Source organism: Dermacentor silvarum, chromosome 6, assembly GCF_013339745.2.
Source record: "Dermacentor silvarum isolate Dsil-2018 chromosome 6, BIME_Dsil_1.4, whole genome shotgun sequence".
Lineage (NCBI taxonomy): Eukaryota > Metazoa > Arthropoda > Arachnida > Ixodida > Ixodidae > Dermacentor > Dermacentor silvarum.
Window position 1 is genome coordinate 17,591,817 of NC_051159.1, and position 144,179 is coordinate 17,735,995.

Sequence of the window (144,179 nt, forward strand, 5' to 3'; positions counted from 1 at the left end):
GATCATGAACACATTTAATTTTATACAAAATGTTGCTTAAAATAGAGCAGCAGCCTAAATCATGGCAAGGAACACATGTAAGTGCCTTTCTACATGTGTGTCTAATCTTCACATTAGAAAAAAAGTTCATTAAATCTTTTAGAGGCAGAACTCCAGAAAAATACCACAGAATGTTCCTTATACGAATGTTTTGTATAATAAGTACGACAATGTGTGTTGTCTTACGCCAGCTCTGTAAACCAAGCATTATGAACTAACAAGCTCGACAGACACTCCTCACATATTGCTGAAGGTTTTCCACTGTAATGAAAATAAGAGGTCGAAAAATCACTTGTTGGCCCCTTTGAAACTTACACCCAAGCATGTTGTGTCACACTGTACTTTTACTTGCATTATTCAATATCACAGTAAACCGTTGCAACTTGTGTTAAGTATTACAACCACCTTGTAACATATCACTGTCTGCAGTGGCCAAATGTACGCTCTATCACAGGTGTCAAAAACGGTGCGGTATACCTGGAAATATGTTGTTTACAAGAACAATGTTATGTAGTATCACAACGCATGTGTTTACCTACTGGCTTGCATCGGCAAGCAACATAGAATGCTATACACTTACACACTAATTTCAAAATTCTTTACAACTCTAAAGCAATTCAACGTCTATACAAGACGTGTTGATGCAGCTGCGAATAATCATCTCACGAATCTATTAATTGCACATCATTTGCAACATCACAGAAATTCTAACAGATATGCAAGAGCTCACTTGTCTTGCAAAGTAACATTGCACCAAGGTATTCAATGAGTAAGCAAGCTAGATGTCTTGATTCTATAAAAGATGTACTGAACACTACTAAATCTTTATATCATGTAATAAAAGGAGTATCACTAAAAGCACTCAAATGTAAACAGGAGGTGTTAATGAAACTGTACATAAGTATTTGGCAAATCTATTACATGTTTACGAAATCACAGATATCCTTATTCAAACAGCTATACATGAGCTCACTTGTCCTACGATCAGTTAGCTCAAGACTGGGGCAACTGGAGACCGCAGGGAGAGGCCTTCGTCCTGCAAGGGAAATAAATATAGGCTGATGATGATGATTCAGTCAATCTGTAGATATCTTGATTATAAATAAAAGAAGCACTCAACACTACCAAAAGTATAAGATTATGTAACAAAATGAGCATCACAAAACCACTCAAAATCAGGGTTTGACTAAACGCGCACAAATGGATTGCAGATTTCCGAAATCTATACTTGAGCTACTTTACCATGCCAAAAAACACAAGACATGTGCAAGATTGTGAAACTCTTCTTAAAGGGGCTCTGCAACACTTTTAGAATATTAAAAATTGGCAAGCAGGGAATTTGAAGATTCGTGTCAAAAACCGATAAAAATTTCTTGCTCTCTTCTTTGCAATGTTGTCGTCAACTGCATAGTAAGTGGGCCCAACATGTATTGGATGACAACTCGATTGTGAGAGCATTAGTAATAGTATTGCTAAAATTAGTTAAGTGTTAAGTGAAGTAAATGATGTATCTGTGATAACTAAAAGGCAGAAAACAATTTCATACTTGCTGTACCGGTATCGATTGAGTTGTCTGCTTAATGTTTTTTTTTTCACTTACATGCATGCGAGGTAGCGTCCAGCATACTACATGCGTGCTATTTGAAACAATATGCGTCTGAGTCGGTCACTTGTCTTGTGCTGAGCACACAAAGACAATACTCGCTGATGCATATGGTCATTTCAAAAACACAAAGAGACAAAGTACGTGTTGCGTGCCATAACTATTCCACTTACACTTGAAGGATTTGAAAATATTTTTTCGGCAGGAGATTCAAGAGTCAACAGACTACAGCAGTAAGGTCATTATAGGCTTACTTGAAAAGGTGGTTGCAGGGTCCCTTTAAAATATTTGCTGTAAAATTATATATTGACGTAGTAGTTCAGCGGAAGCCCGCTAGGTGGAGAGAAGTAATTAAAGGGAAAATGAGACATCCACCCAATCGCAGCAATTGCTGCAAAGGGAACCCAAACGGGTTCCACGAAAGAAAAACCTCGCATACGAGTAAAAATTCATCCTGGTCCGAGACTCAAACCCGAAACCACCGCCTTTCCGGGGCAGCTGCTCTACCATCTGAGCTAACCAGGCAGGTGGTTAGCAGATGGCAGGGCGAAGTCGAATTTGTCAACAACTCGAAGCAAAGGCAAGTGTTTGACGTAATAGTTCAGCGGAAGCCCACTAGGTGGAGAGAATTAAAGGGAAAATGAGACATCCCGCCAATCGCAGCAATTGCTACAAAGGAAACCCAAACGGGTTCCACGAAAGAAAAGCCTCGCAGTCGAGTAAAAATTCGTCCTTGTCCGAGACTCGAACCCAAAAGCAGCGCCTTCCCGGGGCAGCCGCTCTACGATCTGAGCTAACCAGGCAGGTGGTTAGCAGATGGCAGGGTGAAGCCGAATTTGTCAACAACTCGAAGCAAAGGCAAGTGTTTGACCTAATGGTTCAGCGGAAGCCCGCTAGGTGGAGAGAAGTAATAAAAGAAAATGAGACATCCACCCAATCGTGGCAATTGGTACAAAAAAAAAGAAACCTTTGTAGCTGTTACAAATAAGTACACGTGCAGTAACTCAATCTTCAGGTTTCTAACTCCGAAGTTGGATGCTGCCTGGTGTCCGAACCATGCTTGACAAAGCCAATGAACATCGTACAATCCAACCCCACCTCCTTTATTTTTCTCATCTATCGCAGCGGCATTAAGGCACCATCTGAGTGCACCATCCTAAGCGTCGGAGGGCGCTACGCTATTATTCTACCACACTGCCGAGATGCCTCCGAGTTTAACACATTTTATTCATTCAACCAGCAAACTGAAGAGTGATGTCAGCTCGCCTGCTGTTTAGTGACACTGCAAGTAAATGTAGTGCTTTTTTAAAAGATGTACTCCACAATATATCAAAATACTTTGTTATGAAAAGCTGAGTTGGTCATGCTGTTTGTTGTAGCAACAATAGTAGAGTATACATACCTGACTTGACATTCTGGTAGGCATTCAAGGCACGAAAAGCCTTCGCAGCGCTGCCATCGGGACATTTCTTGTCCAAAAGTAGGCACGTATCTGTGTATAGGTTACTTCTGGTCACCGGTGCTCCCCTTTCTGATAATCTAAATTCCTCATGGTGTCCAAGTGGAAGGCAGCTGGACACCTGGAACAGCCAGTAATAATGATGTGCATGCGTTACATGCAACTAAACGCATGTGCTATACATCCAGTTGTCAGTACATGGATAAGAGAAAAATGTCACAGTTTCGCCGTAAGAGCGAAGCAATGAATGCGATAGCAACACAGCAATGTCATACGAAGTAAGGTGAGCGGCTTTGGTATGAATATGAATTCTAGTAAACATGAGCTGATTAAGTAAGCAGGTGTGCTGCGCCGTAAGTAGACCGACATGAAGAGAGACTCGATGACCACGAGAAGGCGCGTGTGAAATGGTGGTGTTGATGAGAAGCGCTTCCAGTGGGCAGCGCGTACGAAGGGACACACCTGTAGCGCTGCACTGCCGATCCGGGCAGCATTGCATGTGTAGCGTGCGTTGGAAAATGTGGCCCGACTATTACTAACTCAGTGAACAAGCATGGTGTGAGCGCGCACAAACAAACATGAAGAGATCACACCGAATGACTGCAGGCAACGACTGTCAAAACGCTGGCAGCAAGCCCATACGCCGCAGCGGGCGAAGGTACGTGCGGTCTATCGCTTCAACGGAAACTGAGCGGCGAATGCACGGCGCATAAAGGTCAGAGCCGTGTGGAGGTAAGAGACGGAGCGGGCGAGCGACGAGCGCGGTTGTTGGCAGAGTAGAAGTGCGCCCCCCCCCCCCCCCCCGCTCCCTCCGGCGCTGGCTTCCCGCTTCCTTGCTTGCGCGTGGGAGATTGAGTGCGTTCGCTCTCCGTGATAGCGCGCGTCTCCGCAAGCTTCCGCTCGGGCATACGGAGCGCGGCGAAGATTTTATCTATAGGGAACCTCACGGCGACGGCGACGGTGACGCCGACGGCAGAAATCCGGTTGAAGTGTCCATATAATTGCTATCGCAATACTACAATGAAAATCTCTGCATTCTTCCCCGGTGTAGTCACCATGCCTTTGACCTAAAACCTTACTACGTGCTTACCACAACTCGTTTACCTGTGTTATTCATTGATTACCCATTGATGTTCCTTAATGCTCTAACAAATCGCTAACCATGTTTGTGTACATTTACATAGTTCGCTTGCACATGTATCAATGCATCACTGGTATCTGTTCAGTTTTTTTCTAGTTTCTTGTTTGTACTTTTCTCTTGGGCTAGTTGGTTCGTGGTATGGTATGATGGTATGATAAAACTTTATTACGGTCCCTCGGAACGCGCGTCAGCACGTAGCGGGCCGCTCCCACGTCGGTACAGAAAGGCCGAGCCTCTCTGCTGCCGTGGCGGGCCCGATGGACAGCCCATATCTTATACTTAATAATTTAATAGCGCATGAAAAGGGACGACGCACGGATAGACGACGCGGACACAGCGCTACTATCCGTGCCTCGTCCCTTTTCATGCGCTATTAAGTATAAGACATGGAATACCAACTCGCCCAATCTTACGCTCTTTCAAGTTACAGCCCATAGCTGTGCTTCAAGATCGGGACTGCTTAGGGCAGCCTCCCATTTGGACAACGTGACATCATCGCCGTCGCGTAGCGCGGGGCACCGCCGTTTAAAGAAAGTCGTTATGCCTTGGACAAAGACGCACGTGCGGACAGCTGGCGGACATGTCGTCAATCTGCTTGGTTTGTGCACTTCTCGGGTGCAAAATCAAAATTCTATGTTTCCGATCAGCTCCCTTGTTCTCCGAGAATGCTCCCGTGAATTAATACTCCGAATAGACTTTCTTCTAGAGTATGGCACCATCATCGACCTCCGCCGACGCTGTATCTCTTTCTCTACAAAGAAAGCGATGACCCGAGACGCTAGCCGCCGCACAACCGCTCTTCAAATTTCCGACGACAGCGTCACGATACCACCTCGTGCTAGTGTCATGATTCCGGTAACGTCCGAGGGCATACGTGAAGGCGAAGTTTCGCAGATTGCAACGTCTCCTTTCTACTTACCCTCGGAATTAGCGTGGCGCGAGGAATCATTGACGTTAGGGATGGCCAAGCTGACGTCTTGATCACCAATTTCACAAATGAGCACCGACACTTCTTCCGGGGCACTGCCGTCGCTTACGCTGAAGCCTGGGAGGACGTCATTGATTGTTTCGCTTGTGCAGAAAACGACAGCGATGAAGAATGCGTCCCAGATATCGACATCAATAACGAGCTGTCGGAGGACAATAAGGCGGCACTGCGGGGACTGTTGCGTGAATTCAAGGACTGCTTTGCTCGATCGTCGAAAGTCAGTCAGACGCCAATCACGCAGCATAGGATAATTACTTACGACGATGCACGTCCTATTCACCTGCAGCCATAACGTGTTTCGCAGAAAGAACGAGAAGCAATTCAAGGACAAGTCAAGGAAATGATTGACGATGGCGTCATCCAGCCTTCAAACAGTCCGTGGTAGTCACTGGTTGTCCCGGTAAAGAAGAAGGGCGGCACTCTCCGCTTCTGTGTTGATTACAGAAAACTCAACAACGTCACAAGGAAGGACGTTTATCCGTTGCCGCGCATAGAAGACTCCCTTGACCGGCTACGGCGAGCCAAGTATTTTTCCTCTCTTGACTTGAAAAGTGGGTACTGACAAATTGAGGTAGACGAGCGTGACCGGGAGAAAACAGCCTTTGTCACTCTGGATGGACTTTACGAGTTCCGTTCGGGCTGTGCTCTGCTCCGGCAACCTTCCAACGGATGATGGACGCGGTGCTCGCTGACCTAAAATGGCAAACCTGGCTCGTCTACCTGGATGATCTGGTCGTATTTTCAGGCAGCTTCTCCGGACATCTTAAGCGACTGCGGCAAGTGCTCGAGGCAATCCGATCGGCTAACCTCACGTTAAAGCCTCAGAAATGTCACTTCGGTTATGAAGAATTGAAGTTTCTTGGGCATGTCGTGAGCGTGGAAGGCGTCCGTCCCGATCCCGAGAAAACTGCCGCTGTAGCTGCCTTTCCGACTCCTACAGACAAGAAAAGCGTTCGACGCTTCCTGGGATTGTGCGCACACTACCGGCGCTTTATGCTCAATTTTTTCTAAAACTGCTGCACCACTTACTCGTCTCACTAGAGACGACACGCCGTTCATCTGGAGCTTTGAACAAAAAGCAGCTTTCACCGAGCTTCGACATCGCCCCCTGTTCTTGGACATTTCGACGAGGACGCCGAAACAGAAATTCATACCGACACCAGTAACGTCGGTCTGGGTGCGGTGCTCGTACAGCGGCAAGAGAACGACGAAAGGGTCATATCTTACGCCAGTCATACCCTATCAAGACCCGAGTACAATTACACTACCACGGGAGAAAGAGTGTCTTGCCGTCGTATGGGCACTTGCCAAGTTTCGACCTTACCTCTATGGCCGGCCATTCAAGGTCGTGATGGATCATCACTCATTATGCTGGCTGGCAAACCTAAGAGACCCTTCTGGATGGCTGGCATGCTGGAGCCTGCGCCTGCAGGAATACGACGTGACCATCGTGTACAAGTCAGGCCGCACACACGATGATGCCGACACATTGTCGCGCGCACTTGTTGAACCTGCCTATCAGCACAACAAAGACGACAGCGCTTTTCTCAGCGCCATAAGCGGGGCAGACGTATCGACATGGCAGGAAGCAGACTGTGAATTGCGCCCTATAATTGAACATCTAGAAGGCCACAACGTCACTCTGCCCCCGCAAATTGCCTGCGGTTTGTCGTCGTTTTGTTTACGACAGGGTGCCCTATACAAGAAGAATTCTGCTGCCAGCAACAACACCTATCTTTTGGTCGTACCTGCAGAGCTTCGTGACGAAATCCTGTTCGCATGCCACGACGAGCCTGCGTCTGGCCACTTGGGTTTCACTCGAACCCTTGCCAGGGTACGGAAATCGTACTACTGGCCGAAACTCGCCACTTGTGTTAAATGATACGTCCAAGCCTGCCATGAATGCCAACGTTGAAAGTCGCCGAATGTGAAGCATGCGGGATTGCTGAATCCTATCGAGCCGCCTCGAGGGCCCTTCGATCAAGTCGGCATAGACCTCCTGGGCCCGTTTCCGTCGGCTACTTCCGGAAACAAGTGGATAATCATCGCCACAGACTATTTAACTCGCTATGCTGAAACAAAGGCTCTTCCTAAAGGCACAGCTTCTGAGGTTGCACAGTTTTTCGTACAGAACATCGCACTACGTCATGGCGCCCCATCCTGTGGCATCACAGATCGAGGAGCGGCGTTTACGGCAAGGCTGATTGAAGTTTTTCAGCTGAGTTACACCACGCACCGAAAGACGACTGCCTATCACCCTCGAGCAAATGGCGTGACCGAAAGGCTTAACAAAACAATGACCGACATGCTGTCGATTTACATAGACGTGCAGCATAAGACGTGGGACCAGGTACTAGAGCACTGCACGGGCTCGGGCTTACCCGAAAGCCCGGGCCGGGCCGGGTAGAGGAGTTTTTTTACGGGCTCGGGCCGGGCTCGTGCACGGCGTGTGCTTTTTGACCCGGGCCCGGGCCGGGCTCGGGTTTTTTGACGCGGGCCCGGGCCGGGCTCGGGCTTTCTGCGAGTTATTCTCGGGCTTCTCAACTCTGAAAAACATCTATTTTTTGGTCTCGGGCCGGGTCCGGGCCGGGTTCGGGCCGGGTTCAAGTCGGGCTCGGGCCGGGCTCGGGCTTAAGGTAAAGGGGTGGCGGGCCGGGCCGGGCGGGTTACGTAGATTATTTCCGGGCCCGGGCCGGGCCCGGGTCTCGCCATAAAAGTTTTGATCGGGCTCGGGCGGGCCGCCCAATGTAAAAACGGGCCCGGGCCGGGCCCGGGCCGCAAAAATCGGCCCGTGCAGTGCTCTACCAGGTACTACCGTACGTCACGTTTGCGTACACCACCGCTACGCAAGAGACCACACGCTTCACGCCGTTTGCTTTTGTTTACGGTCGTGAAGTGCAGACGATGTTAGAAGCTATGTTACCATGTGACAATTCTGACAATCTTGATGAAGACACTGAGGGTGTCGTGCAACGTGCCGAGGAAGCACGCCAACTGGCTCGCGTGAACATCAGGAAACAACAGTGTATTGACGCACGACACAACAACCTCCGCCACCGACAATTTGAGTACCAACCGGGTGACCAAGTGCTAGTTTGGACCCCCGTCCGCCGTAAAGGCCTTTCGGAAAAACTTCTCAGCCGGTACTTCGGCCCTTACAAAGTGCTTCGGCGTGTGAGTGACCTCAATTATGAAGTACGTCCGGACGGCACCCAGCCAGCACGACGCCGAGAACCGCGGCTCGAGATTGTGCATGTAGTGCGGTTAAAACCATATCGCACACCATAATAGTCGTGGTTTCCGGACCATTACGTTTCTCCTGGGACAAGCCTTTCTGCCCGTTCATGTTTCGTTTAGCATCGAGTCGATGTTCTTCTGGGAGCAGGGATAATGCCACGCGCTTGTGCCACTTGCTCCCAGAAGAAGACGAGGTCAGTCTTGGTCACGAGCTAGCGCCTTGGTCGTTTGTCGGGGCTGCGCTGCCTCTTTGGCGACTCGGACTTACCTAAATGGCCTCTTTTAGAAGTCGTCTGTTCATTAAACGTGACAGTATGTTCTAAGTCAGCTAGGTCTGAGCATAGCTCGCAAACATTGGTCCATTGTATCTCTGGATAGATTCTGCGTAACAGTGCGGGGTTAGGGTATGCCCCGCCCTGGAGTAATCTGAGTGTTAAGGCCTGTGGTCTGCCTAGTTTCCTATGTGGCGGAGGATATCGTCTCCATCCCATGTAAAAATGTTTGGTAAGTTCGTTATATGAGGAGGAAGGGTCCCGATTGTCCATAACCTCAGCGCCGCGCCACCCGGTAGCTACGCGGTCAACGACTCCTCGCACAGCTCTGTGGGCCGACTCGTTCAGGTTGGGCGGGGCGCCCTCGATCTGCCCCATATGTGCAGGGAAGCAGATGATCGTGTGCGACTTGATGTCCTTGTCCCGCAGAATGTGCAGAACCTGCTCCGAAACAGTGCCCTTGGCGAAAGCTCGGACAGCCGTCCGCGAGTCGCTGTAGACCATGGTCCTTCTGTCGTCCAGCAGGGTCAGGGCTATGACCACCGGCTCCGCCACCTCGGCCAACTTCGTTCGAACAGTCAGAGAGTTCGTGATTTTCCCATCGTGATCGATGCCCACCGCTACGAACGCCGTCCCGTCGAGGTACCGGGCAGCATCAACAAAACAGCAATCCGGAGCCTGTTCCCGAGCCTTGCCCAGGAGAGCCTTAGCCCTAGCTCGTCGCCGACCCACGTTGTGTTCGGGATGAAAGTTGTGTGAAATTAGAGTGATGACAATGCATTCCCGCTGTTTTCGAGGGAGACCGCAGAAGCGGGACTTGATTTCCACCGGAGGAACCCCCCAGCTTCCGCATCATGTTCCTACCCGCTTGGGTGGTGGACAGCCTGGAGTACTGCGCCCTCTCCTGCGCTTCCGCGATCTCTTCCAGCGTGTTGTGCATGCCGAGATACACCAGTTTCTCCGAGCTTGTGTACATGCGGAGGCCGAGGGCCCTCTTGATAGTCTTCCTGATCGACGTGTTCAGCTTGTCCCTCTCCGACATTTGCCAATTGTGCATGGCCTCCACGTAGGTAAAATGACACATCACAAAGGCGTGCACCAGTCTGACAAGATTGACCTCTCCAAGACCATGCTGCCAGTTGGCAACTCTCCGTATGAGTCTGATGGCATTGTCCGTTTTCTTGTCTAGTTTAGACACCGTCAGGTTATTGGAGCCGTTCGATTCGATCGTCATACCTAGGGCCCGGAGGGAGTTCACCCTGGGGATGACTTCTCCAGGTCTAATGCCTTCTCCAGGTCTAATCCAAGTGTGGCTCTCGTGTCCCTTGTGTTATGGTTCGTGGTATATGAAAAAAACAAAAGACAAAATAGCAATGAATGTGGGAGGTTTTATTCACTAGTGCATTTATTTTTATTTTGCTTACACTGCTGACTGATTTGTCTGTTATTCCGTGCATGTACAGACTACAGATAACAATTATATTTCTTTACATTGTTTAACTATGTTATGAATTTTTGTCATCTTTATTCACATCTGCTGTAGCTCCATTGTGGGTTGCACTATGAGTAAATAAATTACACTATGTGTAAACAAGTGAATTAAAAATGACGAGGCAATATACCTAGTGGCTTAAGTTTACAAATAAGTCTTGCTAGAGCAGTGCATGACTGTGCGATATCCGAAAAAACCACAACCTCGACTAAGAACAGCAAAGCTGCACGTTTTTAGACCACTAAATGTTAATATTGCCTTTCTGAAGGCTATGTTGAGAGCATATGTGTAAGTGGCTGGGCACAATTCAAGAAGACAGAAAGGAAAAATTTTACAGTTGGCAATGCGCACCAACAAGACAAGTCATCAAATTAGCAGTAAAAAAAAGATTACAGTGAACTGTCGTGGGTATTTCCGAACAATCCAATCATGGTGAACATGGTGAACGAATAACAGTGCGGGAAGACAAGGATGTGAAAGCAACACACACACGTGTTGTCTATCTTCTGGCGCTGTTATTCGTTCACGATGAATCGGAACCAACAAGGCTCAACAAGGGTGTACGTAAGGTCGTCTTAGCTACTGTTTACTGGTCATCATTCATGGCCACAATTCAAGAGGTTGCTGTGTTGTCAATAAAACAAGCACTAATATTGGTCATACTCTATTGTAGAAATATTCATATAATGCAGTGGGTGTTCCTTAGTGGTGTACGAGTGACCTGGGGGTGAGGCCAATGTTCATTAGGTGAAAACACTTGTTTTTATATAACGTTTAGAAGGGTAGACTTTTGGGCTAGTTATAGTTAGTAAGGCATAGTGAACTAAAGGGAAACGGCACAAATTAAGACAGAACCATCGATGAGACTCACAGGGCAGGTATACAAACAACGGTGATCGAAACGCCGTTGGCTAACGTTGTTAAAGCCTTGAGAAAGCGCAAAAAATAGATTAAAATATTTCCGCGATTAATTCTACGGACTTCAAAACACTTTTCACTGCAGTGCACGCTGTACTCTTTTTACAGCCCAAAATACTACTCAGCCTGGGTCGGACCAGCTGAAGAAATATGCTTCGTTACAGAGATAGCTGTCATGCAGAGTAAAAAATTCCCCCCACCTCCCCGAAGGGAATCGTGAGGAAATGCGAATGCATTTCTTGCGCCGAGAGTACACGGCGTAGTAATTTTAATGGCGTAAATTAATGACGAGACGAGGATTTATACCGTAACCATTTATTTACACATTCATCAGCACCTGTTTGTGTTGTCATTGTACCTGACGGCCATAATCACAGCCTTGCGGTCACTAAAGTGTACAGTCAAATGGTCTTTGAGAAGCATGCGCACGTCGCAGTTTCGGGTAAAGGTGAGATCAATGCAACTTCCGTGAATGGTAGTCGGACACTTGTCGGACTCGGCGGAGGCACACAGCATAGAGTACTTTCTCCGCATGTACTCCACCAACCACTCGCCGCTGTTCTTTCTCACGTCCACGTTAAAGTCACCAACCAAGACGACGGGGTCAGATACTTTGGAGCGCACACACACACTTTCCAAAGCCGCGTCCAGTTTCGCGGCAACGGCGTCACGAGCGAGGTTGGGCGCGAGGTACACGGTCACCACAAAGACTCCGTCTCCGGTGTAGGCAAGGGTGTACGGCTCTTTGTACGGCTGCGTAAACTGCCGAGCACGCGCCGCCGCTTGCGTGGCGCGATCGAGAGCGCGGGCGGCAGCGGGATCAGCCTGTCGTCCTTGCCGCTTGGACTCGATCGGCCTCGTGCCGCTTCACTCGAGGATCGGCGGCTCGCCGTTGACGTTTCTCCGCCGCGTCTCGAACACGAACTTCAGCGTTCTCGGCTCGCCGTTGACGTCTCACAGCGGCGTATCGAGCACACATTTCCGGATCTTCGGCTCGGCGTTGGCGTTTCGCAGCGGCTTCCCGAGCACGGAGTTCGGTATCGGCAGCTCGCTTCGCTCGCTTGCGTTCGGCATCACGCGCTCTTCGCAGCCTTGTCTTCCGCTTCTTCTCCTCCGGTTGATGATGACGTTGAAGCTACTGCAGTGGCGTCACCTCCAGGGAGAGGTGTAATGCTCGGGTTGGATTGTATTACACTTCCTGCTAGGGGTACCGTTGCCGTCAGACATTCGCCTTCACCGACTTCTGCCATCGCCTGGAGAGGCGCCCAGCCAGCGAACGGTCGAGAGTGAAGCGCGCGCTTCACTCCATTTATATATACGTGCGAGAGAGTGAACGGGAGAGTGGGACGCAGGGAGGAGAAAGAGCGAACGGCGAGAGAAGGAGCGGCGAAGCACTGCACCTACCCTCTCCTACACTCTCTCCACACACGCGGGAGCTCCGCCGAGTTCCCGCGATGCGAGCGCCCTCACACTCCAGAGCGCGCTCCTCCTCTCCACTCACTCTGCGCTACTGCGCCCGCACCACTTGCTCCGGTTGCTAGGGGCGAGGATAAGCGCGCGCGCCCGCAGCTGTTGCTATGGGAGAGGGAGTGAGAGCGGAGAGATAACACCTGCCGGCGCGCGGACACCGACAGACGCCTGACATGCCCCGACTAAGAATTGCATTCGCATTTAATAACTGCGCTTGCGAAAGGTGTACGTCTAGTGCTTCGATGGCTATCGCTAAAAGTCATGCTCGAGTGCCGCGGGTAACGGAACTTGCATTCAACGCAAGTTACCGCACTAAAGATGGAAAAATAAGGCAGAACAAAAACTGACTGCTCATTCACGTATATATTTGGGGATCCTTTGACTTTACCGCTTGTTATGGGAAGCGTTAGAACGACGGCGCATATATTTTGTTGCGCAAGCTCACGCAACAGCAAACAGCCACTTATTAGGTTGACACACCACTTATTAAAAACTACTTCTTAAGTTAACGAACGTTTATTGGCGCTCGACAAACGTTTGCGCTTGATAAACGTTATATGACCATTTGACGTGACACAAACACGTTATGGCATGAAATGCCTGCCACCTAAAAATACACGAGTCTAAGGGCGCCAACATATGTACGAAGGATCTATAGCTCACACCTGCCTTTTGGAACTGCCCAGCGGTGCTTGCATCGTGGTCTTTCACCAAAGTTTTGCAGTAAAAGACCAACCGCGTGCGCTTGAAGCATGGGCATGAAGTGACGGCGGTATAGTCGGCGTCGTGGTCTCGAACCGGAAGTTGTAGCATAATACGTGGTATCCCACAATCCCTTGCGACAACCGAGATTTTGCTATCCACCTATTAGGGCTCCACCCAATTTTGAAATACGGGATGATCTACGGACTTCTCACAATTCCACATATTGTTAAAACAATTTGCAAAAGTTTGTAGGTCGGCTGCCATGTTAAGCTGGTTCTTGTTTTTTTTTTCTAAGAGGATTACATTTCATGTTTTAAATGTGGTTCCTCCATGTCAAGGAGAGCGATATTTTACATGGTTCACTCGAGTAATTAAATTGTTGTTACGCATTGTTCTGTCATTCAATGTAGTCCGCGCTTCATTTTATCAGTACATGATTGGTATATGAGCGCGTTTGTTTATTCAATGTGCGTTATGTTGGACTCTTGGCCTTGCTGTTGTATGGTATATGCTTTATATTACTGGTAATTCATATGTATCATTTGAAGTAACATGCTTTTATTTTGCGTAATTTTCCTCAAATACTGTGTTTTCCTCTTTGTGTTGTCTCCTGTGTGATGTTGTAATACCTGCAGATAATAAAATATACTTTATACAGCTATCCGAAAAAAAAAACATTTTATTTTCTTCATGAAATCATAAGGTGCGTTGAAATGCTAACAAGAATGCTAACAACAATAGGCGAGAATGTACTGCTGTCAAGTATTCCATTCTCTAATAGTCTAATTGTATCAAGAAAGAAATCGGCGTGGAAACTTCAGTCTTGTCAATGTCACATATTTTCGGGTACGTGAAAGCGCAAATGTGGGCGTTTTATATGTGCTGAATTCGCGTTTATATTTACGTTATTGAACAGAGTTGACTAGCCGAGAAAGGGCAGTTAACGAGATGGGCCGATAAATGCTCTTACTATACTTCAATTCTATATTAGTCTCCAGTGAAGTACTACAAATAAATTTAAAAACTAACTAGGAAGGTGGAAAACAAAATAAGCAACGGTAAAGGTTGTTACCCGCATGAAACATAGCACCTGCTGTACTTCATCGGTCATTAATAAGTGTCGTAAAGCCACGGCACGACAGCTGCTGCTTCAATTCATTGCTGGAAAAAAAGTATAAATAATGCAACAGGATCTCGAGAAACTCTCTTCAGAAATGGATTAGTACTTACTCTATTTGTAACACCCCAATAACCTTTCCAGAAATGAAGTAATATTTACTCCAATTTAAACACTTAAAGACTCCCTCAAGAAATGAAGTAATATTCACTCCAATTAGGATACCTAAAATCCCTTTGCGAAAATGAAGTGATATTCACTCCAGTTGGAACACTTTAAGAACTACCGAGAGAAATGAAGTAATATTTACTCTTATTTGGACACCATAAAAACTATCGTGAGAAATGGAGTTAACTATAACTCCATATGGATGGAGTATAATAAACTCTCATTCGGGAATACGCTTGGCGACGAGGCATTTACTCCCATCTGGAATTATTTGTGTGTAGTGTGCTGAAAAGTTCTGGACTAAATAACTGAACGTGCGATTAGCATTATTAATGATGTAGTTAGCATAGTTTTGCTAAGAAAGGTTAGCAGTTAGAAGAGTTTACTTCATATAGCACACAAGCATGAATGCTATAAAGATGGGGACACATGTGGTCCATGTTCGGCAAATTCTTACTACTTTACGCTTTTTAACGTTCAGACACATTTGTAATGCGTTGCACCAGTTAGTGAGAGCGTTGTCAGACTGAAGTGTTGTAAGATCAACGTCAGAAGATATTACGCGGTAAACTATTCAGTCGTCAGCATATAGCCTAATATATATAGATGATTGAAGTTCATAAGTCACGTCTTCAATAAAAATGAAAATATAAAATGGCCGAGGACGCAACCCTGAGGCACATGAAAGGAAATCAGCGTCGTTAGCTGTACCAAATGGCCTTCTATTAAAACGCACTTTTATTGCGATAGCAAGTATATGGACACTCCAAAGCAGATTTCTGCCGTCGGCGTCCACGTCGGCGTCCACGCCATATGACGTGAATGGAGATGAAATCATCGCCGCGCGATGATGATAAGTGGTTCTTGAGGGAAAGGGAAAGGTAGGCGCTATCTTCTGCAGCCCTTGAGGGAGCACGGCTCAGCGCCAAGATGATAAGTGGTTCTTGAGGGAAAGGGAAAGGTTGGCGCTATCTTCTGCAGCCCTTGAGGGAGCACGGCTCAGCGCCAATCAGCGCCAAGAGCCGAACGCTGTATGTGCGAGTGAAAGAGCGCGAGGGACGCGCACTTTCACGGGGAGTGAACCCACGGCGGAGAACAAACGCGCGTTCTGCGCCGTGCTCCCAAGTAGGCGTCTCTTTCCTCCTTTACAATCACCATATATGTAGAGCAAACGCGCCTTCTTCCGACGCGCGAAACAGCGTTCATAGATACTTTTCTATGAACGCTGGCGCGAAAGGCCGTGGGGGGAGGGAAGGGAGGCGACGTTTAGCTGCGGCACCAAGTGCCTATTTATATCAGAGGCTCCAGCAACAGTCACCAACGCCGCATATATTTTGTGCGAACGCGGGCAAAACGCCTACGGCGTCGACAACAGTTCTGCGTGTTGCCGGTGCTGCTGCATGTCCAAGTTTATCAGTTCATTCCCTTTCGGCCCTGGCGGTGTCAATTGACACCACACGAGAAATCGTATCGCCACGCAAAGAAAACGAAACAAGAACTTGCAATTTTTCGCCCGAAGTGAAGTCCGGGCGCACCTACTGCCATGGACATCAGTATTGTCGCGTTTTCTCGAACTATAGTGATCTAGACAGGGGTAGTGGGACGAGGGCGACCCGGGAGCCGAGGTCGTTTGCACGGAAACCGGCAGGTGCCTTTCACCTGAAGGTGTGCCTTTCACCGGCAGGTGTGCCTTTCACCTGAACCGCCCGCAGTGCGCGCTTATTCGCCGCGCACTCATCGGAAGAGTATGATAGATCTGAAGCTCATGCTTGACTCCTGAATGCTTACATTGCTCACAATGTCAGCAAAACGAGAATAAATATATTTCTATAGTGTTGTCTATAGTGAATAAACAGTAAAAAACGATGTACAGCGGTGAGCACTGTTAGGGTGAACACGCGAGCGCGTGGCCGACGGCACTATCAGCGCCGCGTAACAGCCATCGGTGGAAACATTGCACATGCGCAGCATGTGCTTTGCGAAACACTCTTTCCACCACGCGCATCACGTCACCGATACGCTTGTTCGTCGTCTGCTAGCCGCATTTTTTGTTCGCTGAGCTGATACCTTCTGCATTTCAAGGTCCATCTGGATTGAAGATTGGCGCGTGAAGGAAAAAAGTGAGTGTAAGAGGGATAATTATTAAACTTTTTATTCAAGAAAATTGCACTTTTGCAATTCAAGTTAAACAAGACGATGAGAACAAATATAAAAACATGAGCAAATCTAATAGCGAGTCATGTGACCACTTACAGCAACGACTGCAGCTATTCTGGACGGTAACGAGTCGTAAAGTGATCGAACATATTCCCGATCGGCTTTCAGCCTTTCCCACTCGTTGCTGACTTGCGCCCACAACTGGTCCGAAGTCGCGGAATAAAGGGGCTTCCTTGCCAAAGAAGCTTTCAGACGGCCCCACACGTTTTCTATTACATTCAGGTCCGCTCCTTTCGGAGGCCATTCCAGTAGCTGCATGTGCTGCTCCGCCTGGAACTCCTTGACAGCCCGCGCCGTGTGTATCGGTGACCGGTCCTGTTGGAACAGGTAATCACCGTCTGGGAATAAACTGCTCGCATATGGCAACAGCACATTGTTCAAAATGTTGCAGTATTGTTCCGACGATAAGTGTCCACGTATACGTTGCAGGGGCCCTAAACCATATCTTGAAACAGCACCCCACACGTTCACACTCGATCTCCCACTGGCAGAAACACCTTGCACGTTGTCCGGGTCGTTCCTGCGTGGCATTGTGACGTTAACTAAAACAATTGCTTTTCAAAGCAGGAAGTTTGCCTCACCGTGTGCCTGGTAGTCTCCAAACACGCAATCTTTGGTCTTGTCGCGTCGAAAACGTCGACTCATCCGAAAAGATGACGCGACCCCACTCTTCTGATGTCCATGCTTCGTGCAGCTCAGCGAACTGCCGTCGTGCGTCCTTGTTTGCCGCCGTTAGTAGTGGCTTCTGCGCTGCGACGCGACTGCGAAGGCCCGCAGTACGCAGGCGACGTCGAACACCACCGAAACGTCCAAATCCAAGTCCTCGCGTATTGCTGGGGCTGGCAAGAAAGGGTTACGAACAGCAGCTGCAACTATGAGGGCGTCTTCATCGTCTGTGGTAGCTTTAGGGCGGGGCGCGCGGGGTGCATCCTGAATGCGACCTTCATACCTGTAGGCTTTAATTATCCTGTTCACAGTCTTCAGGGGCCTATTAACTAAAGCGCCAATATACCGCTGGGAATAACCTTTCAGGGAAAGATCGACAATTGAGCGCCGTTCATCATCGGGAACCCTAGCCATAATACGATCTGGCGACAGAATGAACGGCTGCGAAAGATGTTTGGTTGTTTTATATACGGCGTTGCATGCACAACAACTTTGAAGGGAACGAATAGACAGGCCCCCATAGATATACAAGTTTTTTTGTCTTGTTCTGTTCAAGCACAGATGTTTAAAGAAATCTTAAAATGCAGGATGCATGGGCTTAGAAAACAAAAATGCGGCTAGCAGACGACGAACAAGTGCATTCATGACGTCATGCGCGCGGTGGAACAATTATTTCGCGGAAGGCGTGATGCGCATGCGCAATGTTTCCAGTGATGACCGTAACGGGGCGCTGACAGTGCCGTCGGCCACGCGCTCGCGTGTTCACCCTAACAGTGCTCACCGCTGTACAGCGCGAAGGACAAGGGCTGAGACGACACACACAGAGCGCAGTGAGTTTCGTCTCTCTCAGTTCCTGTCTTTCGCACTGGATATCGTTTGTTACCATGGATACCAACGAGCTCAAGCAACCACCTTTGTGTAAATAAATATTATTGTCTGAACACTGCAGCTCCCAGCCATGGGATTTTAGGTACAAATCCGCCTATGATAAAGTTCGCGGAACTACGCGTGGCTACTCGGAATGAACGGGTGTACCCGTACATCGAAAGGGGACCACCGGGGCCGTGATTGCAAAAAAAGGAAGAATAGAAAAAAAAGAGAGAGAGAGAAAGCTCTGAAGGAAGGTACGAAACCATTTTATTCAGGGCAAACGCTCAGATCACAAAAGCGGCGTTCAGTAAAACAAAACCAGGCCCCTAGGTCATCCTGCTCAGCTTAAGGTGCTTAGCTCTCTGTGGTTTTGCGCTTCTCGAGCTGTTAATACCTCTGACCAAGAAGTGGAGTCGCGTGAGGACATAGAAAGAAGCAATTCTCATGCTTACTTATTCCTTGTGAGCGTCGCATCCAACACCATTGGAGCAGAGGAAATTACTGTTTACAAGAGCCACAACATCGCAGATGCTGTTCGTGTGCAGCTCTAAAATGGTTAAGCATTCTGTGAATATGTTCTCAAGAGCTTCAATAAATGAGTACAAATCTTGTGACGGATACAAAAGTCCTCCCCAGTCACACTGCTCAGTGTTACCTGAGGGTAACAGGTGTGGCTTCTGTTCGCCTGACGAGGAGGATGTGCTCACATAAACAGTCAAGTTTTAGGACGCACTTTCTTGCTACGTAGCCTGCTACGTAATATATTAGCCGCGATTGACTCCTCGTCATTACTAATTATGAGTGGCTAGCACGGGGAGCTTATACTATAGCTAGAGACTCTTCAGCTTCTTCTAACCTAGGTTCTTCTAACCTAGGCGAGCAGATCATCAACACTGTTTGAAGAAATGTTGGGAGTTTTGTCGTCCACGATGAGAAGTGTATTTATGATATCAGGGGTGCCATTTTCACCGTCCACACTCCTTGCGATGTTGTAAAATGACAAACAGTTCATTGCGATAAGAAACTGATCTGGCGAGGGGTGGGCATTACAGCCGCTGAACTGGCGGATAATGCCAAACATGTGCTCTACGGAGTCGGTGCTGAGACGAGCAGTCATCAAGTACTTGAACCCTACATTCTCTGCCAAGTGCTTCAGGAGAGACAATGTACTGGCAATAGTGACTCTCAGCCCTGTCGCCGTGGAGTTCCAACCTGCCTGCTCCCTTGCAATGAATGTGCTACCTACAGCACCTGCTTTGCCTCGTCCATCGTCCGTGACACACTCTCACATACGAACGTCTTTCGCATGTACAGTACGTGCGGCAAATTACTGCACTGGGGCTCTCGCCGTAGTTCATCAGCACAGCCTTCTCAACGCCAACAGTCTTTTTCTCACTGTCCAACGAAGCCAAAACAAACCCAACACCATCATAGTTCGGAAACGTGCTCAGTGGGTTTGGGAATTTCACTCAGCACAAAGGCGCGATTTTCAGCGCCGTCACCTATGTCCACAGTTTCACTGGTCTGCAGGTCGTCCTCTTGCAGGCACCGCCTTTTTGTCTGGTCGCCGTGGAGTTGTAAGGCAGCCCTTTTCCTTGTGGGTTGTTCGAGCGATGGATTTTTCGAAAGGTACATGAGGAGATTAGGCAGAATCGTGGGCACGGCTTCTGTCGAGAGAGAGGGCTTTCCGCGTGGTGTACGTACCTCTTTGCCTTCGATCACGTGTACGTAATCTAGCTCTCAGTACATACTTTCCTTCAAAATGTAGCTCGCATACTGCGTCAGTGGCATCCAGCGGCTTGTTCTTCCGGTGTAGATTCCGCTCCCATGTCAGGTGCATTTCTTCATCCTCGGGGACACTGAACACAGACAACTTCGGGGCATCTTTCACTCTGCTGAACCCAGTCTTACAACCAGGCGCAAAGGAATAGTTCTTTCGCCGAGGTATCCCTATTTCATAATTCAGTATTTCAGTCAACTCAACGCGCACATGCCACCAACAAAACCGCGCACGTGCAACTACAATCACACGTCGGGGCCTGTCCGAACGCGTGCGGCGGGGATGCGGCTTCAGGTGAAAGGCGCAGTGGCGCCACCACACAGCGCGCAAATATTTCCGTGTGTTTCGCCTCGCCGGCGCTGCCCCTACCCGCTCTCCCTCGACCCACTACCCCTATCACTATACTCGAACGCTGATTTCACGACGAAGAAGAAGCAGCGACGACTTCATGGCGCACGCGCAGCCGGGTGAGTTCCAATTTTCTGCAATTGTAGCTAAGTAATTCCTTTGGATTATGTGCCCAGTTATTTGTATGTTGTGCCTTAGTAGTGCATTAGTGAGAGGGCGTCTGAGTTTTTTTGTTTGCACATGCAGCTTTTTCGCAGTGCCACGCTTTTGTCATGTACGATTTTGACACCATCAGGGCTCGACGGTTGCAAATGGCGGTGTCCGAGTTGATCGTGGCGCCTGTTTTAGAGGCGCGATATCTGAATGAATGCTGACGCGGTATGTTGATTACCCTGTTTCTCTTTGTTCACAGATACGGGTATACCTGTGACTTCGTTTTATTCGTGCCACCGAACCCGTTCCACATGGCTACAAGCAACAACGGACGCGCTGTTCGAGGAGCTCGACAACGGCAACTTGTCCGACATAGACGGCGAATTTGATGACTCGGACGACGAGGGTGTGCGGCCTTGTGCTTCTGATGAAATTCAAACGGAGAGCGACAGTGAAGGATCCGATGACGAGAGTGCACTGCACACATCTGGCGGCTGGAGCCGAAAATCGTTCAAGGCACCAGACTCAACATACAAAGGCGATGTCCATGAAGCATCGGGACTCGGAGAGTTGCTATCACCATATGAATATTTCAAAGGGTATGTGCCAAATAGTGTATTTCTGGAGATGGCTGAAAAAACAAACCAGTACTCGGTGTTTCACGAAGGCAGCTCTGTCAACACCAACGAGGCAGAGATAAGGCGCCTAGTTGCACTACATCTAACAATGGGTGTTCTCCACTACCCGAGGCTCAGACTTTATTGGAAGCCGAACATGAAATGCGATCTCGTGGCGTCTGCAGGAATGCCGCGCAACCGTTTCAAAAAGTTGCGCAATAACCTTCACATTGTAGACGTGAATTGCGCACCTGACTCTACCGACCGTCTCTGGAAAGTGAGGCCACTGCTTGATGTTTTCCAAAGCAAGTGTAAATCACTCGTAGCAGAGGAGTGCCTCTGCATAGATGAGCAGATGGTGCCCTTCAAAGGGCGCCTTGACATCAGACAGTATGTCAAAGGAAAGCCGCACCCATGGGGCATCAAAATATTTATGCTCTGCGGCGAATCTGGCCTTGTATACGACTTTCTACCCTATCAGGGGTCCACAACAAAGATCGATGACCACGTCAAACAGCAGTATGGTGTTACAGGCGCAATAGTTTTGCATTTAGCTGACCGAATTCCCTCTGGTGTGGGACACAAGCTTTTTTTCGACAACTATTTTACGTCCCTGCCACTGCTCCGTAAGATGTTGTGTGAAAAAATATTTGCTGCCGGCACTGTAAGATCGAACAGGTGTGAAAAGTGCCCTTTGAAGACTGAAAAGGAATTGAAAAAAAGTGGCCGTGGTTCTTCAGAGTGCGTTGTGAGTGCTGATGGAAATATAGCCATAAAAAGGTGGATGGACAATAGGATTGTGACCCTTGGATCCAATTTTATTGCTATCGAAGAGGAAGATAGTGTTCGTCGTTGGAACAAAGCGGAAAAGCGTTTTGTGGACGTGAAGCGACCAGCAGTCATTAACGCATCCAACCGCAGCATGGGTGGGGTCGATAAAGTAGACTTCCTGATTTCTCTTTATCGGACTACCATTCGCTCACGGAAGTGGACCTTGAGAATGACGTTTCATTTTATGAACCTCGCAGTGGTGAACGCTTGGCTTGAGTATAGGCGTGACGCGGATAAACAGAGCCTCCCTAAGCAGCTTGATCTCCTTGACTTCACTCTAAGAGTCATTGAGGCACTGTCAGCAGCTGGGTCGAAACCTGTGGCACCCAAGAGGCCTTCACTCTCACCATTGCAGGCTTCGAAACACCCAAGAATGGCAGAAAACAGACCTGTCCAGGATGTAAGGTTTGACCAGCTCGGACATTTCCCACTTCACGATGACACGAGAGAAAGAAGGTGCAAGATGGAAGGCTGCACAGGAAGAACCCGCATAATGTGCGAGAAATGTAAGGTTCACTTGTGCCTAACAAAGTCGCGAAATTGCTTCAGGGCTTTCCATATGCGTGTATAAGATGTTTCTTTGATTACTTTGACCATTTTGAATGGCCCTATGTCCTTTTGAATAAAGCGGCTACATCTTTCACTTTGTAACCATTGAGCCCTGATGTACGGTTTTGACACCATACTTGTAACTCTGTAAGTACTGACGTTATGAAGTTGAAATTTTTTGGTGATGTTATTTATGCCCTAAACAAGAAAAAAATGCATTGAAAAAAATCTGCAACGAAAATAAAAAAATCAAGGCTGAAAGGGTTAACACGCACCACATGGATGACTTCGGGTCGTGCGCGGCGCCGCTGTGATTGCGAAATGCCGTCTGGCACGACCTCATAGTCCAGTGCGCCAATACGTCGGATGATCTTATATGGTCCGAAATAGCGACGTAAGAGTTTCTCGCTAAGTCCTCGTCGGCGTATCGGAGTCCAGACCCAAACACGGTCTCCGGGCTGGTACTCGACGTAGCGTCGTCGAAGATTGTAGTGTCGGCTGTCGGTTCTCTGCTGGTTCTTGATGCGCAGGCGGGCGAGCTGTCGACCTTCTTCGGCACGCTGCAAATAGGTGGCAACGTCGAGATTTTCTTCGTCAGCGACGTCCGGTAGCATGGAGTCAAGCGTCGTTGCCGGGTTCCTTCCGTAGACCAGGTTGAACGGCGCCATGTGCGTCGTTTCTTGCACGGCCGTGTTGTATGCGAAGGTCACGTACGGAAGGATGGCATCCCACGTCTTGTGTTCGACGTCGACGTACATTGCCAGCATGTCAGCGATGGTCTTATTTAGGCGCTCGGTGAGGCCATTCGTCTGCGGGTGGTAGGCGGTGGTGCGGCGATGGCTTGTATGGCTGTATCGCAGGATGGCTTGAGTTAGTTCAGCCGTGAAGGCCGTACCTCTGTCGGTGATGAGGACTTCCGGGGCACCGTGACGCAGGAGGATGTTCTCAACGAAGAATCGAGCTACCTCGGCGGCACTTCCTTTGGGCAAGGCTTTTGTTTCGGCGTAGCGGGTGAGGTAGTCCGTAGCTACGATGATCCATTTATTCCCGGACGTCGACGTCGGAAAAGGCCCCAGTAAGTCCATCCCGATCTGCTGGAACGGTCGGCGAGGTGGCTCGATCGGCTGTAGAAGCCCGGCTGGCCTTGTCGGCGGTGTTTTGCGTCGCTGACAGTCTCGGCATGTCCTTACGTAATGGGCGACGTCAGCAGAGAGGCGAGGCCAGTAGTATTTTTCTTGTATCCTCGCGAGAGTGCGGGAAAAACCGAGATGTCCAGCCGTTGGGTCGTCATGGAGAGCTTGCAGAACCTCTGGACGCAATGCTGAGGGTACCACGAGGAGGTAGTTGGCTCGGAGAGGCGAGAAGTTCTTCTTTAGGAGAATGTCGTTTTGCAAGAAGAACGACGCCAATCCTCGCCTGAACGCCTTCGGCACAATGATGGTCTTGCCTTCCAGGTAGTCTACAAGGCTCCTTAGTTCCGGGTCGGCTCGCTGTTCTTCGGCGAATTCGTCGGCACTGATGGGTCCCAAGAAAGTGTCGTCATCCTGGTCGTCTTGTGGCGGCGGTTCGACGGGGGCGCGAGACAAACAATCGGCGTCAGCGTGCTTTCGCCCGGATTTGTAAACGACGGTGATGTCGAATGCTTGAAGTCTCAGGCTCCATCGTGCGAGGTGACCTGAAGGATCCTTCAAGTTAGCTAGCCAACACAAGGCGTGGTGGTCGCTTACAACTTTAAAGGGCCTGCCATAGAGGTAGGGGCGAAACTTTGATGTAGCCCAGATGATGGCGAGGCACTCCTTTTCTGTTGTGGAATAATTTGCTTCCGCCTTCGATAGCGACCGGCTAGCGTAACTTACAACCCTTTCTAGTCCGTCAGTTCTCTGCACAAGCACGGCGCCGAGTCCTACGCTGCTTGCGTCGGTGTGGACTTCGGTATCGGCATTTTCGTCGAAATGCGCAAGTATTGGCGGCGATTGCAGGCGTCGCTTCAGTTCTTCAAATGCTTCGACTTGCGGCGTCTCCCACTTGAACTCGACGTCGGCCTTCGTGAGATACGTCAGTGGCTCAGCGATCCGTGAAAAATTCTTGACGAAGCGCCTGTAATAGGCGCACAGTCCAAGAAATCTACGCACTGCCTTCTTGTCAGCGGGCGGAGGAAAGTTGGAGATGGCCGCAGTTTTCTGAGGGTCGGGGCGCACTCCAGACTTGTTGATGACGTGGCCCAAAAACAAGAGCTCCTCATATGCGAAGCGGCACTTTTTGGGCTTCAACGTGACTGCGGAGGTCTTGATTGCTTGAAGAACTGATTGCTTGAAGAACTGAAGGCGCCGGAGGTGTTCCTCGAAGCTTGAGGCAAACAAACGACGTCGTTCAAATAGACGAGGCAAGTCTACCACTTCTAGCCTGCCAGTACTGTATCCATGACACGTTGGAAAGTGGCAGGCGCCGAGCAAAGACCAAACGGCATGACCTTGAACTCGAACAGTTCGTCTGGTGTTATAAACGCAGTCTTCTCCCGGTCCCTCTCGTCGACTTCGATTTGCCAGTAGCCAGTTTTGAGGTCCATCGACGAAAAATACTTTGCGTTGTAGAGTCGATCCAAGGCGTCGTCAATCCGTGGGAGGGGGTATACGTCCTTCGTGATTTTGTTGAGGCGACGATAATCGACGCAGAAACGTAGGGTTCCATCCTTCTTCTTCACTAACACCACGGGGGACGCCCACGGACTCTTGGACGGCTGGATGATGTCGTCGCGTAGCATTTCGTCGACTTGTTGCCTTATGGCCTCGCGTTCGCGCGCCGAAACTCGGTACGGGCTCTGACGGAGTGGCCGGACATTTTCGTCGGTTATGATGCTGTGCTTGGCGACAGGGGTTTGTCGAACTTTTGACGACGACGAGAAGCAGTCCTCGTATTGCAGGAGCAGAGCCTTTAGTTGTTCTTTCTTGTGCCTGGAAAGGTTCTGATTGACGTCGAAAGTTGGTTCAGGTACTATAGTCGTCGTTGCAGGTGCACTGGAATCCGTGAAGGCGAACGCACTGCTGGCTTGTACTATTTCGTCGATGTAGGCGACCGTGGTGCCTTTGTTAATGTGCTTGTATTCGGGGCTGAAGTTCGTGAGCATCACCCTTGCTTTCCCTGCACGTAGCTCAGCTATGCCTCTAGCGACGCAAATTTCACGGTCGAGCAGTAAGTGATGATCGCCCTCGATGACGCCCTCCATGTCTGCAGGCACTTCGGTACCGACGGAAATCATTACGCTGGAGCGAGGCGGAACGGTGACTTGTTCTTCAAGCACATTCAAGGCATGGTAACTTATGCTTGTATCCGGTGGTATCGCGTTGTGCGTTGAAAGCGTTATCGACTTGGACCTTAAGTCGATGACTGCACCGTGTTGATTTAGAAAGTCCATGCCTAGGATGACATCCCTGGAGCAGTGCTGCAGGATTACGAAGCTCGCCGGGTAAGTGCGGTTGTTTACCGTGACTCGCGCTGTGCAGATTCCAGTCGGCGTTATTAGGTGGCCTCCCGCTGTCCGGATATCGGGTCCTTGCCAGGCTGTTTTCACCTTCTTCAACTTGGCGGCGAATGGGCCACTGAAGACGGAATAGTCGGCTCCAGTGTCGACGAGAGCGGTGACGTTATGGCCATCGATCAGCACGTCTAGATCGGTAGACCGGCGTCTGGCTTTGCGGTTAATTCGTGGCGTCGGATCACGGCTGCGTCGGCTTGCTCTGCTGCTGCTACGTCGCGTCGGAAGGTCTTCTTTCGGCGGCGAAGTGTTGTCAAGGCTGTTGCTAGGCGGCGTGCTGATATCTCGTCGTTATGAATCGCGAATCGTCGTCGTCGGCGGCGTCGGAGGATCTTCGGCATTGCGTCGTACAGCAACCGCAGCTCCATCGGTTGCTGCCTTTAGTTTCCCGGGTAAGGGCTGGGAGATCGGCCCCGGGTGGGACCGTTGTACTGACGGCGATGCGGCGAGATGTAGCGGCCTGGTGACGGCGAGCGTGAGGATCGTCGTGGTTGCCACTGGGCTCCGGCGAGGTAGTCGGCGATGTCGCGCGGTCGTTCACCTCGATCGGGACGCGGCGCGTTGACGGGGAACCCTCGTAGGCCCATCTCGCGGTATGGGCGTCGGCGGTAGACATGGCCGGCTTCCCCGCAGTGATATCAGAGCGGGCGGTGGTCGGGGGCGCGCCAAATGTCCGTCTTCCTCTGGTAGCTGCGCTGGGCGACGGGCGGGCGTGCTGGCGGCGGCGGCGGCGGTGGACGACGGAACTGCGGCGTTACGGGGCCCTGGCGCGACTGCGGAGGGGGGCCTTGACGACGGGCGACGGCGGCGTAGGTCAGCGCTTCCGGCTGGGGTTGCGGCGATTTTGGCTGCACATCGGGAACTCCAAGTGAGCGCTGAACTTCGTCTTTGACGACGTCGGCGATAGATGCCACGTGAGGCTGCGACCTGGGAAAGAGCTTATGCAGCTCCTCGCGAACGACCGCTCTGATGGTCTCGCGCAGGTCGTCGGTGCCTAGCGCTTGAGCGTCGGCGTAGTTGGTCAGGGCACGGTGGTTGTATTGCCTGATGCGCATTTCAAGCGTCTTCTCGATCGTTGTAGCCTCAGAAAGAAATTCGGCGACAGTCTTGGGCGGGTTGCGCATCAATCCGGCGAATAGTTGGTCTTTGACACCCCGCATCAAGAGCCGAAGTTTCTTTTCTTCAGACATGTCGGGGTCGGCGTGGCGGAAGAGGCGAGTCATCTCCTCCGTGAAGATCGCGATGTTCTCGTTCGGCAATTGCACTCTGGTTTCTAAGAGAACCTCTGCCCTCTCCTTTCGTACGACACTCGTTAAGGTCCTCACGAAGTTTTCACGAAAAAGGTCCCACATAACCAGGGTGGTCTCTCTGTTCTCAAACCAGGTCCGAGCAGCGTCATCCAACGAAAAAGTTGTCGCAGTTTCACCTGAAAGGCGATGCATCAATTGCGATAGCAAACTTGTAGAGAGCTATACGGAGTAATGATATTAGCTTTATCAGCGGTATAAACTTGGACATGCAGCAGCATCGGCAGCACGCAGAACTGTTGTCGACGCCATCGGCGTTTTGCCCGCGTTAGCTCAAAATGCGTGCGGCGTTGGTGACTGTTGCCGGAGCCTCTGATATAAATAGGCACTTGGTGCCGCAGCTAAACGTCGCCTCCCTTCCCTCCCCCTCCCCCACGACCTCTCGAGCGTCTGAAGAAGGCACGTTTGCTCTACATATATGGTGATTGTAAAGGAGAAAAGAGACGCCTACTTCTGCAGCCCTTAAGCGAGCACGGCGCAGAACGCGCGTTTGTTCTCCGCCATGCGTTCACTCCCCGTGAAAGACGCGCCCCTCGCGCCCTTTCACTCGCACATACAGCGTGCGGCGCGGTTTGGCGCTGAGCCGTGCTTGGCGCTGAGCCGTGCTCCCTCAAGGGCTGCAGAAGATAGCGCCAACCTTTCCCTTTCCCTCAAGAACCACTTACCACCTGAGCCGTGCTCCCTCAAGGGCTGCAGAAGATAGCGCCAACCTTTCCCTTTCCCTCAAGAACCACTTATTATCGATTTCATCTCCAAATGACGTCATACGGAACCTCAAGGCGACGGCGACGGCAACGGCGACGCCGACGGCAGAAATCTGCTTTTGAGTGTCCATATAATTGCTATGGCAATAAAATAGACATGGCGTAGCTTGTCGTCGTCGCTCCATTTGTTGAACGTCGCGGTCCGCTCGTATGTCTCCAGCCAGGTTTCAGGGTCTTCAGCCGACGATCCACGGAAGGTTGGGGGCTCCCGAGGTTGTTGCAGCAGGATGGGGGACGCTGGGGCTGCCATTGAGGTCGTTGACTTGGCCTTGATCGCTGTGGTCTTCTCGGGAAGAAGTCCGTACTCCGGCAGAAGTCCTTGCTGCCTACAGCTAGCTCGCTTGTCCTTGGTGACGTTGGCGTTGTCCTCCGGTTTCGGGCTTGGATCGCGGCTTTGCGGGGGCGTTCGCTGCATGAACGCACTAGCACCTCCACCAGATGTCACGTAGTAGTGACGCTGAAGAAAACAGTCGTAAAACTGTGTACGACGAAACTGGTTGTTTATTGAGCGAACCTGTGCCCACAAAAGCAAGGTACACTCAAAGCACAACGATAGCGGCGAACACAGTCGGCGATCGTCGAAAATCTGATCAGCGGCGAAACGCGTCGGCTTTTATACCTAAGTCATCGAAGGTTCTAGATTAATCCCTGATGCCCGCGTGTCTTCCAGAAAGTTCTAGACAATTCGTGTCAGTCATGCAATCAGATAACATAAGCGTCGGTGAAAACAGGCAATGGAAAGAAGCATCGATAACGTTCTAGAAACTTCCGATACAGGCGCGTCCTGCGCCGAGCGATAACGTTTAACATTTGTTAGCCTGTGGAAAGCGGCCACCGGTGAACGATAAACATGTATACGTGTCAATACAGCTGATAAAGCTACTATCATTACTCCGTATAGCTCTCTACAAATTTGCTATCGCAATTGATGCTTCGCCTTTCAGATGAAACTGCAACAACTTTTTAGTACAGGCATTAATATTGGGATTCATGTTTAATTTGCTTAATGTTAAACATAGTAGTGGACGAGAGAGAGATTAAATGCTTTCTGAAAATTTATCATAAGAAGCCAACAAACAATGACAACAAGGGGAAATTAGTTGTACTTACTAATTGAATTAAAGAAATGATAAATTAATGGAAATGAAAATGGATGAAAAAACAACTGGCCGCAGGTGTAGAGGTGTTCCAGGTCGCTACGGTACACCGCCATAGTACAGTGTACTAGAACCATAGGGTGTACAGCAATGGTTGGCACTTTCTTCATAAACACGTCACCAACGCCGCCCGCGGTCGGTGCGAACGCAGGCAAAACGCCGCCGCCGTCGACAACAGTTGTGCGCGTTGTTTGAGTGACCGCACACAACCGCTGTCGAAACGATTGCTACGAGACGAACGGCTAAACGCTGTTGTCGACACTTAGGGGAGAGGCGGGCGAGAGCCCAGAGAGAGTCAGCGGCAGAGGCTGGCAGGGCTGGCAGGGCTGCGCGAACATCGTACAGAAATAGGGGGGCGATTTTCACGTTGTGTCGACGATATTCACATGCCGATACAGGCAGTCGATTCTTGCGCAATAGCGAGTGTACGCATAGAACGCCTGTGGCGTCCGTTTGGCGTCTGCTTCAGTCCACCTTCTACTTGCGCCGGCGCCGTGGTGCGTCCACTGCGGGCGCTATATGAAGCTCTCCCATAGCGTTACGCAGAAGTTTCATGACCAGATGAAAAGCATTGAAGCTACTACAATGCCACTTTCGCTAACATGCCGCAGCTCTGCAGCAAAGCATGGCTCGTCTGGTAGGCACTGTCCTCGAAGTGTTCGGAGCACAGAAACTCAGACGGTACGCATGTTGGCTACGATGGGCGCGTAGCGCGAATCCATATCCTTCGAAGCTTCGGCTCTGCCGGAAAAGTGTGAGACGGCTTGTCTGGCCCGACGATAGTTTTCTCACACGCGCAGCAGCGTAGAGGCATTCTCCTACGTTGTGCCAGGTGCTTCACTGGTCACATTACAAAGCAGCACTCAACACAAACGGCGATATTGAAGACTTGGGCACAAGCTCCGCTTGCGAAAACAAGTATGCAGCCGCGAGCAACTGCGCAGTTGAGGCGTCGTTTGCTGCTGTCCGGCGCCGTCCATGCTGGTGGAAAGACGTGGGCTATGCCTGGCATGCCGGTATCCAGCACAGACAATGTCACAGGAAGGTCACTTGCTCTATAGTGCATGGTGCGGCCGCTAGACGCGATGTTTCCCGAAAAATGTATGAAAATGCAATATTTTCCGCTAGTTTCTGCCTGAAAACAAGGTTGTGTCAACCAATTTCTGCACCCAAGCTTTCTTTTAGGCTAACTATCTCGACGGCTATAGTTTATTTCAGTATTCCTTGAAATACTATACAGCGGCCTGGTCGTATATTTTTGTCACAACTCAGAATTGTTAGATCGCTTAGCTTTGCGGAACATACGCTTTATTTTATTCAGAAGTGAAATTGAACCTGACCTACATAACGATGTTCATAAGGTAGGACATTTAATGGCACGCATTTGTTAATTAGATAATTAACTTCGATCTTATGCATGGACTAATCAGACTCAACTAATTATTCAAAAAGGTAGACATGTAATCATCGATACAATGTCATGACAGCTGTTTATTAATAGCAATTCAATCGCTTTAACATAATCACTCATATATTTTGTTTTTTTTAGGAACAAGCTTGACATTGCCCTCAAGTATAAACTTGATAAAACAGTCATTACTGAGCCCAGACAACTTGCTTAAAGCGGTAACAAGGCGGACAGAACTAGGCAAAGTATGGTATATAGCAGTTAATGACAGAGTTAGAATGATTAATGAAAGTTATAATGAAATTTGAAGAAGCCAGCGCCATGAAGAACGAGTAGCAACGACGAGAGGTGACACACGGCGAAAAACGATAACCGCATGAAGACGTATGAAAAAGAAGCTCATGCCAAACCAATACACACAGAAACAGCTACGGTACGGAAAATTTTTCTGTTGATGGGGCTAGTGATGTCTGGAGAGATATCTCTCTTTTAATTCGTTAATCTCCAAGGTCTTTATCACTTGCCCTGCTTGTTACTATGTTGCGACAAACGGCTGCTTCAATTAGAAGGATGTACAGCCACATGCGAATGTGGCCATGTTGGGGATGTGACAGAACGCTGATACTCCCGCAGACATGTGTTAACGTAAACATCACTCCGGTCTCCATAGCATTCGCCATAAGACAGACTGCCCCCACCTGCCGAACAGCACCACGTTTATTTCACAAGCAGATTTATCCTGGATGGTATGCCTTGTTGCTGTTCTTGAGCACAGATCTTTCCAAATTTAGTGATGAAATAACTATGTTAACATTCATCTTCTTTCTGGGGTTTTACGTGCTAAAACCAGTTCTGATTATGAGGCATGCCGTAGTGGTGGACTCCGGATTAATTTTGCCACTTGGGGTTCTTTAACGTAACTATGTTAACATTGTATCTATTGGTGATCACTGTGACTTTTGGTGCATACGTGAGGAATCACTGCCCTGTTCATTTCTTCCATATTTGATATGTTTACCAGTTTTCTTACGGTTACAGGGTCTGATAAACAGGAGTTTCTGGTTCTAAGTACTGGAATGTACAACGAAAATATTAAGCGGTAGTGCAGGATTTAGTCCTGATGGCACAAAAGGTTGGAAAATATAAAGGAAGAGGCACTGAGCCTGCTGAACGGTTTCAATATGGGCAATCTGGCATGTATAAATTTATTAAGGGCCTGATATTTGGGTCAAGTACTTATTTATTTTATTTATTTATTTATTGATACTGCAATCCCGGTATCGGGATTATAGCAGGGTGGGAAAAGGAATTAAGGCAGTTTCACAAAACTGGCAAAATGTAAACAAAATAAATAAGGGAGCAGATCAAGGCTCTGCAGCCAGTATCAGGAATACACTATTTGAACAAGAAATCAAGCAGTAAAAGTAAAATACACAATAGTACAGTAAAGTGATGAAATGCAGTAACACAGACTAAGTAATATGTTGTGCGAATAACGTCAGTGACGGTTGCAACACTTCATTGTTAGTGAGGTTATTCCAATCGGTAATAGTTCGTGGAAGAAATGAGTATTTAAAGCAGTTATTACGGGTGCGAAAAGGAGTTAAAGCTAGCTGATGTCGTTGTCGGGTTGCATACGCAGACGAAAAATGAATTAAATGGGTGAGTTCAGTTCTGTAATGTCCTTTAATTAATTGGTACATATATTTAAGTCTTGCAGAACGATTTCACTCATTTATTGTCGGCAGACCAGCTTTGATCAAAAGATGTGTTACCGATGTACGTCGGTAATTATTATACATGTATGAAGCAGCCCTTCTTTGAAACCCCTCTGCTTTGTCTATGTTAGTCTTAGTGAATGGGTCCCAAATGACAGCAGCATAATCTAAGGTAGGCAAAACAATACATTTGTAAGCAAGGAGGCGGACAGATGGAGTGGATAACCGCAATGCCCGTCTTAAGAAAAACAATTTAGGAAAAGCGTTACACGTAATAAGATCAATATGTTTGTTCCAGCTGTGATTGTTAGTGACCCAGAGCCCTAGATATTTATATTCTGTTACTTCTGCAAGTGTCACATCATTAGTACTGTAATCAAACGGTAAGGCATTCTTTTTGTGAGTAATCCTCATCAATGCGGGTTTTTTTTCAAAATTAATGGACATTTGCCATGATTCACACCATGTAGAAACCTTTTGCAATGCGCTATTCAGTAGTACTTGATCTGAGGCTCTTCTTACTTCTGTATAAATGACACTATCATCAGCGTAAAGCCTAATTTTCACAGGAATGTTAGACACAATATCACTAATATATATTAAAAGCAATATTGGCCCAAAAACAGAGCCCTGAGGGACACCAGAGTGAACTTTAAGCCTGTCAGAACAATAATTGTTAAAAACAACGAATTGTTCTGTTTAAAAGGTAGGCTGAAATCCACTTTACTAATTGTTTGTTATGAAGTATTGTGTCTAACTTATAAATTAACTTTTCGTGAGTGACCCTGTCAAAAGCTTTCGAGAAATCCATAAATGCGGCGTCGTCAATCTGTGTTCCATTGTCAATTGAAGTGGAAAAATTATGTATAGTTTCTGCTAGCTGTGTACAAGTTGAGTAACCCCTCCTGAATCCATGCTGATATTTAGTAAAAAAATTGTTAGCTTCGAGGAAGTCCGATATGTGATTGTGAATTATGTGCTCAGGTAATTTACAAGCAGTCGATGTTAGCGAGATTGGGCGGTAGTTCTTGATAAATCGCTTGTCTCCACTTTTGCGAAGCGGTTTCACTCTGGCAGTCCCCCAGTCTCTCGGAATTTGACTTTCACACAAGGACCTTGTAAATAAAACAAATAAATATTTAGCTGTCCATTGTGCATATCTCTTCAAAAAGGCATTAGGTATGTTGTCTCGTCCAGATGATTTCTTTACTTCGAGGTTAAGCAACACATTGAAGATACCATGCTCACTAATGACAAGATCCTCCAAAGGCGGCAGTCAGGCTTCAAATTTTGGGAAGATGTTATTGTCATTAGTAAATATGGACTTAAAATGTTCATTGAAGGCATTAGATATTTCTTGTGCATCACTGACAAGAACACCTTTGATTCCAAACTGATCATGGGTCTTTGAGGTTGGGGAAACCGAACGCCAAAATTTCTCAGGAGACTGATATAGAGTTGGGCAAAGCTTTTTCAAAATAGCGCTGTTGGTCAATGACCGTTTGCATTTTGAGCTGAGAACTAAGGCAAGTTATATTTTGTTCAAGTTCTGGAGAAAGAATGCCTGCTTTTATTTTCTGTTGCATGCGCTTCCGTTTTCTTTTTAGCTGCAGTGTCGCCCGAGAAATCCATGGTTTTTTTTCTTTCTTTTGAACAATAACCGGCACGTCACATTCAATACATTCATGTACCATGGCCTTAAACTGGACCCAAAGTAGTTGAACACTCGCAGTATTATTACAAAATGCATAAAAATTAAAGGAAAGAAAATCAATAATGGAAACATCGTCAGCACGGGAGAAGTTTCTAAAATGCATTTGAGAGCAGATTTTATCAACAGTCAGGCCGTAAAGAGTCAGGAGAATGGCCTGGTGATCGGAGATACCAGGTGTCACTACACACTTAGTTGCATCGAAAATTTTTCCAGAAACAAACAGGTATAAAATACATTTTGAATTCCCTTGTATCCGGGTGGGGTGCTGTACAGTTTGCGTCAAGTCAAATAAGAAAGCTATATCAAGTATTGCCTCACTTGATTCATCACTATGCGTTTTAGTGCAAACGTTGACCAGTCAATCTCCGGCAAATTCAAGTCGCCTGTTAAAATAATGCGATCATTTAGCTTAATAAAGGTTGTCATATAATCTTCAAGGTTATCCAAGCCTGTGACAGGTGATCCAGGCGGCCTATACAGTGCTCCTACAATATACCGGATATTGCTATGGTATGCCTTACAGAAAATGCATTCAATATTAGGAACTTCAGGCATGCTCAATATATTTGAATATTTTTAAAGAGTATGGCAACTCCTCCACCTTTACCACCACGGTCTTTCCGAAGTACAATGTAGGAAGCCGGCACAAATTCACTATCGTAAATGGTATCATTTAACCATCTCCATTAAGACCGCGATGTCAGGATCTTCGCAAAGTAAAATTCCTTCCAACTCACTAATTTTGTTTAATATGCTTCTACAATTTACATTTAGTATATTTAGTCATTTAGGAATGGGCTTGTGCTGTCATTTATTTTTATTGCTCAGCTTGTAACGGGCACATTTGACTTCATCCCAGCCGTACATTACATTGTCAACGGAAAATTTATTGTGCACTAGTTTCACCTTGGCACCCTTAGCCTTTTCTTGTGCGGCCCTCTTCCACAGGTGCTTTCGTATTTCTCGCGTACTGGTGCAAAAGTCTTCAGAGATTGATATTTCGAAACCCTTTAGCTTGTGCGCGGATTTCAGTGCTGACGCCTTTTCTATGTAGTTTAAAACTTTTAGTATCACAGGGCGTTTCTTATCTTTCAATTTGCGGCCTATTCTATGACACCTCTCAATGCCAGAGATAGTTAATCATAATTTGGCCTGAAAGACCTCAGTCACTACCTTATTTTCAAGTTGAGCTGCTGTCTCTTCGTCATCGTCAGCCCGTATATAACTAAATCATTTCTGCAACTCCTATTTTCTAAGTCATCGACTTTAGAAATGAGTGCAGATAACTGTTTATCAACCTTCGCAACAGTGTCCTCCATTGTGTTCATGCGGTTGTTCAATGCGTTCAAACCAGCCAGCTGTTTTTCAAAGCCTTCTATGAGTTTGGTCAGTGCTGAAATCTTCTTCTCAATATCGTTTTGAGAACTCTGCAAAGCTTCCACTAATGTGGTCAACTTTCCCTGGCCGATCAGTAATTCAGAAAGCATTTCTTTTTCTGCAGGACCCGGATTTGCCTTTATATCGCCACACACCAGGAAGTGACTTGGCATAGAAATGACATAACTGAAAACATTTTAAAAAGCTGGTGGGCAGGGTACCAGCACTAAGAAGCGGTTATGTGGAGCAAAACCCTGGTCCCGATGAAGTTGACAAAGGCAATGATGAAGTACTGGCTGCCGAGATTAACAACTGTCGAAGAAAAAGTAAGCGCTTTCGAAAGCATTCACAATGGGGATGCGACCGAAGTTCATCGTGTTGCTGCTAATATAGTGTGAAGTTAAAATGCTGCACTGCAGGCACGGCTTGACGACTTTAAGGATCGTTCGCGCCGTGAAAACTTAATTATGTATGGACTGAAAGACAACTTTTCAGAAAGCTGGGCTCACACTGAAGAAGCCGTACGAGCTGTTCTTGCAGATCATCTATCTTTAGAACTTCCTGCAGACGCAATTTCACGAGCGCATAGACTTGGCTCTTTTGTTAGCGGCAAAAATCGTCCTATAGTTGTGAAGTTTGCTTCGTTTAAAACAAGAGAGACTGTTCTAGGACAGAGATCTAAACTGAAAAATACGGTAGTCACTCTACAGGAGGACTTTTGTAAAGCAACGAGGCAGATACGTAAAAAGCTGATAAATTTCACCAAGGCTACCACACAACCCTACAACCTAAGATATAATCGATTATATATAAATAAGGAATACTACGTCTTCTGCAAAGAAACTGATAACGTCTGTGAAATCGATTCCCCTAGCGCATTTGCATCTGACAATTACGTATCTTCCTCAGATCCGCAACGCGTTGCTAGTTTTCCTCGGGCAAATGCCTCCAATGATGCTACAACTTCCACTGTGCCACCCCCTCATAGTACTTCGACTTAGGAATCAGCGGCCGTTCAGGCGAAGCACATCGGCGACTATTCATTCCTGCTTGCGAACATCAGAAGTATATTAAAGAAGAGTGATACCTTATCATGTTTAATGGACACGTGCGTAGCCGATGCCGTTGTTTTAACCGAGACTTGGTTGTCAAGTAAAGTTAAGAATTGGGAACTCTTTTATTGTGAAAAGAAATATACAGTGTACAGACATGACCGAAGTGACCGATCAGGGGGCGGTGTTTTGATTGCCGTTCCTCAAGGCATAGATTCTTACGTTGTCCCTATCCAATCAGAGCTTGAATTTCTCTGTACATGCATGCGTTACCTTAAACCACCACGATGTCATTGTTTGTGCATGTTATCGGCCTCCGCTTTCTGCCCTCACGTTCTGCGATGAACTCTACGATTGTCTGAACAAAGTTGTGTCTCGGCACCCGAAAGCACCAATTTTTCTTATGGGTGACTTCAATTTTCCAGTTATTCAGTGGAACGATTCCAACCCCATTGCAACTACTAATTCATCCGAGTGTATAGCTTTCATTGACCTCTGTTCTACATTTAATCTTTCCCAGCTCGTACAAGAACCAACTCGCGTTACCCCTTCATGTGCAAATGTACTGGACCTTGTTCTCACCAACTATCCCGATTCTGTCTCTTCCTTAACCCTACTACCACGTTTAAGTGACCACCTTACAATCCACTTTACTACGCCATCGCGCTCGCGCCGCAGATCGAAACATTCGAAAATAATCCGCGATTACGGGAGAGCAGACTTTCAAGACATTAATACTGCTTTGGAACAGTTTGTGGAGTTCTTTCCGCAGTTGTGGGTGCGCACAGTGCAAGAGAACTGGCGGTTATTTCAAACGCAAGTCAAAGCGTTCATCGGTAAATATATTCCGCTGCGAAGAATATCTAGCAAGAGACGTTTAGCCGTGGCTCAACCTATCGTTAAAACGCCTACTAAACAAGAAACAGCCCATGTTCCGCCGCTGCAAGACTGACAGAGCAAGGTTGGCTTATCAATCTACCGCCGCGGAATATAAACGTGCTCTCATCGGTGCCAAACACTATTATTTTCATTCAACCCTTCCTTCTTTACTTACTTCAAATCCTCACAAATTTTGCAATGTTATCGGCATGCGCGAATCTGATGAAGTTCGCTTGAAGAACGATCGAGGATTCTTTGTCTCAAATAAACAGTGCTGTATCTTGCTCAATGATACATTTTCATCGTCTTTTTCACACGTTGCACCAATAATCGTTCCTATTATTTCTGCACCTAACTTCTTTCAAATGGGGCCTATCCTTATCGACTGAGTAGGCATTTCTAAACTCATTCAAGCTGCGAACTTTCATCGTCAGCTGGTACCGATGGTATTGACTACATGTTTTTGAAAAACACCCACACTTATTCATCCATTATACTGTCGTATGTCTTTTCGCAGTCATTGCAGAGCGCTACGTTGCCGGACGACTGGAAGGTGGGAAAGGTGGTTCCGGTGCATAAATCTGGTGATGTTCATAGCCCCCACAACTACAGGTCTATATCACTAACATCAATTCCACGCAAACTGCTTGAACATATAATATATTCGAACCTAATGTTGCATCTCGAGTCGAACTGTTTCTTCACACCTAATCAGCATGGTTTTCGCAAACACCACTCCTGCGAAACTCAACTGGTCGCGTTTACCAATGATTTGTTTTCTATTTTGGATTGTTCATCATTTGTGGATTGCATTTTTTTTTAGATTTTGTGAAGGTATTTTATACTGTGTCACATCAACTACTACTTTTCAAGCTTAGCAAACTAAATCTTGATCCTAATCTGACGAAGTGGATCGAGTGCTTTTTGCAGGGCCGTACCCAGTACGTTTCAATGCATGCCCCGTAACATCCAGAGTTCCTGCATGCCCCGTAACATCCGGAGTTCCCCAAGGCTCCCCTACTAGGACCTCTATTTTTTCTAATATATATTAAATACCTTCCTAATTCCATTGACTCACAAATTAGGCTCTACGCTGCTGACTGTGTATTATCTAGACAAATATCTAAACCTTCTGACGCAGCCACTCTTCAATCTGATCTTGATAACATCTCCACTTGGTGTCACACCTGGTCTATGAAACTAAATATTGGTAAGTGCAAAGCAATGAGAATAACACGGACGACTAACCAGTCTTCGTGCACCTAGCTACTTCCTTAATAACTCTCCTTTAACTTCAGTCTCTGATTATAAGTATCTTGGCGTATACATTACTGCCAACCTATCATGGAAAACACATGTTGCACATATCACTAATAATGGTAACCACACACTTGGTTTCCTTCGCCGTAATTTTTCTATGGCTCCTGTGTCCCAAAAACTACTTCTATATAACACTCTTGCGCACCCGAAACTAGAGTATGCCTCTTCCCGTTTGGGATCCCCACACCAAATTTATTTATTTATTTATTTCGTGTACCCTCAGGGCCAGGGGCATTAAAGAGGGGAGTGGTTACATCAAATACAGAAGACAAAAAAGTACAGTGCAGCAGAGTGGTTAGTAGTACAGAAATAGATGGCTCTCGGTTATACAATCTTTAGCTAAGTGTTCTTGTAGTGCTGGTTAATAAAATGTAATAGGGTGCATACAGTGCAATAATACAGTGTTACGGTAATACAAGACAGTAATACAATTTGATAGTACAAAGAAATGCTCCTGTTTATACACTGTTATTTAATACTGCCATGAAATGCTGATGGTCAACAATAGTAGTGGTTGAGGCGGGTAGGTGATTCCACTCAGCAGATGTGCGCGGAAGGAATGAATGAGACATGACATTGGTATGGCATAATGAAATTCCAACTTTGTTATTGTGATCTAACCTTGATGAAATGTATGGAGGTGGGGAGATTAGTTCGTCGCGAAGGGAAGGATGATGAAATATCTTATGAAAAAGTGAAAGCCTAAGGCCTTTACGGGGAGAGGTTAAAGATGGCAAACTGAGGTTTAATTTCATTACAGAAGTGCTGGCAGTTCGGTTATAATTAGAAAAAACTAAACGAGCAGAGTTATTTTGTACCATTTCTAATGAGTGAATTAGGTTTTTCTGAAAGGGATCCCAAACTGCTGCGGCGTACTCAAGCTTTGAGCGGACTAGCGACTTATATAGCATTAATTTTAGGGAAGACGGCGCCTTATTGAAATTGCTTTTTAGGTATCCCAGCATGCAGTTAGCATTTTTTAATTATGTAAGAAGCGTGCATGGACCACGAGAGGTTGCTAGTAATATGGATACCAAGATATTTGTAGGATGAGACAGGGTCTAAGGGGAGATTATTAACATAGTAAGAAAGCTGGTTAGAAGTTCTGGACACACTCATGAATTTACATTTTTTGATATTTACTTCCATTGAGCATGATTGGGACCAAGTAGAAATAGCATTAAGGTAGGATTGAAAAGAGGATGTATCAGTGTCGCATATTATTTCCCTGAAGATTACGCAGTCATCGGCGAATAAATGAATGTTAGAGGAAACACGAGAGGGCTCATCATTTATGTAAATTAAGAAAAGGAGGGGTCCAAGTACCGACCCTTGAGGTACGCCGGACTGTACTCTGCTTGGCTGTGAGTTTGAGTCATTAGCAAAGACAAACTTTGAACGGTTAGAAAGAAAGCACTCAAGCCATGCAAGCAGTCTGGGATCAATGTTAATTCGATGCAGCTTAAACTATAAAAGATTATGGCACACTCTGTCAAACGCTTTCGAAAAGTCTAAAAATATACAGTCGGCAGTTGAAGAGTGGTGAAAAATGACGTTTAGCTTATGCGTCAATAAATCACTCATACAAGTCCTCGAATCCATCCAAAATCGTTCTGTTCGTTTTATACTTTCTAGTTATTCTCGTTCAGCCAGTGTAACGCTTATGAAGAAAACATTTGATCTTCCTGACCTTTCCTTACGCCGTCGTATTTCACGTTTATGTCTCTTTTACAAAATATATTTCACCAATCAATCTTTAAAGCAATCACTTTTTATTACTCCCACTACTTTTTATCCCGCATGGACCACCGGTTCAAAGTTGGCGTGCCAAACTGCAGGACTAATCTTTATTTTGATTCGTTTGTTCCGAAGACTAGAGCGGACTGGAACCACCTTCCTGCCTCCGTCGTGTCCATCGCAGTACCCGAAGACTTCAAGTCTACTGTATATGATCATCTTCAATAATCTGCCTACTACAAATGTATTCTTGTATACCCAGTTGTATTCCTTGTATTCTCGTATTCTCGTATACCCACTCCTCTCTGTAACGCCGAATGGCCCTGAGAGTAAATAAATGAAATGAAATCGCTTCGATAGTATTTAGTAGGTAAGTACTGACTACCCTGCAGTACGAAACAGAAGGGATTCCTTAGCATGTTGCCGCTGAGGCTGCTGCCATGCCCACTGGTGAAGCTCGGTGTGGTCTGGCCTTTTATAGCGGGGAAGCGGGTCATGTGGTCCGACGTAAACGCAGTACGCATAGGCGCGATGATGACAGTTGGCGGTGAAGAATCTTCCACGAGGCAAGTGTCACCGGCACGTGTCGGTGACGTCGGATACGCACCCAGGATTTCATTGTTGCGTGTTGCAGCGGGACACCATCAGCTAAGGCGTTGCGCTGCTGAGCACGAGGTCGCAGGATCGAATCCCGGGCCCGGCGGCCGCATTTCGATGGAGGCGAAATGCAAAAACGCCCGTGTGCTTGCGTTGTAGTGCACGTTAAAGAACCCCAGGTAGTCAAAATTGATCTGGAGCTCTCCACTACGGCATGCCTCATAATCAGAACTGGTTTTGGCACGTAAAAGCCCAGAAAGAAGAAAGAAGATGCAGCGGGGAACCAACCGCATGATGATGGCTTGGTTAGCAGCAGAACTGCCACAACCTGCAGTACGAAATGGAAGCGATTCCTTAGCATGTTGCCGCTGAGGCTGCTGCCATGCCCACTGAAGAGCCTGAAGAGCGTATCTTCCTGAAGCGCCTGTTGGAGGAATTATGTCTATCCAAGGTCAACTACTATCCACTTTGATGACCAACTTCTCATACAGAAATCTGCAGTGCACCTGTTCTGTATCGGCCCCGCGGTCTGATAAGATTGTACCAGTGATGACGTGTGCTTGACCGGCACGCAGCGTTGTCTATAAAAGTGCGCTGCTGTCTGGAATATAGTCTCTTTTTGTTGTTGCGGCCACTGATGCGTTGTCTGCTGCTTTAGAAGAGAACATATAGTGACGAGGATGGGATCACCGCGCAGTTTACCACCGCCGGCCAGCAGCAGAGACGAGGCTGCATGAACTGCTCACGGCGCAAGTTGACACGTAGCCCTTGCAGCCAGGATTTCGTCGACGGCCGGAAGCAGCGAAAGAACGTCGCGAGGAAGCAAAGTGTCACGGAGCTCTCGCATGGAGTTCGGTGGCTGGCTGTAGCAAACGATTAAGAACCGGCAATACGGACAACGCACATCGAGGAAATCAGCCCTGCAGATAAGTGAGCCTTGCTCATTATGACAGAATCCTACTCGAAAATCGACAACATATGCCCGTATTTTGAACACTTCGAGAACTACGTAGACATAAATGATGGCCCTGAAGACAAGAAGACAAGTTGTTTTGATATGGGAACCATCTTGAAATAGCGCGCAATGGGACAGCACAACAGCAAGGAAGACGAACACAGACGCCAACCAACAACTGAATTATTGAAGCCAAACCTACAGGTATATATACCCACGTGCTGTGCAGGCGCACCGTTACAAGGAATATGAAAACCGTCAAACTGGAAGTGGTTACACCACTTACAGTTCCAGAAGTGGTCACCACAACCCGTCATAAGCATCACCTTACTCTCCAAGAATATTTCTGCGCTAACAATACATTTAGTGATTCGTTCTTCCGCGAGCTGTTCGTGACTGGAATGCTTTAGCACCGACGGTGGTCGCACAGCCTACCGTTGACAAATTTGTTGAACTTGCTGGCCAAACTGTGCTGTCAGCAACGAGTAAGTGATTCGATCATTATTGTATTTATCAATGTTTTACTTACCAGGTAAATTGGAAATCTGGGACTTGAATTGTGGATGATGTTATCAATTTTTATATCTCATGTGCTTTTCTTTTTTTTTTGCAGTACATAGTATGTGACTGAAGTAAGTTGATTATGTGTTGTCATTTTACTCTACTCACTGCTGTTATCACAGGTTCATTACCTTTACCATATTCTATGTAGTTACCCTATTGTATCCTTATGTGCATGCCTGTTCCACAATGTATACAAACCCTTGTAACCCACTCCTGCAAAAATCCCTGATGGGATTGACAGTATCACGAAATAAACGAATAAATCAATCAATAAAAACCGAGTAGCCACTTTTTTCAGGCAATGTGTAACCTTGTGCATGTATGGAACTACTTCCGTGCTCTGAGTGCCCACTTCTTGCTTGCTTACAGAAACTCGCCAAATTCCGTAACGGGAAGAACGCCGGCTGAGCTGTTCCTGAAACGGCAACCGCGAATAAAGCTTTCGCTCTTGAAGCCAAGTTTAATGCAGGATATGGAGATTGTCAAGACCGAGAGGCCACCCATCGCAACGAGGGCCGAGGAAGGGCCAAGGCGAGTGTTGTGGCCAAGGCTTGTGAGTGGTGGCGCTGGCTAACACTCCCAGGGTTAGTTGCAGTAGTAAAACATATTACCCCAGAAGGTGGTTGGGAACACGGATGGGAAAACCCAAAGTGGATGGGAAAACCCAAACACAACTTCACCTACGAATTCTACCGCGCATCCGAATTTGGCCAATGCCCGCGGCTCGTATAGGAACCTTGGGTCTATGATGGGCTTGATTGCAACCTTCAAACGGAGCGGAGCATCAGATCAACGGTGGGTCGTGGAACCGGCACGATCATGGCAGTGCAATTCACCAAACTTTCGCTCTTCGCGCAGGTTGGTAACACAGTTTTTATGGAACTTGTTCATTTTTTTCTCTGCCGGTTCCACCCCCTACGCTTTTTCTTAATGTTGACTCATGCGCTAGTGTTCATAGAAACCTGCTCGGCGAAGGCGACATTGCTTTAACTTGCATTGCATAACGTCGTTTTGCATTTTAGTTTATGTTCCTACTATTATGAGGTGACGTAGAGCTAAACCATGGCCCAAATGACAGTATTATGCAACGTCGTCTAGCTGGACAAAAGGGGAGTAATGGCTAAACTAGCGACGATAGAAAAGTACCACGCCGGAAATAATGAAGTGGTATCAAAAGTACGTAAGTAGCCGGCTTCGTCAAGTACAACCAAAAATATCCATAATTGAAGAACTAAGGAATATCGCGTCCGAATTTAAGAGAACAAATGAATGACATGAGTCAAGAATTTACGAAGACTTCTGTCGGGCAACTACAATGACTAGGAATAAGTTTATTGCCTTTGGGAAGTCCTCCGGTCAGTTGTATCATCTAAGATACAACAAATTGTTAATCAACAAAACGTGCTACGTGCATTGCTCTCAAACCGATACTGTTTATGAACTTCAGCAGAACAGTGTTGCTGCTGCCAGCGGTAATGTGGGCAGCAGCGCAATACGTTTCCCTGCGAATACCCCTGTTTCGAGTTAGCATCGCGCGTCTGTACAAATTAAGCATAACAACGATTACTCTGTGCTTTTCAGTTGCATCTGCTCCATCATGAATAAGCGCGATGCCCTGTCTGCGCTGATCGACACGTGTAATGCTGATATTGTTGTTCTAGTCGAGACCTGGCTTTCAGATAAAATTAAAAATTCTGAACTTTTGGCCTGCAGTAAGGCTTACAATATATATAGAAATGACCGAATAGGACGATGTGGCGGTGGGATCTTGATCGCTGTTTCATCTGATATCACCTGTTTTCATATACACGTGCCTTCGCAGATTGAATTCTTGTGCTGTTGTATTCACATAAATAACAAAGACGTGATATTTGCCACTTGATATCGACCAACCGATAGTACATTCACATTTTGCGATGGACTATTTGACTGTCTTAACCAAAGCGTTGTTGCATATCCAAAAGAACCAATATTCTCGCTCCGTGATTTCAATTTCCCCGGCGTTGACTGGGCTGTTGACTTCCCATCAGTGACTCTATCCTCATCCCAATGTTCAAGAGAGGGAGAGAGAGACGGAAGAAAGGGGAAAGGCAGGGAGGTTAACCAGATGGGAAGATACGGTTTGCTACCCTGCGCTGGGGAGAGACGGGAGGGGGAGGTAAAGTGACAGGAAAGTAGAGATAGAGAAAGAAAGGAGCACAGATACACAATCACAGTCACAGGTGGCACAGCACAGTAGCACTTGCAGCACTATAAACATCTGTTCAGGCTACAGCCACTTGTCCAAGTCGGTTGCCCTTAAAAACTGCAACAGTGCCCTCGTCGCCCTCCTTGTGATGTCGGCATTCTAAAATAAGTTCCTCTGTTAGAGGTCTTTGGTCGAAACGCGCTATCGCATGAACGAGCAATCGTCTCTGTAAATTGTAGCGAGGACAGTCACAGAGAAGGTGCTGAAGAGTCTCCTCGCTACCACAGTCATCACACGATGCGTCGTCGGCCCATCCGATTCTGAATGCAAAGGACTTAGTAAAGGCCACTCCTAGCTATATTCGAAAAAGTAGGGTAGCTTCTCGACGGCAGAGTCCAGCTGGGATGCAAGGGCGTAGAGAGGAGTCTACGTTGTGTAGCCGGTTGCTTAGAAAACTTCCTGCGTTCCACAGGGAGAACGTGATATTACGGGTGAGCATTAGAAGTTCAAATTTTCTTGATATATGTTCGACCTTTGGCCTCACCCAGCTTGTTAAAGAGCCTACCCGTGTCATAACAATTTCTGCCAACATCCTAGTCCTCGTCTTCACCACATCTCTTGATTAAATTTCTTCATTATCAATTATACTTGGTTTAAGCGATCATTCCGTGATTCATTTTGCAATCCCCTCACGCTCGCCCCAGCGTCTAAAATACTGTAAGAAAATTCGTGAATACAGTAGAGCAGATTTTTCCTCGATCAATAACGAGTTAGAAAGTTTTGCCGATTTCTTTTTTCCACAGTTCTGGGAAAGTTCTATCGCAGAAAACTGGCTCCTTTTCAAAAACAAGGTTGAAACACTAATTGAAAAATATATTCCGACTCGCCTATTATCTCCATGCAATCGGGCTCCTTGGTGTAACTTCTGTTTAAAACGGCTTCTTAACAAGAAAAAAGGCATTTTTCGATGCTTTAAGCTGACTGCGGAAACCAAAGCAAAAGCTGCTTACGTAGCTATCGCATTTGAATATAAAATGGTCATCCGCCCAGCCAAGAATTACTTTTTTTCTAAAACACTACATCTCCTCACAACTAATCCTAAGAAGTTTTGAAACTTTATCAACGTACGCAAACCTAAAGAAATGGTTCTGAAAACTGACGCTGGATTTCCTGTTACCCGTGAGCTTTGCTCAACGGCTTTTTCGCTATCTTTTTCCGACGCTCTAATAGACACTTCACCGTCCTCAAGTGCCGTTACCTTCCTTGAGATGGAGCCGATTTCGATCGACGTTGATGGCATATACAATTTGATAAAAAAGCTGTGAACTTTCCCCTTGGGCGGGTGTTGATAATATAAATTACAAATTCTTTAAGAGTGCCGTAGCGTTTTCATCTGCTTTTTTGTCATATATTTTTGCTCAGTATTTGCAGAGTTCAACACTGCCGGACGACTGGAAGATGGCGAAGAGGATTCCAGTCCACAAGCCTGGTGATATTCATAACACCCTAAACTACCGGCCGATCTCCTTAACTTCCATTCCATGCAAGTTATTAGAGAATATAATCTACTGCAACCTGATTAGTTTTCTCGAGTCTCAAAACTTTCTTGCGTCACAGCAGCATGGTTTTCGTAAAAATTATTCTTGTGAGACTCAATTATTTACCTTTACTAATGATTAGTCTTCCGCTTTAGATCGAGCTTCAGTTATTGACAGCATCTTCCTTGACTTCGCGAAAGCTTTTGATACCGTCTCACATCGACTACTATTACTGAAACTTAGCGCACTCCATCTTGATTGTAGCTTGCTTAAATGGGTTGAATGTTTCTTGCACAATAGAACACAGTATGTTTCTGTTAATGATCATAACTCTAAATCCCGCAATGTAACATCCGATGTTCCACGGGGGTCAGTCCTTGGGCGTCTTCTTTTTTAATGTATACTAATGACATGCCTGATTCTGTTACTTCTAATATAAGGCTCTTTGCAGACAACTGCGTTCTGTACCGCGTAATTTCTAATGAGTCGGACTCCTCCGTTATTCAATCTGACCAAAATAAATTTTCTTCTTGGTGGGATACATTGCTTATGAAACTATACATTAACAAATGTAAAGCCATGAGGGTGTGTCGAAAAATGAACCAGTCCATTTCTCAGGGCTATGAACCCTCTTCAGTTCGTCGACAGCTACAAGTATCTAGGCGTCCATATTGACAAGTATATATGCTTATCTTTCACCGGTGGCCCATAGAGAAAGAAATTCAACAAGAGGGGACACTCGGCAAAATCTGGCAACAGGAAACACGTCACCCTACGTCACGCTATACTTTTGACACCGAACGTTAGCTGCCGCGAGCATCGAAAAAAAAGAAAGTGAACTTAAGTTAACAGGCATTGATTTATTTTTTTAATTCTTTGCCGCGAAAACTAAAACGTTTTGCGTATAAATGAACTTAAGCTTTGCGACTTATTTTCTTTGCCTTACCTAGCCACAGGTCAATGACGCGCCAGATACATGCGTCATCCGCCAGACACTCCCCCGAAGCCAGCGAGGATGGCTGCGCGCGCGTTTGAGGGCTCGCGCGCGGCGACCCGTCTGTCTCATTCTTTTTTTTTCTTTTTTTTTAATGTAACCTGGTTTATTGGGCTCTCGGCGTATTCTTGCGTTCCTTCTGCACTGGGACAAGACACCACTGCACTATTGGAATACGGCAAGGTGAGAAATCTTGTTTCACAGTCTACGACGCAATTAGGCTTACGGCACGGGACCGAGACTTAAGACGCAGTTAGCGAAAAACAGCTCGGCCATCCTGGCGCAGTTAATTTGAGTAAATGAATCGTGCTGAGACATGTTTCCGACGCTTCCTAGGGGACTATTGTAACTTATTTCGGTTTTTGAGCCACACTGGCCGCACAGGGCGCCGTGTCGCAGTTAGCGAGAACTCAGCCGTGGTGTGTAGTCTAGTGCATCTTGCTAGGAGAAGTTTGTGCCGCTTTCTCTGACGCCAAACATTACTGAAAAGTAATTTCGTTACTTTCTGGGGTACTTTTGAAGCACGCTGGCCGCACAGCGCGCTGTGACGCAGTTAGCGATAAGCAGCTCGGCCGTGGTGATAAAGTTAGTTTGGCGTGTAATGAATCTTAGAGGGACAAGTCTGTGACGTTTTTTGTGGCTCCGCAACAACATATACCTTCTTTCGGTACTCACGCCTGTTGAAAACGCGATGGGCGATTGCCAAGAGTGATAACATGGGGTGTGCTGCTGGCGCCGGCAGAACGCGCGAACGACGAAAATATCAGAAACTTGCAATTCGAAAATTACGTCTTCTAAAGGACTGAAAAAAGGCATTGCACCCACGCATTTGTCTTGAGTGCCTGTTGCGTCCGTCTCTGTGTATGTCGCGTACCGTCGCTTCGCTTGAGGCCAAGTTTTGGAAACGCGAAGTCGCCCGTGTATTTGTGGTGCCAAAGTGCAGGAAATAATGCCCGGAAATTGGGGAACGCTTGGAAATCAGATGTTTTCATATATGTTTGGGATGAGTCGGGTATTTTCTACGCCATGTATGTAAAAGCGAATTGCTTTTGTTTGTAATGCCGCCCATTCACCGCTTTCGCACGTTTCGCCTCGCAGTATTCCTATGTCTAAATACCAAAATGACTCATGCTTGTAACATGCTGTTACGTGCTTGCAAATGTAACATGCTTGTAATTTACTTTATTTTTTCACCTGGTACCGTCCGGTGGAGCTTCATACAGGAACTACTGCCTTACCTGCTGGTGTCACAACGTTGGATGAACGCACAAAAAGCGCGGAACGAGCTTTTATATAGAGCAAAATAATAATTTCCTCATTGCACAAAAGGTCTTGCGTCTACTTTGTGAAATTGCACGTGGCACAGATTCGATGGGACTTTACGAGATCGTTCGCAATCATTTTTAATAAATAATATACCGATTCTGCACGAAGAGCAAAAAAAAAAGGGGGGGGGGGGAGGGGGGGGGCGCAGCCGGCTTGCTAGCTTGCGTTCAAAATACGCGCGCCCAAAACCGAAACCGGAAGTGATGCACGTGATCGACACCGACCGCTTGGCACGCTGCAGTCAATTCGGCCACTGGGCCCTATGGGAGTGTCCCCTCTTGTTGAATTCCTTTCTCTATGGGTGGCCGCTTTTCACCAGCTAACAAATGTTAAGCGTTATCGCTCGGCCTAGGACGCGCCTGCATCGGAAGCTTCTCGAATGTTAACGATGCTTCTATCCATCGTATGTTGTAACCGACGCTCAGGTAATCTGATTGTATGAGCGACGTGAATTGTCTAGAACTTTCTGGAAGACACGCGGGCACCAGGGATTAATCTGGAACCTTCGACGACACACGTATAAAAGCCAACGCGTTTCGTCGCTGATCAGATTTTCGACGATCGCCGACTGTGTTCGCCACTATCGATTACCTTCAAATGCAACTTGCTTTTGTGGGCACAGGTTCGCCCAATAAATTCTGCTTCGTCATTCACAGTTTTGCGGCTGTTTTCTTCACCGCCACTACTACGTGACAATATCACTAATAACCTGTCATGGCAGAAACATATCCACCATGTTACTAACAAAGCTAACAGTACCCTTGGTTTTCTTGGTGGAATTTCCGCCTCACTCCCGTTCCGTTGAAACTACCACTATATAAAACACTCGTGCGTTCTAAACTAGAGTACGCTTCACCCATATGGGACCCGTACACTAGCTCGTTAACACAGGCCTTAGAATCGGTTCAAAACCGCTCAGCTAGGTTTATTCTATCTAACTACTATCGCTTAGCCAACGTTTCTCGCATGAAGCAACATCTTGACCTACCTCTCCTTTCTACTAGACGTCGAATTTCATGCTTATGCCTGTTTCATAAAATATACTACACACATAATGACCTAAAAATGACACTTCTTTCGCCTCCGAACAATTTGTCATCCCGTATTGATCATCAAATGAAGGTTGGGGTGCCTCAGTGTAAGAGCAATGTATACCTCGAAGTCTTCATCCCGAAAACAAGTCAAGACTGGAATCACCTTCCCGCCTCCATCGTCACTATCACAGATCATGATGTGTTCAAGTCGGCTATCTGTGATCATGTGCTGCATCTTTAGCCATGCATTTTTTCTTTTTCTATTGCCACTCCTCTCTGTAATGCCTTTACGGCCTTGAGAGTAAATAAATGGAATGAAATCAACTTTGAGAGCATTGATGTTAAAGGTCGATGACTTGGAGAACCGGAGTTTCATTGTAGTTACCGCTTAGACCACACTGAACGCCGCATATTGTACGCCGAGCGTGAAAAGCTAGTCGTTTATTTTTGTAGCTCTGTTCTCGGAGTGGAAAACATTTCAATCGGTGCAAGCTATCGGGTAGGCAAGTATAGCGCTGAAAACGAGAACGACAAATGATTGCTAAATTTGCATCACTTAAGGACAAGTAGTCGATTTTGTCGAAGATAAGAAAAGTAAAAGCAATCACGTTCAGCCTACTTGAGGGATTTTTGAAGCGATCACGATGAAAAGAAAGCAATTATGGGCGGCTGCAAAGGAACACAGGGAAGAAAATGATATGGTGAATTTCCGATATGACACACTATATATAACTTGGTGTACGTCGAAATGATTCCCTACGAAGGTTATGCCATTGACCTGAAAGCAAATAAACCTCAAGTTTTGTAAATTTTACTGGTAAATTGCAAAAGCCTTCGAAATAATTAAGACTGGTGAATTGACCAGTCTTCTAAAAATGACAAAGCCTTCACTAATATTAGGCTCAGAATCATGGCTCGGCGAGCACATCAGACGCAGAAGTGTTTACATCGAATTACATTGCCTACCGGAAAGATCTTCGCGGTCATGGGGGTGCTGTTTTCATCCTGCTTTAATAGTGCTTCCCGCACTGTCCAAGTAGATGTCGTGTCACGCGAAGTCGTATGGGCCCAGATCCGTCTTAAAAATGACAAATCTTTGTTCGTATGTTCGTTTTATCGGAGATCTAGTAGTAACCAGAGCATTAGGTGGAACTTGCGCGTTGCAAGAAAATTTAAATGAATGGAGCTTGGTTATCAACGGGGCTTCAAACTGCCGGAAGTTCGCTGGTCCCAGGGCAACATTTCTCAATCGGGCATCATTGCATCTGGTAAGGAAATGTTAGATATGTATTTCTTTCTCCTTTCGTCACATGGTACAGCAACCTACCAGCGCGAACAGTATACCAGACTTAATTTTTACAAATTTGCCCACATCTGTTCGGTCAACGCTCCTACTACTCGGTGTAAGTGATCATTCTTCAGTCTACTCTGAAATTAACCTACAGTGCGCATTAGTTACTGACCGTGTTAAAAGACGCGTGTATAACTATAAAAAAAAAACTATGTACAGCAGGAATAACACTCGCCCTTGACTCGTACTATGACACTTTCGAAACTTTATCAGAATTACTTGGCATGCAAGAATTATGGAACACATTGAAGTACAAACTTTCTGAGCTGCGTGACGAGCACGTGCTTTCATGGAGAAGGACTTCACGACGAAGTAAAAGTAAGCCATGGTTCACCCAAGATGTGCGGAAAATAGTCCAACGGGGACAACGATCTTATGCAGGTTTTAAAAAATAAACCCATCGATAGAGAGTAGCGAATTGAATGAAGTTACCAAAGAAATGCAGGACACGGTAATAATAAAAGCAACAAAGAAATTAGTTGACGCATTCGACCTGCGCATAAAGTGTAATACGAAATCCTTATGGACGTTCAGGAAAAGAAAGGGCAATGAACAGTTATCGATCACACCTCTTGATCATGAGGGTGTAATTATAGATGACAATCTTGAGAAGGCCACGTGCTTTAATTTGTTCTTACAGCGAAGGTGTTAGGCTCTAGTTGGTCGGGATTTTTTGCGGCGCGTCGTCACGGGAAAAAAATACCTTCTGCGATTAAAGAAAAACCTTCAACGATTGACGCGAAAAGAGCATACATTCCTTGGTATCAAACATAGAAGATGCATCACAGTACTCGTTTCAAAAAAGAACGTGCACGAAACAAGCATCCAGACCACATAATTGATGTGTAAGGCCCTCCTGATAACGCGAAGCACTACGTTTCCCTGTAAGGATTACTGCTGCGCAAGCTGCGGCGGCGACGTCAACTTGCGACGTAGGGAGTGGCGTCACTATAGCCTTTCATATACAAAATAACCAGCCTAGCAATTGAGTTCACTCTTGTTGCAGCACCGCTATGAGCATACAACGCATAGTCAGGACTCCCAAGGAGCAGCGTGTTTACGAGGAGCGCCAAACGAAAAAAAAAAAAAAAAAGCGGCAATAAGACCACCGGCAGCGTGCTGCCAAAGTTATCATTACTCTAAGTTACCACTACTGTAAAGCAAAAAAGCATTGCATATCCCCCTCTGTAGTAGTGGTTTTTAACAGCTTGGCTGGACTTTGGCATGGCCGGGATGGCGAGTCAATGTTTGCCTCAACCCATTCGCAGAAGACGGTAACTTTGAATTTCTCTATCACAATCCGTAAGGTGAACCCATGGAAAGTGTGCTGTTTGATCAACGCGGTCTAGAAAACGTACTCGGCAACCTTAAGGCATGGACGCTTGAGCGTCTTGCTTTCCTCATGCGTGCGCTCACTGCGAAAGTATTTGTACCTACTTTTTACGAAGTCGTTCGAAAACAGAGCCCTACCCTTGGACTGGAAAACAGCGAATGTTGTGCCGTTGCACAAATCTGGGCTCCGTAGCATTGTAACCAATTGACGGACAATTTCACTAACAAATACGATATGTAAAACCCTCGAACACGTACGTCTCTTTTGTGTGATCACGGATGACTTGTATATTCTTTACTTAACACTCCCTAACACAGCTTTCGCAAAGGTTAATATTATTCCATAACTCAACTGAGCTAACACTAACATATGACGTAGATACCATACTGTTAAAAGTTTCTCGGTAGACGGTATGCTTATAGATTTTAATAAAGCCTTTGACACGGTCCCGCACACATTGCTGATAGAAGTGGTAAGCTGGTCACATAGAAAGTTGAATACCTTTTGTGTATGTGTTACCAGTACTTGAGTACGCATGTACACTTTGGATTCCGTAGACCAAGGTTGACGGAAAAAATAGGAGTGCAAAATATGGCAACCCGGTTTTTCTAAAGCCATAGGTATCTATGTTGGCGGTGACCTTAGTGAATCTGCGCCGTGACGCAGATTCTAAAAAGAGTAAAAACACGTCTAAAAATGCTCGGATTGACGTCACATTTCTCAGGGAGGTTCCTGTAAAAAACAAAGTAAATTAGTGGTTTTGAAAAGAAAATTTGTTACATTTCGGTCTGGTTGGGAATCGAACCTGGGCCTCCGCCGTGTGAGGCGACCACGCTTCCCTAAAGCCACGCCTGCTTTTGTTTACATGGTATTTATTGCATAATGTATATGCGAGAAACATACTGTCTGCGAAAAACGTGCAAGCACCAGCCAACGCATCTCATATTCATGACCTATAAAGGACCTAAACTCTCGTTAAGCACACCCTGCACGCTCAAAACTAAAAGTAGCTTTGATTCTAAAAAGGTGGCAACGACAAGCAACGTAACAAGAGATGGTACCAGCCGGGTTGAAAATCTGTCAAGTCATACATGTACTTCAAGTGACCAATCAATTGAGCGTAGTAAAACTTCGACGAAACAACAGGTTGTGCGTTTCTGTCTAACATGCGCGCATTTCATAAGCTGTGTAGTCCAATTAAGAAAAACATACTAAAAGGCACCTCTTCTCCGTGGGGTGCAATCAAGTATCGGATGGTATGGTGATTCAAAATGAAGTCGTTCTTGAGAGTTCTTTGGAGCACATCCCAAAATAATATTGCGTCTTTACAACTTATGAAGCAATTATCTATAGTCTCAGGGACATCACAAAGACGACAATTCACAGTGGATACAAAAATTTCTTTTTTGTGCAACCAAGTTTTACCAGGCAATGTTTCACTGTGTAATTTAAATAAAAACGTTTTTGTACATGGGGATAAAGACATCTTGCAGACTCGTTTAAGTACGTCATTCCCCGGCAAACTGGAGAATGTAGAACTGTAAAGGAGAGGTGGGAAAATCATTGATATCAAATATTTGTACAGTAGTTTTCTGGACACTGTGTAGAGAGGGAGAAGATGAAGCCGACTAGTGCGGTTTTGCCAACATCGGCTGCCGCTTCGATCAATGTTTCCGTGCCGAAATTTGGTTTGAGGCAAACCCCTGAGAATCTGGTTTCGATCGACGCGTCTTATCGCAAGGATTACGTGGATGCCATTTTTTTGCCGGTGGCTCCTTTTTTCGGCTCTTTGCAAACTGTTTTCTACTTGAAAAGGTTATAGCCCCTAAATCGGGCTATAGGCCTTGGCCTCACGCGCATGACGTAGTGTAGGCATGGCCTCCAGCTTAGCTGTTGAAGGCATCACTCGCCGAAGGAGACGTGCATTAGACGCTGGCGGAAAATCCGTGGCTATAAAGGATACTAACCATGGCGGGAAAGGTAGTCGCCGCACGGCCACCTCGCTGAACGTGCTTAAGCGCGTCGCTACCACCTCTAGAATCCCTATGCTACCGAGGGATCACATCAAGATAATTGTACGTTCACGCGGCGGCCTCGACGTTAAAATGTTCAGCCTGGTACATCTCTCCAGAGCGCTGGCCATGGTGGCAGCCTTAGCACCGGAAGACACGGCGGAGGACACGTACTGTCCGAACGGCTGTCAAAACATTTTGGTGGTGTCGACTCCGCGGGAAGAAAACGCGAGAGCTTACGCCAAGGTACGAAAGATACATGCCAAGGATGGACCCTTCGAAGTGGCGGCCTACGCAGCAGCAGAAGAAGATACATGCAAGGGTGTTGTTCGCGGCATCGACCTGGACATTAGCGACGCGGAACTGAAAACCCTTTTCGTCGATCATCGAAATCCGGACCTCGTCGAGGTACGTCGGATCAAGCAACTACAAGGGTGGTGGTACTTTTTAAGAGACAAAGAGTGCCAAACAACGTCATTTGTGCTAACGTACTCAAGCCCTGTAATCTCTACCGACGACAGATAGATGTGTGCTACGGCTGTGGTGAAATCGGCCATAGATCTCACGTGTGTCCGAATCCGGCAAGTGTTAGAAAATGTAGCGGCTGTGGTATCACTTCCCCACCTGAAGATCATCAATGTGATCCCGAGTGTGCCATTTGCGGTGGCGCACACCCAACTGGGGACCGAAAGGGCAGTTAAAGGTTCCAGATGCCTTAAATCGTGAGACAAAGGTGTCAACGACAGCAAGAGCGCTATACGCAGGTGAACGACGACATTGACATCGCCCAAGTTAATCGTGATATTGAAACCTACGCGGCTCAACTCTCACGTCAAAAACGAAGCTTGCTCGGAAACAGACAGCAGATTGCGCAGAGGAGACAAATGCAATCTATTGAAGAGCCTCCTTAATGACAAGCTCTCCAGAGGTACCACAAACGTCACCGTAAACAGGCTCGTCAATAAGCAGGTAACTATAGGGCGGACAGCAAGAGAGGTCGCAAAGGATCTCGCACACATGTACCTGCCACTTAAAAATGAATATGAGAACGACGAAGAAATAAGCGAACCTTACTCCGGAACATCGCAACCGGACTTGGACAGTGAGTTCACTGTAGCTGATATAACGCACGTTCTCTTTAATTTAAATGGCAGATCTGCCCGGGTCCGGACGGCATCACAATTAAGCTTTTGCGAAACCTGGACGATGATGCCATAGACATAATCATGGTCAAAATTAACAGTCACTGGAGATCCGGCACAGTTCCACCGAAATGGAGGGAGGCCACGGTGACGTTTATACCGAAACCCGGCAAACCCAGCAAAGGAGAACCTCAGGCCCATATCACTTACATCATGTATTGGCAAGGTAGCCGAATATGCTATTCATAACAGGATAGTAGAACACATAGAAAACCAGGAGCTTTTCAGGCACAATCTCATAGGTTTTCCGAAGGCATTATCCAGGCAGGACGCCATCCTCATGATCAAACGTGCTATTCTTGACGACCCTAGCAGGGACTTAAAGGACGTCCTGGGTCTGAATCTTATCAAAGTAAATGATACGGTGGCACATAAACATATCCTGCATGAAATCTCAACCTTGAACCTGGGAAGCAATTTTTACAGTTATGTGAGGTCCTTTCTACCCAAGTAACGCAAAAGGTTGCCATAACGTTCTGTGAATGTGCACAAATGTCGGTGCATAACGTTGCCTACATGCTGCTAATGTCCGCTTTCTTGATCGCCAGACAACGTTGGGCCGTAACGTTGTGGCAGCGTTGAGCAGCACATTCACGACGTTGATATAACATTAAAGGGGCTTCCTGACAACGTAACCTGGATGTTGCATTGTCACTTGAGCTTTCAGGCAACGTACGTATGTGACGTTCAAGGAACACTCAAATGACATTGCAGAATATTTATAGACATACATAACAGCACTGCTATCAGCATGGCATGGCTGACAGCACCGCAAACCCTTAAATTTATATTTGTTTGGTGAAAATATATGGTGGTTTTATATAATTGGTGAAAAACATCATTCTTTTACGTATATATCTTGTGTATCTTACCACCACAAGGTAAGATACACAGACATCTTGGTAAGATACACAAGATATATACGTAAAAGAATGCTGTTTTTCACCAATTCTTGTTTCGCATTTTCATGCATATGCAACATGAAAACTACTAGAATGCATAATCTGTCAAGCAAATATAAATTTAAGGGCTTGCGGTGCTGTCAGCCGTGCATGCTGACAGCACTGCTGTACGAGCAGCTGATTTGTCTTGCACTCTATATAGTACCAATTCGCCCTAATCCGGAACCTTTGAAGTGTTTAACATGGTGGTCTGCCTGACTTGTCTTGCTGTTGTCCATAACACAGTATATAGATGCTGACTGCATGTAAAAGTGCATAATGCAAAACTACAAAGTGGTTCACAAGAACACTTTTTAATTTTGGCTGTAACAGCAAGAGAGTAGCATGCACGTCCAGTGTGCAGAGGTTCTTGTTAAAGGTTCTCACAGCAGGAAAGTAAAAATCTACAAAAGTTCATTTTCCTTAAACATATAATTTAAGCTTAGGCCACAGAAAAAATCAGTTTCTTTGCTTCCGACTTATGCTCTAAAGATTATGTCTTGGTAGCTGCATGTGCTTTCAAGAAATTGCATAATAGCCAATATCAGCTGCTAAGAACAAACGCTAGTATATAGGAATTCTTTGTGTTGGAGGAATATGTGGTGGTTGAATATGCACCCATGAATATGCATTGGTCCACCTTAAATAATAGTGAATATGTCATAGACAAATCTGGTTATGTCAAACCATGCATTTATTTACCGTCTGCTTACATCATAGTGGCAAACAAATAATGACACTTAGATAACAGTAACTTAGAAAAACAACGTGAACAACACTGATAACACACTTAAATATATTTTTCATTAAACATCAAGGTCTTGTATCACATATTAAGACACTCTACTAAGAGTTACAACTACAACACAATATATGTTGCCTTCCCATTTAGGTCAGACTTCAAAATTTTTTGCTTTTTTGTCGAGTTCACTTATTTCAATGGCAGAACAGAATTTATACTTCTTAATAACAGCACAAATACTGTCCTTCACTTTTGAGGTACAAAAACACAGCACAGTACCATTGCGGTTGAATACTATGTCCTACCAAGCATCCAACCGGTCTTTTTGCATAAGCTTGCAGACATGGCAGCAAGTGTGAAGTTGTCAACACAGCCCATGGGGTAGAGCAACAAAGTCATCCAAGCACTGACAGCCAGCCTTTACTTTTGCAGAGGATGGCCAGCAGCCCAAGCGATGCACACATGCTTCCCTCGGTAGCTTCACTTGCATCCAGAGACCTCACTGGTTTCCAAGTCAATAATGCGGTAACCTGCAGAGACATGAATTATATCAAACTATGAAGTGCCATCTGAAAAACTGAAGTAAGCCATGTTAACTGTGAAAACAGGCTACAGAAATGCTTACAAACAACTTAAACTTCACATAACTGTGAAACAAACAATAGTGATCTTACGCAGGAGAATAATGCAAAACATTAAAAGCAAATTTCAGTAAAACCTAACCACTATAGCCATAAATTTGGACACAAGAGCAATAAAAGCACAATAAACAATACCCACAACTTCCTTTATTGCGCTAAGCAGTTACGACGGTATCAATATATTCTTTTAACATAAAGCTTCCTTGCAAAGCCACGGCTGCTTGTTAAATTCAGTTCAGTCTTGGAAGGGAACAATAATTAACAAATGAAGTGAATGCTCTACCACGGTACCACAACCACATTTCATTCGTGATGAAAGAAAGTTCCAATGAGTGAGTGATAAATTTGACTTGTTGGTACAACATATTTGTGAATTGCAGCAAAGATATTGACATGAAAGACGAGACACTAGACGTGTGCTAACCTTTCAACAAAAAGCTTTATTTTCGGCGACCCATGTTTATAGTTGCCACTCATCACATTGCACAAGCGTAATTCACACCCTTAGGAAGGTCAACTCTGTGATAAGTGTACAAATGCTGACACACAGAGCCAAGTCGCACATTCTTTTCAAACTCAATAATTTAACGTGTTAGTGGATCATTGCTTCTGCTGACAACAGTACACCGAAAAAACAATGGTTCACAGGCACAGGAACTGCAACAACATGCAAGCCAACTGTCACACACGCTTTTCTTGACATTGTATGAGTGTTCTCACAGCCGGTCATTGATGCAGCGTCGTTTGACCTAGGTACTGTTTACCACAAGCAAGATGGGTACACTAAACCATGTTGCTAACACAGGTGACAAACGAATTTTGTGCTTTTTGTTACACTTGTGTGCTGCGCTGCGACATTTTTATTGCGATAGCAATTATATGGACACTCAAAAGCAGATTTCTGCCGTCGGCGTCGCCGTCGCCGTCGGCGTCGCCGTGAGGTTCCGTATGACGTCATTTGGAGATGAAATCGTCGCCGCGCGCCGAACGCTGTATGTGCGAGTGAAAGGGCGCGAGGGGCGCGTCTTTCACGGGGAGTGAACGCACGGCGGAGAACAAACGCGCGTTCGGCGCCGTGCTCGCTTAAGGGCTGCAGAAGTAGGCGTCTCTTTTCTCCTTTACAATCACCATATATGTAGAGCAAACGCGCCTTCTTCGGACGCGCGAGAGGCCGTGGGGGAGGGGGAGGGAAGGGAGGCGACGTTTAGCTGCGGCACCAAGTGCCTATTTATATCAGAGGCTCCAGCAACAGTCACCAACGCCGCACGCATTTTGAGCTAACGCGGGCAAAACGCCGATGGCGTCGACAACAGTTCTGCGTGTTGTTGCTACCAAAGCCGCTCACCTTACTTCGTATGACATTGCTGTGTTGCTATCGCATTCATTGCTTCGCCCTTAGGGCGAAACTGTGACATTTTGTTTGATTACGAAACTTTATAAGCTTCTGAGGTGCCGAGAAGACAACTTTACCTTGAAACGATTTGCAGTTTTCATGATACTGCAGCTTATGAATGTATGGTATGACAGCCACTTTACATCTATCAGATGCAGTGACCACATGGCAACCACTCGGCACACGCGCTTTTCAGAGTAGAGGTCATGTGGTCATTGCATCTGACAGACATAAAAACTGGCCGTCATACCCTACATTCATAAGCTCTCACAGGCATCAAGAAAATTGCATATCATTGTAAAGTTGTGTGATCAAAGGCAATGTCGCAGCACGCCACACATATGTAACAAAAACACCAAATTTCGTTCGTCACCTGTGTTAGCAACGTGGTTTATTGTATCCCTCTTTCTTGTGGTAAACGGTACATAGGTCAAATGGCACCCTGTATCAATGACCGGCTGAGAGAACACTCATACAACGTCAGAAAAAACGTGCGTGACGGTAGGCATGAATGTCATTGCAGTTCGTGTGACTGTGCACCGTCGTTTGCTCAGTGTACTGTTTCCAGCAGAAGCGGTGATCAACTAACACATGAAATAATTGAGGCTAAAAAGATTTCGCGACTTTGCTCTGTATCAGCACACTATCTGTATACGTGTCAGACAAAGAGTTAACTTTCTTCCGAAGGGTGCTAATTGCGCATGTGCAATGTGGTGACTGACGGCTATAAACATGGGTCGGCAAAAATAAATCTTTTTCTTAAGTTGCCGCATGTCTGTCGTCTTGACTCTTCTGTCGTTGCCTACATCTGCAGTGCAATTCACAGATAAATTTGTACGTGCATTGAAACTACTGGCTTGAAAGACTATATAGGGAAATGGGGTAAATAGAGGAGAAAGGGAGTAATCACAAAAATGGTCCATCCATGCCTCGTGTATGAAGTCAGTCCCAGACGGAGTGTGATGGTCTGGGCTAGTTGGTACATCATTAGGACGGGAAGAAACAGCGCTAGGACGGGACGAAGTGAGTATGACAGACAAGGAATGAAGTGCCGCGTGGGCTATAGTGTCGAAGTAGACTGTAGACGTGGACTGTAGTGTCGACTGTAGTGTCACGTGGGCTGTTATTGGGTATTGTCCTTTTTTTGTAGTCCTAATGTGCAGCTTCAGATATGTCTACACAATGTCTTTGTAGCCTGCGCAACTCCCACAATAAATGTTTTGTCATCAGTCGAGTGCCTGAGTGGCATGTCGAGCAGGTATGGTGTTGTAGCACTTGCATCTTAGTTCGGCGAGTCCTCAGCTTTGTTGACTTCCATGATATAGTTCTGTGGTTCCTCACTATAGCAGTACAAGATGTTATGGCGTAGGCTTTTCTTGAAAAGATGCCACTTGGCAAGCCCGTACTTTATCAGAGCATAGCTGGGGCGCGTCTTAGCGAAAAAAAGAACAGCAAAAGGCAGTTTATGTCGGCTACCTTCACAACAATACAACAAAAAATGACACATATATACAGTCAACACTTAGTAACTTGACCTCGGTTAATTTGACTATTTACTTTCTAACGCACTACAATGTCCAAACAAGAAACTACATATTGCTATAAAACAAAGCACTTATTCAAATGCATAAGCTTGTCATTTTGGGGAATTCAGCCTCTACAGTGTCCCCTCATGCGAGCAGCGGCTACTAAGGCTTGAAAAACAAGAAATTAAAAAAACAGCTCTACTGCTTCCCTTGGTGTGAAGCTGTTTTACTTTGCATTAACTTTACTTTTATTTTTCAAAACTTCCAGAACTCAAATTTTCCTTACAGTTTAACACTGAGGCAGTGTTAAACATGTTGGTGCTCGTTGATGCGTGTCGGTTGAGTTGTGCTTCAAGAGCAAGCAGGAAAACATTACAGACCACCTGGGGTAAACAAAAATACGTGCTTTTATTCTGCCACTGTTATTTCAATCTTTCGGATAATTCAACCAACTCGGAAATAAAACCTACAGCATAGGAAACAGTTTCACAACAAGACAACCAAAATAAAAAGTGATGAATAGAGTGTGCACTAAGCAAAATTAAAATGTAACTTGCAGCCAAGCGATTGATGAAAGAAAAAATACTTAATATCAGGACATGTTAGGTCTAGTTTTATATAGAACACGATAAGGTGTGCATAACAGCTATGAACACAAACAAACAGCAAGTTGCATAAATATTTGACCTATTTAGTAAGCTGTGCTGAGTAATCTCGATTAACTTAGACACGAATGATACCGAGATACTACTTCTTGGAACACGTACACTACATACATACCTGACCCGACTATCCAGATTACATGTTGCACTACGGCAGGCATAGCCAAGGGGTCTGGTGGCTCCTCTGTTATGTGGGCACTGTTGTGGGTCACAGCCTCACCACTATAAAATAAGTTCTGTGTTAACTTATAACAGTGGCACATAGCTTTGTAAAGCTGTCAAATTGTCTACACTTGCATGGAGCATCTAAAAATAGTCACGAAAACAATGTTTGGATTAGTGGAGGGTAACAGCAGAGCACAAAGTAAAAGTCACTGATGAATGTCTTGATAATGGGGACCCTTTCATCACAGTAAAATTATTGACACGTAGCAGCAGCCACATAGCAAAGAAATGTTTGTTTACAAAACAATTCATTTTTTTTCATGACTCAGTTTAAGCAACTTTACCCTGTCACGTTTAGTTAAGTATAAGGTATGTCAAAACATCTTGTCTTTAAAAGTAAGTTGTACTAGTAGCAAGCTGTGATTGCTTACATTCTTTTCTCTAAAACTGTGGTAAACGGAAAACTTCGTAAGCAGAGATTATTTACAACGTCGAAGCATTTATAGGCGAGGAAACGTCATTGCAATAAGAATCGGTGAAGAGGCAAATGAGTGGTTATTATGCAACTTCAGCAGAAAAGCGGGAGATCACGCACAGCGCACACACGATGAACACGATTACTTCCGAACGTTATATTTCTCATCCGAAGCAAACGCTTATCAAGATTTTCAATTTCGCATCGAAGCAATAAACTTGCGTAACTAAGTGCTGACAACCAGCGTTCAGCAAGCATCAGCACATGTTTCACTGTTGTCGCGGCACTTCTATTTCCTACGTTCGCGCACGCTATGCACCCTCGAGAAGCTCGCACAATAGGCGTGTAGTTAGCCAGCACGATTACTTACCTTTTGAATGGTACGACGCATTCGCAAAGCGCTCTCCAAGTTGCCGATGCTGCGCCGACGATGTTACTCCCCGCATACATGCCGCAGCGTAGTGGACGACCTGAGGCGCGCTAACACACATTATTTCTCTGCGACGTCCACCCAACTTACCACAACGAGAACAAAGGGGCCGCACTCCACGGCATAAAATCGTTGGTCCACATTTGCCTGGCGCGACACGCATACGGCGAGTTTGCAGCATGACACAAGGTATCTTCAGGCACTTCTGTGACGCTAACTGCGACCCAATTCATTACAGCAAACACAAAAACACGCGATCAAGCAAACGCCTCGCAGCACCACGCACATAACACCGCCATCACAGAACACGGAGGAAAAACAACAGCGCACCTGCATACTTGAGAGACTCTTGTGGCCTGTGTGATGCCCAAAATATTTACCGGTACACTCACATGCTAAAATTTTGAGCCGGATTCCACCCAACTACGTATAGGTGTTGGGAGACAAAATACCCATAGAACAATCTATATTTTACGCTATAGTTTAGGGCAGGAAGAAATTTTATCACGTATTTTTACCTTGAATTGCTTCCGCCCTCTGCAGCCAGCAGAAGCATGGCATTCGAGATCAGCTTAGGTTATTCTTATCAAGAACGGTTTCGGCTGTCTCGAAGCTGTCTCGAAGCTAATCCATGAGGTTTCGCGATGCTGCCTACTTTTCATACGCCGTCACTTCGTCTTAAATAACTTTCTGATGTCGTCAACATGAATTGCAGCCTCAAGATTTGTTGACACGATATCGGAGGTACACGTGTGCAGTGTGCGATGTTTTCGTGCGCCTTGTGACGGTTTCAGTCGGAAAGGATCAAATCCATTTGGGTTGATAGCTCGTGTGGCGCAGGTTACACCCATATCGTCCGCATTTCCTTTCGTGTCGGTGTGTTGAATGTGAGCGGGTTGCGCACCTGTCGTCCGTGCCTTCTGTGTTTATCGGGCGGCTCGCGAAGATTTCTCCTAAAAAAATGCGTGTCTCTGCAGCGTGCATGTGTCCTATGTGGTGTGTGGCAGAAATGTGCGGTAGTGTACAATGTGTTTGCAGCCGTATTGGTGGCCTATAGACATTTGATCTAGTGCTGTTTCCGTGATGTAAACTATACCGGAACTGAAAAAGAGCACTTTTTTATAGTGCAGATATGATCTGTGTGTATCCACTGTGCAGTGTGGATGTGTTCGTTATTTTATGCAAGTGGCATCATGGGGCTTGTGCCTATTCATGATAGCTACTGCTGTGGCATGTGGCGTGCAAGCAGTCGCAAGGTCTTGTGCATTTGGTGCGAAAGAAGGGAATACTTTTTTGCGTAACTTTGTCTACTATAGGTAAACCGTTGCAACAATTAGCATTTTCGTCATGTGAATGCTTCTGCCATTTATTAATATAACTTGTAGCAGTTCTTATCTGTGGAGAAGCACAATAAACATAATTTAACATGGTGTTCCTTAGCAAATATTAATTACTGCATAACCACTATACAGCTCCATACCTCACTGTATGATAAAGATGAATGTTCAGTTGGAAATGAAAATATCTTATTTCATGAACGTACACATGCGAAATGCTACAGCAGCCTGGCATCACATTAATGTCAATATTGGTGATATCCGGCAACGTTCTGGGAAGGTGCTGTTTTGCAACGTTTCTACGTTGATAGCATTTACACATTAAATTGATGTTTACTAGCAACGTTGACACAACGTAAATGCTGGGATGTTGCTGTGACATTTATTTGTGACATCAGTTGAACGTGCAGCTAGCAACGTACATTCAACGTTGAGGTTGGCTGTTTAACGTTGCCTGACATTTGTTACAATCAGGCAACGTTTACACAACGTTCTGTGTTACTTGGGTAGCTAATCGGACAGCTCGGATTAAACTCGGGACAGTCACAGGCGGTCCATACAATTTAGGAAACAGCGGCACACCACAAGGTTCGGCATTGTCCCCACTCCTCTTTAACATTGCCATGCACAGACTCTCGGAGGAATTGGGCAAAATCACGAGCTTGGGGCACGCCATATACGCTGACGATATCACAGTGTGGGTCCCCAGGGGGTCACTCGCGGAACTAGAGCAGACACTATAGGCAGCCGTAAACACCACAGAATCCTTCCTTAAGGGCACCCGACTCAGGCTATCATCTAGTAACTCTGAGCTACTGCTCTTTAGACAGGGGAGACAAGGTTTTAGGAACCTTGCGCCTTTAGAAACTCTGCCAATTAAAATCACAGACAACACAGGACGGGTCATACCCAGAGTATACACAATAAAAATTCTGGGTCTTCTCATTGACGCAAGGAGCCGTAATGCTAAGGCTCTAAACCGTCTCACAGGGCAGGCCAACATTCCTTTAAGGCTCCTGGGCAGGGTCTCAAATCTAAATGCAGGTCTCAAGGAGAACAGTCTCATCAGAGATATCAGGCATTCTTTATCAGTCATGTCACGTACATTGCATCATACCTGAACTGGGGGAAAGGAGAGAAGGCTAAGCTAAACACACTTATACGCTCTGGACTCAAAAGGGCTCTGGGAGTCCTGCATATGGGACGCATATCCAGCGAAGTCGTCCAAGATCAACTCCTGGCCGTCCGGAGAGCTCACGACATCGGGAAAGCTTTGGCCTGCCGGTGCCTACGTGGGCGGAGCTACCGACTTAGCCTGGGGGCTTTTGCCCTCGGGCCCTAGTTTCTCTGGACCAAAATAAAGTTCTTGCCATGCCATGCCACTGTGTAGAGATACTCTGTATAAAATTGAACCAACATGAACTGCACAGCGAAATATACTTCATACATAAAACCCCACAAACAATGTCTTTCAGAATATTTGGATGAAACTACCAGATTGGGTAATGCATCGACTAAATTTACTTGTGTGAATGATCGTAGTATTTGGTGTGAAGTATCTCGAAAAGAGAAGAAATGCCAATCTATCGCACATAGATGCACTAGGCCAAGTCTGCCAGCACATACGGGTCTCAAGATATTATCTCGTCTCATAGGCTCAAAGGTAGAGGACCACACAAAAGTAGCAAATATTCTATGAAATCGTTGAACATATGTCCCGGCACAATGAAGTATCTACAATACATAAAATATTTTGTAGCCAGGAACAAGTTACAAGCCGCCGCCCGATCAAATATAGAAAGGCGGTGTAGGCGTAACGGTATCCGCATGGTGTTAACGTGCCGGTACACGTTCCCCCCAGAAATGTGCACTAAGCTTATATGCGTCAAAAGGTACACCAAGGTATTTAGGAGGCACGGTTGTCCATTCTATACCAGCATATTGAGTCGGTGTACATCCCCATAAATCAAACCAAAGACCTGAGCTTTTTGACCAATTTATGTGGGCTCTAGAAGCCATACCAAATTTTTCAGTCAATGATAGCACCTTGTCAATGCTCAGTTTGTCTGAGCAGAAAAAGGCAAGATCATCTGCGTAAGCCAATACATTGAGTTCATTGCCCAAATGGTTAGAGCCATGACTGTCACTGCATTTTAGAATGCTTATACACAATGGCCCTAAATAAAGGGCAAATAGGAGTGGGGATAACGGACAACCCTGTTTTGCAGAGGAAAGAATAGACACCGGCTCAGAGAGATTACCAGTAACAATTATATTGGTAAAACAGTTACTCTAGCACATGCGCACACCTTTGTAGACAACGGAGCCAACATTGACGTGTTATAAAAGTTTGAAAAGGAACGCGTGGTTCACTCGGTCAAATGCTTTTTGCTAAATTGATCTGAAGCAATGCAAAGTGGTCACAGTGGGACGAGCACTACTGAAGAGCTGTTCGGACTAGATGCAAGTTTGTTTGTATGGAACGGCCTTTTAATCCACAAGTCTGTTAGGTCGAATAAGGAATGCCATTGCATACAGGAGTCGATTAGATAAGACTTTTGCATAAATTTTGTAGTCTACATTCGTCATTGTAACGGGTCTATAGCATTCTACAAACCGCAATTTTTCTTTCTCACTACTTTTAGAGATTGATGTAATATGACTTTTGGCAAATGATTGTGGTAGGCAGTCTTCATCAGAACTAGCAGTAAATATAATAAGTAAAACTGGGATTAATAGAAATTCAAAAGCTTCATAAAATTCTTCGGAGATTCCATCAGGACCTGGTGTTTTGGAAAGCAGTAACTGATCAATGGAAAGTTCTATTTCTTGTTGGGTAAATGGTCTACTAATAACAGAACCATCATCCTCTGAGAGAGGGTTAACTAGGGAGATTATATTTGTCCGAACATCACGATTTGGCATGTGAGCCGAGCTGAACAGCGTTGTATAATATCTTTCAAATTCTTTGATAATCTCTTCAGTTTTTGTCAGATGCACGTCATTTGAATATATATCTGAGATATGCTTTGAATTTTCATGCCGACGCTCATCAAGTAACGCCTCGCGCGTTGGCTCTGACTGCAAGGCACGGGTTGCACGAGAGCGAATGCGAGCACCTCTATAGCGTTCAGCGTCGTATTTTTGAAGATGGCTTTTAACAAGGGTTATTTCATTTATATATGTGCCAGGCCTTTTTTATTCCAGCTCATGAAGGTTATAAAGCAACATTTTTCTTCGCGCTTTTTGACATACGACCTGATCTAGCTAATTTTGATGGCTATGTCTCGAATGTCCAGTTTAAACTTTTCCCAGGCTGCAAATGAGTGTAAATTCTTAGAAAAGCAAGATTCTAGCAATGAACGTACACTAGATATGAAGTCTTTATCGCTAATTAGGCTTACATTAGGCTTCCGTAGTCTCCACTTCGGTTTGAAATTAGTGCGACCATTATCACCAAAGCGGCCAATCACCATGCAGTGATTAGAGAATGAAATAGGCTGCACTTCACATGAAATACGGCAATTTAGCAGTGCTGAAGAAACATATATGCAATCCAGGCTAGTATGGGAACGGCCTTGGAAACGTGTACAGGAGTACGAACTACCAGCACAAGACCAAGTATCAAGAAGGCCAGCGTTATCAGTGATGTATGTTAGCCCTTCAGCACTCTTATCCCGCCTGATAACTGACTGAGCACGATCAGATGGATGGCATACAGAATTGAAGTCTCCTATGAGAACCACCGAACGATCGCAATCTAGCACGTTAGCGATAACTTCAAAACACTTAACTCGATTAGCTTCATCACTGAAAGCATAAACATTAAGTAAACGCCACCGTACACCATGACACTGAAAATCGCAACTTATGAAGCGGCCTTGGCTGTCGACGTTATAAATGAGACCAGAAAAAGGAAGATTTCTCTTTAGAAACAAAAAAAAAACAACCCGCGGAAAAGCGAACAGAGTGCGATATGCAAACAAAGTAATCTGTGAGGAAAGGCTGCAGGGCATTGCCGGTCATCTGATCGCTCTCCAACCTTGTCTCCTGAATGGCGAAAAAGTCAAAGCGGCCATGAGATGGTAATCGGCGCAGCTGTACCTGTTTCTGCCGAGATCTCAGACCTCGTACATTCAAAGTTGCAAAGCTCAGTTGCTGTGACAGCGCCATGGTTACTGACAATTGTTTTAGGTATGTTGCATCGAGTTTAGTGACGACTCTTGAAAGGTGACACCTGGGACCTTGATCGTCGAGATCTTCCCATCTTCTTAGATCCTCTACGACGAGGTCCTTTCAAGGAAGAATCGCGGCCTTCCGTTGTCTCCCCTGACCTTGTCTCGCACATCGCACGACACTTTGCCACTGCACGAGAACCAGGCGCACCTGCAGTATAATGCTCGCTAGGCTCTGGCCCAGCGCTCGGCAGATCAAGCGTATACGCATGGCAGGGGCACTCACATCACCACTTTCTTGCGGAGCAAGTGATCACATTGCCCTCCTAAACCAGACCTTCCGTCTATTCCCCTCCCACCTCAACCCCTTAACTCGCTCCGAGCCCGTAAAGATTTTCTCCGACAGGACACACGCGCTCTTATCCCCCCGTGTGTCTGCTCCCTCCCCCTTCACCTTAGTAGGGCGGAGGAAGTTGTGCTTAGGAGGCTTCGGGCCGGGGTGGCCCTTACACCGGCTTTGATCTCAAGGTGGAACTGGTCGCATTTACCACTGGGTGCTAGGTGTCCATACTGCTCCGTCCCTGTGATAGAATCAGATGCATACCATCTAATATAGACTTCTACTGGTTTACAATCGGAACGCTCGCGTCTCCTACTACAAGCCAGCCTCCGCTAAAGTGTGACAACCAGCTATGACCGCTGGATACATGATAACAGATTCCACAAAACACTGCTTCAATTCATACACAACACAGGCCTCACAGCACAAATATAATATATATATATATATATATATATATATATATATATTGCCGCGACGCTATCTGTGCCCAACCACGCTGACGACAAAGACAACGACCTCGAGCTTGCAAGCGAGGTGCTAGAGAAGACGAAGTTTTGAACTGAGCGCTTTGTCCTCATTGCCTCAATTAAATACCGCTCTTCGCTCTTGTCTCCAGTGAGCCGTGACACTGGTGGAAGTGCTGGGTATCGCATCCTCGCCTAATGATTGGGACGACTCCGGCGAGTAGCCCTGCATCCAGCCCTTCAAGACATCATCCACGCGTCGAGACACCTGTGCACCGCGCAAGCCGCCGCCTGCAAGGTCTGTGCCCGGAATTCGGTCCCTTGCAAGGAAGTTTGTCAGCGACCGCACCGACTCAGGAAATGGCGCTTGCAAGTACAACACAGGTGACTGTTCAGAACAATCTAGTCCCCAAAAGCTTCCGCGGTGACACGTATGAAGACGCCGAAGACTGGCTGGACCAGTACGAACGCGTGGCTAGGGTCAATCAGTGGCGTCCAGACCAGAAGCTTTCCAATGTGTACTTCGCTCTTGACGGTAGCGCAAGGACGTGGTTTCAAAACCGCGAGGCACATTTGACTACGTGGGACGAATTTTGCCGTCGGCTAATTGATACCTTCGGAAGCACTGATCGCCGAGATAATGCACAACGCCTTCTCGAGTTGCGCATTCAGAAACCCAACGAAAGTGTCTCCATGTTTGCCGAGGACATGTCTCGTTTGTTTCGCCGCGCGGATCCCAACATGCCTGATTCGAAGAAGCTGAGCCATCTCAAGCGCGGCGTCAAAGAACAGCTATTCGCTGGTCTCGTGCGAAACCCGCCTACAACAGTGGAAGAATTTATTAAGGAAGCCACAGCAATTGAGCGGGCGCTCCAGCAGCGTAGCCGGCAAAACGAACGCCTAACTAACGATGCACCTGCAGGAGCCGCAGTTCTGGCAGTGACCGACGAGACCTCGCTGCGTCAGCTGATCAGAGACATTGTTCGCGAGGAGATTGCGAAGCAAACTGCGACACCGAAGGAGTTTACTGTTGCTTCGGTCGCTGAAGTTGTCCGCCAAGAAATCCGGCAAGCATTTGCATCTCCTGAGCCACTCCCTGAACCGTGTCCCGAGCCGCGCTTCGAGCCGCGCTTCGAGCCACGCTTCGAGCCACGCTACGAGCCACGCTTCGAGCCACGCTACGAGCCACGTGCATATAGCTACGCAGACGCTGTCCGTCGCCCTCTTTCTACCGTGCCAGTACAGCAGTACCACCAGCGGCCACCTACTGCTGCCTGGATACAGAGAGAGCATTTCAGGCGACCCCAGCTTCGCAGGACCGACGCATGGCGCACTGCTGATCGCCGACCATTGTGTTTTCACTGTGGCGAACCAGGGCACATTTATCGTTTTTGCCCTCATCGCCAGGGTGGCATCCAGGAAATGTCACCTGCTACTCCGCGACAGTTTCCAGAGAGAAATGCACGCTTCGACGACAGCATCACTCGGGAACAAGGCAGCTCAGCTAATCTCCGGTCGCGCTCGCCGTCTCCGTTACGCTATTCTTCGCCGGACCGTCGCAGTTTCGCCGACGTGGTAAGAGGCCGCTCTCCAAGCCCACGGCGGGGAAACTGAAATCAGCGACCTCCGGGGGGAAGGTTGCAAGTCGTCGAACCGCCGAAAATCCCCCATTACTGAGCAAGGAGCAGAGCAACCCGGAGAAACGGAACACCGACGAATTTGTGAGTGCCGACCTACTCTTAACGATTGATGGACACGACGTGACGGCTTTGGTTGATACTGGCGCAGACTTTTCGATAATGAGTGAGCAGTTGGCAGACCGGCTTAAGAAAGTCAAAACGCAATGGACGGGCCCTCATATTCGAAATGCCGGGGGCCAGATAATGACACCTACAGGAAAATGTACTGCACGACTCCAGATAGGAAATACAGCTTTTGTCGCCTCTTTTATGATTTTAAAAGAGTGCTGCAGATCACTCATCCTTGGAATGGACTTCTTGCGGGAGTACGGCGCCGTGGTTAACATACGGGATGGCGAGATCACCTTATCGAACAGTATAGACACGAGCCACGACGACGAGCGCCAACGTACATCGTTACGTGTCACCGACGACGACGTCTGCATACCACCACTATCATGCAGTCTTGTCTCCGTCAATTGCGGAGAACAGTTTGACAAGGACGGTGTAGCCGAACAATTAACTGCACTTCTGTTCCATCAAGGTGTTGCTATCGCTCGGGGTATCGTCAGCCTAATCGGTGGTTGCACAGAGGTACTACTGACAAATTTTACTAATGAACGCCGGCACATCAGTAAAGGCACCGCTGTGGCATACTTTGACGAAATTGACCACGTTCAATACTGCTTTGCTGTCAAAGAGGAATCAACCACCGATACGATGCCACATGCACCCGTCGTCGACGTTGACCCAGGTTTAGCGCCGCAACAGAAACAAAGTCTCAGGGAACTGCTTGACCATTTTAAGGACTGCTTTTCTACAACGTCCCGAGTGCGTCAAACACCACTGACAAAACACCGCATTATTACGGAGGAAACAGCAATACCCATCCGGCAGCATCCGTATCGCGTGGCTGAGAAAGAGCGTGAAGCAATACAGCAGCAAGTCAAGAAAATGCTAGAAGATGATGTCATCCAGCCGTCAAAAAGTCCTTGGGCGTCACCCGTGGTACTCGTTAAGAAGAAGGATGGTAGCCTGCGGTTTTGTATCGATTATCGCAAGCTCAATCGGATTACGAAAAAAGACGTGTATCCCTTACCACGCATCGACGATTCCCTCGACAGGCTACGGCATGCTCGGTACTTCTCGTCAATGGACTTAAAGAGTGGGTACTGGCAAATAGAGGTCGATGAACGGGATCGCGAAAAGACTGCTTTTGCGACGCCTGATGGGCTCTATGAATTCAAAGTTCTCCCTTTTGGTTTGTGCTCCGCCCCAGCCACGTTCCAAAGGCTAATGGATACCGTTCTCTCTGACCTTAAGTGGAAGACTTGCTTAGTGTACCTAGACGATGTGATTCTTTATTCTGCCACATTTGATGAACATCTCAGACGGCTACGGTTAGTTCTTCAAGCCATACGGTCCGCTGGGCTTACTTTAAAACCTGAAAAGTGTCACTTTGGCTATGAAGAACTGCAGTTTTTGGGTCACGTTGTAAGCCACACAGGTGTCAGACCTGATCCTGAGAAAATCGCAGCTGTCGCAAAGTTTTCAAGGCCTACGGACAAGAAGGCAGTCAGACGCTTCCTGGGCCTATGCGCATATTACCGGCGATTTATTGCGGGTTTTGCACGCATCGCCTCACCGCTGACTTGCCTAACCAGAGAAGATGTCGCGTTTGTGTGGGGCGAGGAGCAGGAGGCGGCATTTAACGAGTTGCAGCACCGTCTACAAACTCCACCTGTTCTTGCCCACTTTGACGTGGATGCGCTCACCATGATCCACACCGACGCCAGCAACGTGGGTATGGGCGCCGTCCTTGTTCAGCGGCAAGACGGCGCTGAGCGAGTCATCGCTTACGCGAGTAGAACACTGTCACGTGCCGAATCGAACTACTCCACCACAGAGAAGGAATGCTTGGCTGTAGTATGGGCAGTTACCAAGTTCCGCCCGTACATATACGGCCGCCCATTTCAAGTCATAAGTGACCACCATTCTCTCTGTTGGTTGACCAACATGAAAGATCCATCTGCACGTTTGGCACGCTGGGCCCTACGGCTTCAAGAGTACGACATGACAGTGGTCTATAAATCGGGACGGCAGCACTTAGATGCTGACTGCCTTTCCAGATCGCCGATCGAGTCGTCAGGCGGAGATGATGAAGAATCCATAGGCTTTTTAGGAGTTGTTGATGCGGCCACCATCTCTCAACAACAACAAGAGGACCAGGAGCTCGCTTCTGTAATTGATTTCTTAGAAGGCCGCACCACAAACAAGCCTGGATTGTTCTCAAGGGACCTGTCATCATTCTGCATACGCAACAGTGTTCTTTTTAGAAAGAACTTCTCTTCAACAGGGAACAGATATCTACTTGTCGTCCCTAAAACTCTCCGCAATGAAATATTGCAGGCCTGTCACGATGAAGCTACCTCAGGCCACCTCGGGTACACAAGAACATTAGCGCGGATCAAAGAGAAGTACTACTGGCCACGGCTTGCAGCACAGGTGAAGCACTACGTTCGAACGTGCCTTGACTGCCAGCGACGAAAAGTACCACCTGCGAAACCTGCCGGACTATTACATCCTGTTCCAGTGCCGGAAACGCCGTTTGCACAAATTGGGATGGACCTTTTGGGCCCATTCCCAATATCTGCCGCCGGAAATAAGTGGATCATAGTTGCGACAGACTACCTTACGCGATATGCAGAAAGCAAGGCACTTCCGAGCAGCACAGCAGCCGAGGCCGCACAGTTCTTCATTGAAAACGTCGTCCTGAGGCACGGTGCTCCAGCGGTCATCGTAACCGACAGGGGAACCACGTTCACGGCTGAACTTTTGCGAACTGTACTAACGCTCAGTGGCACGGCACATAGAAGGACGACAGCCTATCACCCGCAAAGCAATGGACTTACGGAGCGCCTCAACAAGACTCTCGCAGACATGCTGTGCATGTATGTCGATGTGGACCACAAGAACTGGGACCAAATATTACCCTACGTCACGTTCGCTTATAACACGGCTCGGCAAGAAACAACAAAAATGACACCATTCAGTCTCCTCCACGGTCGAGAAGTGACTACAATGCTGGATGCTATGCTGCCTCATGATTCCAGCGATTCCGAGACTGACGCCGCAGATTTTACAGCGCGCGCCGAAGAAGCAAGACAGCTCGCGCGCTTTCGCATAACTGGCCAGCAAGAGCGAGATGCTCGACGTTACAATCAACACCATCGATGCGTCGTCTACCATCCCGGCCAAAGAGTCTGGGTTTGGACTCCCGTACGCCGCCGGGGCCTCGCGGAGAAACTTCTACGCCGATACTTCGGACCATACAAGGTTCTACGACGCCTTAGCGACGTCAACTATGAAGTTGTTCCTGACAGCCCATCCTGCTCGAGGCGCCGTATGAACCTGCCTGAGACTGTGCACGTGGTGCGCATGAAACCCTATGTTTCTGAATGACACGGGTACTCTCTGGTTTGCTGATCACCGGGTGCTACCCGCCGAGCATCGGGTCGATGCTCCTTATGGAGGGGGCAAATGCCGCGACGCTATCTGTGCCCAACCACGCTGACGACAAAGACAACGACCTCGAGCTTGCAAGCGAGGTGCTAGAGAAGACGAAGTTTTGAACTGAGCGCTTTGTCCTCATTGCCTCAATTAAATACCGCTCTTCGCTCTTGTCTCCAGTGAGCCGTGACAATATCAAGAATTATGCCTTAACGGCAAGTCTTTATCGAAATAAAAATTTAATAAAAAAGTGATGACACGGTAGAGGAACGCACATCAGAACTTTCTTGTGGTGCGAGCGACGATACGATCGAGGCATCCACTACTTTTGCTGAGGAAAGTGGGAGGACACTGTCTGCACAGCTTCAGAAAGTTCCTGTTGTGGTGGTGCATGATTTTGAAGCGCGGTTGATGTAACTCCGCTTATTTCCTGCTGAGGCAACGCTGATGAATACCCTGAGCTACATGTGATGTCGTTGATCCGATTGCTCCTTCTGTTGACAAACCTACTGTTGAGTCGAGGACTTCCGTCGAGGGCCACCTCATCAGGGGGACGCGTGCCATGCCGGAGCTTATCGGCATATGTCAAAGCGCATTCATCAGCTGAGTGCCCAAATCGGCGACAACTATCACAATGAGGGGAACGACATTGACGGCGTATGTGTCCCACTTTATTACAGCGAAGACACAGTGGTGACCTTCCTTGGATTAAAACAATACATTCTATGCCACATGTTGTCAAAAGATGTGGCACCTCACTGACAGAGACACCATCATTCAATGACAGTACGACGTCCCGGTTGAAAGTCCGCATGTCTTCCATGTCTGCGACTCTCCAATTTTCAAGCTTGATTGACGTAACTTTTTCATATAATTGAAGCGCTTCCCTTATATATAGCCATCTTCTAAATGCTCAGAAAGCCACATGAGCTTCATTTTCACGGCTTTTGGGTCGGGGTCTATCACCATGCAGCGCCGGTTTTTAACTAGGAGCTCCCCATAGTTCGTACTGCCATACTGCTTTTGCACGTCACCATCGAAACATGCTACATCTGAAACTGTCCGATAGAGCTGATCTCTTTATGGTCAATGGGGTTGCGTAGAGTATCTCTGAAATCTTGGACGCGGTATGGACGTCCAGCAAGGTCGGCATGAAGAAAGACGGAATTCGCAACAAGCTTACCCGTAGATGGACGAGGAAGCACGGTCCGGTAACTATTACTACTGGCTGACGCCTGAATAGTACCTCGACCCAAGGCCGATTGATCCTTTTCGGTGGAGAGGATCAAAAAACAGAGCAGTTCGAAACGGCGTCTTCTTTTTCCATCTAAAGCCATGGCTCCTACATGGTTCTGGCTTATAGGCGTGCCTAGTGCGTGCCTGATTGCACACGTCACGTGGTCAGAGAAACGCGCTCGTACCACTGCTCGCGCGTTCAACGTCGTCGTCTTCCACAGCTTGCAGGCTTTCGCCTTTACGGTTTACAAACATCTAACTTACACTTACTTACTTTGTATAACAACTACTCTCGGGTGTTCAGCGTGTCAAAAGCAAAAGAAACTCTAAAATGGAGGAGCTCACAAGAATGCAGAAAAACTCAAACTTTTTCATAACATATTTCATTATAAAAAATTATCCACAGAGACCAATACATGTTGGAAACCAATTATGTGTCCCTTCGTACAGAATATGCAAATAAAGTTAGAGAAGTTGGATGCAGAACTGAGTTATTTCGAATGTCTTTCTTGCGTTGCACATTATCTGAATGGAACAAACTGCTCGGTAATGTTGCAACTATCTACGCAAGTTGTTTCAATTGGAGTGATGACATGTTGTACATAATTATGTTGTATTGCATCCTTGGTAATTATATTGCATATTATATTGTATTTTAACTAGTTTTCCTTCACTTGCATTGTGCCTTGATTTGTAATTCCAGCGCCTCCCCCCCCCCTCCCCCCACCAATGCATATGCCTATTGGAGCTGTGAGTAACGAAACAAATAAATAAAAGAAAAGAACGGCAAGTCCTTGAAACGGTGATGAACTGTTTGGCGACTTCTGTTTTGCTCCGCTGTTGATGGAACGGAGATGAAAGAAAAAAAAATCAGTGCCATTCCCGTCTGTGTAGGTGATTGACCAGCGGTGCTGTATATGTGGCGATGCACTATAGTAACGCGACAGCGTTAAGGGTGCCGTGTTGCAGAAAATACGGTGGTGGCGTCGGTGTCGGGGCGTGGTCCGGCCAAGAAAATCATCCTGAACCAACCCGACCACGCAGTCCCTCCGTGTGGCGCAAGGCGCTAGTGAAAAAAATTGAATTTCTCAAAGTAATAACAGTCAGAAAATCGTAAAGTATGACTTAAACACAATTTGCAGACATGATAACGTCAGATTGTTTTTTGAATGTACGAGGAAGCATAATTCTGTTACAAGGAAACTCAAACACAAACCCCTTTTCCAGCATTTATACCGTACGACAGCGGCGCGTCTGGGAAGTATACTTGCTAAAACACCATCCAGATGGCGCTCGCGTCCTCGGCAGGTCAACTTGGGACTTAGCCTGCCTAATGCGCTTTGGACACGCACGAGCCTAGTTGCACCTGCAAACAAATAATAAAGGAATGAAAAAAGGCCCTAGCGCCTTTACATTTTCATATAAGACGGCTTATATTGCCTTGAGAGTAGTGGCGTGGAGTAGAGGTAGAACACCCGACTTCAAATCTGAAGGTCGTAAGTTCGAATCCTGCCCCATTCCACTACATTTTCAGGCATGGAGTGGTGCCTGACACCGGCAATGAAAAAAAAATACATATTGCCGAGAGCTAGTGGGGCTATACTAGTTCAGGTGCAACCAAACTAGGCAGGCCCACTAAGCTTCATCAAAGTCACTCCCTCACCAGAACAGGAATTGGCCTCCCTGGTGCAGTATTCGGCCACTACCTCCCTCATGACTCCGACAATTAACCCATGGCCCTCAGTTCCCAGTGGCTGCGGAGCACCTGACCAAGGCGGCGGTCAGACCTGCTATACGCGGCAGAGGGTGCTAAGAATCTCTGGGTCAAGGCAGGCCGCCAATGGAAACTGAACCTGGCAACGTTCAACACGCGCACCCTCTCGAGTGAGGCTAGCTTAGCAGGACTATTTGAGGAATTATCAGGCATTGCCTGGGATATTATTGGCCTTAGTGAGGTTAGAAGAACTGGTGAGGCTTACACAGTACTGACTAACGGCCACGTCCTCTGCTACAGAGGTCTTCCAGATAAGAAAGAATCCGGGGTAAGATTTCTAGTGCATAACAACGTAGCGGGCAACATTGATGAATTCTACAGCATTAATGAAAGGGTAGCAGTCGTCGTAATAAAGCTGAATAGGAGGTACAAAATGAAGGTAGTACAAGCTTATGCCCCAACCTCTAGTCACGATGATGAAGAAATAGAACAGTTTTATGAAGATGTTGAACTAGCAATGAGAAAGGTGCAAACTCAGTATACTTTACTCATGGGCGACTTCAATGCAAAAGTGGGGAAAAAGTAGGTTGGCGAGCAAGCCATTGGCAACTACGGCATCGATTCTAGGAATGCAAGAGGAGAGATGTTAGTAGAATTCGCGGAAAGGAATAGGCTCCGAATAATGAATACCTTCTTCAGGAAGCGCAGCAACAGGAATTGGACGTGGAAAAGCCCTAATGGAGAAACAAGGAATGAAATAGATTTCATACTCTCTGCCGATCCAAGCATAGTGCAGGATGTAGAAGTGTTAGGTAAGGTTAAGTGCAGTGACCATAGGTTAGTGAGGTCTAGGATTTCTGTCAACTTGAAGAGAGAGAGAGTGAAATTAGTCAAGAGGAAACAGGCCAACCTAGAGGCAGTAAGGGTAAAAGCAGACCAATTCAGGCTGGTGCTCGCAAACAAATATGCAGCTTTAGAACAGGAAGATGAAGATAACATAGAGCTAATGAATGAAACCGCAACTAGGCTGATCTCAGAAGCAGCAATTGAAGTGGGAGGTAAGGCACCAAAGCAACCTGTAGGGAAGCTCTCCCAAGAAACAAAGGACCTAATAAAGAAACGACAAAACATGAAAGTGTCCAACTCAAGAGATCAGATAGAATTCGCTGAACTGTAAAAACTGATCAACAAGAAGAAAGTAAGGGATATTCGAAATTATAACGTGGGAAAAATTGAGGAAGCGGTAAAATATGGACGCAGCATGAAATCAGTAAGAAGAAAACTAGGCATAGGACAAGGCAAGATGTATGCACTGAAAGATAAGCATGGTAATATCATCAGCAATTTCGATGACATAGTAAAAGCAGCAGAAGAATTCTATACTGACCTGTACAGTAGCCAAAACAGCCAAGCTTCTTCCATTCGAAATAGTGATGAACCGGATACAGAAGCTCCTTCTATAACTAGCGATGAAGTAAGAAAGGCCTTGAAAGATATGACCAGGGGAAAAGCGCCTGGAGAAGATGGAATAACAGTAGATTTAATCAAAGATGGAGGAGATATCATGCTTGAAAAGCTTGCGGCCCTTTATACGCAATGCCTCACAACTTCAAGTGTACCAGAGAGCTGGAAGAACGCCAACATTATAGAGACGTTAAAGAATTGCAGAATTACAGACCCATTAGCTTGCTTTCAGTATTGTATAAAATATTCACCAAGATAATTTCCAATAGAATCAGGACAACACTTGACTTCAGTCAACCAAGAGAACAGGCTGGCTTCAGGAAGGGGTATTCTACGATGGACCATATCCATTCCATCAATCAGGTAATCGAGAAATCTGCGGAGTACAATCAACCTCTCTATATGGCTTTCATAGATTATGAAAAGGCATTCGATTCAGTAGAGATATCAGCAGTCATAGAGGCATTGCGTAATCAAGGAGTGGAGGAGGCATACGTGAATATCTTGGCAAATATCTACAAGGATTCCACAGCTACCTTGGTTCTCCACAAGAAAAGTAGAAAGATACCTATCAAGAAAGGGGTCAGGCAAGGGGACACAATCTATCCAATGCTATTCACTGCATGCTTAGAAGCTCTTAGACTGGGAAGGATTAGGAGTGAGGATCGATGGCGAATATCTCAGCAACCTTCGGTTTGCAGATGACATTGTCCTATTGAGCAACAATGGAGAGGAATTACAACAAATGATTGAGGACCTTCATCGAGAAAGTGCAAGAATTGGGTTGAAGATGAATATGCAGAAGACAAAGATAATGTTCAATAGCCTGGCAAGGGAACAAGAATTCAGGATCGCCCGTCAGCCTCTAGAATCTGTAAAGGAATATGTTTATCTAGGTCAATTACTCACAGGGGACCCTGATCATGAGAAAGAAATTTACAGAAGAATAAAATTGGGTTGGAGTGCATACGGCAGGCATTGCCAAATCTTGACTGGGAACTTACCACTGTCGTTGAAAAGAAAAGTGTACAATCATTGCATTCTACCGGTGCTAACATACGGGGCAGAAACTTGGAGGTTAACAAAGAAGCTCGAGAACAAGTTAAGGACCGCACAAAGAGCAATGGAACGAAAAATCTTAGGAGTAACGTTAAGAGACAGGAAGAGAGCGGTGTGGATCAGAGAACAAACGGGGGTAGACGATATTCTAGTTGACATTAAGCGGAAGAAATGGAGCTGGGCAGGCCATGTAATGCGTAGGATGGATAACCGGTGGACCATTAGGGTTACAGAATGGATACCAAGAGAAGGGAAGCGCAGTCGAGGACGGCAGAAAGTCAGGTGGGATGATGAGGTTAGGAAATTCGCAGGCGCAAGTTGGAATAGGCTAGCGCAAGACAGGGGTAATTGGAGATCGCAGGGAGAGGCCTTCGTCCTGCAGTGGACATAAATATAGGCTGATGATGATGATGATATTGCCTTGGGAAAAATTTCTTCCCAACGATGCATTTGTGTTTAAAAGTGAAGCCGACTTTAGGGTATCGGTGTAAGCTTGGTCTTTGTAAGCTGGCTTTCCCACGTTCTTTCTTGCAGTGAAGCCCACTCAGAAAGAAAAATGCGATGCGAACGGGGCCCGATAATGCTATCGCGTTCGACTCTTAAAGGGGAAGCTTAAGCGTCCTCCCATTTTATTGCGATAACAACTATATGGACTCTCCCAGCGCATTTTCGCCGTCGCCGTGATGTTCCGTATAAAGTCCAACGATGATAAAATCGTCGCCGCGCGCCGTGCGGTGTTTGTGCGAGTGAAGGCGTGCGAGTTTGAACCGGCAACCGCAGCTTAATCTCACGCACGCGACAGAGAAAGGCGGCCGGAAGCACAGGCTCTTCGTGCACGCGCGAGGAAGGAGGCTACGGAGATTGGAGGTGGGGGGAGGGTGCGTTCTCCTAACGCTGCTGCTGCTCACGGAGCTACCTTGAAAGCCGCGGCGTAGCCAGGGGGTGGGGTGTTGGGGGGGGGGGGCGGTTCAAACCCCCCCCCCTCTCCGAAATTTTATTGCGATAGCAATTATATGGACGCTCCAAAGCAGATTTCTGCCGTCGGCGTCGCCGTCGTCGTCGCCGTCGCCGTTGCCGTGAGGTTCCGTATGACGTCAGTAGAGATGAAATCATCGCCACGCGCCGAACGCTGTATGTGCGAGTGAAAGGCCGCGAGGGACGCGCGCTTTCACGGGGAGTGAACGCACGGCGAAGAAAAAACGCGCGTTCTGCGCCGTGCTCCCTTAAGGGCTGCAGAAGTAGGAGTCTCTTTCCTCCTTTACAATCACCATATATGTAGAACAAACGCGCTTTCTTCCGACGCGCGAAAGGCCGTGGCGGGGAGGGGGGAGGGGGAGGCGACGTTTAGCTGCGGCATCAAGTGAATATTTATATCAGAGGCTCCGGCAACACTCACCAACGCCGTACGCATTTTGTGCGAACGCGGGAAAAACGCCGACGGCGTCGACAACAGTTCTGCGTGTTGCCGGTGCTGCTGCATGTCCAAGGTTAAACACCCGATAAAGCTACTCTCATTACTCCGTATAGCTCTCTACAAATTTGCTATCGCAATTGATGCTACACCTTTCAGGTGAAACTGCGACAACTTTTTTTGCGCAACCCCCCCCCCCCCCCCTTACCCACCTTTTGTTCTCGTCGCTTCGCGCTGACATAATTCAAGACACCGGTGCTACTATCACAATCTCATTCCTGGGCGCTTCCGTTTGTGTTGGTAATTTACAGCGTATCATGTCTGCATACGAAAAAAACTGTCACGGTGTTTGTCAAGGCTTTGACACTCTGTGATGTTTTGGGTGAGAATATGGCGGCCGCATTCTGAAGCAACAAATGCGCAACAAATGAAGCAACAAATGCGGCAGCCGCATTTTAGATGAAGGCGAAAATGCTCGAGGCCCGTTTACTTAGATTTAGACCCCAGGTGGTCGAAATTTCTGTACACATTTCTGCCGCTTCCCTTCAGGTGCCGGTTAGCCGCGCTCGCGCAGGATTTTAGGCTATGTTCACACTTGCTCTCGAAGCTGGCGGAAGCGCCAAAATCTTGCAAAAATCCGCTCGCCTAGGCGGCAAAATGGGCAAAAAAACAGTCGGCCAGCCAAATCGGTCTCGGACCGATTTTTTCGCCAGGGCGAAGCGGAAACGCGGCTGAACGTCGTTCTGCTAGACCGGAAGTTACACTAGCATGTAAACATCCGGTCGTAAAATTGAACATGGCGCCAAAAGTGTAGGCTTCAATGCTGATCGACGCGATCAAGAACCACCCCTTGCTCTTCGACAAGAGTGGTACTAAAACGTACTGCCAGCAATACTCGCGATAGTATTCAACGTCGCGCAACCGGAGGCGCGGCAACGAAGCCTTGGCGTGACCCAACTTCAAACACTTTTGCAAAGCCAGGCGAACCCACCACCGCCGTTTCCGAGGTGTCCGCGTCTTCCGTTTATTCATTGTGCATTTCTAGAAAACAAGTAGGTAGAAGTATAAAAACCACTTCTTCTTCCACTTCTATGGCAGACAATAGTTAGGCAGATTCCTCGTTGGCACTCCATAATTCTCCTCGCACGTGCACAGTATGTTGCAGAAGTCGCGGGCTGCTTTTCTCGTCGCGACGATAGATTGGGAGCGTAGGTCTCACGTAGGACGCGCAGGCTTCGGCGAGCCCCAACACAAGGGCCAGCCTGGGTTTTAGCTTTGGTGTTCCCGTTGCCGCTTTGGTGTCCTGGAGGCGCCGAAAATAATACGAAATGATGAAATGTTATTACAACTTCTAAATAAAAGCTATTAAAGAAATATGATCACGCCTAGGCACCAACCTGTGACTCAGAGCTAACGCGCCCGTGTGAGGCGAATTACGGAACGCCAACGAGGAATTTACCGAAGGTCGCAGATGAAACGCGAAGTTGCGCGAAATGATCACTTTTGATGACGGGTGGGCCAATGAATGAACATACCACTCGAAATAGTGCGATAATGAGCGCCATCACGCCTACAAACGTACGCCGACTAGATGGATGTGGACGAAAGCGGCAGCGGCGGCCGCGGCGGCCGCCGCGGTAGCAAAACAAATGTGAACAACTTGGACATGCGCGGAAAAGATTTTCCGGCCACTTGGGCCTTTCCGGCCGCTTTGGCCTTTCCGCCCGCTTGCCGATTCCCAAGTGTGAACGTAGCCTTAGTCTGCGCGCGAAACGTCTCTTGTTTGCGATTGCGCCCCTACGGAAGGCTGGTAGTTACTGTTGTGTTGTTGAATCCCAAACCAGCAATTACGGAAGGCTGGTAGTTGCTGTTGTGTTGTGGAATCCCAAACCAGCAATGTACACACGAAGGGGTTGATGCCAGCAGTGAAATTCCACCGACTCGCAACAGAATGCACGAAACAGACAGTCGACAAGCATGGATTACTGCTGTGCGCAGCACAGCGTAAGTAAACTCTTGTTGCAGGCGTTGACAGTTCTCGTCGGAGTTCACGCCTCCTCAGAAATTGATTATGTGCACTATGCACTGAACAAGACCGAACTTCATTCCTGCATTACTAGTACACCAATCAGTCGAGATTCTGCGAGGTACAAGGCCGTTTCCTGTTTGCACCGGCGTAAGTGAAGCAGAAATGAGTTGCACGCACTACTTAAAACTCGTACCCATGCCATATCTATGCTGTGTGGTGAAATATCCTGTACAATTCTCAATCTGTTCACGTAAAGGCAAATGACGGCTGCACGCTCGCACACAGCGGAAGACACAGTGGCCCATGCATTTGCCGCAGGAAATGCAACCCTCTCGTATGAGGAAGCAGGGCGACGAAAGCTTCGAAAAAAAAAAAGCATTACGCGTTTTGGCGCGTATTTAAGTTTTCTAGCGCAAAGACGCAGCGAATACGCTATTGCTATGGGAGTAGGTATAGCCTTGTCACACGTGCATTTTCACGTACATAGCCGTCCTTGACTTGTGAAACGCACTTCGCCCCGACGAGGACGACGCCATCTACACTTAACGGAGATTAATAATTAATGATGTCTTCGTCGATCGGGCGGGTCGTCTCAATGATGCGCTTTCGAAGTCTGGTCCATTCAGTGGTGCGATGCGAGACCGTTGCTGCAAACGCCCACTGTACATGTCGTACCTACTGTATTTTACTGCGCTTACTGTACTTTTTACTTAATTTCTTGACAAGCACACGCACACGCGAGGGGGGGGGGGGGGGGGGGGGAGTCCCATGTCTTTGATATCCATGTATAGAGTCAGCTTAAACTACCGCTATGTATTAGCGATCACGTCACGTAGAGGAAAGCAGGCGCTTGCCACCCCCCCCCCCCCCCCCCCCCGACAAAATTTCTGCCTACGCCCCTGCTTGAAAGCGATCTGCGCCGCGAGTGAAGCGGGCGCCCGCGGCGGCTTCATCTTGAAAGCGATCTGCGATGAGCCAATGGGCATTCGCCGAGTACCGGTAGCGTCGTATGCGCTGCGCTTTCGACGTTTAGTTCGCGTTGAAGCGAGAGCCTGAGCGAAGATCAGTTTGCTCGTTGCCGTTGGCGCGATTTCTCACCCCAGCGTTTTGACGAGCTCCCGCGGTCATCGAGCGAGATCTGTTCATGTTTATCTGTGCGCGCGTGACACTGTGCTTGTCTATTTAGTTGGTAAGCGAATATTTACAACTTTATAAGGCCGATAAAACTACTGTCCTTACTTCGTAGCTGTCTACTAATTTGCTATGACAATCGATGCTTCGCCTTTCGGCCGAAACTGCGACTTTTTTGTTATTTAAATAAAGACACATACCTCATAGATTGTCATTTTCTGCAGTCTTTATTATGTTGTCACTAAGGTGACTATAGCTTTGCTGTCACTATGGTTGATAACCATGGGTTCTGCACGAACGTCAAGTCTGTGCAGGACCGTAGACGTGTGGTAAGCCCACCCTATGTTTACATAGCACTGAATGCCGAACCTTCCCAATAAAAACGCCAAGAAACACTTTCCGTCTGGCCGAGACAGGTTTACGTTGAAATCACCCGAAATTACGATGGACATGGACTCGGCGTTAGCAGCCTCCCGCCGCCTTCGCGCCCGTTCCCGCTTCTGCTCGCAGCCGTCCGTCGTTCTTTGTAGGCTAACTGTTCTTCCTCGGTCCGCACAATACGCGGGCTACCCCTCACATGACTGGAACGCAACGGAGAACCGTCCCTATGAAGTGCGTGACGTCACCAGCCAAAGAGATTCACCTAGTGGCAATTTTCAGTTTTTTGCGCAACGGAGGCAACTGTGAATGAAGATGACGACAACGAACGCGCGAGTGCGTTCGCGCTTGCGTAGAGGGGCGCCAACCAGCCAGCTGTGGAAGAAGAACGACGCTCGAGCCATTGCTGATGATGATTAGTTTTGATGATGACAGCGCGCTCGGTGTACACACGCAGCGATCCGATGGCAAATAGCGTATAACAGCTCCACTGTAAAGCAGCATTGCGCAGCGGGCGCAATGCTCGGGAGAGGGAAATAGAAAATGTGAGCGAGACAGAGAAATAAATTGTACAGCACCAACGCGATAACGCGCAGAGCTGCTGCCGACGCCGCCCGCGTTGCCTAGCCGTGCATGCGCCAAAGCAGTAGCGATGAGATCACCTCGCGTTGCGTAGTAACCGCCGGCGCAGGTGCGCGCTCGCTTCGCCCGACACGGCTCCTGCCTGCCTGACTGCGTTTGTGGCATGCCAGAAACGCTGTCGCTCGTAGGCGCCGACGCGTGCAGCGCTAGTCACGCGAAATGTCGCGAAAGGGAACGTACCTCCAAAAATTATCGCTCGAGAATACCTTCCCTACATGCGTAGTTAAGTTAAAGCAAGTTAAGACCTAGCAGCAACCAAGTTAATACCTAGCAGTAGCAGCGAGTAACACTTGAGGATTGACACTTTCGCTGTGCCTAAGCTTTGTACGACCGAGTGCAAGCTTGCCCGGTTTTTATGCTTTCTCTTGTTTTATGCATTTTAAGCTCCATATATGCTCTCATTCAATTTGCGAGCATACTCGTGCGTTAATGCATAAGGACATGCGTGTGTAATATATCCTATAGCATTAGGACTTCTGTCGTGCTGTATTTATTTTTCGCTAAAGTACGTATGCACTTCAATGGACTGGGCTCGGCAGCACAGTTCGGAGCACGATGCTTAACTACGTTCTCATCCTTCTACTGGTGGTTGTCGCACTTCACGGAAGGAGCAACCTTTCCCTCCTGTGGTCACTATACGACAAGGTCGACGACACTGACCATGCGCGAACACGAGCCTGATGCGGCTTCGGTGTTACCACAACCATCGCTGCCGGTCCCAGCGCACTACAATGGAAAGCTACCCATGCCATTTCCAGAGGATCCTTTTGGTGCACCATTCCACATCTGGTACATCAGCGGGACGGCACGAAGGGCACACCTGGAAGCTTGCGCGCTTCAGTGGGCTGGACAGTACCGTTCGGAGCTCGATTATAAACTCTGCGCACTTCCTTCTACAGGTTGGTGACAAATGGTCCTTTGTTAAATTTATTAGAAGCAGTCGTGTTGCTCTAGTTGTGCTGCTGAGCCCCCCCCCCCCCCCCCCTGCGTACTTTTTTGCTACCTAGAGTCTATTAGAGTGATTACTTTTAACGCGATAGCGTTTAGGGCCCCGTGTTGCAGAAAATCCGCCGTCGGCAACCGGCGTGTGATCGCGGGTGGCGGAGAAAATCATCCAACCACATCGACCGCGCAGGCCCTTCACGTGGTGCAAGGATTTGGTGAACAAAAATTGAATTTCTCAGAGTGAAATCCGTCAGAAAAATGGTACGACTTGACCATTCAGTGTCGGATTCGCCGTCGGATTGTGTACGAATCGGCGTCGGATTGTAATTTGAATGTACAAGAAAACATAATTCCGCTACGAGGAAACTCAAACACAAACTCCTTTTCCAGCATTTCTACCAGACCTGCGCGCGTCGAGGCAATAGCAAACAATTATTAAAATAATAAAAAAGATGCTAGGGCCTTCACATTTTAATATAAGACTACTTATATTGCCCCTGGAAAAACGTATTTCCAGCAATGCATTTCAGTTTAAAAGTGAAGCCGACTTTAAGGAAATCGGTGTAAGCTTGGTCTGTGTAAGCTGGCTTTCCGACGTTCAGTGTTGCAGTGAATGAAGCCTACTTGCCATATGCAAATGATGCGATGCAAACGGGTCCCGATAACGCTATCGCATACTACTCTTAAAGGCGAAGCTTAAGCGTCCTCCAATTTTTTTACTGCACTTGAGTGGCGATGTCGAGAAAAACCTTGGGCCTCATAAGACTGAACTGATACTAGCGGTCGTCACCGATATTAGGACAACACATTGAGCCTTGAAACGGGTCCTAAAGATGTGCAGCTAAGGCTTTTGCAGATTAAAAACTACGCTTGCGTCACTGCGGCAATGCCAGCAACAGGTAGAAAAAGCGAATCAGCTGTTTACGCTGTGCGCAAGGAATTCAGAGATGCACAGCAAGGTTATTGATCTTGAAAATAGAAGCCACCGAAACAATATCTTCATTTAGGGTCTCAATGAAACTGAAAAATAATTGAAAGCCCTTTCTTAAAGAAAGATGGTTGAACGCGAAGCTGTCACCCATACAAACTGAATGAAAGTCCAAAGCCAGCGACCACGCAACTAGCTCAAGAAATGCTGAGCGACCTGATGCGACGCATATGTGATTAGATTGCTTGTTTAGGATTGTATTTTTTTTAACGTTGAAGTTGAATGAAGACACATTTCGTTAGGTTGCATAGCCTTTATTTTAGATCATGTGGCCGTTGATTACACGCTCACACTTTCACGGACTGCATGCCACTGCCGTTACATGGGAACGGCCTTACGGGCACGATCGCGCTCACGCTTACGTTCGCGTACGGCGAACGTAAGCGTGACCTACCCATGGTGACAGCAGGGATTGCATTGCGTGACGCGCGTAAAGCCCGGGATACATGGAGTGAAGTTTCCCGACGAACTTCACGCGTCAAGTAACCACGCGGCGACACGACGCAGCATGTTCGCTGTGTCGCGATACATGCGGCGAACGCCGCCGCGCGTTGGCCAAGGTAGACCTTGCGTTGGCCGTCGTGTTGGCGGCGGTCCCGGCCGCCCGCTTCAAACTGAATTTGGCGTTGTCCTTGTAGAATTCACTTCGTTGGTAGCAAATGACTGCGTAAACGGCTTTCGCTTAGTCTCAGGCCGCTTCGACGACAGAGTATTACGGAGAACCTTGAGTAGCTTTCGAGATCGCTTCTCGTTTCGAACGCGTCTAAACCGAACGATAGAAATATCTGATGGCAGCGTCATGTATCGGGGAAGTCGGGAGATAGGCGTGACGACAGCATGCGGCCTCTGAGATCAGAAGATTTCTGTTGAAGGCTGTTGTAGAGAGCTTGCACTGCTTGTCTGTTTCCCCGCCGATCACCGGATATGGGATGTACAAATACAACGCGATTCCTGAGGGATCATACTCGGAACTACTTTGTCGGTGCAGCGACATGCAGTAACGGCAACACGAACGCGATTGCAGACGACACGAAAAGGCGCACGCGCGAAACACCAGCATGCATTGCGACCGGAACTAGTGCCTCCTGATTGGCTGTCGTCCACCGCTGCGCACTAGACGCTTCCGGCGGCGGCGTTCGCCCGACGAAAATGTCTGGACAGGCAGATCGGCTGCGGACGGCAAATTTATTGACGCCGGCCATCGGGCGTTCGCCGCCCGACGAAGTTTGTCGCTCGGACGCCGGTTATGCGCTCCATGTACTCCGGCCTTAATGCAGTGCAGATATATACAGTTCGTCTGGGTAGCATGGCGTTGCAGTTTCAATCGTTCTTATCGGTACAACTGCGAATGTAAACTGTAGTGTTGTACGACTGTGTGCGCAGATGCACATAGTTCCATTGTGTAAGGTGGCTTTCCTGCAGTGCGTTTTGAGCGCTCACGGACGAATCATTGAGACATAGAACGCTTCGCTAAAAAAAAATAAAAAACAGATTGTAATTCTGCGGATACTTAAAGGGCCCCTAAACCACCCAGAGGTCGAAATTTAGCTGTGGTGTTGCAGTTGTGCAAGAGTCTATACAACGGACACGTGGCCGCGAGAATTTTCGAAATGGTGCCGCAACAGCGGAGTTACACGCGTTTCATTATCGCAAAACGGCCCTCGCTTGTTTCGCTCTTTCCTTTGCTACTCTCCTCGTCTGCTGGTCTCTCCTCCTCCCCGAGTGCTGCTCCAAATGTCCCGTGACATACGTCATCGCCAACTCGCTTCTCAAAACACCTCCCACTTCCGGTTAAGGCATGTCCATGCTAGCGGCAAATATACCGACGGCGAACTGGCCTCCCATGCCCTAGAACGTCTGCCGCGCGAGAGGTGTCCAAAGTAGACGGTAGTTCGGCCAGCGCACCACCCGCAGCACAATCAACGGGCCAATCGACGACTGCGAAGCAGCGCTCTTCCGCCACTGGTGACTAAAACATCGGCTGCATACAGCTTCTGTTCCAAGCAAAATAATTTTCCCTAGATAAAGTGATGCGTAAATTGTACATTTTATGAAGAACGATATCCACTGTCAAACGTTAAACATGAACTCGAGAGCTCCGATACTTGTCCAGCTCAGCTGCCGTGCACGGCTACCGACGGCAGACGACCGCCTCGGCTGTGCTCGCATCGCAGCCGACGGTGCCACTAATATAAGCGCGTTTTCATCTTCATGTACAATTATTGCGAAGAGCCATAACAACGGTAAGAAAATATTGCGGCTTGTGAGCGTCGGTAATTCATTCCGAAGCGCCGTCCGTTTTAGCATTGAAGTGAGCCTGAAAAGGACTAGCGACGATATCGGCGCCGTCGAGCGATCGGCGGTGGTGAGGCTACCGCACAAATGGGTCCCGGTCTCATCCTCTCTACGGCAAGGAAATCTCGCCTTTTGCGAGGAAAACCGCCGTCGAACGGCGGCCCGCGAATGGCAAACGGCATGCGGCGAGTTACCGTGCCGGCGGGGACGTGGACTCAGCGCTTTTCGGCGAGCCGCTGTTCAGGGGCGTAGCCAGAAATTTTCTTTTCAGGGGGGCGGGGGGGTTCACCGGCCCGACCGGGGGAGGGGGGGCAAGCGTATACTTTTCTCTACGTGATGTGTTCGATAATAACTATCGGTAGTTTACCCAGACACTATACATGTATATCAAAAACAAGGGACCCCTCCCCCCCCCCCACCCCCCTCGCGTGTGCGTGTGCTTGTGAAGAAATTGAGTAAAAAGTAAAGTGAGCGCAGTAAAATAGAGTAATACGACTGGTGCAGCGGGCGTTTGGAGCAACGGTCTCTAATTGCGCCACTGAATGGACCAGTCTTCGAAAGCGCATCATTGAGACGACCCGCCCGATCGGAGAAGACATCGTTAATCGTTAATACCCGTTAAGCGTAGATGGCGTCGTCCTCCTCGGGGCGAAGTGCGTTTCACAAGTCAAGGACGGCTATGTACGTGAAAATGCACGTGTGACAAGGCTATACCTACTCCCATAGCAATAGCGTATTCGCTGCGTCTTTGCGCTAGAAAACTTAAATACGCGCCAAAACGCGTAATGCTTTTTTTTTTTCGAAGCTTTCGTCGCCCTGCTTCCTCATACGAGAGGGTTGCATTTCCTGCGGCAAATGCATGGGCCGCTGTGTCTTCCGCTGTGTGCGAGCGTGCAGCCGTCATTTGCCTTTACGTGAACAGATTGAGAATTGTACAGGATATTTCACCACACAGCATAGATATGGCATGGGTACGAGTTTTAAGTAGTGCGTGCAACTCATTTCTGCTTCACTTACGCCGGTGCAAACAGTAAGTGGCCTTGTACCTCACAGAATCTCGACTGATTGGTGTACTATTGATGCAGGAATGAACTCCGGTCTTGTTCAGTGCATAGTGCACATAATCAATTTCTCAGGACGCGTGAACTCCGACGAGAACTGTCAGCGCCTGCAACAAGAGTTTACTTACGCTGTACTGCGCACAGCAGTAATTCATGCTTGTCGGCTGTCTGTTTCGTGCATTCTGTTGCGAGTCGGTGGAATTTCACTGCTGGCATCAACCCCTTCGTGTGTACATTGCTGGTTTGGGATTCCACAACACAACAGCAACTACCAGCCTTCCGTAATTGCTGGTTTGGGATTCAACAACACAACAGTAACTACCAGCCTTCCGTAGGGGCGCAATCGCAAACAAGAGACGTTTCGCGCGCAGACTGATCCTGTGCGAGCGCGGCCTAACCGGCACCTGAAGGGAAGCGGCGGAAATGTATACCGGAAATTTCGACCACCTGGGGTCTTTAACGTGCACCTCAATCTAAGTAAACGGGACTCGAGCATTTTCGCCTTCATCTAAAATGCGGCTGCCGCATTTGTTGCTTCATTTGTTGCTTCAGAATGCAGTCGCCACATTCTCGCCCAAAACCTCACAGAGTGTCAAAGCCTTGACAAACACCGTGACAGTTTTTTTCCATATGCAGACATGATTCGCTGGAAATTACCAACCCAAACGGAAGCGCCCAGGAATGAAATTGTGATAGTAGCACCGGTTTCTTGACGCATGTCAGCGCGAAGCGACGAGAACAACAGGTGGGTAGGGAGGGGGGGGGGGGTGAATCCCCCAAACTCACCTCCCTCCCCCCCCCCCCCACTCCCCCTTGCTACGCCCCTGCCGCTGTGGCAGTGCCAGCCCGTGTTCATGCGAAGCATGCCGCTATAGACCCTGTGTTGCGCGCTCATCTAGAAAGGCCAACACTGTCGCACTCTGCTCGCGCAGCTAGTGAGACCGCTAAGCACGACTGTGTTGGAAAGCGAGCGATTTGGCACTTGCGTTGCGGGCTGCAATTACCGATTCGCAAGGGCGCATAAGCAAGCAACACGACAAGGAAGAGCGGGGAGCGCACGTCCCTGCCAGCCGACAAACCAGAAGTCGTAGGTTCTTGTTCTACCAATGGGCATCGTCCCCGAGGCTGACATCACCAGATTCACCCTGCTGACATCGTGACGACCGCTGGGGACACCGGAAAGGCCACGAGAGGAGGACGGCGTTTTTGTTTTTGTTTTAAATTTTGTGGCGCGCCCGCGGCGCATAGCGCTGCAGCGTTTGGCATCGTTGATCGTGACGGCATTCTGAACTCGATGCGCATGTTTACTTCAAATGTTCAAAAAATATCTGAGGTGGTTTAGGGGCCCTTTAAGGAAATGTTGGATGTTGAAATCAAATTTAGAGAGCGCGTGCACAGTATCGGTATCAAGAAGCCTAGCCATGATAGACCGGTAATATTGCGCTTTTACGACTTCGCAGTAAAACTGCCGGTATTACACAATTGCTTTAAGCTGAAAGGTACACCCATATTTATGTGAATGTTATTCCAAGTCTGTACGAGAAGCCCGAAGAAAAGTTGTGAGAGTCATCTTTATAGAATCAGGGGAGTGGTGCATAAGTGACTCTAGTTTTCATAAGCTTAAAACCAATGGAGATCTTTTTGGTTAGAATGAAATAGAAAATAAAATGGTGCCTATGAAACATGCCCGTACCCCAGCTGCTGAAAAGGCGAGCTCTTCTAACGCGTGATAGAAAACGACAGAACCATTTACATTATTGTGTTTTCATGCAGGAAGTATCGTAAACAAGACACACAAATTTGAAGAACTCTTGCTTTTATACGGTGGTCTTGATGTCGTGGCGAAACCCGGATATTCACAATGGAGAGATAGTTCTTTTGTCCTACGCAATGTTTCGTGAAGATCGGGGGGGAAGGGGGGGAGGTCGTGTAGGGGGTGTGGCCATCGCTATCAAACGAAACTTCTCTTTTCAAAAAGGAAACGGGGTCATTGGCCATAAAAGCGTTTGGTGCAAAATTCTACATTATGATCTCCCGTCTACCGGCGTCCGGGTGCCCCTGATTATTATCTTGTAAAACTGCAGAAATTTCTTCACAGCTGCGTGAATGGCAGAACTAAAATCATACTAACTGGGTATTTTAATCTACCGAGAACGATTGTGAGACTGGGACAGTCTCATAATCGCAACGCTGAGGTCAAATGCTCAGACATTCTTTTTCACATAATATTTGGATTCTCGTTGGCACAGCAGGTTAGTGAACCGACTCGCGTTCAGGGACCAACACGTTCATACATGACCTTGCCTTTGTGCCTAGCATAAGCATAGAAGAGGGGATGTCTGATCACAAGATTGTACTTCTAACATTCCATGGTCTGGGCAGCCACACACCGTGTGGTGGCTCCGAGACACGTATATCAGTTAAAAACTACAGCAAAGCACACGACGCAGGTGTAATAGACTTCTGGGATGTAATTCAGGACGATTTCTGTAGCACGCGAGGGGTGCAGACAATCTATGTCAAAAGCTGGAAATGGAATCGAGCTTGTGAATGAAATTTCATTTCCACCAAGGTAAAAAACTAAATAAAAACGAAGTGGTAGATACCATGGATTACGAGAAATATAATCCATCTGCAAAGAAACGTGCAAAGAATTCGCAAGAAAAAATATAAATCTGCACTTTTTTACGAGCTTTCAAACCAGTTAAAAGCGAAACTAGGCTGCAAGCGAACCCTTTTTCTCAAAACTTGTGGCAGAATTCATGATAAATCAACCACGTAAATTTTGGATGTATTTATCGGAACCAGACAACGCCATGAATAAAATGGACATATTGGGTAGTACCGTTGAAGATCTGTGTACTATTGAGAATTGTTTTACCATTTACTTCCAGTCAGTTTTTATGTTCACGCAGCCTATATTTCTGCCACTGACAAGCAACAAATCTCAGATGGCAGAAATTACGACATCTGGTGTTCTTAAATTGGGGGGGGGGGGTATTATGAATCCACCTAGTGGACTGTCCACTTCGGCTGTCGCTATTGGCTCCAGCAGCCCGAGCGCGAAGGTGCCAGCCAGTCTCCTTCGCGCTCGTGCTGCTGGAGCCAATGGCGACAGCTGAAGTAAACAGTCCACTATAGGTCGACTCTTACAGAATACCCCTCTGCTCCTACAACATGACGTTCAAAACTCACATAGTCCGGGCAAAATCTCTGATGCAATCGTAAACGCTATGTGGCTCAGTTATCCCCTTTCTTGCACTAGATCGCCTTATCGTTAGAAACAGGGCTGCTTCTTGCTGACTGGTTGTGCTCAAAAGTGATAACTGTTCATAGAAACGAACGGCTGATAGAGACGTACAGGCCAATATCGTTAACAAGCGCACCTTGCGAGCTAATGAAGCACATAATAATGCCATCATGAATTACATTGAGCATGACAAGTTGCACTATCCGAGTCAACACTGTTTCCGAAGGGGGCTTTCGACCACGGCGCAGCTTTTAGAAATTACCCATGGCTTTGCTACAACTAATAATTCTCGACTACAGATCGGTGTCGTCTTGATAGATTTTCAATCACTTCCTACACTCGTTACTCATAGAAATACTTAAATGATTTGCCGTTAATTCGAAAATTGTATCTTGGATTGTGGCTTAATTACCTTTCTAGTCACTGGGAGTATGCTAGTGTTACAAATGCAGAATACTATCATGTCAAACTGTTATCTGACATTCCGATGGGATCTGTGCTCGGACCTCCACTATTTCTTATGAAAGGTAAAAAGAATTGTCATTCGCCCGAATGTTGCACGAAGCTACAAAGGAAACCCATACGGGTTTCTCTGAAAGAACGCTTCGCAGTTGAGGAAAAGTTGGTCCTGGTCCGGGACTCGAACCCGGGACCAACGCCTTTCCGGGGCGGTCGCTCTACCAACTGAGCTAACCAGGAGGCCAGCAGACCGCAGCGCGAGGGCGAAATAGTCTACCTGCTGGAATCACAGGGACACAATATATGACAAATCAGTTCTGCGAAATCCCGCAAGGAGCAGGAAGTATCATTAAAGCGAAAAGGCGTTATCCACCTGAGTCTAGCACGAAGCTAAAAACTGATTTGCCATAGTATGCACCCTCTGGTCGGTTAATTCGCCCTCCCGCTGCGATCTGCCAGCCAGCTCAGATAGTAGAGCAACCGTCCCGAAAAGGCATTGGTCCCGGTTTCGAATCCCGGACCAGGGGTGCTATGCAGGATGCACCGAGTTTCTCGTTCGCACGAGTTTCACCCGAGTTTGCTCGATGGCAGTCAGTGAACGCAGATAGCAAGGAACGTGCAAGAACAGCAGGCAAAAAGAAATGTCGAGATAAAGGCGCGTATGACAACATGAGCGCACCCTGCGCGGCACAGTGATTTCGTGCTTCAAGCACAGAAGACTGCGCAGCAAAACGCGCCAGCGCCGCGTATTGTTATCAACGTATTATCACCATTTAGCAATACCGTGACTGTAACGCTGTCTATCTGCACACTTGCCGTGAGCCACTTGCCACGCCTTTCTAGGGCGCGTAAAGGGCTTGCCTCCTCTTTCGAGCATTATCTTTCTATCCTCTGTCGAATGCGAACAGGGCACATGCGGTGCATTGTTGCGCCTACACTTTCCCTCAATCGATTACGTTCAAATACAACAAATAAAATAAGAAACACTTTATTTCTTGAAGTATCTGTTTTTCGTTTCGAATGCCATAAATGTTTGATAACAAACAGAGATCGAGCGAATTATTAAATTTTGCACTTTTTTGCCGCAAGTGGCGACAGTGAGGCGAAAGATTACAAGCGGATACATTTTAGAGGGTCGCACGCACGAGGGAGTTCTTACGGTGAGCAGTCGCCAGGGGCACTGCAGTGCTATCCTTGATAGGGTGCCTTGATGCCCGCGCGCATCGAGGCACTCGAATCCTTGATAAAGTCAGTCATGACAATTATCTTTCCATTTCCTGACTATTAGGGGAATGGCAACGCAGCGCTACGGCATGGTTGTTCACCGCAGGTGCTTCACTTCGGCGGCTATTAAGGCCGCCGCTTTACCAACTGAAATGACGGGAGCAACGGTTGTCACTGAAAAATGGCTGTGCGGTATTCTAGGGTCCCTAGTGACGCAGCACAGTGAAAATGCGCCCGTTTATCTGTGAGCGGGAAGCCTCCGCGATGCATTGCAAAGAAGAGCGCGCTGCCAAGTGACACAATTCATCGCTTGTCATCGCTTGCCCAGTGAAGGTGCCTCCGTTCGCATGTATACGCAGAGTTTGATTGTGTTGTTCTCTCCAATGTGCTTGCCGATTGCCTCTGCTGCTGAGCTAACAGTGATCGCAGATATAGTAACGACAGCGCAGCAATCGCATTTTGGTGGGTGATGGCTCCTGTGTGCAGTTAGGAAATTAAACTTCGAACGCAGGAAGGGGTTGCAACTATTTAGTATGCCGTGCTTGTGATGAAGAAATGCCATCGCACTGGGTTTTAAAAAGCGAGCGTTACTCGGCGCTGACCGTGTTTGCGACACTGCAGATCCGATACACCACCGATGACAGAGCAGCCATCTCAAACAATAGCTGCGATACCTTTACGTTGGAAAACACTACGCACTGCTCAGTATCGTCATCCACCAAGGCGCATCGACGCCTTGCAAGCAGCTACAGTGTCGTTCCGACAATTATTTGCTGTGCGCTACGTCGCTACAATGCAGACAATGAACCATGTTGTGGGGCCATCACAACCTAAGAAGATAGATGCATGAGTCGGCGAAAGTCGCCGCTTTGTTTTTGATAGTGGTTCTCAGTTACAGTGCATCACCGATGACAGTGTGCTGTGCGTATCTTCTGTCGGCGGTCAAGATTGTGGATGCCTCTCAGTTCCGCACCACGTCGCTGTTGCCGGAAAATAAGTTGGGCGTGGCCCAACCGTGGCGGGCGCGCGCAAAAGATTTACATGCCTCGCGTGGGGCGTGACGTGTGGTTTTGATTGACACGCGAACTCGGGCCAAACTCGTACATCGCGAAACCCCCCTCGAGTTGAACTCGGGAACGTGGTGGCGGCAGCAGCAGCCTCTCTAATCGCATCCAGCGGCAGCAAGCGTCAATATGACCATTTGGACCCGTTCACCTACATGTCCGACGTAGAGTTTGAGCGTCATTTTTGCCTTTCCAAAACGTGAGTGCGCTGGCTGTGTGACGAGTTAGGCGAAGGCCGTCGTCTGCGGAGACAGGGTGGCGGGCAAATTATGCTTTCCCAGCGTAGACTGGTGTGACTAGGCTGCGGAGGAATAGTTCGTGCGATCGCTGCGGCTCTCTCCTGTTTTAAGCAAGCTCGTCCACCGCGCCCCAGCCCCAGGCCAGGTCCGGCGTCGTCATCGGCGTACTGGAGCACCTGCGAGCACCTGGGGTTCAACCCGGACCAACCAACCTGAGCAGGCTAAGTAGTCACATTATATTGGAAGACTCAGAATGGACGCCGGGCTGCCTTCCGGTGCAAGAGGTGCCGAAATCAGTTGTGGCAGGTACACGGTACCGCTGCACGGCACGGGCAGAGAGGCGAAGGAAGTTACTGCGCCAACACGGACCACCTCGGCCGTCCGAACGACCACCTCTCCAGGCGGCAAATGATTTGGCTCACGTACTGCGTGAGCAAAAGCGTAGACATATGGATGTTGAAAGATACCGTAGACTTGTTTCCTCTATCGGTGCACGCCATCGCCGACTGGAGGAGCTACCCCCGCAAGGTCGCGAGGGACGAGCTGATGGCGCGAGCTCCACTCGGTGGCCCCGTGAAGACAGCGCAAATTGACGAGTGCCTTCTTCGCGGCGAGCAAAAGTGCAATCGATGCCGCCTAATGACGGGCGACAGCGTTCCGCCGAGCCGCCAAGACTGCGGTGGTGTTAAAGACGGTGGCCCATGGGTCTTCGGCATGGTCTGCCGACCTGGGGGGTGCTGCTACTTTTCAAGGTCGACCGACGAAAGGCGGCGACGCTAGGCGCCATTATTGCAGCCAATGTTCAACCGGGGACCATTATTCATAGTGACGAATTGGCCGCATACAACTGTATCCCAAATTTAGTGGATGCTAACGGGGCTATGCCTCAATCTGCATTGGGAGACAGTTAACCACAGCGTGCACTTAGTGGAAACCAACCCGGGCGTTCACACGCAAAAAATAGAAAGTTATTGTCAAAAAGTGAAGCGCCACCTCGTCAGCAGTGGGTACAGAGCAACTGCACTGATGCTGGAGTCCCACCTGGGATGGATGTGATGGCAGTCAACGGCCACGTGCGCTGCAAAGACACTTTCTTGCGTTTGTTAGAAGCCACGGATCGCTGGGGCTACCCAGTATAAAGACTCTTTCTTGCGGTTGTTAGAAGCCATCGCTCGACGCTAGCCAGTATGAAGGTGCATCGCAAAGTAAAAGAAAATAAAGCGTAGTTTTTTTTTTATCCTTGCATGAGTGTTTTCCGACATTCCTGAGTGCTTACACGGTAAGCGCGCGGCAAACCACTTCTGCGCGAGCAACAAGCGATCTGTTGAAAGCCCAGTGCAAAAATCAGGCGCACACCAATCTGTGCTCGGAAATGGGAGCGCAAGCACGTAGCGAGCCACACCAATTAAATCCAGAGGAAAGAGAAAGAGCAACGAGCGATCTGTTCAAAGCCCAGTGCGAAAACCAAGCGCACACCAATCTGTGCTCGGAAATGCTAGCGCAAGCACGTAGCGAGCCGCGCCAATCCAATCCAGAGGAAGAAAGAGGAGGGCGAGCATGCCCTCGTGGTATAACGCGAAACGATTAAACTACAAATTAGTCTAATACACATTCAGTGTACAATTTGTAAACTTTAAAACACCTATACCCTACGGTAATGTGACTAATATCATTGTACTATATGCATTTATTTGATAACTTGCTTGTGCCTCTAATGCACTCGGTGGAACGACAAGCAAGTGAAAGAATGCACGACCATGCACCAACCGTAGGATCACGTGAGCCCCAGTTTGTCGACCGCCCATATGGCAACGCCCAAGGGATGATGGCCACCCAGAGTGAATCTAGATAAACCAATGAAACTGGAGGTGTGCCGACGGACAAACTTTGTCTTGTTACCATTAGTTCTTTCATCTTGGGGCGTCGCCAGAGCTCGTGAAGATCCCGAGTTTCGCCAAACTCGGGGCATCCTGCATAGCACCCCAGGACGAATTTTTCCTCAAGTGCGAAGCGTTCTTTCAAAGAAAGCCGTACGGATTTCCTTCGTAGCTTTTTGCTACATTCGAGTGGATGAGAATTCTTTTTCCCTTTCATGATACTTCCTCCATCTTGCGCGATTCCTAAGAACTGATTTGCCACTATTTCTTATTTAAGTTATTGACATTTACGTATTTTTGCATGAAACCAGAAGTAACAATGGGTCTATATGCATACGATTGTGTAATTTACACCCCGGCGAGTAAAACGGAAGACCAAGCAAAGCTTGAGAAATCCCAAGAGAATGTCGTGAACTGGTGCAACAATGAAATCGAATTGAATTCTGGGGTTTTACGTGCCTCAACCAGCTGGTGCAATAAGCATGATATGCAAATTATTACCAATAAGACGATGTGCATTACGGTAACCCATAGGAAAACACCACTATAATTTGGAATTTGGTAGTGAGATCAATCCGGTGAACACAAACTGTTTGGGGCTAACGTTAACTCAGAGGCAGGGGTAGCGCTCAGCTTACACGGGAGGAAACAAACACACTGCACACACTGTACACACTGTACACACTGAACACACTGTACGACGGACAAAGCGTATTGTGTCTTTCTTTCATCGTGGGTTGGTTTAGTGCTACTTCTGTAACCATGAACAGCTATCACCTCGCCCAGGTTCTTATTCTTCTCAATGTAACGCAGTATTTTAAAGTGGTATGTGCATAATAATCAAACTTGTGCTAGAACATTCAAGCAACTAGGTTTCTTAAGGAGAAAAGTGGCTAGTGCTTCCCCCCCCCCCCCCACGTGAAACTAACAGCGCACAAAACACTAATTCGTCTCATCATGGAGTATGCGGCAATAGTTCGGAACCCCCCACCCCAAGTAAGAAAAAGAATGTACATGATTGAAGTATTAGCAAAAGTTCAAAATAGGCCACTTCGATTTCTTTGTTCAATCTACGCGAGGGGCAGGAAAGTGTTACAGCACCCCGCATGCAAGCATATATGTACACTCCAGGCACATTTCCATCGTCGGCATCGGCGTCGCCATACTGTTCCATATAAAGTCCAAGTGCGATAACAGCTTGGCCGCGCGCCACTGTAGGCGCGAGTGAAAGCGTACGAGGGTGAGCCGAGGATGGCGGCTTGATCTTGCGCGCGCAAGGACGGAAGGAGGGGAGGAAGCACGCCGTCTTCCACCACGCGCTAAGCACCGCCCGGGAGGAGGGGGGGGGGGGGCGTTCTACTCCAGCGGCTTCTGCGTATGAAGCGGCCGAGCGCGGGCGTGCGAGCCTTATCTTGAAAGTGATCTGTGATGAGCAGGGCCAGTCGGGCGGGCGGCCCTATCTTGAAAGCGCTCTTCAATGAGTACAAAGTCTAGGTGCACCGTCATAGCTTCGCGTGCGCTGTGTCTCACTGCTTTGTTCACGTAGAACGCAGCAGCAAGATCAATTCGCTTGCTGCTGCTGCCGTTCTTCGTCACGCCAGCGTTTTGGCTGCGAGTGTCCACGCTCATCGAGAGAGCTGTGTTTTAGGGGCGAAGCTCCTTAGGGTCGAGCTTTGTCCCCCGTCGCGCCGTTGTAGCCACGCTAGTACTCACCGCTCCCGCTAGAGGCGCAGCTGTGCTCTCGTTTGATTTGAATGGCGCCCACTAAATGGCGCTTTCTCTTTCGCCGGTCGACACTCAATAGACGAGGCAACCTAAAGTTTGACCGCGCGGCACCAGCGCGGCCCACTCCCCTGGCGGAAGGATGGAAGTGTCGAAAGTCGCCGCCGGACCAGCGCGCGCCCGTGTTCTCTACGGCGCGAGCGACCGCGTGCGTTGTTTTCGTGACGGCGAGCGCGACCTCATCAACCAGGAAAGGTGGCACGCAATACTGCTGTGTTGTTGATTGCCACAAGAGCCTCGAAAAGTCGAAAGCCGCCCGTGAAGTTCTACAGAATTCCGGCGAGGTGGTACTAGGAGGACAGACAAGCGTGGATAACTGAAGTGCGCCCAGTCAAGTAAGTCACGTACTTTCGCATTCGCGTGCAATATCACGGCCGCTCGATAAAAACGCAATAGTAATGTGCCTGTATTTGGCGCATGGCCGTTTGTTTAGACGTGTCGCGTAGTTGAATCGTACAGTCAAATCCTCCGTGTTATCTTAGCGGTAAATGCATACGTGTAGCGCCGCTAAGCTCGACGACGCGAGCTCGATTCCCGCCCACGGCGGCGGCATTTCGATGGGGGCGAAATGCAAGAATACAGTTCTTGCCATGTACTTTGATTTTTGTGAACGTTAAAGAATCCCCGGTGTTCAAATTTATTCCTGAGACCCTCCATTACAGCCTGCCTCATAATGATATTGTGCTTTTGGCACGTAAAACCTACGAATATAATTGATTGTACTGTTCGTTCACTCGTGATCGGCAAAGACTGGCTCAAGATAATTATACCCTTTTTCCAAACGCCGCAACTTAAATTCCTAGTTGTACAGGCAACAAATAGGGCCGCACGTTACTTGTCTTTTGTGTGGTGGCAATCCGTATTTAATGCAAGCTGCAGTCGTCGCATGCGTCGGTAAGCGGCAGATCGCAAAGCAGCTGCCTGAGACGCGCGCGGTATGTTTGTTGCTTGGCTATGCTTTCTGGGTTCACAATATCCAAGCATGTTTTAAAGTAATTGCCACCTTGCACATTCTTCCTGCTTCACTCTTCCCGCCAAGAATCTTCGTTTCGTGCAGTAGCCGGCCATCGGTGTGAGCTTACTTTTGCTGCGGCGGGGCATTCGCCCGACGAGAAACTAGATTTGCTTTGATGAGGCATGTATCGCTAATTCTTGCGCTCGTGCTGCTGGTCCCAAGGTAATCGCTGGTTACTGTGACCTGGGTTCATTTCGCGGAGCAGTTTGTACGAGTGATTTCTCATGACCAGTGAAAAGATACCTTGCTCAATAATGCAATGAGTTGCCATGACTCTAGCATTGAATAAGGCATGATATACATTAAATATTCATACAACATGTTATAAGGCATTATGCACATATGTGGTACTTACATCGTTAATTAATCTTATTGGCTTAACGGTGCCTAATGCACGTGTTCTTTCTGTTCCGACAGTGCTGATGCCACTCCCTGGGAGCCAAATTGAGAGCATCCGTGTGTGCGCGCCCAGCGACCAACGAAACCAACCGCAATCGTCACCGTCTCTGCACATCTCTGCAAGCATGCATGACCGCATTGTGACTGCACCATAGAGAAATAAAAGTGACTAAATGACTGAACTCGGTGTGTACCTCTAACTCGATGTCCTATACAATCTTGTTGGACACCGCCGACACACACTTGGCTTTCACTGTCACATCACCGCCCGCAATTTTTCAACACCACACACGTGTGGAAGCAGACGCTCCCCTTTCTTGAGGTTGCCGCCATGAAAAAAACTGTTGGCGTCGGCAACCGTCTTGAAATCGCACTGCAGTCTTTGCATCGCTGTTCAGCAAGCTGGCGATCTGCCGCCATCGAAAACGGAGCGCCGTGAGCACGAGCAGCGAAGGAAAGCGCGGGCGAAACAATGTAAACAAAGCGGAGACTGCACCGCGGAGCGACCGCGCTGCTTGAAGTTTCCACATTGGGGGCGCTGTCAGGAGGCGCAGCAGCGCCTTCAGGCGATCGTTTTCTCGTCTATGCACTTCGATACTGCTACCCTCCTACTATGAACACCGAAGAAGACTCGTATGCGGCGCTCGCTCCACTCGCTCTTGGCTTTCTCTTTCGCCGGTCGACACTCAATGCGCTTCGATACTGCTACCCTCCTACTATGAACACCGAAGAAGACTCGTATGCGGCGCTCGCTCCACTCGCTCTTGGCTTTCTCTTTCGCCGGTCGACACTCAATGCGCTTCGATACTGCTACCCTCCTACTATGAACACCGAAGAAGACTCGTATGCGGCGCTCGCTCCACTCGCTCTTGGCTTTCTCTTTCGCCGGTCGACACTCAATGCGCTTCGATACTGCTACCCTCCTACTATGAACACCGAAGAAGACTCGTATGCGGCGCTCGCTCCACTCGCTCTTGGCTTTCTCTTTCGCCGGTCGACACTCAATGCGCTTCGATACTGCTACCCTCCTACTATGAACACCGAAGAAGACTCGTATGCGGCGCTCGCTCCACTCGCTCTTGGCTTTCTCTTTCGCCGGTCGACACTCAATGCGCTTCGATACTGCTACCCTCCTACTATGAACACCGAAGAAGACTCGTATGCGGCGCTCGCTCCACTCGCTCTTGGCTTTCTCTTTCGCCGGTCGACACTCAATGCGCTTCGATACTGCTACCCTCCTACTATGAACACCGAAGAAGACTCGTATGCGGCGCTCGCTCCACTCGCTCTTGGCTTTCTCTTTCGCCGGTCGACACTCAATGCGCTTCGATACTGCTACCCTCCTACTATGAACACCGAAGAAGACTCGTATGCGGCGCTCGCTCCACTCGCTCTTGGCTTTCTCTTTCGCCGGTCGACACTCAATGCGCTTCGATACTGCTACCCTCCTACTATGAACACCGAAGAAGACTCGTATGCGGCGCTCGCTCCACTCGCTCTTGGCTTTCTCTTTCGCCGGTCGACACTCAATGCGCTTCGATACTGCTACCCTCCTACTATGAACACCGAAGAAGACTCGTATGCGGCGCTCGCTCCACTCGCTCTTGGCTTTCTCTTTCGCCGGTCGACACTCAATGCGCTTCGATACTGCTACCCTCCTACTATGAACACCGAAGAAGACTCGTATGCGGCGCTCGCTCCACTCGCTCTTGGCTTTCTCTTTCGCCGGTCGACACTCAATGCGCTTCGATACTGCTACCCTCCTACTATGAACACCGAAGAAGACTCGTATGCGGCGCTCGCTCCACTCGCTCTTGGCTTTCTCTTTCGCCGGTCGACACTCAATGCGCTTCGATACTGCTACCCTCCTACTATGAACACCGAAGAAGACTCGTATGCGGCGCTCGCTCCACTCGCTCTTGGCTTTCTCTTTCGCCGGTCGACACTCAATGCGCTTCGATACTGCTACCCTCCTACTATGAACACCGAAGAAGACTCGTATGCGGCGCTCGCTCCACTCGCTCTTGGCTTTCTCTTTCGCCGGTCGACACTCAATGCGCTTCGATACTGCTACCCTCCTACTATGAACACCGAAGAAGACTCGTATGCGGCGCTCGCTCCACTCGCTCTTGGCTTTCTCTTTCGCCGGTCGACACTCTATGCGCTTCGATACTGCTACCCTCCTACTATGAACACCGAAGAAGACTCGTATGCGGCGCTCGCTCCACTCGCTCTTGGCTTTCTCTTTCGCCGGTCGACACTCAATGCGCTTCGATACTGCTACCCTCCTACTATGAACACCGAAGAAGACTCGTATGCGGCGCTCGCTCCACTCGCTCTTGGCTTTCTCTTTCGCCGGTCGACACTCAATGCGCTTCGATACTGCTACCCTCCTACTATGAACACCGAAGAAGACTCGTATGCGGCGCTCGCTCCACTCGCTCTTGGCTTTCTCTTTCGCCGGTCGACACTCAATGCGCTTCGATACTGCTACCCTCCTACTATGAACACCGAAGAAGACTCGTATGCGGCGCTCGCTCCACTCGCTCTTGGCTTTCTCTTTCGCCGGTCGACACTCAATGCGCTTCGATACTGCTACCCTCCTACTATGAACACCGAAGAAGACTCGTATGCGGCGCTCGCTCCACTCGCTCTTGGCTTTCTCTTTCGCCGGTCGACACTCTATGCGCTTCGATACTGCTACCCTCCTACTATGAACACCGAAGAAGACTCGTATGCGGCGCTCGCTCCACTCGCTCTTGGCTTTCTCTTTCGCCGGTCGACACTCAATGCGCTTCGATACTGCTACCCTCCTACTATGAACACCGAAGAAGACTCGTATGCGGCGCTCGCTCCACTCGCTCTTGGCTTTCTCTTTCGCCGGTCGACACTCTATGCGCTTCGATACTGCTACCCTCCTACTATGAACACCGAAGAAGACTCGTATGCGGCGCTCGCTCCACTCGCTCTTGGCTTTCTCTTTCGCCGGTCGACACTCAATGCGCTTCGATACCGCTACCCTCCTACTATGAACACCGAAGAAGACTCGTATGCGGCGCTCGCTCCACTCGCTCTTGGCTTTCTCTTTCGCCGGTCGACACTCAATGCGCTTCGATACTGCTACCCTCCTACTATGAACACCGAAGAAGACTCGTATGCGGCGCTCGCTCCACTCGCTCTTGGCTTTCTCTTTCGCCGGTCGACACTCAATGCGCTTCGATACTGCTACCCTCCTACTATGAACACCGAAGAAGACAAGGCGGCGGCGGAGCGGAGGGCTCGCAAAGCGGCTGCAGCGCGCGCTCGCCGTCAAGACCCTGCGGTGAGAGCTCGCCACTTAACCTAACATAATCTCCAACGGGATCGTCGTCATGACTATGTACCTGGCACCTAACCTGTCCAAGGGAAACATCCTCACGTACACCGAGAAGGCGATGCGGAAATATGAAACTGAATACGAACACGGCCCCTTCGTGCTCACCGGAGACTTTAATAACGTGGACATCACGAACTACGACTGGCTAGTTCAACACTTGATGTCCCGCTACGATCTCTGGTGAATTTCATATGAATATACAAACTAAAGCACTGCACGGGCCGTTTTTTTCAGCCCGGGCCGTGCCCAATTTTACGTTGGGCTACTCACCCGAGCCCGACCAAAAGTTTTATGGCGAGACCCGGGCCCGGCCCGGGCTCGGAAATAATCTACGTTACCCGTCCGGCCCGGCCCGCCACCCCTTTACCTTAGGCCCGAGCCCGGCCCCAGCCCGGCCCGAGCCCGGCCCGAGCCCGGCTCGAAACCGGCCCGAACCCAGCCCTACACCGAAACAAACCACCGAGTGGCATTAAAAAATCAAATAAAAAATGTCACAGTTTCGCCCCCAGGGCGAAGCAATGAATGCGATAGCAACACAGCAATGTCATACGAAGTAAGGTGAGCGGCTTTGGTAGCAACAACACGCAGAACTGTTGTCGACGCCATCGGCGTTTTGCCCGCGTTAGCTCAAAATGCGTGCGGCGTTGGTGACTGTTGCTGGAGCCTCTGATATAAATAGGCACTTGGTGCCGCAGCTAAACGTCGCCTCCCTTCCCTCCCCCTCCCCCCCCCTCCCCCACGGCCTCTCGCGCGTCTGAAAAAGGCGCGTTTGCTCTACATATATGGTGATTGTAAAGGAGAAAAGAGACGCCTACTTCTGCAGCCCTTAAGCGAGCACGGCGCAGAACGCGCGTTTGTTCTCCGCCGTGCGTTCACTCCCCGTGAAAGACGCGCCCCTCGCGCCCTTTCACTCGCACATACAGCGTTCGGCGCGCGGCGACGATTTCATCTCCAAATGACGTCATAAGGAACCTCACGGCGACGGCGACGGCGACGGCGACGCCGACGGCAGAAATCTGCTTTTGAGTGTTCATATAATTGCTATCGCAATAAAAAGAGAATGAAAGTAATTTATTCTTAAGGCATAAATACATGTCACATGCAAGTATGAACACTATTTGAGCGGTCTGAACGCAAATACCAGCGCGCGAAGTAGTACGAATGACCCTGCCGAGCAGTATCGCCAGCACTTTCCAACGGCGCGACTTTGATGCGGCCCAATCCACTTCTATTGCCACGCCGCCACAGTATTTTTCCACGTCGGGCGCCTCACTGCAAAGCATACGCCGCCCCAGCCCCTCGTCCCACTCAACCGTATTCTGGTACACTGAAGCAGAAGCGCAGCCACGACCATTGATCTCCACCCCTCGACCGGTCGTGAGCGCAGCGCATATCGGATGGAGTAAATGGAGAAAGAAAGCTTCTCGTTCCTCCATGGTGCAGCGTAATGCGCTGCTGCTAGGCGGCCGGTTGAGAACATGCGTGCAATCATAGATGGACGCAGTGCCATATTTCAGCCGCGTGGCGAATTATCTTATCTTACCAGTAATCGTTTTACCATTTCGCCTTTGAAGAATCAGCAAGTCGTGAACGCGCTTACACCGCGCTGAAAGCATTAATTACATTGATTTAGGTAAGGAATACAATGGCATCCTTTGGTTTGAGGTGGCTTCGGTCTTTCTGGACTTTTACATTCGGCCGAAACAGCGCAAAATACCACGGAAGAAGAAAAGGGAAGTACACAGGAGTAGCACTGCTAGCTTCCAGCTGTGCCGGGGCAACAGGTTTTTCAGAGTCGAGACGCGCGAGGATAACTCACTGCACGTTACATGCACACCACCAGAAAGTCCGAGCGCGGCCCGAGCCCGCGTCAAAATACCCGAGCCCGGCCGGGGCCCGGGTCAAAAAGCCCATGCCGTGCCCGAGCCCGGTCCGAGCCCGTGAAAAAATTGCCCTACCGGCCCGGGCCGGCCGGGCCACGGGCCGGGCCGGGCCCGGGCTTTGGGGTAAGCCCGAGCCCGTGCAGTGCTCTAATACAAACGTCCCACTACCATCAGGGGAACTTGTATAGACATCGCCTTCTCGAACTTTAGACTACACCCAATTCACGATCCCTTGGCTTTGTACTTTACGGACCACAATGGTGTTATACTCAAATGGAAACGTTCCCCTGAACTTAACGTCATATATGAGTAAAACAGCATCAGGGGAACCCCCTCCTTGTGGTCCATAGAGCTCTTGAACAAAGTAATCATCTACCCCATGTGTAAATAATGAAACATTGTGTACATACTTTATCAATATGTAAATAACAAAACATTGTGTATATACTGTATATATAATCACACCACACCCCCGTGTTTCTGTGTCACATCTTTGTATGATGATCGAGTGGGCGAAATCTACGGAGGATTCACGGTTTAGCAGATTACCTCCGGAGCTTCGCCCACTCATCATCATTCACTTCGTGGATGTGGCGATCTTTTTATTTGCCAGTGCGCGTGTGACACCATTGTTCTGTGCGCATCGCGAACGCACGGCCGAACTTACAAGAGGGAAGCCAGCCTCCCTTCTTTTTTATTGCTTTCTCTTTCACTGACCCCCCGCGGACTCGGAGCTGTGCGCGAGACAAAGGAGCCGCTCCCTTCGTGCGGTTCCTGGAACTGACCCAGTGACGACGCTGCGAGGTGTCGGGTGGTGTTTCCCGGGCCTGGGGGACGACAACGGGTACGGAAACCGCGGTTCAAGAAGCGCGGGACCGCCTGACTCGCCCCACCAGCCCTAGAGACAGGACCACTTTTTTACGGGGCTAAAAACTGAACGTTTTGTGTGTTTTTAACTTGCTTTTTGACCTTCCCAATGTTATTAAAGTTTGTTTTAAATATTCAACTTCGTTCGACCCGTTATCTAGCTGGATAGCGGACGCTTTGATACCGTCAAGTGCGAACCGCGAGGCCAGCATAGTAAAAAAGTGAAGTCGACCGCCATCGGCACCCAACTCAACGTCCACCACAGTGGGATACGTCGCACGGCAAGACCTCCGGTTTGGCCATGACATCCGCCTACTGCAAGGACACGGCATCGCCAAGGTGTTGAGCTGCTGACGGCACACAGGGCAACGACAAGGTGGGCTCGTTTCAAATTTCATCGCGCAGCTTAGCAGTCTTCCCTTCATACGTCCGCTTTGAGTGAGATACGTCGTGAAGCACGCACGCCAATATGGATCAGGACAAGCTGACGCCTAAAACCTCTCAAGATATAACAGCAGAGCATGAAGCTTCTACGGCAAACATTAGATCACAAAGAGCAACTGCGCTTTCCATGAAAGGCAAAGAAGCGCATGAAACGAGCCGCGAAGAGCACTGTCAGAGAGTGGACGCTGCATGGAAGAACGTGGAGACCGCTATTACCAAGTTGTCATGTGCGAAAGACGAAGACATTAACAGCGCGTCAACGCAGCTTCGTGCTAGCTATGAGCGCTACGAGCACGTCACCGCCAGATACGCTACCTTCCTCGCCAAAACGAACACATCTGAATCCCGGCAGGAATTAGAGCTTCAGAAGGCAATCGACGCAGATCGTGATGTGACTGTAAGAGACAAGTTGCATGAGGCTACAGAACGAGAACGCGACCGCTTACAAGAGACAACGTCGCAGCACTCTCAATCGGCCTACTCAAGCGCTTCTTCGAGGTCACGACGATCGGGCTCGTCAACAATCAGCCTAGCCGCCGTACAGGCACGCGCGCAAGCAGAAGCCGTCCGGGCCAGAGCAGAGTTTGGTCGCAGAGAGGCCGCGATGCGCATTGAGAAGGCAAGAATTGAGGCTGAATTGGATATTTTGCAGCATGAAAAAGAAGCGGCAGCTGCAGACGCACAGGCAAATGCGCTCGAGGAAGCCGCGGAGCAGGATGGCGGGGAGCGCGTGCGCACGCTCCCTTCTGTAGACCGAACGCAGCTAACTAGGAGCTTTATCAATGAAAAGGAAGCTCTACGCGACGCTGCGCTTGCGTTTCCTGAGGAGGATGTTTCCAACTCTAGCGGCCACGTAAACAATGCTCACACGTCGTCGGGGGCCACCACAGCTGCGAATGATTCGATGAGCCTGCGAGCTGATAAACAGCCACTTGACTATAATGCTGCCCCTAACAACCCTAGTTCAAAACATGCTGGAGCTACGAGTCGTCCTATGGACTTACAAGTTGATCCGCAGCCGCCTGTGTATGCGCAGACACACAACAGCTCAAGCTTAGAGCTAGCCGATGTTCTTAAATTCCTGTGCCGCAAGGACCTTGTTTCGAGCGGTCTTACCCAGTTTGATGATCGACCTGAGAACTTTCGCGCTTGGAAGTCATCGTTCAAAGGCGTCGTCAGAGATCTAGGTCTTTCTGCCCAGGAAGAGCTCGACCTTCTCATCAAATGGCTTGGTCCTGAATCGTCACATCAGGCTCGGAGGTTGAAATCAGTGCACGTCGATGACTTTTCAACGGGCTTGAACGTCGCGTGGAAGCGGCTAGACGACACATTTGGGCGCCCTGAGGCAATTGAGGATGCGTTGCTTAAGCGGCTGGAAGACTTCCCGAAAATAGCTTACCGGGATAATACCAGACTCCAAGAGCTTGGTGACCTTCTACTAGAACTCGAGGCTGCGAAAACTGATCCGTATCTAGCCGGTCTTAGCTATTTGGATACTTCAAGAGGGGTAAACAAAATTGTCTCGAAGTTGCCATCTGGACTTCAAGAGAATTGGATGTCAGCAGGGTCGAAATATAAGAAAGAACACAACACTGCATTTCCACCCTTTTCGGTCTTCTGCAAATTTGTCAGAGATCAGGCCAGCATGAGGAACGACCCAAGTTTCATCTTACACCCACAAAATGCCTCGTCTGAATTCAATCCAAGAAAGGAAGGCAATGTTCCGAAGACCACGCGGCAAAGATCATCTGTGTCAGCGAGAAAAACAGACGTGGATCCTGCTTCTGCAAAGATTAATCAAGATACCACTACTAACGAGCAGCTGGTGGAATCTAAGGACTTAGAACGGTGGTGCCCACATCACAAAAAACCTCACCCTTTGGAAAGGTGTCGCGCATTCCGCAACAAAACCCTGGAAGAGCGGCTATCTTTCCTAAAGAAGCAAGGGATTTGCCTACGATGCTGCTCATCTAAGAACCACATGCAGTGGCAATGTCAGGCAGTTGTGATGTGCCGCATATGCGACAGTGGTGACCATGCCACACCGCTTCACCCAGCATCGCCAAGCTCAGAGCCGTCAAAGGGCAGTGCGTCTGAGGAGAGTACCGTAGACAACTCAGAAAGACGAGTCACATCTAGGCGTACCGAAGTAGCAAACGCTGGAAACGACACTAGGTCTTGCGCTAAAATCTGCCTCGTAGAGGTGACCCATGAAACTCAGCCTCAGAAGACACTCAGAGCCTACACGATCCTTGACGATCAGAGTAATCGCTCGTTGGTTAGGCCTGAACTTCTCAACGAGTTCCAGGTGAAGGGGACCCCTACGCAGTACACGCTACGCACTTGCTCCGGCAGCACTGAAGTGGTTGGAAGAATTGCTCAAGGCTTCTTCGTGCAGAGCGTGTCAGGCGAAATCAAGTTTCCTCTTCCGCCTCTCCTCGAGTGCGAGGAAATCCCTGAAAACAGAGGTAAAATTCCAACACCTGACGCTGCACGGCACTACCCGCACTTGAGGGCTGTAGCAACTCAGATACCACCTCTTGATGAGGCTGGAATACTGCTCCTCCTTGGCCGAGACATCCTGAGAGCGCACAAGGTTCGCAAAGTAATTAACGGACCCCCCGACGCTCCGCATGCTCAGAAGCTCGACCTCGGTTGGGTCATTGTCGGCGATGTTTGCGTCGGTCGCACGCGGAAAACAAGCAGCGTCAATGTGTGCAAGACCCATGTACTGGAAAACGGACGACCATCTCTATTCGAGCCATGCTCGAGGCATTTCTTTGTAAAGGAAGCACCGATTCTCTACGCTGCGGATAGGGTCCCAAAATATTTACATTTGGCAACATTGGATGACCGTTTGGCTCCGAATCTTTTCAAAACGACTGAAGAAGACAACCAGCGTGCTTTCTCCATAGAAGACAAGACATTCCTCAAAATGATGAATAGTGAATTCACCCAAGACAAGTTGAACAATTGGGTTGCCCCTCTCCCCTTTCGCACACCGCGAAGTCGGCTTCCCAACAACAGAGAACAAGCTCTGTCTCGTCTGCTCTCGCTACGACGTACCTTGCGAAAAAACCCAGAGACAAGGGAACGTTTCGTCAGCTTCATGAACGAGCTCTTCATCAAGGGTCACGCAGAGGAAGCTCCACCACTTCACGCGGACGAAGAATGCTGGTATCTACCCATATTCGGCGTTCACCACCCCCAGAAGCCTGATCAAATCCGAGTCGTATTCGACTCTAGCGCTCAGCATGAAGGGGTATCTCTGAACAGCGTTCTCCTGACCGGCCCTGACCTGACAAACAACCTCGTCGGGATCTTGATACGCTTCCGGCAAGAACCAGTGGCGGTTACAGCAGACGTCCAGCAGATGTTCTACAGTTTCATGGTTCGCGAGGACCATCAAAACTACCTGAGGTTCCTCTGGTTTAAGGGCAACGATATCTCTAGAGAAATTATAGAGTGTCGAATGAAGGTTCACGTTTTCGGCAACAGCCCATCACCAGCTGTTTCTACGTATGGCCTTCGACGAACTGCCCAACAAGCTGCCCCACAATTTGGTGAAGATGCCAGAAAGTTCGTTGAAAGAGACTTCTACGTCGATGATGCGCTGAAGTCTCTCCCAAGAGAAGACGCCATTAGTCTGCTGCAAAGAACGCAGAAAATGCTTGCAACAGCTAATATAAGGCTGCACAAAATAGCTTCGAATAGGCAGAATGTGCTGAATGCATTTTCTCCAGAAGACCACGCCCAGGGACTCAAGAACCTCGACTTTGCCAAAGACATGTCGCTTACGCAGAGAAGTCTCGGGCTACTGTGGGGCATAGGAAACGACAGCTTCGTCTTCAGGGCTCCTCTTCAAGACAGGCCATATACGCGTCGAGGAGTGTTGTCGACCGTCAACAGCCTTTATGACCCACTAGGTTTTGTGGCTCCAATAACGGTCCAAGGCAAGTTCCTCCTCCGTGATCTCGTGACGAAGGGTTATGACTGGGACACACCACTTTCGGACGAAGAGAAGCAGATCTGGGACGAGTGGAAGAACTCTCTCCAGGCACTGCATCATCTTCACGTGCGAAGAACATATGCGCCAGTCTCGACGCTTGAAGCCGAAAGTAGGGACATACACGTATTTTCAGACGCGTCCACAAGGGCCGTCGCAGCGGTGGCATACCTACGCGTGACCGAAAAGCAAGGAAACAGACACGTCGGATTTGTCATGGGAAAAGCCAAGCTCGCTCCACAACCAGAGCACACTATCCCAAGGCTTGAGTTGTGTGCAGCGGTGCTTGCTGTGGAAATGGCCGGTTCCATACTACGGGAGTTGGACTTCCAGCCGAACTCGGTCACGTTCTACACGGACAGCAAAGTGGTCTTGGGTTACATACACAACGAAACAAGAAGATTCTACGTGTATGTGGCCAACCGAGTACAGCGCATACGTAGCAGCACGCAGCCTGAACAATGGAAATATGTTCACACCGAACAAAATCCAGCAGACCACGCCACTAGAGCGATTGCTGCGGCACAGCTTGAGAGCACGAACTGGCTGTCTGGTCCTGAATTTCTCTCACAACGAGAAGAGGAAGCACCGTCGTCAGGCTTCACGCTCCTAAATCCTGATGAAGACAGAGAAATACGACCTGAAGTCCGCACTCTCGCGACTGAGGTTAACAAAAGACAACGACTAGGAGCCGAACGCTTTCTTAAGTTCTCAAGCTGGAAATCTCTCGCTCGTGCTGTGGGAAATCTGATCGGGGTTGTCCGACGCGCAAAGACCACGTCACAAGAAGAGATAGCTCCCGTTGAGGCGCTCTCTAAAGCCAGACTCGTCATCATTCGCGCAGTGCAGCAAGACGCATTTTTTGAGGAGATACGCTGTATCCAGAGAGGAGAACCAGTCCACAAGACAAGCTCGCTTCGAAGGCTTGACCCATTTTTAGACGCCAATGGCTTGATTCGCGTCGGCGGCCGTTTGAACAGAGGCGATCTTCCGGGCGATGAGACACACCCTCTCTTAATGCCGGGTCGGCACCATGTCACGACGCTTCTCGTGCGCCACCACCATGAATGCGTGCAACACCAGGGCCGGCACTTCACGGAAGGAGCCGTACGAGCGGCTGGTTATTGGATCGTTGGAGGTAAAAGGTGCATCTCATCCGTGTTGGAGGCATGCATTTCATGCAAGAAGCTGAGAGGGCGCTTTCACAGCCAGAAGATGGCTGACCTTCCGGCAGACAGGATCAGCACAGATCCTCCTTTCACGAATGTTGGAGTTGACGTTTTCGGTCCCTGGATGGTTGCCTCTCGCCGAACGAGAGGTGGTGTTGCAAACAGCAAGCGCTGGGCAGTTATGTTCACTTGCTTAAGCATTCGCGCAGTACACATTGAGCTGATTGAATCATTGGACACGTCAAGTTTCATTAATGCCTTGCGAAGGTTCTTATCAGTGCGAGGACCCATCAAGCTAATACGCTCTGATTGCGGGACCAATTTTATCGGAGCATGCAGAGAACTTGGGATCAGCGCAGAGGGCATTCATCGCTCACAAATCGGCAAGTTCCTCGCCGGAAACGGCTGCAAATGGATATTCAATCCACCGCACGCGTCCCACATGGGCGGGGCGTGGGAGCGGATGATCGGAATTGCGCGCCGCATTCTTGACTCAATGCTCATGCAGTCACGTCATCAACGGCTCACGCATGACATTCTTGCAACGTTTTTGGCAGAAGTTGCAGCCATCATTAATGCCAGGCCCATAACTCCCACTTCGTCTGACACCGAAGATCCCACCATCCTAACTCCGGCGACACTTCTAACCCAAAAACACGGAAGCGCATCTACAACAACTGGGCAATTAGACACAACTAACCTATACAAACGGCATTGGCGTCAAGTGCAAAACCTGGCTGACGAGTTCTGGAAGCGCTGGCGCGCAACGTATATCACTACTTTGCAATCACGCCGAAAATGGCAAGCAGCAAAGCCCGACCTCAAAGAAGGCGACATCGTTCTGCTCAAAGATAAAGAAGCAACCCGCAACGACTGGCCCGTCGGAGTGATTACACGAAGCTTGCCCAGTGCAGATGGAAGGGTACGCAAGGTCGAGGTGAAGACAGCCAGAAACGGGGTTGTAAAGACATTCTTCCGGCCAACGACAGAAGTTGTGCGTTTGCTGTCACCGTGATATACTGGTGGTGTCTAACAACGCAGACACCAGACGGGGAGTGTTCTGTGCGCATCGCGAACGCACGGCCGAACTTACAAGAGGGAAGCCAGCCTCCCTTCTTTTTTATTGCTTTCTCTTTCACTGACCCCCCGCGGACTCGGAGCTGTGCGCGAGACAAAGGAGCCGCTCCCTTCGTGCGGTTCCTGGAACTGACCCAGTGACGACGCTGCGAGGTGTCGGGTGGTGTTTCCCGGGCCTGGGGGACGACAACGGGGACGGAAACCGCGGTTCAAGAAGCGCGGGACCGCCAGACTCGCCCCACCAGCCCTAGAGACAGGACCACTTTTTTACGGGGCTAAAAACTGAACGTTTTGTGTGTTTTTAACTTGCTTTTTGACCTTCCCAATGTTATTAAAGTTTGTTTTAAATATTCAATTTCGTTCGACCCGTTATCTAGCTGGATAGCGGACGCTTTGATACCGTCAAGTGCGAACCGCGAGGCCAGCATAACCATCATTGTTAATTTAGTCAGCAAGCGAATGTTTACGAGTTTAAAGCGAATGATGCCGACGAGTTTATATTGCCTATGGAACGACTGCCCTTAATTCTTCTAGCTGTCTATTAATTTGCTATCGCAATCGGTGCTTCGCCTTTCGGGAGAAACTGCGGCTTTTTTCTTCTTTTTTTTACAACTTAATAAATTCAAGAATGTTCCAAAAGCGAGTTGAATTCATGATTTAAAAAATTCGCCGGTCCTTGCACTCCGTGAAAATGGATGATAAGCGAAGCTTATCACCTTCACAATAAATGGACGGTATACGTACCCGTTCACAGTGCTGAACGCAGACCACCCAGTTTTCCCTTGATTAAAAATTTCTTACACCTACCCCAAACTCTATATTCTATAAGGTCTTCTCGACTAGTAGCGTAATATTCATAATATCACGCTACTATTCATAACTACTACTACTACATAATAATAATAATAATAATAATAATAATAATAATAATAATAATAATAACATTACGCGTAATGTTCAACACTTACAAGGCATTGTGTCGCTGTTCGTCGGAGTGGATCATACTGATGAGGTAGAAGTTGTCGTTGAAGCACAAACGCTTGCGTTCGAAGTCTCGAGTTTGCTCGGTGGCGTGGTTAACAGCCTCTGCCTGCCATTGCCGCTTGCGATGCTTCAAAATTAAATTTCTTCAGTTTAAATCTCTCCTTAACGTGAGACAATTAATGGCTCATACCCCATTAAGCAATGGCTCACACCCCTGTAAACGCGGCCTCCCCATTACGACGACAGAAGAGAAGTGACATTCTACGCTGAAATTATGAGCGGCAACGGAGTCGGCTGTGGAGGACGACGACGACGAACGCCGGAGCAATGGCACGAGCGCGTTCGCGCGGTTGTGCCGAGGTGCGCCAACGGCCAGCTGTGAAAGAAGACGACGACGCTCGAGCCTTTGCTGATGATTACAGTTTCTGCGAACAGACATAAACGCGCAGGCTAGACGATTGTAAAAAAGTGTTACATCGACTTAACAAAAAACCGGCAGATCCCACACCCTGTGGGAATCGATGTTATGCCAAGCAGTGTGCGGGAAGCCTACCAAGTTAACGAAACGACCATGAGAGCACCAAGACTTAGGCGGCTGTTTCGTCACCGACATGACACGCATGTCATGACATGCATATCATGAGTCCTGAGGAGTCCCTTTAGCTAGGCCTAAGAGACCTTAAGGCGAAAGCCTTAGTCATGCTCATGACTATGACTTCAACCATCAATCTTTAACCTTTTCCTTGACTTAGTGCCGCATCCGAACCCATAACATTGGTTTTTGAGTGTTTATTTTCTTTCGCAGAGTCAGTCGTTTTTGCTGAGTCATGTTCATGACTACCATCATCCCTTAGTGCTTCATTCACTTAGTACCCATGTCAGAACCCATTCCAGTGGTTTTTGAGTCTTAATATTTTTCGCTGAGTCATTGTCATTTTTGATTAGTCATGCTCATTACTATGGCTTCTACCACCATCCCTTAGTGCTTTCTTCTCTAAGGCCCGGATTCAGAAATGCTCCTAACCTTAGACCGTTTCCGTACATTACGCAAGGAGTCCTTCATGCTACCTAAACGCTAGGCGCCCTCAGAAGGCCATCGCGAATTCTAAAAGCTTCCTTTCACCTTCCCTGCGGAAGGAGCTCCTCACCAAAGTAAATGGAACGTTACAGGCTTCTGGTTTCGAGATTACTTACGAAAAATGCAAAATATTTGTAATGAATTGCTAAAGTAAACTACCGGCGCTGTTAGAATTCCATTTCTACTCCTACACCAGGGCATAAATTCTATTTCTTTCGTTAATGACGTAAAAATAGCTCAAAAATGATGCACATGGCAGGACAGCAAGCTCAGTCTAGCAACTTTGGCAGCATCTGACAGTTCGGTTGATAAGGCGTCGCTTTTTTTGTCTGCATTTTGTTTCGTGTGTGTGTGTGTGTGTGTGTGTGTGTGTGTGTGTGTGTGTGTGTGTGTGTGTGTGCGCGTGCGTGTGCGTGTGCGTGCGTGCGTGCGTGTGTGTGTGTGCGTGTGTGTGTGCGTGTGCGTGTGTGTGTGTGTGTGTGACATGCCGGGTCAACCCTTTTGGGTTTGGGCTGTGGTTTACCTCAGTTATGCCTGGGTGTGCGTAGCGAGACGTACGGTTAATCTTATTGTATAGCTTGGTTCTCACTACGGTTATATCTTTATCGTTTAGCTTCGTACGTCTGAATGTTTAGGTTTGGTTGTTACCTCTCGTTAAGTTATGGTTACATTAAAGACTAGTCATTTTTAAAGTCTAACGTATTTATTGTGAAAGCCTTCATCTTGTTGGTTCTCAATTGCCACAAAGACGGCCCGATGGTCGGTGAGGCGGGAAGATAAGGGGTTGTCGTCCAGTGACTTGAGCACGTTCCATTCTGAATCCACTCGCCTGGCCGTTTCGTACTTACGACGCTTCTCGAGGCGTGCGGCTCGTTCTTCCTCCGTCTCTTCTGCGTCGTCTACACCGGGGCTTTTAATGGGTATATGAGTACAATCTATGCACCCAGTAACCCCAGGAAATCCTTCAGTGGCAAAGAACCTAGTCATGACTGATCTCGCTTCACTGGCGTTTGACAGCCTAACGTACTTGGGATACAAACGTACGCATATTAGCTGTGTCTTATCTCAAATGCATCGGCATATAGAGGGTTGGGATTCACACGCAAGGTCGCCTACAAGAGTTTGCATGGCACTCATTCCGTAAAAACGCAGTGCGATGAGGACCTTCAACAGAGCAGGTAGCGGTGCTCCTCTGTTGTCATTGTTACAATGCAGTTGCAGCTCTGCCAGTATGGCTGTAACAGCTGACTTGGAAAAACAATACCACTTCGTTGTAGTGTTCCAGTGGATAATGCCTGTCAATCACATGCCGGACTGGAGTCAACGGCGGAGGCTTGTACACAGTCCCGTAAAGAAGTTCATTATCACGTCGAAGAAACCTTGTATAGCTTTCGAAGCTATCGTCTTCGGATAAATATCGCAAAGCCGTCATTATCGCTGCTCGCTTTTCACAGAAAAACAGAATCACAATAAAAATGGCACAAAGCGCAGTCTGCGGAGCCAAACTGGACGTCAATACACGGCGGCTGGCTGCCGCGGCGTTGGCTGCGCACGGCACCTATTCAAGACGAGCGTACCGCGTGCGATGTCCTGCGGAGAAGCATGCGTTCAGGTAGAGGAGCGCGGTTAGGAGGCATGAAGGTAGCTTGCCGGCTCCCTAAGCGCGAGGAAGCACCAAGGAGGCCCTAACTTAGTGTCACTTAGTAAGGGGCGTTGCAGAATTGACGCCAGGTCGCCTTACAGCGTGTAAGACGTGCTTAGTAAGGAAAGGAGTGTTTCAAAATCCGGGCCTTAGTACCCACGTCTGAACCCGTTTCAGTGGTTTTTGAGTGGTCATTTTTTTCCCTGGGTCATTGGAATTTTAGGCGGTTGTTTCATGACCTACATGACACACATGTCACTAAATTCATGTCATGGCTATCATTTATGTTCGTCATACAATTTGGCTTACTACGCCAATTTTTCTACCTACCATGTTAACGAAACGACCATGAGAGCACCAACACGTAGGCAGCTGTTTCATGACCTACCTGACAAACACATAATGACATTTATGTCATAACCTATCATTTATGTTCGTCATACACTCTTGTCATACTATGCCAAGTTTGGTAAATACCAAGTTAACGATACGACCATAAGAGCACCAAGACGTAGGCGGCTAGATAGATACTGTCAAAATGGAAAATGTTCGCCAAGAAATGCTTCGCATTTATTAAATTGACAACAATAGGGGTATAGACGGTTCACCACCTATGCAAATGGAATCTTCAGTATGCACTGAGACAAATGAGGGGAGGTCCCAGTCTATTTATCACACACGTCCTTGTAAACGTTCCTCAGGGGGCCACAGTTGGTGTTACACGCCGATGCGTCCCGACGGATGAACCAGGATTCCAGGAGTTTTCCTTTCCCCCATTTTTGTTTTCGGGCCAGTGTGGTCGCATTGTCAAGGTCGAAACTATGCCCTGTCGTCCAGCCGTGTTCGACAAGTTCCGTCTTATGGGTGGCCTTCGCAACGTCTCCTTTGTGTTCTTTCAATCTCATTGCCCTTTTTTCTGCCCATTTCGCCAATGTAAGTCGCGTCAGAATCCCCGTGTAGATGACCCAGCTGTGATCGTCCGCATCGGTGCGGTCTTTCGGTTTCGTGAACACATTCCCCAACGTATACTGGGGTTTAAAAATGGTTTGTACGCCAAGCGGACGCAAACTTCTCCGAACAGTGTCTGTCACATCCTGGTCATAGCGCATCGATACAATAGACGTTGCCCTGACTCGCGACTCTTTCCCTCTTCTCATCAGCCTTCGCTTCTGTGTTTCGTTAGTAAACGTCCATACAAACCGTTTTTAAACCAATTTTAGTTACCCTTGCTCGGAATTAATGTGTGGTAATATCACGGAAACAGCTGCACAGAGAGTGACTAAGCAGCAGAGGAGTTCTGACCAAGCAGAACGTCTTCATCTACTCCCTACGAAATCAGCCACAGCGCACAACCACAAATGCAGCACACTGTCGCCGCGAAGCGCACAGAAAATGCACTGATGGTACCTATCGCGATTTCTGAAGACTGCCTTTGTATTGTGTCACAGACCCCGGTGAACGAGGCGCAGACGCCGGACTAAATTCCAAAGCCGACTTATCAGCTTCCGAAAATAATCCCACGAAAGCAAGGACAATTAAGAGTGGGCCCTCTGGTGCGCCAGCGAACGCCGGTTGCTGTCCAAAGACCGAGTCAGAGCCCAGAGTTGTCAAAACACAACAAAATATATTCTTCACGCAAGGCAGTTACACACATACTTGCACACTTAGGCTAGACACAACACAATACAAATCAGATGGGTATTAACAAACACAAGAAAATAACGACAAGCACTGAGAGTCCAACACGTAAAACACAAAAATAAAAAGGAACACTAAGTGTCCAATCGTATTCACCAGTGTTGGTCTTGGAAGTCAGACGATCTCGGCGTAACTTGGGGGCAAATCTCGAAGAAAGAACTTCTTCCGGAAATGCAGACGCTCGATGAACTCGTCGACTAGCTTGCCGGGGAATCCCCTTCTTCCGCAGACGCTTGGTCTTCACGTTACATCACTTCACGGTGCGGACTCAACTCCTGAATTCCTCACTGGACTCCGAACTGACAATGCTCGCACGGCGTTTATATAGCCGTGAACGGTCCTTCTCGAACATTCGATCGGAGTTGTGATACCGTAGCACGGCCAAAGCTTGGGAAACTTCGAGTCTTTTCTGGTACCTTCGACCACCGCCGCGTCGTCGAGGGGGGGGGGGGGGGGGGTGATGACTCATGCTGTTCACGCACGCTCACGCTGTAGTTATCTCTCTCGGCTGGTGTCTCGGCGCGCGCGTGTGCTCTCTCTCCCTCTCCCTCTCCGGTTAACGTCGCTTCGTCGAGCTTCTTCCAGACGTTTCGGCGCCGTTGTTAGCGTTGTTGCTTGAGGCGTATGCGCTCTCCTCCTCTGTTGAAGTTGCCGCGGGGCCGGCGTGTTCTTTCGCTGGCTTGCGTGACACTCGGCGCGCGCTTGGATTACGCGCTCTTTTGTGACACTGCCCCCCACGTTAAGAATATTATGCAATAATATTCAAGAAAACACAAAAGAAGCGCGCACAAAAGTCCGCTACACACGAGTCCGTAAGCCCATAAATCAGTCCACCACAAATCACACATCACTCGCGATACATCGAATACAAGCACAAGTCACACAAGTACACTTGGACTAACACAATAACACATCGCTCGTATAACTAGTACACTTATATTACACAATAATACATCTTTCGCGTAATGATTACACTTGTACTATACAGAAACTCATATCTCGCGTAACAAGGCAAACATTTGAAATATAACATGTGGAACAAGTATACAAAACTATGACAGGGTAGTTTACAGAACACAAACAAACACAATGATCATGATGCATGAATAAATAAACAAACAGCACACTCATCACAACACTTTGCACCACACACTAATGGTCAATGGTTCTTAAATTTAAACTTCATGTCCTTGGTCTTTCGATAGTAGTGTTTCGCGTGGTTATGGGTCCCGGTCGGTTTATTTTCGGAATTGGGTCTGAAAAGGGGCTGGAAAGGTCTTGCCTGGGCCTTCGCTCGAGCTCGGAAGACAGCTGCCGCGTTGTTCTCGTCAGCTGTTGATGTTTTTCCGCGAGTTTCTTCGATTGTCGAGGGTTCGATCTTCGACTCTTTTTCCAAAGGTTTCGGATCGTCTGGGGCGCGAGCTCCCTCGATGTTCCCTAGAATTAGGTCGTACAGTGGGCTGTCCATGCAAAGCGCAGTGACATTCCCACTGTAATAGGGGGTATCGACCTCAATTTTGGCTTCGGCAAGCTTCCTAGCCGTACCATCGACTAGGTAGACCAAACTGGTTTCGCCCGTGAGCTCTTCGTCTTTGACTAAGTCCCTTCGCACGATCACTGTGCTGGTGCCGGTATCTCGTAACACCGTGATTTGTTTGCCTGCCAATTTTCCGGCAAGTACGGGCATTCCCTTATCGGGAAATTCGGGGCGTTGGGTCATCACCGCATGAACAACCAGAATTCTTTTTCCGTTTCGTAGTTATACAAAGCCGGCGTTTATGTCTTCTTGATGTTTCGGCGGGGCATACACACAGGATGCTTGGGGAGTTTCCTTCACTCCGTTGCGACAGGAATCGGCTTTGTGCCCCGTTCGCCCACATTTAAAACATTTAACCTCGTTGGGGGGCGTAAAGTTGGTCCGACAACTGCTAGCATGGTGGCCTAGTCGGTTACAAAGATAACACCTCGGAACAGGCTTCGGAGGGTTTCTCCTTTCATCGGATGCCGGTTTCTTTGCATCCTCTGACTCCTCTTTTCTGATCTTGGAGAGATTGGTGCCTCCCTGTGCTTCCAAAAATTGGTCTGCCAATTCTAACATATCTTGAAGCGTTTTAGCTTTCCTTTCTTTCAGATAGAGAGACAGGCTCGGGTGGCAACTGATGAGGAACTGCTCCTTGATCAGAAGCTCTCTAAGCGCACCGTACTCCTGTGCAGTCTCTGAAAGTTCGGTCCACCTATCAAAATAGTGACTGAGCCGCGCGGCAAATTGCGTGGCAGTCTCGCCATCGGCTGGCTTTCTAGTCCTAAACTTATCTCGGAAGCCTTCTACGGTGAACCTAAATCTTTTCAGTAAAGCAGTTTTCACCCTTCCATAATTAGAGGCATCGGTTGGCGTCAGCCGACCGTACACACTAAGTGCTTCGCCACTCAAACACGTGCTCAACGCTGTGGCCCATTGATCCTCTGGCCAATTCTGGCTTTTAGCAACTGTCTCAAATCTATGCAAATAAGCATCCAGATCATCTTTCCTTTCATCGAATGCCACAAGCAGTTTGCTTGGGTTCAGACGGAAGCTAGTTTCTTCCCTTTCAGTGCTATCGACTCTTGCCTGGGCGGGAGCGTCTGTACGCTTGTACGCTGCTGCAATCGAAGTCGTTCGAGTTCTAACTCATGCTGTCTCTGTCTTTCTCTCTCAGCTATTTCAGCTTCCCTTTCTTTTCTGATCTGTCGCTCCTTTGCTTCTCTTTCCTCTCTTATCTGTCGCTCCTTTGCTTCTCTTTCCTCTTTGGCCCGTTCGGCCGCTAGCTTCTCTCTTTCTACAGCTTCTTTTTCCTTCTGACTAACCCACTTCCGTAGTTCCCCTCCGGAAAGACCCATCTTCTCACCAAGGGCAACTAATTTCTCTAGATCCATAATGCCCTTCAAAGATCTAGCCGCGTGCAAAATTATCTGCCTAGATTTCAACAATCGAACCGCTCTCTGCACACAAGTTAGCAAAACGTGGTGCAACACTCAAAATCGTTTACAATAGCAATGTAAACGACCCTAGGCTCTTTCTCCCTACTATGGACACACAATTTGCACCAGAAAGGTCCTGTCGCGGACGCCAGAAATATTGTCACAGACCCCGGTGAACGAGGCGCAGACGCCGGACTAAATTCCAAAGCCGACTTATCAGCTTCCGAAAATAATCCCACGAAAGCAAGGACAATTAAGAGTGGGCCCTCTGGTGCGCCAGCGAACGCCGGTTGCTGTCCAAAGACCGAGTCAGAGCCCAGAGTTGTCAAAACACAACAAAATATATTCTTCACACAAGGCAGTTACACACACACTTGCACACTTAGGCAAGACACAACACAATACAAATCAGATGGGTATTAACAAACACAAGAAGATAGCGACAAGCACTGAGAGTCCAACACGTAAAACACAAAAATAAAAAGGAACACTGAGTGTCCAATCGTATTCACCAGTGTTGGTCTTGGAAGTCAGACGATCTCGGCGTAACTTGGGGGCAAATCTCGAAGAAAGAACTTCTTCCGGAAATGCAGACGCTCGATGAACTCGTCGACTAGCTTGCCGGGGAATCCCCTTCTTCCGCAGACGCTTGGTCTTCACGTGACATCACTTCACGGTGCGGACTCAACTCCTGAATTCCTCACTGGACTCCGAACTGACAATGCTCGCACGGCGTTTATATAGCCGTCGACGGTCCTTCTCGAACATTCGATCGGAGTTGTGATTCCGTAGCACGGCCAAAGCTTGGGAAACTTCGAGTCTTTTCTGGTACCTTCGACCACCGCCGCGTCGTCGAGGGGGGGGGGGGGGGGTGATGACTCATGCTGTTCACGCACGCTCACGCTGTAGTTATCTCTCTCGGCTCGCCGGGTGAGAATGTGTCTCGGCGCGCGCGTGTGCTCTCTCTCCCTCTCCCTCTCCGGTTAACGTCGCTTCGTCGAGCTTCTTCCAGACGTTTCGGCGCCGTTGTTAGCGTTGTTGCTTGAGGCGTATGCGCTCTCCCCCTCTGTTGAAGTTGCCGCGGGGCCGGCGTGTTCTTTCGCTGGCTTGCGTGACACTCGGCGCGCGCTTGGATTACGCGCTCTTTTGTGACATATTGCCTGTCAAAGACGTCTGTCTAGTAATGGATGGATTATGGCGTCTTGCGAATGCAAATATTCATATCATCTCGGACAGACTTGCTCGGGTATCGCCCCTACTACCATTATTGCCTCTTTATAGTCTACTGCCCCAAAAGCTATCGACTGGTTTCGAAATACCCTAATTAATATAAGTGTACCTAAGACGCAATTAATCTGCTTCTTTAATCCTTTGAGGAAGGTAGCCCTTGACTACCATGTTGTTTAGCATTGTTCAGATTGGTCATATTGTTCTTGTACACCATTACAGTATTCATCTGTTGTAAAGTATCATGGTTTATATCTTGATAGCGACCTTTCTTGGAACAGTCAGCTTGCTTACGTTTGCAAAAAACTTCGCGCCGTATCATGTCTAGAGAGAGAAAAAGGATGCATAGAAAGGCAGGGAGGCTAACCAGATGTAGTTCTGGTTGGTTACCCTGCACGGGGGGAAGGGGTATAGGGATAAAAAGAGAAAAAAAGTGGAAGGGGGAGAGAGAGAAAGAGAGACGAGCACAGAAAAACTGGGTACACTATAGAGCGCGCGGTAGGGGGCGGCGTTCTTAAAGTCTATCGGTATCGGTATCTACTGTACAATATAAGATATTACATGCCCTCGTCGGAAAGGAAACAATTACACAAGCTTTAGGCTACAGTATGCTGCGATATGGAATAGCAATTTACGGGCACTGTGCTGTTCGCTGGCACAACAGAATAAATGCTATACTGCACTCCCTGTTAAAAAACATATCTTATGATCTGAGCCTGAATGCTGACACAGACCGTGTCAAAATACTTTCGTTGCCGAATTTCAATGATCTTTTAATGCAAACGGTTGTTTTAAAACACTTCTGGTCCCGTAAATTCCTAGTTCAGAACACTTCTTCCCCTTGCTTAAGGCCCAGGGACCCCTTTTGGAGGCCACGTTGTTCCACAAGGTACGGCACTAGTGCTAGCGCCCGTTATGTTCCAATCTACTTCAATAAATTACCCTCAGCACCTTCTGTGCAAAAACGAAATACAAGTTAAAGAGACTGCTAAGGCGTATCTGCTTGTAAAGGCGTATTTGTTCCTTTTGTTTACCGTTATTCGTTATTGCTTGTGTTCGTGCGTTTAGCATTGTTCAGATTGGTCATATTGTTCTTGTACACCATTACAGTATTCATCTGTTGTAAAGTATCATGGTTTATATCTTGATAGCGACCTTTCTAGGAACAGTCAGCTTGCTTACGTTTCGCGCCGTATCATGTCTAGAGAGAGAAAAAGAATGCATAGAAAGGCAGGGAGGCTAACCAGATGTAGTTCTGGTTGGTTACCCTGCGCGGGGGGAAGGGGTATAGGGATAAAAAGAGAAAAAAGTGGAAGGGGGAGAGAGAGAAAGAGAGACGAGCACAGAAAAACTGGGTACACTATAGAGCGCGCGGTAGGGGGCGGCGTTCTTAAAGTCTATCGGTATCGGTATCGATTTCTTTGCACCATGACGGTCAGATTGGTGTACAGTTATCTATTATCTTATGGTCAGTTTGTTCGCACGCATTGCTGTGTTTGTGTTTCATTACGCTCAATGGGAATTTTTTCATAGACACTGTATAAATTTTAATAACCTTTTTTTTCTCGTATGCTATACTCAAGATCGCTGCTTATAAGAGAGAGAGAGAAAAGGGGAAAGGAAAGACAGCGAGGTTAAACAGAGATTATCTCCGGTTGGCTACCCTGAACCGGGAGAGGGGTAAAGGTATTCGACAGGAGAGAGAAAAAAAGTATAAAAAGGCAAAAAAGGAAAGAAAAGAAAATCACAAACACACACACACACACACACACACACACAGAGAGAGAAAACAACTGTTTCTGTGGGCACTGTCACGCAGTCTGCGAAGGCGTTCTTGTGTTGCATAGTGTCAACGTCCCATCCTACGGCACAGAGTGTAGAGTCATAATTTGTCACTGAGTCCAGTATCTATTAAGTAAAGCAGCAGTGCCTTCAGGGTGGCTCGCGCTGTGGTTCGTGCAGACCAGTTTCCAAGGATGTTGATTTGCGTTATTGGGCGCTTGTCCAGCTGATCTATCATGGCTGAGAGAGCTGCTCTCTGTGGGTTGAAACGAGGACACTCACAAAGAAGGTGTGCGATTATTTCGTTGCACCGGAAGAGCATTCCACACAGTCGGTCAGATAGGTCGGTGGCTCGCAAGAAGCGCCTGCACGACTTTCTCCTGTGAGGTTAAGTCCAGTCTGTGGTGGAGAATTCTTTCGTCCGACAGAGGTGGGTCGTCCAATTGGTTGAACGCGTCGGTAAGAGAATGTTTCTGCGCACTGTACTGCGAGCAGTCGCACAAAATATGCACAATCGATTATTCATTGCCGCAGTGGTCACAGGCTGCGCTGTCGGCCATTCTGCATAGGCGTTGGTAAACGCAACGCCCAACCATAATTGGCACAAAAGGGTTGCGTCTCCTCGGCGAAGCCTTGATGGTACTCGAAGGCTTAGGGTTGGGTCCGGAGAGTATAAGCGAGCATGCTTGAAGTGCGATTCATTCCATTGTGACCTCGTGCGTTGGTGAGTAAGCACGCGGAGTTTCCGTGCAACGTCAGTCCTAGAAAGTGGTATGGGCCATTTGGTGATCTTCTTTATAAGCCATGCGGGCAGCTTTATCGGCCGTTTCATTGCCAATAATTCCGCAGTGACTTGGAAGCCACTGAAAAGTTATTTCTTGCCCTATCTCAGTCAGATTATGTATTGCCTCGGCAATCTCAAAGACCAGCTGCTCGTGTAGACCACGGCGTAAAGATGATAGTAAGGACTGCAGAGCCGCTTTTGAGTCGCAGAAAATTGTCCATTTGTCTGTCACTTGGCTGTTTATAAATAATCTATTATTGTACTGTGTCTGGTTTTGCTGCCGGCCAGGCTCTGCCGCTCCCGCCTTCAAAGACTTTGGCAGGCCCGTATGAATGTAGTATTTTATTATTGGAAATAAAAGTATTATTATAATTGCCATGGTACAGGCGAAAGGTGAGGGTTGGGTCTACGCGACCTGCAGAGCGCACAAAAACTTGATCCGAGTCGGCTTCAGTGCAGACGGCAGGCAATAATGACGCTATTTTAGCTCTTGTTGCGGAATTCAAAGATACAAAAAAATGTTTAGAAGTACTACCGGAACTGCATGTTAAAGTTGACTCACTGTTGCTTCTGAAAGCAGAATTGTTAAAGGTGATCTGGAGACCGTCTTTGACTTAGGAGACGCCATCACTTTCTTGTCAAAGCCGTATGAGGCCATCTCAAGTTGCCTGAAGGTGCTTCAAGGAGCAGACTGAAAGAAATTGAGAAACTAAGTGAGACTGTCCGTGCTCAGGCTGATATATTGCAACAATTGCAGCATGACCAAATCAATCTGAACAGCAGAAAGCCAAATTTAGAAATATGTGGTTTGCGCTTACCGATAAAGAGGATCGATTTGAAGAAAATACTGACTGATCTTGATGTACAGATTCATTTACCTGAATTTTCTGTAGATCATGATGCCACTGCTGTCCACCGCCTTTCTGTCGAGAAAGATACTACCAGGCGGTCTTAGTTCGTTTCTCAATGGTGAACATGAAAGAAAACTGGATCAAAGCTCGTGGAAAACTTCGACAGCTATATGAGTCGAAAGTGCTCCCGAAGCTCTACTTCAATGACAATCTAACCAAGGCAAATCGGCATCTGTTCAGGCTCGCCAAGGCAGCAGGCAAGCAACACAAATACAAGTTTGTTTACCCAAGAGGAGGCAAAATCTTCGCTGACAATTAAGGACGAGGACTGTCCACTCACTCGTATACTAGTAATGAAACGCACATTGAAAAATCCAATGAATATGAATCCGTCCATTTAAATTTCCGTCCCCAATCTACAGCTGCGTCACGAACGTCGTAGTGCTCGGTGCCTCACCTTGCTGGCGTCATATCTTCGCTGACACGTGGCGTTCCAACAGCGCCATCTTCCCTTCACGTGACTTCACCGCATCGGGCTATAAAGCAAGAGCTTCAGGCATTCCACTTCAGTGCACACGGCAGACCGGGAATGAGCATGTGGTCTAATGGGTCATTCTTCTGCCTTGTGCAGGTTAGTCCTTACTACAGCTCCTTAAAGAGCGATTGTCGTCTTTTGGTTTTGCCATGCCCACAGCACTGTGTCTCAATGGCATATGATCTGTACTGTATGTGCTTGCTTCTCTTTTGCGGAGACGTTGAGCTAAATTCCGGCCCTGACACAGATGACTCTAGTACTCGTCAATTGCTGGAAAAAATACTTTTGGGTCAGAATAAGTTAGCCGAGGATGTAGCGGCGCTGCGCAATCAACAAAGAAACATGGAGTGGAGTGGGGTGCTCGTTTCTCAGAAATAGAAAAGCAAGCTGCACGCGTGGACAAGCCTTGAACGCACGGTAAAATCCTTGGAGGCCAAGATTACTGATTTAGAGGACAGGAGTAGACGTTCAAATTTAGTGGTAATTGGCGTATTAGAGGATAAAGACGAGACAGAGGCAGTGCTGCGCCGCAAAGTTATACCTGACATTTTCTCCACTAGGCTTGAAATTGCATGCCAGTCAGTTGGCCGAATTCATCGCGTTGGTAGGCCTGGTAAATTCCAACCAGTCATCTTGTACTTTCAAGCTTATGAAGAAAAACAGCAAATTATGAAGAATGCTTACAAATTGACAGGTACCGGTATATCTGTACAAAATGACTACTCGCCAAACACGCTCAGGAAGCGTAAACTTCTGTGGGAGAGTGCTTTAGAAGAAAGACAACAAAAAAGGAAAGTCACTTTAATCAACGAGAAACTTCGTATAGATGGCAACCTTTTTATTTGGAATGACACGGAAAACACTAGAGTAAAAATGGGAAAGTACAACAATTATAAGAAAGAGTGACTTCAAACTCTCTGTAATAAAGAACTACGTATAAAAAATATCATTGCCCGTAGCATTGTCAACAAATCTGATCAACTCGAAGCTGTTATCATGGGCTATAGTCCACACATAGTTATTCTAACCGAAACCTGGCTACACAGCGGAATCAATGATGAAGACGTGTTCCCGCCTTGTTATCATGTTTTTGTCGCGATAGATCAACCAGAGGAGGCGGGGTAGCTGTGCTACTTAAAAAAATATATATCAGCCACTCTTTTGCGTCGGGCTGACGATATAGAAACTATTAGCATAAACGTTTCTTGCTGGGGACAATCCTTCCTGTTGTTTGCAGTATATCGAGCGCCCAGCTCACCATCCCTATTTCTGAGTGATTTGCGTGCGCATATCACGTCATTCGTGCACAAAACAATTTTTAATAGGAGTCTTTAATCTTCCAGGAGTTAATAGGGAACGTATTTCTTCTAGTGCAGAACTTGCTCCCCATGTCAGCTATATGCGTGACATAATCCTACGCCACAATTTACAAAAAGTTGTAAATTTACCCACGCGCGTGCATGGTTCCTCGTCATAAGTACTTGATCTTGTGTTTGCCAGTAGAACAATCGAAACTTTTTCAGTGTCGGTAGAACATGGCATATCTGACCATGAAATGGTGTGCTTTTCATGTAGTTTGGAAAAATGCGATCCGAGTAAAACGAAAAGTGTTCTAGTGAAGGACTTTTCGCGTGCCCAGGACGTAACCATTTTAGATTAGCTAGATGCTCACCTTAGCAGCTTTCAAGGAAGCAACGTTACAGAATTTTGGGACCGGTTCAAGGAACTTTGCACGTACTGTATTCAAAATTTTGTACAAGCAAAACAAAGAAAACGGCGAAAGTTAATCTTTTGGGACGCGAGAAGTCATTCACTTGAAAAGAAAAATAAAACACTGGAGACGAAAGAACGCCCCTAGAACAAAAATCCAAAACACGCAAGCTACGTTGAGCTGGTCTGTTGGGCATGCTAAACGGCGGTACTTTAATCATATCTTACCCAATTTTATTGGCACAGCGCACAAAAGTTTTGGGCATTCCTCAGTTAAAAAAAAACAAAAAACAAACCAGTGGAGCAAATAGTTGATGGTGGCATTCTTATCGTCGAAAAGCAAAGTACGGCGGAGCATTTCAACGCATACTTCCACAGTGTCTTTACCAATACAAATGACCCTGCGCTTCCTTCTTCTTCATTGTCCGGTGCAAACCCGGAGCTTTTATCTGTACCTGGCGTAGTTTCCATGCTCCTTAACTTGACCACCAAATCTACCCCTGGTCCCGACAACATACCGAACGTTTTTCTGCGTCGATACGGAGAAATGATGTCCCTGTTTCTTGTTATTATTTTTCGTGCATCATTATCCACAGCAACCCTTCCTACTGACTGGCGAACTGCACGTGTAGTGCCAGTACCGAAGAAGGGTGACCTAACACTGATAAGTAACTATCGCCCAATATCGCTAACGTCATCGTGCTGTAAGATGCTAGAACACATCATAGCTAACTTCATTACTAAATTCCTAAATGATAACAACGTTCTTTCGCCTTCGCAGCATGGTTTTCGAAAGGGTTTTTCCACTGTCACCCAATTACCATCGGTTATCCATTTATTTGCGAATATTTTACACAAATCCGGCCAGGTAGATGTAATATTTTTAGACTTCAGGAAAGCATTTGACCTTGTTGCGCACTCAAAATTGATTGAAAAACTTCGATTAATTAACCTTCCTTGTTTCATAATTATTTGGGTTTCAGCGTTACCTAAGGAAAAGACAACAGTTTGTAAGTATTGACACTTACAATTCCCGTGAACTCCCAGTTACCTCATGTGTCCCTCAGGGTAGCGCTCTAGGGCCTTTATTGTTTTTAATATACAATAACGATATTATCAGCGTATTCACTGAACCCGTTTAAATAAAATTATTCGCTGATGATTGTGTGCTGTTTTGTAAAGTAGCCAGCCGCGGTGATCAGTTAACCCTGAACAATAACCTTCAAAATCTTCTTTCTTGGTGCTGTCCCTGGAATATGGAACTAAATGCTAACAAGTCAGTGTACATGAAAATAACTAAAAATTTAAATAGCATATCTTTTCCTTATGCCCTAGGATCTGTACCGCTAACTGAAGTGAGGGAATATAAATATCTTGGCGTCACAATAACAAATAGCCTAATCTGGCATACTCACATTACTAACGTATGTGACTCAGCCTTTAGTAAGCTTTGTCTGCTTCGTCATAAATTAAAGCTAGCTCCCGTTGAAACTAAAGTTTTAGCCTACACATCACTAATAAGACCAAAATTTGAGTGTGCATGCATAGTGACCCTTACACCAAAACTAACATTGATGCACTAGAAAGAATTCAGCGTAAAGCAATCAGATTTATTTTCTCAAAGTGCCGCATGACTGATTCTCCGACAGCACTAATTAAACAACATGGTATCCAAACACTGGAAATGAGAAGAAAAATCCAGCGGTTAAAAATTCTTTTTCTTCTTAAAAATAACCTCCATTCCCTCACCCCAGAGCCTTATGCAACGCCAATGGTGGCACGCCGAACACGGCATCGCCACGCTGACTCTTTAACTCCCTATAATGCCAGAACTAACGTCTTTAAATATTCTTTTTTCCCTCGCACCATTACGGATTGGAACAATTTACCTCAATCACTACTAACCACTATTGATTCCCTTGACAATGTCAATTATTGACATGTTGCTCTCTTGTGAATTGATCGCTGAAGTTGATCTTTGCGTTATTTTTCTTTTACTTCACTTAAATTGTATTGATTAATTTCTAAACATGTTGTTTACTTTATTTGCTTTGGAAATTTCTTCATTACACGAGCAAGTGTACTTTTCCGTGCTTTGTACTCGCAGCTGATGGATTGGATTGGTATTCTGCGCACTCTTAATTTACGTCTGGTATTGTTATTATCTCTTTTTATCATTGTATGCCGCTCCTGCTTGGGACACGCCAACGCCTGCAGTATTGTATAAATAAATAAATAAATAAATAAATAAATAAATAAATAAATAAATAAATAAATAAATAAATTTTCCGAAATTTCAAGCTTTTAAGTACAACTTCGGTTGCAATTCTCAAGAAGACTTTACTTTGGTTAAATAAGTATTCGCAGTCTACGTAATATTAGGATGAGTTTAGAAATATTGCGGAAGATGCAACAAATTTTGTAGATGTATTTGTGCTAACTGAAATAAATATTCCCGACTTAAGCGCACAGTTCCTTGTAATAAAAGGTTACAGTGCAGAATTGGTGACTCGTTCGCACCGTAGACGGGGCGGAAGTGCAGTTTTGTGAACGAAAAAGACAGTACCATGGATTGATGTAGATTTCACTCATTCGGAATGCCTGCGTTTAAATGCAAGTTTTTTTTTCAGAACACTCTTACTTTGATGGGGATTTATCGGCCTCTTGAAAACAATGTCAGTAGCTTCATACTAGAATTAAAAGCTGTTTTGAAGCGTTTCACTTATGAGGACATGTTTTGCTTCACTGGTTTAAATGATGACCTATTATGCTAAAGCAGAACTGAAGTGTCGGATTACTTATCTGCCCTTTCTGCTTTTAGCCTAGGAAGCACGGCCACGATCTTCAAACGTGAAGTTGTGAACGGCCGAACAACGCATTCTTGCTTAGACCATGTCGCTGTACGGGCACCTCTATCACACCCCTATAAAACAAACATTGCCTGGATGTCCATTAGATATCTCAGTTGGATATTCAATACCTCTAATAGAGGTTCAAATAGATCCAGTTTACGTAAAATCAACGTAGGTGGTACTGTCAAAAGTCCTCTTTTTTACGCTGAAAAGATGTTATATGGATGTAATTGCTGGACATTTGTTACATTGTTTGGATATTAAATTTGAGCCAAAATACGTTATAAATACGTGACCAAGATGTAATTGTATACATTCCCCAGCATGTGCGGCAATCGTGTAGTGTCTTTTACACCTGATAGAAAAATGATACTAGCCTTGAAACTTTGGTTCCACAGCAAAACTTTATTTTAGAACAAACATTACACCTAATAAAGTAACCTTTCATAGAAAAATAGAACTAAAATAAACTCACGTGTATATCCTCAAAGAGCACCTCAAGCATTAATTGAGGATATGTTTAACAAAATGAAAGTTGCGTTGAATCGCAAAAATGAGACCTATGCCATACATAATCTTTTTCGCGCTTTTTCCGAGGTCGGTAATTATCATATTTGGCGATTTTAATTTTCCAAATATCAATTGGTCGTCACTCTCCGTATCGGCCACGGATGCAGCCGCACATTCTTTTCTGAGCACTTGTCTTGACTTTTCCTTAACCCAACTTATTAGTCAGCCAACACGATCCACTGAAACTTCTGCCAATATACTAGACCTAGTTTTAACTAACAATCCTGATATATTTTCCGACATAACTCATGAAGAAGGCATCGCAGATCATGATGTTATAACTGGATGCATTAACTTTTGCACGAGCAAAAGAACAATTACCAAAAAGAAAATAAGATGTTACGGTAAGCCAATTTCGACGCAATTAACAATGAATTAACAACATTTTCAGATCAATTTCTGCATGATTTCTATTCACGCTCCATTGAACAGAACTGGGCCCTCTTTAAAGCCAACCTCAGTTCTCTCATTGACACGTTCATTCCTATGCTAGCCACTTCCTGCAAAAATAGTTCTTCGTTTACCAACAAGCTTCGGCGGCTTAATAACAAAAAGAAGAGACTGTACAGGCAGGCAAAACGGACTGGTCTCGCGAGTGCCCATGATAAACACAAAGCGTGCGAAAAGGCTTATAAGGCATTGATAAAATCTACTCGCCATAACTTTTTTTCTCATGATTTACCATCCATGCTAAAAAAAAATACTCGTCGCTTTTGGCGCGTTGTGAATCCTGTAACTCGCGCTGACATCAGTCTTACTGATTCTCATGAAGTTCCTATCCCCGATTCAGATTGTGCTCAACTTCTTAATGATACGTTTGTAACAATTTTCACTCATGAAAACGTCAACTCATTGCCAACTTTAAAGGCATTAGTAGGAATCACAATGAAGAGGTAGTCATCAGTGAGTCTGGTGTTTAGGTCTACTAAGCAATCTTAAAACGTCATCTAGCGCCGACCATCTAGGCTTCAATAATAAAATTTTAAAGAATACATCGCGTAGTATTTGTTCTATGTTAACAGCTCTATTTTCCCAGTCACTATCAACTGGCTGTATTCCTAATGACTGGCGCATTGCTGAAATAATACCCATTTTCAAATCAGGTGATCGTGCTTGTCCGCTCAATTATCGTCCCATTTCCTTAACCACTATTATTCTAAATTACTCGAACATATAATACACACTCAAGTCATCAACTTCCTTGAAGACCATAACATTATTTTCAAGTATCAGCACGGTTTTCGCAAGGGCTACTCATGCGAAACCCAACTAGCCAGATTTATTAACGACATACATGCACTGATAGACGCTGGGTTTCCAGTTAACGCAATATTTTTAGATTTTTCCAAGGCATTTGATCGTGTTCCACACCATAGGTTGTTACTTAAACTTTCACAGCTTAACATTCACCCTACTATAATTGCATGGATCACCGATTTTCTCTCATCTATAACTCAGTTTACATCAGTTAACAGTTCTAACTCATCTTATGCTGATGTTACGTCTGGAGTTCCACAAGGCAGCGTACTTGGACCTTTACTCTTTCTAATCTATATTAATGATTTACCCAGTTGCGTGTTATCCAAAATCAGACTATTTGCAGATGATTGTGTACTTTATCGATGTGTAACAAGTAACACTGATAATCACTTACTACAAACTGACCTGGAGGCAATAAGTGCATGGTGTTCTAATCGGTTAATGCCATTAAATATTTCCAAAACTAAACTCTTGTCTTTCATCAATAGGCCACGAATTCCAACCACCTACTCTCTTGATAACAACGCTGTGGAACTCGCCACAACTTATCATGTCTAACTTATCATGGAATAATCGTATTAATCTTACCCTTGCCTCTTCTAACCGTACTCTCGGACTTATTAAACACAACTTAAAGGAAGCCCCAATGCATGTTAAAAAACTAGCGTACACAACATTAATTCGTCCTAAACTAGAATACGCGTCTGCCATTTGGGATCCCGAACAAACTTATATCATCAGTAACATCGAAGCCTTGCAAAACCGTGCTGTGCGTTTCATTTTTTCAGATTATTCGCGTTACACCAGCGTCACCTCGCTAAAGAACAAAGCTGAGTTGGACACCTTTGCACTTCGCGGTAAAATTTCTCGCCTATCACTTTTCCATAAGCTTTATCATCGTCCATCACTTCATGATGATTTCTTTCAGTCACCACAAGTTATGATGATTTCGCAGTCGGTGGCACGTCCAGAGCTGGCCCTAAACGACTCATTTTGTTACTGCAGGTGCGCAAGTACGTCACGAAATCTTCACGTGGTGCTACGGATCGAATATTCTTCTGCACGAGACGGTTCAAGGGCGTGACAGCTGTGCTGGAATTACGGGGAACTTTTCTGGTTCTTCGTGACTTTGGTTCCCGACGCAAGGTGGTGCCCTGATCGGCACATATCGTCATCCTCCCTGTAAAAAGGCGTCGCTTTCAAGCGGCAAGCGCAGTCGGCGGCACGTCCAGAGCTGGCCCTAAACGACTCATTTTGTTACTGCAGGTGCGCAAGTACGTCACGAAATCTTCACGTGGTGCTACGGATCGAATATTCTTCTGCACGAGACGGTTCAAGGGCGTGACAGCTGTGCTGGAATTACGGGGAACTTTTCTGGTTCTTCGTGACTTTGGTTCCCGACGCAAGGTGGTGCCCTGATCGGCACATATCGTCATCCTCCCTGTAAAAGGGCGTCGCTTTCAAGCGGCAAGCGCAGTCGGCGGCACGTCCAGAGCTGGCCCTAAACGACTCATTTTGTTACTGCAGGTGAGCTGATTTCGCTATCGCCTCGTTCCTGTACCCCTCTCGTGCCGCTGACTGCAGAACTGCCACTTGATTGAGTGACCGCGAGTGTGTGTGTGTTTTTTTTTTTTTTTTTTTTGTTGTCGTATGCGCATGTGATGGAGGGAAAGAAGTGCACTCAGTGCGGGGATAGGTTTTTTGACGAGGACCGATACATGGAGTGCTCTAGCTGTGCATCGTTGTATCACCTCGGACAGGAGTGCTCGGGTGTGGCTGAGGGCACCCTTTCGGCCATGAGCGCGAAAAGGAGAGACAAGTTGCGGTGCAAAACATGCAGGTCAGGAGATGCGTTCCAAGGTAGCTCTAGTCAGCTAACAGCTATTGCCGAGAAGCTATCGTTGCTGGATTCCATTCGCGAACAAGTCGACGCGCTTTCCTTGATTCCATCAAAGATAGACGAGTTGCTGTGCTTGAAGTCTGAGATTGAAGCAGTGAATACAAAAATGCAGGAAATACACGACTCGGTTGAGTTCCTGTCAAGTAAATATGATTCCTTGCTGCAAGAAGCAGCTACTCGTGACAAAAACATCTCGGCATTGTCGTCGAGAGCGGCGATACTTGAGGACCAAGTCGCTTCGCAAGAAGCTACCATTCAAAGCCTTCGAAGTGAAGTGAACGCCTCTGAGCAGTATAGTAGGTCATCGAACCTGGAAATTCATGGTTTATCCCAAAGTCCTGGCGAGAACTTGACTGCTACCGTTTCCGGGCTGGCTGCTCAGCTGGGCATTGACGCATTTCTTCCTGGCCATGTCGTATCCGTGCACCGGTTGCCTGGGAAGGGCAGGAAACCAGCGCCAGTTTTGGTGCGCTTTCTTTCGGCAGGCATACGGGACAGCTGGCTGGCAGGGCGGAAGAAATTGCGTCATTTGGCGCAGGGAAAGGAGCCCTTCATTTTCTTTGTCGAGAACTTGACAAAATACAACAGAGAATTGTTCTGGGCGACGAAATCTAAGGCTAAGGAAGTGGATTTCAAATTCGTGTGGGTGAAACACGGAAGAATTTACGCTCGGAAGAAAGAAGGTGACCCAATCCTGCGTATAACGAGCCCTTCTGACTTGTCTCAGCTAGCCTGACTATTCTTTTTTTTGTCTTTTGTAGTCTTTTCTTTGAGCCATGGCTACGTGTGAACAATTCCGAGACTTTCCTTCTTTCACCAATACCTTTTCAAAAGTTGGCGAAAGCACTTTCACTATTTTTCACGTAAATGTGCGCAGTATTCGCAAGCACTGGAATGAATTTTGTCTACAAGTTGTTGCTGTGCGTGACATAGCTGATGTTTTTGTCTTAACTGAAATTAATATTGGGCAAGAGCATATTGGTCTATTTTCCCTCCAAGGTTATCACAATCATTTATTTACACGGAAAGACGGCCGTGGTGGTGGAATTGCTGTTTTTATCAAAGAATGCTGGATTTCAAGTCCTCTGAATATAACCTTTACATCTGCTGAATCGCTAGCGCTTCGTATTCACACACAACATTTTGCCATCACTTTGCTCGCTATTTATAGACCTCCAAACCAAAGCGTCAGAAGTTTGTGGATGAGTTGCGACTACTTGCTTTTCCATCTGGTCATGTGTGCATGATAGGTGATGTTAACATTGATCGGCTGAAAAAAGAAAGGCACATCGTAGCTGAATACTTGAACACGCTCGCCGACTTTGGGATAGAAGCCGTTATCAACCTCCCGACACGTGTCGAAGTTTTGGGCGCATCACTCGTGTCTTCATGCCTAGGTCACGTGAACGTCCGTTCCGAGAACGACCAGGTTTTCCCGTTTATTGTTGAGCAAAAGCTGTCGGACCACTTCTTTGTGGGGTGCAGCTTTATTTCGTCGCAGCGTATTACCGTCCAGAAAGCGATATAAGAAATTGACGTCGTTGATAACAGGAAGCTTGACTTGTCGTTACAGCATTACGATTGGCGATCTTTTCTTGCGGAAGTTCCTGCAAGCAAACTGTATGAATCTTTTACTACTGTTTACACGCAGATTGTGAACTCGTGTAGAAAGGTGGTCGTCATAAAACAACGAAAACCGGATTGCCCATGGATAAGCGGTAGTGCCTTATCCGTTATAGCAGAAAAGGAATATGCTTGGGCGCGTTATCGTCGTTCCCCTAAAAATCAGTTTTTTCGCGCAGCGTATAAGATGGCTCGCAATAAGGTTACCGCGGTGCTTAGAGCTGGACGACGAAAACACTTCCAAAATAAGTTTTCTGAATCTAGAAATAATCCATCCTAGGCCTGGTCTGTTGTTAATGAGTTAAGGGGTCGTCCACGCAAAGGTGCGTATGAAACCATTGCTAAAAATTTTGGACCTCCGTCTATTGTCCTAGCGGACCAATTCAACCTTTTTTTCGTCTGCTGCAACAAACTGGTCTAGTAATACTAGTTATCCTGGGCCGCCATCGGTGGCTGTGTCTGCCTTTCTACCAGAGTGCACTGAAGAAGATATTCGTTATATCCTCTTCAACTTCAAACAGGGCAAGTCAGTGGGATTGGATGGCGTGTCTGCTGACGTTCTTCGCAGAAACTTCGCGGCTCTGAAGAGTGCTCTTTTAGCTATCATAAACGACATTATAGCAACACAAATCATGCCATCTGGCCTTAAGGAAGCACTTGTGGTTCCCCTTTTCAAAAATGGGCAGGTGAATTCTGTCACAAACTATAGACCTATTTCCATACTTTCGTGCATTGCTTTGATACTTGAAAAGCATCTTTTTCAGGTAATGCAAACCTTCATTGATGCACATAACCTTTTATCGGCCAACCAATATGGATTTACCTCCGGGCGCGGCACTAAGTTAGCGCTAGATGAGCTAACTGATTTCCTTAATAATGCTCTTGAAAGCAGCGACTTTGCTTGCGCATTATTTTTAGACGTATCCAAAGCTTTTGATGTCTTACTTTGTAAACTTCATAGCTATGGCTTCCGAGGGCCTTTCCTGTCTCTCCTTAAGAATTACTTGCATCGTCGGAGTCAGGTTGTAGTAATCGGGAATATGAAAAGTAGGCCCACACAGTTGTCCAGGGGTGTTCCTCAGGGATCGGTTTTAGCACCCCTTCTATTTAACTTATACGTTAACGATCTCGCTCAGTCCATTCTTCATTGCCGTGTTTTCCAGTATGCTGACGACACGCTTCTGGTATCGCGTCATGCTAATTACGATCAAGCTGTGACTGAATTACAAGTTGACACTGTAAATGTCATGAGTTGGTACATTAATAACTTAATTTCTATCAATCAAAATAAAACTAAACTTGTATGTTTCCATAATCCCCTAAAACGTGTTTCTCGCATCACTCCCTTGTTTCTTCATTCTCCTCAGTGTAATAATTGTGCCTGCTCTCCTATTCCATATCTCTCAAGTGTCAAATATCTGGGTGTTCATTTTGATTCAAGTATGTCTTGGGATAGTCATTTGGCTAACGTTTGTGACCGGCTGCGAAAAATAGCATGTATACTATACTCTATCAAAGCATTATGCCCTGTTTATATAAGGAAAATGATAGCTCACACATTAGCATACAGTGTGCTGCGCTATAGAATTTGTTCTTTTTGCTTTTGTTCAGTGTTTTGGCGCAAAAGAGTTGATTGCTTACTAAAATCTATAATTCGTGCCGTAATGTATGGTGTTCAAATTCCCAACAACTCTAATCTCTTTTTGTCATCACGCATGCCTTCCTTCAGATTGTTATTTAAAGAAAGCGTCATTCTTATGTATCTATGGAATAATGAATTCTGCCTCCCATACGTCCCTGTTCGTACACTGCGCCAACGTGGCCATTTCATTTTGCCTAGAGTGCGCACTAGGTACGGTGAACGTGTTCGTGCTTTTTATGTTCCAAGTGCTCTAAATGACCTCCCAACCAATGTTTTCTCGTTAGGCAGTCGGAAAGACGTAAAGTCTGTTATATTTGATTTGTATGCTTAATTTCTTTTTTCCTTCCTACCTGTTTTTTTTTTCTTGCTTTTTCCCTGTTTTTTTTTTTTCACTTCAGAAATGAACTGATACGAATTGACAGTGGCGCATGCTCCGTTTTGTGCCCTGCTGCCGGACACTGCCCCACTAGCCATTGTCGGCTTGGGCAGGCCCGTATTTTGTACCCTGTAAATCCACGAATAAAGATTATTATTATTATCTTTCCACGTCGTGACCATTCATACAAAGTAAAACGCTTTAACTGCCAGTCATTCCATTATGCATATTCATTCTTACCGTGCAGAATAACTGAGTGGAACGCCTTACCATAAGACATCGTCACGGAACCTGACTTGACTAAGTTTCAAGATTGAATTCGCTCACGACTTGTCAACTAATCTTATTATTATTATCTTGGGACTTTTACAGTGTGTTCGATGTTTGTTGCTGTTTTGCTTTTCATTGCAGTTGCCTTATGTTCTCCTAATATGTACTAATGTTTTCTCTGTAATAATTGCGACTCATTTGGTATATTACCTTTGTATCACTCTATTATTATTTTTGTTATATTGTCTTGTTCTTTAATATGATGTATAATCTATGACCAGTGCCTGTGACCCCCCCCCCCCCATGTAATACCCTCATAATGAGGGCCTTTGGGGGTATTTTGAATAAATAAATAAATCTTAGGATATCGTTGCTTAGAAAACATCGAACTAAGAAAACCAAGCAATAAATCCCTAACTCATGTCCTTGCAGAGTATAGCTCAAGCTCTCGTTGAAGAATCCTTGTTATACCATACACGAAATGCAGCTAAGGCAATATATCATAAAAAAAGGCATACTAAGATGAACAGCAAGAACTGAAATGTCGAAGCGATGAATAGCATGTACTTTAACAAGAGTTCTTTTGAACACACAACTCTTACACCTGGCTGCATTAAGCTCAATATTTTCTCAGATATATTTGTGAGCTTGTCAAAATGCCGACAATTCAAGTGCAAGTAACACAATAAAATCAATAGATGTGCACGTAAAATCTGCGAAATGTGTCTAGAAAGTTGGTTGACGCAAAATCCACAAAATGTGACTAGAAATACACAAACTTCCTGAGTGATGCACACATCTTGTGTAAGTAAACCATTAAACGGAATGAATGGTCCTTGTGATGTCTGCAGAATGTGAGTAGAAATACACAAATAAGTACAATATTCTCTATGTATTAGAATGAAATGAACATTTAAAAATAATATTGTGCTGTCCAAATTTATGCTGTTAGTTATGAAGGCTGTATTTGCAATGATGACAACAATGGCAGCAGCACGCTGACGTGAGAAGTCTCGGCAGTTGCATAGTAAGCTGGGCACTTGACATAGGAAACAGCACAAAGGTGCCGAGAATGTAGAAAAACATTTGAGCCGAGTAACCAGTTGGGCTTGTTGGTTGAACATTGTAGAAGGCTATGGCGTGGAACCGACGAAGACAGGAGAGGCACACAAAGAGCACAGACACACCACTGACTTTCAAAAAGCTGATTCCTGTTGAAAGTCAGCGCTGTGTCTGTGTTCTTGGTGTGCCACTCCTGTCTTTGTTGGTTCCGCACTGTAGCCTTCTACAAATTAAAAAAAAACATGTTGACCCACATCTACTCTCCAGGAACAGTAACAACACTCTACAATATGTGTACATACTGACATAGAAGTCTATGTGAAGACAAACTGTATGCATAAGTTATGCAGTACAGCTATTGGTTGAACTTATGACATGTATATCATTTACAAAGTATACACTTGGCACAGCAGTGAAGCACATGGCACATTCCAGACGTGGCCAAGCATTTGACAATATTGGAGCACTTGGTAAGATGGAGGCTTAATGGGGCACTTGGTATACTGCATAAACTGAGAGCACTCGGCATAGCGGCGGAGCACATAACACAATACTGGAGCACTTGTCACATTGGTGACTTGGTAATGCACTTCACAAATAGAGACGCGATGGGCCACTTTATATACTGGAGACGTAGAGAGCACATGGCAGAGTGGCGGAGCACATAACAGTACTAGAGCATTTGACACATTGGTGACATCATAAAGCACTTGACAGTATTGGACAACTCGGCACAATGGAGCTAGATGCCACGGGTGATGGGTGAAAGTACAGCAGGCCTAGGGGACCATGTCACACATGTCCGGGCTGTTCAGTGTTCACAGCGCTGAAGAAAGCATGGTAACACTAGCAGCTAGATGCCGCGGGTGATAGGTAAAGGTACAACAGGCCGAGGGGACCATGTCGCACATATCCGGGCTGTTCAGTGGCACAGTCTTGCAGAAAGCATGGTCACGCAAGGTCAAAGAGTTTAACATAATATGCCTAGAGCTAATAACTTTTAACCCAGACCATGGTTAGAAAAAATATGCCATTTTTAGATATTAGATATGTGTTAAAAATTATCGATACTTTGGGCTAACATTTGCACTCATTAAATTCTCTGCTATATTCTTTCCCCGTAAACTTGAAGCGTAGGGAAAAATTTAAAAGGGGCTAAGTATCGTGCAGTAAGCTGTTGAATGGACGAGTTTAGTGTGATGACATAGAAAGATCGCTTCACTGTATATGTCAAGGTAAGTTATATTTCAGTTTAGCAAGATGACTGCAGATGATTGCGTAAAGTGATAAGTTTAAATATTAGCAAGCTGTACAGTGTGGATTCATTTAGGGCAACAATGACGCCAAAGATCATTAGGATAAATATTTGTCTAGCAGTGCACTTTGAGGTACGAGATTTCTCGGTTTATATTTCTTGCTTTAAATGGAGGTTGTGGACATTTAAACCCTAAAAAAGAATTTGTAAGCATCATAGTGTCCTAAATAATATTTCTACGCGCGTGTTGTATTTGGTTGTTTGAACGATGCGCGCGGGCGCCATCACTCGAGAAAAGAAGAGAAAGAAGGAGCTGGGCTCGCGCTGTGAGTCTAACCGGTCAGCGCTGCAACCGCTGTTGTAAATACAACGTGTAAATAGTTGGTAGTATTACTGACTCGTCCTTCGCGTAACATTCTGGTGGAGGTGGAACGTTCCCCGTCCTCGCCACGGAGCTCCGAAGCGGCCGCACCGTCGCCTTCTCAGCCATGGCTTCCGATGGAAACACCTCGTCGCCACCTACACCTGCGGCGCCAACCACAACGTACGTTACGGTTCCTAGTCTCCGTGATCCTGGGACATTCTCCGCCCAAAATGGCGTTGACGTCGACGACTGGCTCAGTATGTATGAGCGTATTAGCCGAAGCCACCACTGGGACCCTACCACCATGCTTGCCAATGTGCTATTTCATCTGGACGGGACACCGCGTGTCTGGTTTCGCAACCATGAGGTTGAGATATCCAGCTGGGACACTTTCAAAGAGGCTTCGTGACCTATTTGGCAACCCGTCAGGTCGCCAACAGGCTGCGCGACAAGAGCTTGCTTCCCGTGTCCAGTCGTCGACAGAATCGTATGTCGCCTACATACAGGAAGTGCTCGCGCTTTGCCGGAAAGTCGACGAGCACATGACCGAGGTTGACAAGGTGGGTCATATCCTAAAATGCATCGTGGACGACGCCTTCAATTTGCTCGTCTATCATGACGTTTCTACTGTCGAAGCCATCGTCAAAGAATGCCGCCGCTTCGAGGTAGCCAAAAGCCGCCGCGTCGACCCACAGCTTTCCCGGCTTCCCAACACCCCTGCCACGTCCTCTTGCTCCGCTCTTCCTGCAACACGACCATTTCAAGAGAACGTCACGCGTATCGTTCGCCGTGAGATTGAAGCGGCGAGTCCGGCCCCCTTCATCCTCGATCCCTCGACGGTACCTTTGACCCAGCGGCCCCTACTATTTCCGTTATACGGGCGGTTGTGCGGCAAGAAATTGCACACCTTGGCATCCCTACCGCCTGCTCTGTCTCCCGACCTGATTCGGCACCCATTCCTATGTCCTCAACCTTTAATTACCAGTATTTCGCTCCCAGACCACGCAATCCTGCTGAATGCAGAACACCTGACGACAAACCGATCTGCTTCCGCTGCCACCGAGTTGGTCACATATCCCGCCACTGCCAC

The 144,179-nt window shown here is 47.3% G+C and overlaps 1 non-coding gene across 1 annotated transcript; it reads right to left on the reverse strand.

Moving 5' to 3' along the window:
* Window positions 1-94,410: 94,410 nt before the first annotated feature.
* Trnas-gga (transfer RNA serine (anticodon GGA)) lies at window positions 94,411-94,484 on the reverse strand. Its single transcript has one exon. It is a non-coding gene; the product is annotated as a tRNA-Ser (tRNA).
* Window positions 94,485-144,179: the final 49,695 nt, after the last annotated feature.